We start from the raw sequence: 115,298 nt of genomic DNA, 5'->3' as shown, positions 1-115,298 counted from the left end.
CGGCCAGTTTTTTTGCGAGGCATTTCCGGCCTCTTCAGTTTAATAAATAGTAAGATATATAGCGTGGATATGTTTGTTGGGAATTTGACTATAATAGTCTTTGTTTTATTTTTCATTTAAATAAGAATATGATATTCCAAATTAATATTTTTAACCAATTTGTTGTTTTAGATATGGCTTGCTCAGGCCATCCGTAACACTGTCACTTATCCTTCCCTTAATCGTCCCTTAAATTTCTATTCATGGGCCCCACTATACTTTTTTACTCCATCTCTTAACTAAGGGACGGAACCTGCAACCATATGTCCCTTAACCGTCCCTTAAATTACTATTCATTCAATTTCATTTTTTATTTTTATTTCCAACCAAATTCAATTAAAAAAACACACTTCATTAAAAATAAAATAAATTACAATATATAATAAAAATACAATTTAAAATTAAAAAAACACATAATTAAAATCCTAAAAAAATAAAAATGACACAATTTAAAATACAATTTTATAGAAAATAAAAAAAAACTACTCCGCCGGCGATTCATCCCCCGAAGGCGGTGGAGGTGCACTGAAGCCGTGAGGAGGCGGAATGCCAAGTTATGCTGCCATAAACGCAATTCCGTTAAGATAGGTCTAGTATTGGGGAGGCGTCATGCGGGAAGTGTTCCCGTCGCCGGACATTTTGTGATGAGAGGTTAGATGAAAATTGGAGAGGAAATTGAGATGATTTGGGAAGAATAGATGTGTAGTTGTGTGTGAAATGATGATGAATTTGGAGTATTTATAGAGTAAAAAAAATAAAAAAAGGAAAAAATCAGTAATATAACGGTAATATTACCGTTTTTTCATTTTTTTATTTTTTTTATTTAATTCGAATTTTTAAAAAATTATTTATTGCGTCAGCGTGACGATGCCCACTCGCGGGCCGGCGGGTGGGCGTCACGCATGGCGCTGGAGCGCGCCACGTCGCCTCGGCGCGTGGCGAGACGTCTCGCCATTCATCACGGTGGGACGGAACGCGGAACGGGCTGGGGACGAGACGGGGCGCTGCAACGCATCACGCCGCCGTCCCGTCCCTTAGTGACGGAATACGAGCCACCCGCGTGACGCGTTGCGGGTGGCCTCAATAAATTAACCTAAACGGTGTGATTTACAATCTATAGTATAATTAATTTAAGTTTTTAACATAATGGAGTATTATATTTTTTTAATGTAAAATCTGAAAGTTAAAAAAATAAAAAAATAAAAATTAGCTAATCGGGTAAAAATTGGGGCTAATTGACGATTGACCGTAAAAAATGACGGAAACCGTCAAAAAATTACCTATTCGATAGCATTTTCGTATGTTTTGGATTCGATTTTCAAAAAATGAATGTTTTGGACCAAAATCGTAAATCGACCATATATTTAGGACCAAAATAGTACTATACCCTTTAAAAAAAGCGTTAATATACCAAATTAGGAGATAGTTGAAAATGCTTAGCAATATCTAAAATAAGATAGAAATAGTCAAAATTTAGGAGTGTACTTTTGTTTGATAATGCAAAAATCTACTTTATTCTATTAAAACTTTTAATGTTGACTATGGACTATTTGGAATTTTGTGTCATTTTCAATATTCACCAAAAATATAGGGAGTTAATTAATGCACCGTCACTGGGCTTACTACCAGCCTCGTGTTCCCATTGAACTATATTATATACAGAATATAATACAATCTCTAATAATTATACAAATGGAGATTCCAATTTTGTTTTTTGTTTTCTTTTTTAATTTTGTATTATTATTATTATTATTATTATTATTATTATTATTATTATTATTATTATTATTATTATTATTATTATTATTTTTGTTTTGTTTTTATTTTCCTATTATTGTTATTGTTATTGTTATTGTTATTATGTCATATAAAGTCGCCGTCGGTGGATTTACGTTTACCTACTTTTATAATTCAACTTCTTGTCGACTTTGACGCACATGATCATCAGATCATACCTATGCTATGGTCCCAAATTAATCATAATTTTGGGCACTTTGATAATTGACACTTCATCATGATTTACTCATTTGCAATATGTGAAGTTATTAAAGTATCTCGACATCAATCTTCCCAGTACTTCAGTAACAAATATAAATATTATACTCCTAGTACATTTTAGAGTTAGTAGAAATTAATCACAACAAATTGATTAAATTTTAATTCCACACATGAAATTTGAAAATAAAAATATTAAATTATAAATTTTCATTTTTTTTACACGGATGTATTTTGGTTTTACTCAAAAGTCAAAACTCAAAACAATAGTGCTGCATTTTTTTTCTATTCCTATTTTAATCAAATAATGACGTTTTTAAATATTATATTAAAGAAAATAATTTGAAATAATTTGAAATATTGTAAGGAGGAGTACTAATTTAATATTGACATACAATAGAGATCAATGGTTTAGGGTTTATACTATTTTCGTGATTGCTTACATAAGATTAGACTATGTTCTATATTGCTTACATTACATATTACATTTACAGTATTTGGAAAACCGCGTAAATACACTAGGCCCAAAGTGCAGAGGCGCCATGTGAGTGATCCATCATCCCCCATTAAATCCCTCTCCACCTTCACTATCAATTCCACACCTCTCTCACTCTCCAAAACAATGCAACTTCCCATCACTCTTCTCAAACACCATATCAAATAATTGGCCCTTAGATCTCCAAACAAATAGACAGATTTTGGCAAACAAGCTTCAACAATGGCTCCACTCCACCACTCTGTTTCCATTTCCATCAAGGTACTCTTGCTCCTTTCCTTCACTTCTTCACTCATCTCTGCCCTACATGATCAACAAGATTTGCCCCTCATCAAGAAAACCTCCAATTCCACCACTAAACCATCCACCAAAAACCAAACCAAACTCATTAAACCCACTTCACTCCCCTCCAAGAATCACACCAAACTCATCACAAACTCATTTGATTCACCCAAGAACAAAACCAAACTCCTCAAGCCCACCTCCCCATCCAACTCCACCATCAAGAAACTCAACTCCACCTCCAAAATCCCTCTCCCAACCAAGAAAATCCCAGATCCAAACCCCAAGAACAAGACGATCAAGCCCAATCCATCCAAATCCCAGATCGAAAATATCAATCTTTCCACCAAATCCCTAAAAAAAACTAGCTGGATCGATCAAGAAGACGACTTGGTATCCGAATTCAGAGAACTCCCATCCAAATTCCAAGAATCAATCGTCCCAGATTTGGAGAAAATCTCCCAAACATCAAGAATCTACCTCACGAGATACAACAAAGAATTCACAAAGGGATTCAAACCCTACGTCGGCAACAAATACGCATCAAAAATCGCATCTTTAGTCTCATTCACATTCATCATCATCCCGCTCATTTTAGTCTCATTAATGTTCAGCCGAATCAAAGCCTATTTCTCCATCCAAAAACTCCTGATCTTCATCCAAATCTATCTCTCCATCTACTTCGCCATCCTCGCCCTCTCCTCCCTCGCTACGGGGCTCGAGCCGCTGAGGTTTTTCTACTCTACTTCGCACTCCACCTACGTCTGCGTCCAGGTGTTGCAAACCCTGGGATACGTGTTGTACCTCCTGCTGCTGCTGATGTACCTCATCCTCGTGTTCTCGACTGAGACTGGGCCGGTGATGAAGTTATTGGGCCTGGTTCAGACGTTTGTGGGCTTTGCGGTGGGTTTGCATTATTATATGGCGGTGTTTCACAGAGCTGTCATGCACCAGCCACCGAAGACGACGTGGAAGGCTCACGCGCTCTACTCCACGTGTTTCCTTGTCATTTGTCTGTTAGCTAGGGGCGACAGACACAAGAAGGCGTACTTGGAAGAAGGCGGTGAAGAGGGCAAAAAGAGTTGAATTCATTTTTTATCATAATTATTCTTTTTTTGCTCTATTAGGGATAGTTTTATACTTTGGCTTAAATCTTTTTCATACAAATTTGTAATTTATTCAGAGTTTAATAAAATGTGAAATTCATTATTCTGATTTCTGATACTTCAATATTGCATACTACTTAAAAAAACATTCAGATATTTGACTGCAAATTTCTAAATATTAATATTTCCTTTTTTAGTTTGTCCCAACAAAGATGACACATTTATTTTTTCGAAAACTTTTTCTCTTCCATTAATATACTTAACCACTTTTTCTCACTCCTATTAAAATATTTATCTTCTTTATCTCTCTATTTTAATATTTACATTCACATTTTTTCTCTCCAATTAAACACTTTAAACAATAACTCCTAAAATCTCGTGCCGACCAAGAAATATGTTATCTTAACCGGGACGGAGGTAGTACTAAATTAGTAGTATTAATTTATTTTGATTATAATCACAATCAATCATGATTTTAATGTTAACATGAAATATTAAATGATGTTGAGTTGCTAAAATATAATGGCATATTGACGTATAATAATGTCATGTAAATAGTTAATCAAGTTACATCACCAACATTGGATTAGTTAAAAATTTAAATAAATCAATAATTGAATTACAATATTAATAAAAATCAAATAATTAATCAAGTTACATCACCAAAATTGGATTAGTAAAAATCTAAATAAATCAATAATTTAATTACAATATTAAATTATATTTTTAATGCCTTGTAGGTTACTGCTATTTTAGCCCACAAGGCACAAGTTAACGATCCTCTGATTGTTCGAGGCAAGAGGGTCATTGCAAACACTCACCCACGCCTTGGACAGCGCGACGTTCTCCGCGTCTGTCCACTTCCTCCGTACCTCCGTCTGCGACGACTCGCCGACCACCTTCTTCCCCTTCTTCTTCTTGGGCGTGCCCCGACCCCGCCCCACGGGAGTGTCCGGTGCCCCGAGATCTATACCCAACTCCTCTAAGGAGAAGGACTCAATCCCCTGGAACCAGTGACGGAACCAGCATAGGCCAAGCCACCGCTCCAGCGGGGGCTTGGCCGGTGCCTGACAACTGTTATCACTGGATTTTTGGGGCGCTTACGCGCTGCACCGATTTGCAGAATCTGCCATATGCTGAGAAAGAAGATGAACGGTACATTCGTTATTGGGCTTTTAATAAAATAATAGACCTATAGCCCATTAGCATTTAGTATCATATTTAATTTATTTGCCTTGAGTCACTCGCTATTAATATTATTTGAATTAGTGTTTGTAGACTGTTTTCATTAACTCTCATGTAAAAGTTTAAATTTACTAAAGTAACCAGCCACTAATTGTCTTATTCTCTAACTCTAAATTATGTTTTCATCCATCTTTTTTCCATTAATTTGCCTATAAATTTATATTAATTCCTAATTTAAATTTTTTTATGTGTTATATATAATAAATTTAATAGTTCATAGTATAATAAATTTATGTATTTATTATATGTATTGTTAGATTGTGTTTTCTTTGTTTTTAGTATTAATTGCTAATGAGTGCTAGCATATTACATGTATTAGTTCATTGCAACCTTTAAACTCAAATTTTCATTAATACTTTTATAGGATAAATGTGTAAATAATTTTTATAATTTATACGAATAGTAGTATTAAAAAAATTAATGCCAAAAAAAGTGTCCTAAAGTTTTGAGATATGGTTTCACACGAGAAAATATTTTTATTTCAAACATTTGTTCTGATATTATACATAAAATTGAATATTTTAGATGATTTTTTTTAAAAAAAATCAGCACCGGCTTATTCAAAATCCTGGTTCCGTCACTGCCTGGAACTGCGTATCCGCTGGGGTCGATGTGTGCGAAGCAGCAGTACCAAAATCAAAGCTGGGCGATAGACGTCAGAGCCCCCGGCGTCCCCTGCCCCCACGGTGTCCCCGGCGTCCCCTGCATCCCGGGTGCCCACCTCGGCATCATCGGCATCCCGGGATGCATCCCCGGTCCCCCCTGACCCCCCGGCATCCCCTGCCATCCCGGCATACCACCACCAGATGCCATCCCGGGCATCATCTGCTGCCAAGGGTACATGTTGTTGTAGTACCTGGGCATCTGATTCCATCCACCTCCCACGGAGACCGCGGGAGTTTGAGACCCGCTCGACCCTGAAGTTGGCTCGTTGTTGAGATTCATTTCGCGTTGTTGATCTTGTACAGAAATTAAGATAGAGAGAGTACTCGTTAAAACAAGTGGTGCGAATGAAAATGTCGTGCAAATCGCGTATATATAGTGTTTCGAAAAAAAAATTGGCTCGCCGGTTCCTCACCGATCGGGAGGCTGCAATAGCGGCGAGCCGATTGGCGAGAGAATCGGCGAGCGCTCGGGAATCGGCGTGCCCTCGCCGAAATTCTCGCCGAGCGCAAAAAATCGGCGAGCCGCTCGCTCGCCGACCACTGGAGATGCTCTACAACTCGTTTTCACACGCATTAAATTTCATTAAATGCTCCATGTTTAGGATTGTATTAGCAGACATCGAATTAGATGGGGTTTGTTAAATCAATTAAATTAATTAATGATTCTATCTACAGAGGCTACTGATTAGATGTGTTATTAATGCCATGAAAATGAAGATCACTATAATGTGGGATAGGATCCCCTGCTGTGCTGAAATGCACAGCAGGGGCTGCTGCCTCAAACATTCAATTAAAATAATAATTTATTAATTTAATTAAATTATTTAATTAAATTAATTATTTTATTTCTTTGTGTGAGGCTGCAGCCCCTGCTGTGCATTTCAGTACAGCAGGGGATCCTATCCCCTATAATGTTTCTAGATTGTTCGGCTAAATGCGCATAACAGAATATAGTGTATATAAATCGATGACAGTTGGCGTACCTACAATAACTCAAAAAAAATTTGTACTAACCAAAATCATGTCTTAATAATTTTATTGAATAAATTGGAAGGAATATTCACGGATATTACTGTTACGGTAAGGGCATCAGCATCAACGTGCTCAACAAATGTTATGGTAAGGGCATCCGCATCAGCATCAGCATCAGCATCAGCATCAGCGTGCTCAACAACAAATGTTACGTGTGGATGATAAAGCATATGACTTTTCCACACCGTGAGTCAACCATGACTCATCACATGACACTTCGTTTTTTTCATTTAAATTTATATTTATAGTGTTTTCATTCTACTTGTTTATTTTTTTAAAATGTAAATCATGTAAGTTTTAGTTATTTTAATAATATTTTCATTTCATTATGAAATTATATTTTTAATGTATAACTGAGAAATAATAATAATAATAATAAATTTAAATAATATAAATGATTCAGAATACATGTAAATGATGCAAATTAAATATGTAGGTAAATAACTAAGTACTTAAAATTTAAATGTTTATTCGTGTATAACCATTTAATTGCCCTAACATGTAGCCCATATACACGATTTACATGGGCCCTATGACTTGTAGCCCATATGGATATTTATATGCTCCTAGTAAGTTAGTTAAAAATCGTACTGCTAATTTATTTTTCTTTAAATGATGGGAAATAAAATTTGTCACAAATGTTGGATACCAGAAAATTTAATTTCTTTGATTATCGTTCAATATTCAAATCTACTATAGTCTAACAAATTTGACCACTTCATATTCAACAAATCTAGAATTTTCTTTTATTGTAAAGAAAAAATCCATAAAAGTAGGAGTCCTCAACTGAAGTATTTTGGGTTTTCATTAAACCCAAAGGAAAACAAATGCACATATCTGAAAATTTAAAACTGATCTGAACGCATTAAAGCATTCAGATTTTATATCAAATTTTTCATTTCTCCAAACTTATCTGAAAATTTAAATTTTGATAGGAAATAGAATAAAACTATTCAGAAATTGAAATTAGAAGTAGTACGTACTTTTTAATTATTAGGTTAGAAACATTTAAATAAAATATAAATGTAACGTTAAAGAATCGAATTTTGGAATTCTTTCGGTTAAAAACACCAATTCCAATCGAACTTAATTCGAATCAGATTTGATATTTTGACTTAGTTAGATTCATTTATTTGAATTACAGATAAAATCCTCACAATGAAAATGATTGCATGTACATTCAATGAAGCATAATTTGTGCTTAAATATTTTTTTTGCCTATTTGTCTATCTTTTAATATATTATACTAAAAAGAATAAAAAATATACTATTAAATTATAATTTTTTATTCTATAAATCGAGATCAATTTTTTCTATATTTCTACAAAAAAACTCTTTTTTTCTCTTTACATATATATATTCTTCAATTGAATGTTTGATTTTCATATGATTTATAAGCATCAATTTTGTATTTTCACTTTCCTATTTTAATATACTACTACTATAATTTATGTTTTTGGTTTGCTTATATTTGGTAGTTTGGCATTTTTCAATAATTTTTTTAAATTTTGCAATAATAAAATTGTGTAAAATATACAAGTAACAATATTTTTATTATTAAAAAATATAAAAAGATATAATGTAGTTTGATGGTCATTGATAAACTATAAAAATAGATATAATTGGATTGAGAGAATATTAAGAATGTGGAAAAGAAATAATTAAATATAAAAAAAATACTTTGCTTAGCTGTTTGGTCACTGGTAAACATAGTTACAAGTCATTGCGTATTAAACAATAAACAAACCTCTTCCATCCATTACAAAATCAATCTCATTCACAAAAACATTTTGCTTCATACTAATAATTACCATGAATGGCATAAAATAAATATACGAAAATAACGACAAATGAATAATAATCCATATATATTATTTCCACCATTTTTCACTAAATATACAGTCAATACCTACCTATAAATTCGCAATGCTTGGAGTTAAATTGATATTTTCCCCTTTGTTTACAATAGTAATTGAATTTGAAATTAAATTGATTTCAGTTATTGGCTTGCTATTCTTTTTTTTTTTTACACACACACACACTCACATCGGAGTTCGAGATACATTGGCAAGCGAACCAGCCTCTTCCAGCCCCTCGTGGTCACGTCCGAACCAGCTTCCTCCTGCCCCTCGTGGCCCACGAACTAGCCGCTTAACCACCCTCAGACGGGTCCAGGCCAAGCACCGGCCTCTCCCTTTCCCTCGTGGCCCACGAACTAGCTGCTTAACCACCCTCAGACGGGTCTCGGCTCGTAAGTTGACCACCCTCAGACTGGTCCAGGCCCATATGCTTGCAAAGTCCCAAGGCAACAAGCCTTGGGCCCACAGGGAAATTAATCCCAAGTTGCGCCATCCAGGATTCGAACTCAGGACCTCCTGGATGACGCCATATCTAGGGATGTCAATCAGGCCAACCCGTTCGGGTTCGGGCCAACCCGTTCGGGTTGTCTGGCCATTCGGATACGGGCTATTCGGGTTATGATTTTTTCGGGTTATAAAAGTTCGACCCTAACCCTAACCCTAACCCTTCGGGTTTCGGGCTAACCCACCGGGTTATTCGGGCCAATGCGTATTTTTAATTCTTTTAATATTTTCAAAAAAATAATACGTATTTAAATTTTCTTTAATTATATACATATTTTTAATTAATCATTCAACAATGAAATACGTATTTTTAATTTTCTTCAATATTTTTAAAAAGATTAAGTTATTTAAATTTAAATAACTTATTCATTACATAATTATTTACAAAATATCTATCAATAGTATGTTTATGTATTTAAAACATAAATCAACACTTTGTTTCAAAATTCAAACATAAATCAATTCGTAGAAAATTAAATAAAATTTTCATAACGTTAGAGGTGCATCGTAGATGTAACAAAAATATTTTGAATTGTTAAAGAGTGAATTATCAAGATGCTAGCTAGTTGGAGTAATTCTAAGTTTTCTTGAATTATGATTGGTCAAATTTAATTTATTCCAACTGTAAATAAGTCAAATAATAATTTATCTTTGTTTTAAGAATCATCAAAGTACGCATAATTCAGTGACAAAGCGACGTCAAAACACTTTGCACTATTATGTTGGAAATATACTAAAAGAAAGCTTTTATATACGAGTATTTATGAATCCATGAACTACATAGTGATTTTTTTCGTGATCTTATATAGTCGGTTGACGCATTTGGATTTTGCATGGTTTTAGAAGGTTGTCTTGGATTTCGTGATCTATATTTTTGTATGTTTACATGTTTGTTGAGAAATGATAGAAAATTGATTAGAAAATGCACACAAAATATGTGGATGTACAACAACCTTGTTTGAGTCAATGTTTCTCGCTATTTTGAAGTCTGATAAACCTCTAATACATATCATTCTCTTCGTCTTCGAAAGAGCTTCGCATGGATATATTTCATGCCTCAATCGGAGTTTTGTACGGAAAGTTATGACCGTTACAAAAACTGCTCGCTGTGCAGAAGCCTTCAACCCGACGGGCCGACCCGTAACCCGAACGGGTCAGCCCGCCTAACCCGACAACCCGAACGGGTCAGCCCGAATGGCCCGATTTTAAATTCGGGCTGCGAAATTACAACCCTAACCCTGTATTTTTATCGGGTTATTCGGGCCGGCCCGCGGGTTCGGGTTATATTGACATCCCTAGCCATATCCTTGCCTCCCTTCTCAACCAAATTGAGCTAGGAGGCTTGGATTTATTGGCTTGCTATTCTATTGTTGACATTTGACCAAGCAAGAAGCTTGCTTGTTTTTTATTTTATTTTGTTGATTTGTTGATGATGCATGTAAGCTTGAGCTTGTCTAACCTCTTATTTTTAATTAATATTTTAAAAAACTAGTACCCCGTTAATTAATTAGGCACTTCCTCCATCCCAATTCAAGTGATTGATTGTTTTTTAGCATATATTTAGAAAAAATAAAAATAAATAATTAAAGTAGAGAGAAAGTAAAATAATAGAGAGAATAATGAAGATGAAACTCTCTTTTATATTATTATCTCTTTTACTTTACTTTCTTTTCAATTTAACTATTTGTTATCATTTATCAAAATATCAAAAAAGAAATCAATCAAATGAGCGGTGAGCATATACAATTTTTTTAATATTATATTAGGTATATTAGTGAATACATCAATTGTTCTTAAATTTTCAGGTGTTTGAATAATGTTATGGTTTTGAAAAAAAAATCATTATTTTTTCAAACTCTGGCTTAGTCCAATTTCCTTTGGCTAAGATAAGAGCATTCACAATAGTGTGAACATCCCAACAGATTAGCACTAAGACATCCCAAAAACACATTCTGCCACGTCACTAGGACATCCCGTTGCATTGCCACATCATTAGGACATCACACTGCACAATAGTGAACTAGCACTAGGACTAGCCGACGCCCTAGCCAATAAAATAAATTGAAAATTGCGATTAATTCATTTTAATTGTTGGTGTTTATCAAATATACAAAAAATAAAGTACAATGAGTTGTAAATATTGAGTATAAATAAAAAAATTCAAATAAAATAAAATAAAAAATGGGACGTCCTACCTCTTGTCCGCGCAATAGCGGACAAGAGCACGAACGTCAGGTAGGAAGTCCGGTTTCGGTGACGGACAAGAGCTCGTCCGTGTTCGGGACGTCCCACCTGACGTCCGTGCTCTTGTCCACTATTGTGGCAAACACCCCCACGGACATCCCGCTAGTCCTAGCTGACGTCCTACCTGATATCCGCTATTGCGGATGCTCTATAACTCGATTATTCCGATTATATCGTTATAAAATCTGTGTATTTTTTGACAAAAATGAGTTGGTAAAATCATTTTTTTATATATATACTTTATGTATTAGCATACAATAATTAAATATCACTTTTCGATATTCATTATTAATCATACAATAATAGTGGGACTTACAATAATTTTATTTCCTGCATAGTTTTTATTAAAGTGTGAATGAAGTCTAACCAAAGTGGTGAAGTTGTAATACTACAAGACTTTTTCAAAATAGGTTTTGCATTCAATTTCTACTACATGTGTGTATTTTAGTAGACCAATGGTCTCTTTATATTTTTAACCTCCTGTACTTGTGTAGTTAATCGAAACAATTTATTTTGAGAATGTAAACTAATATATATACTCCGTATAACATAAATTTTTATACAGACTAGCTTTGCAATTTAATTTTTAAGTAAATAAAAGATAATGTTGTCATAAATTTGTATCACAAATTTTGATACAGACTAGTCCATTGCTTCGAAATTTATTTTTGAAGTAAATAAAAGATCATGTTGTCATAAATTTGTACTAGCAATTAACTTATCTCAACTAACAAACGAGCTCTAGTATTTTTTCAATGATGTAAAATAATATATCATCAAATACGTGTTAAAAATACGTGTTAAAAATCGAATTGAATATTCAATTGAAATTTAATTATGGCTGGATTAATTAATACTGTCACCGTTGTGATCACAATAAGGATGGTTGTATCCTTTTCCTATGCGCAAATTATATCAGCCCCTTTTAGTTTTTCATTAAAAAGCATCTCTAAACATTATACTAATATTTTGTTATTAATAACAGTGATTACTGTATAAAAATGTATATATAAGTTCAGCAATGTAGCTCAACCGTTTATTAATAATTGGACCATTTATGCCCGCAAGGGCAGTGCAGTTGGCAACAGAGGGCAGATCTTGCTGCAATGAGCATGAGTTCAAATTCCACAACTGTCGTGTAATTGTTTCCATCTCTTAGGCACAAGTGTGAAGCCTTGGGAGATGAGATTCTGTCAGTCAATGGGTTATGGCTTCTGGCAGTCAATGAGTTATGACATCCCCTTAACAGGCTAATGCGTACTCTGATTTAACCCCCCACATGATGTCGGGCCGGAGTGTAGGGGCCGCCAAGGCGACATAATCATTTTTCTTTTTCTAATACTTTTGTCGTCTTCTCATCGCAAAAATCTCATTTTCTTATTTGATATGTTCCAAATTAAAAATCTCAATCTCTTTAGAGGGTCTTCAATTTGAAAGATTGTATTCCAGATTAAATATGTAGTGTGTTTGGTTCATAAGATTCAATCTCACAACTCAACCCTAAATGTATAATCATGAGATAACTAGTCATAACTAACCTCATATGACTAAAATAATTTCAAAACTCAATCCTATATTATATTTTGATATTATTTTATCTAGTAAACCGAACCACACTTTAGTACTCTATTTCATTATAAATTTAAAATCCATATTATTAAACAAATTTCCAAAATCGGGCCGTTAAATATTTAGATTTCTCGGCCGCAAATTACATCCTCACGCTTACCTATGCAGTTTGCTTACGTGTCAGCAAGCACACGAACAAAAATGCAGCTGATTCTTCCCCTAAATACTTATAATATATTTTTTTTTATGTAAATAGATTAAAAGATTTGCCTTCAAAGTTCATACCCTTTCTCTCTCTTTCCCCAAAACCATAATTCCTCTCTCCCAAAACACCTTTCTGGTTTAATTTAATACGGCTTGCGTAGTTCGTTACACACACCAACCAGCTACTCGTATACCTACGCAAATTTAGGCATCTTGTTTTCTACGATTTAGCTCACTGAATGTCGTTCCTTGATTGATTGTTTGCAAACTCAAGTCTACACCGATTTGATTCAGTGTTTGCCGACGGAAAAGAGAGCAGCGGCGCACCTTTTACTGGTTGAATTTTAAGGTTAGCTGCTCGTAGCTAGCTTAGATGAATTTTCTACTGTTCTTCTTTTATCCGGAAATGATGAATTAGCCGTTGTTTGTCAAAGAAGAGTGGAATGATATTGATTTGTTGAATTTTTGTAGGTGCTATTGATTAATTAGTTAGCAAACAAGTATACCTGTGAACTGGCGATTAATAGGATCTGTATATTATACTACTAATCAAGTTAGCTTAGGTTTGATTAAGCGAGTAAGTTTATGAGCTGTCTATGAATTTAGTATTAAGGTTTGACACTCAAACTTAACACCGAATTAGAAAACCTAGTGTAAAATGATGGAAATGAGGCTACAGCGAGGGAATTTTTGAGGAGGGTGACTATGGGACTATATTGCATACAACAGCATCTAATGATATGGTGATGATATAATTATTTTTCCAATAATAAATCTGATGCAAAGTTTATGAGGTATTGTTTGAAATTCTTGCTTCTCCCTTAAGTGCCATAGCCATGTGTCAAAACGAAAAAGGATATTCTGATTTTGGATTTACTTGTTAAGATGACATATCAGGTCGCTAAAGGTGAACTCACTGCTAATATGTATTGATTCCGTGAGCTGTGATTAACTGCATAAATTGTAGGGTGCGTGATTGTTTGTATAAAATTTATTTTATCTTGTGTTGTGATAGTTTTAAACTCATCAGGTATGAGAACATAAAACAATCTTTATCACCACCTCAAGAAGGCAGATCTTCGGTCGTTGACATTTGTTTATCTGCTTGAGGTTGCCTTCAAACATGCCTTCTCTTCAGCTTCTACAGCTGACTAAACATGGTCGTGGCCTTCTGTCCTCAAGAAGGTAAATAATCTTTACTTACTTTGAGTATGAAATAGATAATTATCTGTTATATTGCACTATTGCAGTAATATTAATGTTTTGTGTATCTGGAAGTATTGAAATAAAAGTACTGATAAAGTGAATGAAAATGATGAGACACAACCACAAGGGGGAAAGACTATTTAGTAAATTAGATCCCAGACAACAAAGAATGGAGAGGGAACTTTTGCATTCTTGATAGTTGTGTTACTGAGTTGGTGAAAAACATCCGGTAGCTCCAAAGGCAGTGGTATGTGTGATTAGTAACGCATGATGCCAATCTGCCACTCTTCCCAATCTCGAATATCTGGAAAACTGTATCTGCAGATTTAAACTACTCAGTGTTGAATCAATGTATTCATCCATGAGGTAAAATTTTCCTAGTGCATGGATGGTTAATACTCAATGCATGTGACATAGATACATACCCACTATTTAAATTTGTTTCCTTCCGGACACCTATATGAAAGAGGAAGGACCAGCACGCATGGAAAATGCTGAGTAAACAGCAAGTGTTACATTTAGTTTATCTTTCATAATAAAAGAATAGACATAGCCATGCATCACATTTCTCTTTATTACCTTTTTACTCTCTTTCCCTAGGAGGATTTGCTCTTGCAGGGAACTGTTTTTTGATATCGAATCTTCTCATCAGTGATTGTCACTGCTATTTTGCTTATGCATTTTGCACTTGGCTTATACACATGTTTTTTATTGCAGGAAAGCTCTACTACTTGCCACTAGTATTGTAGCTGTTGGTGGAACTGCTGCAGCTGCATATGTGCAGTCGCGAAATAGCTCTAGAAGGCACAATTCTTTTGGTAATTCCAACGGAGTGGAGGATATTGAAAATGAACAAGACCAGTTGATTGAAAATGATAGGAATGTCAGAACGAGTAAGCAGAGGAGAGGGACTTTGAGGTCTCTCCAGGTTTTGGTGGCTATTCTGTTATCTCGTATGGGGCGAATGGGTGCACTAGATATTTTATCGTTGCTGGCTATAGCGGTAAAGTTTTCCACTCAAGAGAGGAAAAATTTGATTTATAGACATTTCATAATTGTTAGGGTTTCTTGTCTTTAGTTGTTAAACTTTTCATTTGCCAAAGTGGCATATGTAATAATTGTCATCGAATTTATGTATTACCATAGAGCTTTCCTTACATTGTTCCTTAATGTGGTGTTGGCCCACTGAATCAGTTACATCAGTTGTCTTGATGCTTGCTTTCTGAATTTCCAGGTCTCTAGAACTGCTGTAAGCAACAGATTAGCTAAAGTTCAAGGTTTCCTGTTCCGTTCTGTTTTTCTCCGGCGTGTTCCAGCATTTCTGCGTCTTATTATTGAAAATATTTTGCTTTGTTTCCTCCTGTCAACACTGAATTCCACCTCCAAGTATATAACAGGGACTCTAAGTTTACGGTTCCGTAAAGTCTTGACAAAGCTTACACATGCACAATATTTTCAGGTAATTTCAGTACAGCTTATATAACAGGATGGCTGCATGGTATATGTGTTTTCCACTTGCTCCATTTGTTAATATTAAATTTTATCTCTGCTAAGACTTAAGAAGTAAGAGTAGCACTTGATGATCCAAATTAGCCTAGTGAAATATTGGTTTTGGGACATGGTACATATCTACCAGATTTTTATATGTTTTATGTTATTCTTTCTTGTATTCACACTAGTTTTACTCACTAATTAGTTGTCCAATAAGTTTACGTGTGGCTGTAATTTCTCTGGCTTTCTGCAAATGAAGTCTCCCCGTTTGTTATTTAGTGGATGACCGGGACGTATATTGCATAACCACATGAAATTTTTTCTTCCCCATTATGATTGAGATACATCTTTTGAACCACTGTATCCTTGATGTTCAAATGTATGCATAGTGAGAAGTGGTTTAAACTCTATTCAATCTAATTATTATTGATTTTATACATTTAGAATATGGTGTACTACAAGATGTCTCATGTCGATGGCCGAATAAGCAACCCTGAGCAGCGAATTGCCAGTGATATACCAAGGTTTTGTTCTGAGCTGAGTGATCTTGTACAAGAGGATCTAATTGCTGTTACAGATGGGGTGCTTTATACTTGGCGTCTATGTTCATATGCAAGCCCCAAATACATTTTCTGGATACTGGTGGGAACTTCTCAACGTATTTCTATGTGCTACATGTTTTCTTAATACTGCAATCATTGTCTTCTCTCAAATTATTGAGCTTCCTTCGTCTTTTTGTATGTTGTCATTTTGTAGGCTTACGTGTTGGGGGCAGGGGCCACAATTAGGAATTTCTCTCCTGCATTTGGAAAGCTCATGTCCAAAGAACAGCAGCTTGAAGGTGAATATAGGCAGTTGCATTCACGGTTAAGGACCCATGCAGAAAGCATTGCACTCTATGGAGGAGAAAAGAGAGAAGAGTTTCACATCCAGAAGAAGTTTGAAAATCTTGTTAGGCACATGAGGGTTGTTCTTCATGATCATTGGTGGTTTGGCATGATTCAGGATTTCTTACTCAAGTATCTTGGTGCTACTGTTGCTGTTATCTTGATTATCGAGCCCTTTTTCTCTGGAAATCTCAGACCCGACTCTTCTACCTTGGGACGCGCAGAGATGCTGAGCAACTTGAGATATCATACAAGTGTTATAATTTCACTATTTCAGTCACTGGGAACTCTTTCTATAAGTTCGAGGCGCCTTAATCGCCTGAGGTATTTCTTGTTTAACTCTTAGTCAGTTTCTAATGTAATTCATCTTAGAGGACCCCTGAAAATGTTATTTCATGGTGCACAAGTTAAACTGTCTTTATTGCTTTGAATTATTAGATTGTTACTTTGGCATCTCCATTTTGTAATCGCTACCATCTTCTTCCTAGTAAATCTTCATTTTTGTGGGAAGAGCTAGTGATAATTAGGGGAAGCCATCGTTTAGCACTTTGGTAATAAGCTTTAACTAGTTTAATTTCTAAACCTAACCTTTCAAGCCTTGGTATTTAGTACTAGTACTAGTATTTACTAAAAAGCTAAAGAAATAGGCCTTTTTGGTACTTTTGAATTTATTTGATATACTCAAGGATTTGTGACCAGTCAATGCAGAGTTTGATGGTAATATGTTTCTAAACAAAGCTATAAGATATAAAGGTGTTGTCAATTAGTTATCTTTATTCGTGTTTGATCACTTGGTTTAGACCAGCAATTTGTATTTCATAATTATTTTGTGTAGCATCAAGTATCAACTGCTTCAGATGGGGGTGGTTCCTAGTGCAAAGGGACATTGGTAATCTCTCAATGTGTCAAATTTAAGATGCATTGTTGCACACTAAAGTCTCTGAAGATGAATTATTGTATTTTTCATGATTGATAGTTAAGATTTCTGACTCGAAATCCTCAAAATTTTTTATTGACTTATGATTCATATGTCTAATGGACGTTGTTAGTGCTTCACGAGATGTTTCTGGATTAGGTTGATAAAGATAAGCTACTTTTTTGTAGCTAGATGCTCGAGATTTTCTTTGTCAGCTGTGGATGTGGCGCCATTGTATTATTATTTTGGTTGAGCTACTATGCTAGTTAAACTATATTCCACGTTATTATGTAGACTAATTTGTTCTTTTGATATGCAGTGGTTACGCAGATCGTATACATGAACTCATGGGTATATCTAGAGAGCTAGCCACACGAGATGCATCTTCTCAACAGCCTGATGGGCATAGGAACTATGTTAGTGAGGCTAATTATATCGAGTTTGATGGTGTCAAGGTAGCAAAAATATTTGGCATTTCATTTCCTTATTCTTCTCATCCTGCCAGCCTCAAAGCACATATTATGTTTCAGGTTGTTACTCCAACTGGCAATGTATTGGTGGAGGATTTGACTCTAAGGGTTGAATCTGGATCGAATCTTTTAATAACTGGTAGGTTTTGTTGGTCTATTGTGTCTTTTTAATAGTTCAGTACATAGTTATATTAATCTACATGTCTTGGCTCATCTAAAAGTATACTTATTCCATTTCAATAAAACTAGAAATGACAAGAAAATACATACTGAGGTGATTGAAGAAAAGCATTTGTCTCATTCATTCTTTGGGTTGCAAAAGGGAATCGATAGAATGTTAAGGGTAACGATCCTTAACGTTCGAATTCCACACACAATCAAGAAACGAGAGCCGTCGTTGTCGAGCGCCCAAGCGTTTGGGTCGGCGACGTGAACGGCGGAGGGGCGGCTGAGCGCGAGTCGTGCTCGTCGGCAGCCTAAACGAAGGTTTCTTGATGCACTTATGTGAGCCAAATAATTAAGATATGCTAAATCCCTATAATATCTAAATAGAATAATAATAATAATAATAATAATAATAATAATAATAGAAGACTCGTATCAACTCCCCCACGGTTAAAATCCACCTTGTCCTCAAGGTGGAAACCACGAAGCAAGGACGAGAGTTGAAAGCAAAAGCTTTGGAGAGAAGTCTCCTCCTGGATTAAACGCATACCGAACAACTGAACTTCTCCCTTCCTCACCTCCACCAAAAATTAACAAAAGCGGACGAATGTGGTGGTGATGGTGGTGCTGCGGAGGGTGTGCTGAATGATTCCGTCGGGCAGCGGTGTGGCTAGTTGCTGTGCGCGGGTGGATTCCCGTCGGGTAGCGACGTAGCTATGGTTCGATCGGTGTTGTGGAGGGTGAGCTCACGATGAAAGCACCAGTTGTTAAGGGTAACCCTTAACGTTCGAATTCCACACACAATCAAGAAACGAGAGCCGTCGTTGTCGAGCGCCCAAGCGTTTGGGTCGGCGACGTGAACGGCGGAGGGGCGGCTGAGCCCGAGTCGTGCTCGTCGGCAGCCTAAACGAAGGTTTCTTGATGCACAATTTATGTGAGCCAAATAATTAATTTCATAGGTTCCTCCATTGAATGAGAGACTCTACACATATTTATAATATATGTGGATACAATATGGAAAGATATGCTAAATCCCTATAATATCCAAACAAAATAATAATAATAGAAGACTCGTATCATAGAACCTGTACTAATTTATTTGGTTGGGGTTTGAGAAAATCAAACGAGGTAGATATTAGAAATGGACCACTTACCCCTTAAAAGGCCTTATAAGGGGGAGGGTTATCTAAACTTATATAGGTGAGTTAGGATCGTTACCAAGTCGATGTGGGACAAGAATTATGAATTTTAACACGCCCCCTCACGTGTGGGCCGGAATGACACATCGGACTTCCATCTCGTGGGTAGGCAAGAGAAGAGATAAAGAGATATAATCCATCATCGACTTGGGCCCGCTCTGATACCATATTAGAAATGGACCACTTACCCTTTAAAAGGTATCCACACTTATATAGGTGAGCTAGGATCGTTACCAAGTCGATGTGGGACAAGAATTATGAATTTTAACAGTAGGGAATTATTTTGTTTTATATTTTTAACTGAATAGTGACCAAATGGTTTAAAACCGAACCAAACTGACCAAATTTACTCCAGTTTGGTTCGGTCAATTTTTGCGCACCCTTCTTAAATTAGTAGATACTCATGTTACTGCTAAGTGGTAGTGTAAGCGATACTGAAATGAGATTAAAGGAGTCACATACTTTCGGTGCTTTGTTATATGGAGAATGTATGGCCTGAACCCTTAAGAGGATCATTATTGTTTTTTGGGTTTTAATAAACACCATAATCTAGCCACCTTTAGTTATATATACATAAATCCCACTTTCCTATCTGATGGAAGGATCAAATGCTTAATTTTTCTGGAGTATATTTCATGGATGAATTTGTATTTGTACTAATATAAATTCGGTGTATTTTAAGGTCCAAATGGAAGTGGAAAAAGCTCCCTCTTTCGAGTGTTGGGTGGTCTGTGGCCGTTGATATCTGGTCATATCGTGAAACCTGGAGTTGGTTCTGATTTAAATAAGGAGATTTTCTATGTACCACAAAGACCTTATACGGCAGTGGGAACTCTGCGCGATCAGCTAATTTATCCTCTGACAGCAGATCAGGAGGTTGAACCCCTTACAGAAAATGAAATGGCAGAGTTACTTAAAAATGTGAGATTCTTCTAAAGTATATGTTCTCCAATTATTTGTAGTCGTACAGTCCTGATGCTTCCACGCTCAGTAAAACTTGGTTTTGATTGAGTATTATTTTTGGTTTAGGTGGATCTTGAGTATCTGCTAGACCGCTACCCATCTGAGAAGGAGGTTAATTGGGGTGATGAATTGTCTTTAGGAGAGCAACAGAGATTGGGAATGGCTCGTCTCTTTTACCATAAGCCTAAATTTGCTATTCTAGATGAATGCACAAGTGCTGTGACTACTGATATGGAAGAACGTTTCTGTGCTAAAGTTCGAGCAATGGGTACCTCATGCATCACAATTTCTCATCGCCCTGCATTAGTCGCCTTTCATGATGTTGTCCTATCTCTGGACGGTGAAGGAGGCTGGAGTGTCCATTACAAAAGGTAGGACCTTTGAATTAGATATTCCAGTTCCAGTGTTAAGAGTGCAGTTCTCCTCTACATTTACAAAATTGCATCCATTTGTAGGGCTCAGTCTCCAGCTCTTACAGAATCTGAAATTGTTAGAAGAAGAAGTTTTGATACAGAGCGCCAAAGTGATGCTATGACTGTCCAACGTGCATTTGCTAATACTAAGGTTTCTTTCACATATTCTTCTGATTTCTTTTAAATTATTATTTAGATGCACCCCCTTGTTATTGAAATTTACTTTGAATATCGTTGCCAGGAACCTGCATTTTCTGCTTCTAGGTCACATTCTTCACAGTTGCTAGCAGCATCTCTTAGTGAAGGAGATGACTATTTGCCTTCTGATTTTCCTCAGCTGCAAATTGTTCCAAGGATTTTACCTCTCAGAGTAGCTTCGATGTTTAAGATACTAGTAAGCACTCATTACTACTGAAGCTGTTTTAGTTGATCATTTTCAATTTGTGACCTTTGATATCTGCTATCTCTGAACTATATTCTAAATTATGTATAGTAGATATGAAATTGATTACCTTCAGTCATATTTATCAAGTTTTACTAGAGATGCTACATTAACTTAATTGGGGAACCCTGGGACGCCCTCAACTCAGGTTGGGAATCTCCGAAACCCTATAAAAATAGGGCAGGCAGGAACGAGTCTCACCCCAACCCCCAAGTCACCCTGTTCTGGTTCTTATTATTGTTATTATTATAGTAAGTGCTACTACTATTACATCTAGCCTTTATTTGAAACTATAATAGCATGAATATTTCAAAGTTATTGATAAATAATTCAAAGCTTAAATGATAATGATTAATTGCATTTTTGTTATAATTTTGAATTAACTTGGAATTTAATTATCTCATGGTGCAAAACAAATTTTGATCACCAGCCACTTTTTTGATTTAATGTCTTTTTAGCTTTAGTGATGCCGGTGACAGACTTTTAATAGTGAGATAAGATGCTAGTTTTGGAAAGCGTGAAGCCAAGGTGTTATTCCCTCATTTTCGTTTCATCGTTTTCCTCCCGATCTTTTCACCTTCTACGTATTCAAAGTGTCAAATCAAAGGAAGTAAACAAAATGCTTGAATAAGAAAGAAACAAAAGGAAATATATCAAATATAATACGAAATTTGTTTGGTTCTTGTGCAGCACATATTTCAAATTTGATTGTTGCTTAGGGTAGCAGTCCTTCCAACCTAGCCTTTTTAATGAGGTTCTTTTTCTCTTTGAAGTTCCTTAAGAGGTTGTGTTGAATTTCTGTGTTTCATGACATTGTCATTAATTTATAATGTTGGAACTTGCCGTCCAAAGTGCATAAATGATTGTTGGCATAAATTTTGTACTAATGGCTTAACAAATGGTGATTAAAAGCCGACAAATGCGAACACTGGTAGTGCTTACAAAAAAGTATCTAGGAGATTTAATTTTACATTTCCATTATTTTTCAAAATGTGCGTGAGGAGAGTTGAGGAAAATCACAGATATGATAAAAGTTGTGGTTAGAATGTTAATACTTTAGATTTTAAAATGTTTTTTCCCTACGTTCTGATAAGAATCTGATACCTGAAAACACTTAAAACTGCAATCAGTATTGGAAATTTTTTGGAAACACCTACTTGTAAGCGAATTTCTCTGGCTACATTTTATTATCTTATTGTTTATATATACTGCACTTGCTGACCTATTAGCTTTAGGTACCCACAGTGCTCGATAAGCAGGGCGCACAACTGCTTGCAGTTGCCATATTAGTGTTATCCAGGACCTGGATATCAGATCGCATTGCTTCTTTGAATGGTATATCTTTGTTTTATAATATTGTTTTTTCTTCTTGCGCTGTTAATAAAAAAATATGCATGTATAATATTTACACATCAATTATCTCAGGGACAACTGTAAAATTTGTCCTGGAACAAGATAAGGCTGCCTTCATCAAGTTGATCGGTGTTAGCGTTCTTCAAAGTGCTGCATCCTCGTTTGTTGCCCCATCATTGAGGTACTTACTTTTAGTATCTAAAGGAGGTGTATGCATGATGCATGATCACGTGATTAGTGTCCAATATAATTATATACTGCACGCGCACATGTACTGAGCTAAGTTGTTCCTTCTAGACTCTAGAGTATCGGAAGTTGGTTATTTGATGTCAAAGAAAATGAATTTGTTACATGAGTAAGAATATATTTGTAATCAATCTTCAATACATAAGCGTAATTTCATGGAAATCAGTAAGGGGATAGCTGGTATGTAGGAATGAAATTAAAGGAGTGGCGTGGAATAACTATAGAATTCCTATGGCTTGTAGTAATATAGTATGAATGAGATTATAATTTCCTTTTTCTTTCAACTTGAATGAATTAATAATTTTTTAAACTTAGTTTCTTGATTTTATTTTCGCAACCGATAATTAAGTAATTAATTACTGACAATGGATAAAGTTTGTTTCATATGATCAAATGCAATTTGGGATAGAACAGATAGCAGTTGTATTCTTATTCTTATTATTATTATTATTATTATTATTATTATTATTATTATTATTATTATTATTATTATTATTATTATTATTATTATTATTATTATTCTTCTTCTTATTATTATTATTCTTCTTATTATTATTATTATTATTGTTGTTGTTGTTGTTGTTGTTGTTAAATCACATTTATTTGGTGTTTTCCAATTTTTGTCTTATGTAGGCTTTAAGAAATTCAGATATCCTTCCAATAGTTTTAACACTTACTGTAAACATTTTTTATAATATCAGCTATGATTATTATTAAACTCTATGAATGGTGTTGCACCTTCAGCTTGTTCTAGATTGGAATGGGCATGAATATAGGCTCGTGCTTTTGTTTTAAGTCAATAAGTGTAGTTGTTATTGTAGAACAATAAAATATAGATATAAGCGGAAAAGTAAATAGACATAGTAGAGAAAGTATTAGTGTATTTGGTGTATCTTATTACTCAACACATGCCACATATATATAGTACAAGAGACTAAGCTAGGCTATGTCACATCACCGATATGGGACAAAATACTAATATTCTTAACACTCCCCTCAAGCGGGAACATCTATATTGTCTAGCTTGGTACAAAGTTCTCAAAAATGTTTTTCCTCAAACATCGACAGCAATAGTAGTAGCCGAAACTATAGGGCACTAGTAGTTGCAGTTGTTGCATAAGTAGAGCTGCAAGACAGAGTAGTAGTAGCTGTAGCAGAGTAGCAGCTATAGGGCATTAGTAGCAACTGTAGCAGAGTAGCAGATGCATGGTAGTTAGTATCAGCTGTAGCAGAGTAGCAGTTGGACAGGAGTTGCAACTGTAGCAGATGCAGGGTAGTAGTATCAGCTGAAGCAGAGTTGTAGGGCAGTTGTTGCAACTAGGGGTGAGCAAAAAATCCAGAAATCGAATATCTGAACTGAACCAAACCGAAATTTTGAAATTCCGTTCGGTTTTTTCGGTTTTGAAAATACAAAAATTTCGGTTCGGGCGAAGAAAAAAACCGAAAAACCGAATTATATATATATTCTATTAATTTAATATATTATATTATATATAATATATATATTCTTTTAATATATTCTACTATATAATACATATTGTATGTATTATTAATTTTATATTATATATAAATATTCTATTAGTATATATAAAATAAAATAAATTACACATACATATATATTAATATTATATTTATTTTTTCGGTTTTGTTCGGGTTTTTCGGTTTTTAAGGTTCGGTTTTCGGTTTGTTTTTTTGTTTTTTTTGGGTTCGGTTCGGTTTGGATTTTGAACTAAATTCGGTTTTTCGGTTTTGGTTCGGTTTTTTGCAAAAACCGAACCGAAACCCGAATGCACACCCCTAGTTGCAACTGTAGCAGAAGTAGCAGCGTCAGAAACCCAGTTTGGGCAGAGGAGCAGTTGTGCAATATAGTAGTGGTAGAAATCCAAATTTGGGCAGAGTAGAGCAGCAACACCGTAAACCCTAGTTTGGGCATAATAGCGCAGTAGAGCAGAACAAAACATAATTTCAATTTCGGGTAGAGTACAGTAGCGACGGAGGAGCAGAGGGGATAGTAGAGCGGGCAACGGCAGAAACCCTAATTTAGTTTTTTTTTCGGTAACCCTAATTTTCTAGAGACGGATTCGAATCCACTCTGATACCATGTAGAACAGTAAAATATAGATATAAGCGGAAAAATAAATAGACATAGTAGAGAAAGTAGTAGTGTATTTGGTGTATCTTATTACTCAACAAAGGCCTCAAGAGACTAAGCTAGGCTATGTCACATCACCGATATGGGACATAATACTAATATTCTTAACAGTTACATTACCTATGGATCTATGTAGCAGTACAGTATTAGTTGTTACTTGCACTCTTGTCGCTTCTTGAATGCAGACATTTCATTTTTTTTTCTAATTGTTAGTTATTCTTGGATAATTGTGTCTAGTGGTTGTATAAATTATGTGCTTCCTTATTAGATCAGTCAGATTTGATGCTGAAAGTTTTGGCATTGATATTATTTGCTGAATATCACTTCACCACCTCCTGTTTACAGGCACCTGACAGCTTTGCTTGCACTTGGATGGAGAATTCGCCTCACCAGGCACTTGCTTCGGAGCTACCTAAGAAAGAATGCATATTATAAGGTACTGAGTTGCGTCAGTTAATAGTGAGAAACAATACTTTTGATAAGTGTTAGAATTTGAGCAGATGTTGCATATGCACATCTTTATATTTACTGTTGAAAAGGGTGGCAAGGGAAGATGACCTGCTTTTTTCCATTAGGTAATAGTTCCACTTCCAGAATGAATTTTATATTTTTGATTTATTGTCCTGCTCCAGTTTGTAATTGCCACTAGGCAGACCCACCATCATTGTTCTATGGAACTGCTGCATTTTAACCTACATGATTTCATTTAGTACATTGGTGTTCTGTAGGTATTCCATATGGCGTGGTGTATGGAATAGTCAATTTTCTCAACATTTGTGAGAATATTTTTTCCAAATCACCTTGACATCACATGGTTGATGTAGGTATTTAACATATCACGAGCAAACATTGATGCGGATCAGAGATTAACTCAAGACTTGGAGAAGTTGACCACTGATTTGTCTGGTTTGGTCACTGGAATGGTTAAACCAACTGTTGATATACTATGGTAATTTTTCAGGAGTTTCTTATGCGGTGCACTAGTAGCTGCTTGCTTAGTTACCTATATTTTCTCTGGTTTACAGGTTCACCTGGAGAATGAAGCTACTGACTGGTCGAAGAGGAGTGGCTATTCTGTACACATACATGTTACTAGGTTTAGGATTCCTAAGGATTGTTACACCCGACTTTGGTGACCTGACTAGTCAGGAGCAACAAATGGAAGGAACTTTTAGGTGATCATATTTTCATTCTCAAAGATGCTTAGTTTGAAATGAATGATTCTGGTTCATGTTTGTCAGACATGAGTCACATGACAATATGACACAAACTCACTGGAGCAGTTGAGAATGCTTAAATTGATTCTCAGGTATTTCTTAATGGTCTAATAGTACGGAAGAAGGGGGTGTTTGGTTAGTATAGGGGGGATGTAAATATTTATGCTTTGATGCTTATAAGGAGAAGAATGGATGATCAACCACATTGGGGATATTGAGAACTATTGATGAGAACATTCTTCACCGCCAAACAACCACGTCTCATTTCTGTCCCATTCTGTTATCCTTGAACCCATTAGGCTAGCAACCCCAAACATCTTCCATTGTATGTCAGTTTCAGATTATCTGAGTGATTACTGTATATTGAGTAATAATTAACTATTATCTGCAAAATTTCTGGTCATTGTATGTCAGTTTCTGGCCATTTATGAGAAAATTTATTTGTCAGCTAGACTATTGGCTGAACTTCATGTATCAATTTGACAAAGTGGCGAACGAGAATGACTTTTCACTCAATTTTAAACCTTACTCGGTCTTTGTTTTGACCCTTATTAAATACTTTGTTTATAAGGTACATGCATGAAAGATTGCGGACACATGCTGAGTCGGTTGCCTTTTTTGGTGGTGGTTCTAGAGAGAGAGAGGTACTTGTCCTATTACCACTAGCTCTGGCAATCAGTTCACTTGATTTGTCATTTAATAAGTAAATTATTGCTACAGAGGTAGCCCATGCTTTGTTTTATCTGAAATTTCAATACGAATATCCTTGTTTCTTGTCTCTGCTTCCACTGAGAGATATCTTAGACTTAGTATCTTCTTTTGGGCAAGTATTATAGGCTTGCTTCAGGTGCTCATGTTGATTCTGGTATTTCTAATTATTCCTCTTCCTCCTTACAGATGATTGACACGAAGTTTGGAGCACTTTTTGACCATTCAATGCTACTTCTTAGGAAGAGATGGTTGTTCGGTATTATCGATGACTTCATCACAAAGCAACTTCCTCATAATGTGACTTGGGGATTGAGCTTGCTGTATGCCATGGAGCATAAGGGTGATCGAGCCTTGACTTCAACTCAAGGTGGAATCAGATTCCCTCACACTTTAAAGCTTTAGTTACTAAAATTTTGTTCTGAGAGTTTCCTCTTTTTATGGTAAATTCTATTTCAGGTGAACTGGCTCATGCCTTACGATTCTTGGCATCTGTTGTATCTCAGAGCTTTTTGGCATTTGGTGATATTCTTGAGCTGCATAGGAAATTCGTTGAGCTGTCTGGTGGTATCAACAGAATTTTTGAACTTGAAGAGCTTCTGGAAACTGATCATCATGGTTTGTATTTCATTTATTTGTCATCCATCAAATGGTATAGCCGTATAGGTGTAACTTTTTCATGTGAATGTTGTTTTCAATCAGTTTAGGGTATATATGGAAGTTTTTTTCAGCAGAAAAAGATTTTTACTAGTAATTGTTGAATAGGTTGCATGATTTCAAGAGTTGGCATGGTGTGGAATAATTTCACTTTTCTTAAACAAATGGTGGGAAAAATACAATGTGCGTCAAGATGAACTGTAATTCAAGGGGACTATTAGACGTGCGGATGAGAGTTTAGGTTAGAGTAGCTAGATAGATGTCAATCATATTAAAGCCTTCTATATAAGATTCAACTAGAGACTGGAGTTGTATTATTTAGATCTGTTGGTATCTGTTTTGTGAATTAATTGTCCCGTGTTGTGCCTTATTTTCTTGGTTGAGTTTTTTGTATCCTTTTAATAAAAAACAAATATTTATTCTGTGAAGTGTAACAAGTTTACTTAAAGGGGAGCATGGAGAATGAAGCAGATGTAAATTTTGGGGAATTAGAAAATAGGGCCTGTTATAAAGAAATGCATTTGGATAAGCATAGTACTCTAGACAGCTTTTGCTATATTTTGAGAAGAAATGCATTTGAATAAACATAGCTTTGAGGTTGTCTATCAAGCTGACATGAATGTACTTCGCAGGAAAATACAATAGCTCTAAATCTGCCGAACTCTCGGATGATATTATTTCTTTCTCCAAGGTGGATATAATTACACCAGGTCAGAAAGTTCTGGCTACACAGTTAGAGTGTGAAATTGTTCCTGGGAAAAGCCTGCTTGTTACAGGTTAGTATATATCTTCTTTCCTGTTCACTTGTTCTGTGCATAAGCCAAATTTTATGATCTGCACAATATTACTGGTGTTTATTTGTACAATTTCTTCTGTTTTAAGGTCCAAATGGAAGTGGAAAAAGTTCGATCTTCAGAGTCCTTCGAGGACTTTGGCCTGTGGTTAGCGGAAAACTCATTAAACCTTACCAAGAAGTTGATTTTAAATCCCAGTGTCGTCTTTTTTATGTGCCTCAGCGCCCATATACATGCTTAGGAACTCTCCGAGATCAAATAATATATCCGCTCTCTTGTGATGAGGCAGAGAAAAGGTTGCTACATTTAGCTGAAGAAGGTAATCTTAATTTCTTTCTATTCCTTTTCTGGCTAACTTCTTATTGGCTTTTCACACTGAGGTTTTGATATCTGTATGTTGAATCTTGTTGTGCTACAAGTAGTCACTTACATGGTATATTCTCTGCTATACCTTCTGTTCCCCCAGCAGTTATTAAAAACATATTTTTATTGTTTAAGAACTCGTATCTATTTAAAAAGTTAAATCATGTCTTCAGGCTCATATGTGGGAGTTTTCTTCCTTATTAGTTTCGTTTTTTAGTATTAAGATGTTGACCATTTGTAATTCTCATTCATTTGTGTTAAGAAAAAAAAGAGACCCATTTCAAATTTACTGAATTATTTAAAAAAATTTAAAAAGTTAAATCTTTAGTGCATGTTTGGTAGGGAAGATAACTCATCTATGTTTGGGATTCGAACAAAAATGACTCACCTAAATTGATATGTCGTGATTTCTGAATCTAGGTCAAGAATCAACTGGTGCCACAAACGTTTTGGATAAGCATCTGAGGTCTATCCTGGAGAATGTTAAATTACTATATCTCTTGGAAAGAGAAGGCGGATGGGATACTAGCCATAACTGGGAAGACATTTTATCTCTTGGGGAACAACAACGTCTAGGCATGGTACGTTAACCTTACCCACAAAGACATGTTTCAAGGATACATGCTTATTTTGAATAGTAACTTCTGGAATTGTACACAATTGTTGATGTTACTTGTACTATGTTTCAAGGCACGATTGTTCTTCCACAAGCCCCAGTTCGGTGTCTTGGATGAGTGCACCAAGTAATATATATTCTCATTCTTCCTCCTTCAGTTTCCAGAGATGAAACCTAATTATTTTCGCCATATTAACATTTTTTACCTTTTGCTAATTTATATGAAGTGCTACAAGTGTTGATGTTGAAGAGCACCTGTATAAGCTGGCAACTGAATCAGGGATTACTGTTATAACATCCTCACAGGTACAGAGAGCATCCAAGCTTTTTTCTGCATCTGCCTTATTTTGATCTTATTTATGTGGCTTATATGTATATACTATTTTGGCAGCGTCCTGCTTTGATACCATACCACTCGCTGGAGCTACGATTGATTGACGGGGAGGGTAAATGGGAGCTTCGGACAATTCAGCAGTGAGATGCTCTTCTGTGTTTTATCTAGTACACATGATATTTTGGGCTAGCAGCAACACTTTTCAGCACAAGGACATGATGGAAATTCGAGCAAACCTGAAAAGTGGCAGCCCTCTCTCATGGTTGAAGCCAAATCGGATTATACAGAGTTATTATTGTGAATCAAATAATGATACAAAATTAGAGCATATAATATACATGTCTTTAAATTAATTTTCTGATTTTGTTGGTGGTTATTTTGGTGGATGGGGTAGATGACTGCAGAAATATAGTTAGAGTGAACGAACTTTGTAAAGTGACAGTGGTTGATGGATAATCATCTAAGTTCTGTTGTAATATCTTATAATCAATCAATTTATAGGCCCTGGTGTAATAAAGCTGCCTTCTGAACTGTAATGTACCGTGTCGTCGTTCCGTTAGACATATTGGTGCACTTTGAATATTTCATATCCCTTTAGCTAAAGGGATATCATATGTTTTCTCTATTTCTTGGAGTTGGAACTGAAAGAAGCATATTCTTAGTTGTGTGGTGCATCTTGATGCATGCTGTGATATCAAGAGTTGATGATCAGATCAGGTAGTGGGAACCTTATTGGTTGATGACTGTGTGTTGTGTGTGTAATATATGCAGGCAGGAAATGCAATATTTACTCCCTGTGTGGTTATTCTAGCTTTACTATCCAATCTTCTTATGTTAGTGTTTCAAGATTGAGATATTCATTAGTTTTAATATTACATGTTACAATAATTCTCTTAGTTGTTTTACAGTTAGATCTGGGATAGTGATGGCCAATTCTAAGCATATTCATATTATACGACCACCTTTTTAATCTCCAATAGTAGATTGCCTCTTTAAATGCTGAAAGTTATAAATATATATATTTTGTTTATTTGCTAATGAGTAATGAGTCCCCCTATAGTTGTAACGGCTCCAATAGTACTGTAGATAACACACTCAAATATTAATTATAAAGTAACTTATTTATGAAATTCTCTTTGTCAAAGTGAATCCTAATTATAGTTACTAGTTAGTGAATGGAAGAACCTAACTATAAAGAGAAGTTTTTGCTTAGCAACATTTTTACGAAACATATAGAGAAGTTTTTGTTAGATGAAATATCTCTTCAGCAAGCAACAAATGAGTACAACTTTTCTGATTTGAACGTTTCACTTATATAAATGGTCTCAGGGGCGGACGCAGAAAATTGTCATTGTAGGGGCTATATATTCAAATTTTATGTGAGATAATAATTTTCTTATATTTTGTCATTTTGGTAGGGGCTTTTATACATTAATTCACACAAAATAGTAACAAAATTATAATATTATACAACTAAAAAATAAAATAAAAGGTTTGGGAAGGGCTTAAGCCCTCCCTTAGGTTATGTGTGTCCGCCAATAAAATGGACACATTACTTTGATTCACGATGCATCGTTTATATTTTTTCTATATATCACGGAAATATTAATGTCACTACCGCATTCCATATTAATGAAAAAAAATGAAAAGCGAGAATTTCTATATCTTGATAAATCCACTTAAACCAGACATCGCAGTGAATTTTTAATCCCTTTTTGTTCTTTCCTATATAAAGAGAAGTAAAAAAACTGATTTGCAACCTAATGCATTGCATGCATGGATCCACCTTGCTTATTGTGACACTTATTCTATTAGTGTCACAATAGCTATGATATTATGCACCTTCCACATTAATATTTTGCATACATGATGAATAGTTAAATCATCTATCAACACACTAACTATAGTTATTCCCTAATTGGTTGGTGACTATGTAAAAAGTGTGTATAATTTTCAATAGCATTATTTACTCATTTGTGCTAATCCTTTATTCATGAATCTCACATGTGATTTCTTCTATTTTTTAATGTTTTATTCTTTCTGCATTTCAATCTAGTGAACTCAGATAACCACATCTGCATAATTTCATTGGTTCTCCCTTAGCTGGTCCTAGCTTTACTTCTGTGCCTAGTGTTTCAAGATTGAGATCTTGTGGATTTTATGAATTTTAATATTAGTACTATCTATGCAATAATGCCTATTAGTTGTTTAAAATTAAGATACTGATGGTCAATTTCATATTTATATTTATCCTACCTTTTTACTCTCAATAGTGAAGCTGGCTCTTCTAAAATGCAAAAAGTCACAAAATATATGTTTTGTTTATTTGCTAATGAGTCCTCCATATTTAGTACTCTATATTTTTCTTCCAATTACTTGCTCACTGTTATTCTTGATCACTGATCAGTAATTAAATATCAGTTTAAATCATAAATTATATACGTCCTAATTAAATCCAAACATTTCCTAAATTGTCGATACTATAAAGTAAATATATGTTCGAATTAGATGGAGTAATCATTCCTAATTGAAATAATTACTGAACGTCTGAACGAGAGAACCTATATTCTATGGACACTAACAAATTAAATTCAAACTTGAAACATTTCTGATTCTATAATAACAAGTGTCCATTTTGTTTTCCTTCTCTTTGTTTTCATAACCAATAGGCAATAAGTGATGAATAATATTGCACTGCCAAGCCTAACACTGTTTCAGCATATAAAAAAAGGTCATTTTAGGGTTTAGGATTTAAAACCTTTCAATAATATGAAGAGCTCAAAGTATATAAATATAAATTGTATATATAATTAGTTTTTGACTTATTGTCCACTACCAAAAGTGTTGGATATATATAGATCACTAATGAAGCTTCCTCGATCCATTAAAAGTAGGAAATACATTAATTAATTAATCACCATTTCCTCAACTATATATATCATGCTCTACCATTTAACCTTCTCACTCCCAACTTCCTCTCTCCAAAAAATGGATTCACAAACCCTATCTTCTTCTTTCAACCTTGAGCTGAGGCTAATAAGGGCAAGAAACATTTTTGTTAAAACAAGAGAAGTTTTTGTGAGATGCTATATCCCTACAACAAGCAACAAAAGAGTAAGATTAGACAGCCAACAAATCTCATCACACTCCAACTTAACATGGAACCAAACCTTTTCACTCAACTGCTCTGCCACTCCACAAACCATTCAATCCCTCAAGCAAGGAACCATTGTTTTCGAGCTTCGATGCAGAAGCTCGGCTACTTTGGTATCAAGAATGAGTGGCTCGAAACTGCTGGCCAGGGCTGAGATGCCATGGAACGACGTCGTTGAGGTCCCAAATGAGAAGTGGGTCGTCATGACCGCAAAAGATGGTTACGTGTATAGTGATGATGTCAAGCCCCCGGCTTTGCAGATAGCCACCAAAGTTGAAGAAGTTGGAGAGGTGAAGAGAAGAAAGGAGTATAGTTGTGATTGTATGGATTGTGGATGCAATTATTGTGTAGATTATGATTTCTTTGCATTAGGGGCTGCTTTAATTTGAAGGTTTTTTGGATAGAGGGAAGTGAGATTAGGGTTTAGGTTTTTTGGACCATGTTTTTTTGTGTACTTGGAAAATATATTGGTTTCCTATAAATTCAAAATACATAATACCATGTCTTCTGTATATACATCACACATATTAATAGTAATAACTCAAAAGAAACATGGTTATAATCGTAAGAATGTTTATAAGAGCTTCAAATTAAAAAAATTTGCAGTATTGCTCGAGAAAATCTTGATCTTGATGGACGATATACTATTTTCTTGGACCAGCATATACATGACTGATGCAGATTTTAAAAAATTATTTGACTTTGTCAAAAAAGTGAGAGAAAAAAATTAGTAGGTTATAGGTCCTACTTTTATATCTTGGTACTAGTTTTATAATAGTATTGTGAGTGGAATGAGACTAGTTAGTGAATTTTACGGCCACTTACCAAAAATAGTAAAAATGAAATAAGACAATTAATTAGACTGAACGAAAATGACAAAATGAGACAATTAAGGATAGGAGGGAGTATTATGTAATTGGACGTTTTCGTGGATAAAAGATAAATAAATGTTTCAAAGAATATATACTTTAAATAGAAAAGTTCTTGTCAATGTGCGAGCACTTATGGTGCTCGGTGAATTCCAAATTTTTTTGGTAGTGATCTATGCACTAAAAATATTTGATATAGGCAGCTTCCATTAATTTGCATGCATACATGATGAGTAATTAACTTATTGATGGGGTGCAACGTGTGTTGTGTGTAATTTGCAATACTCTCTACTCTTTTATACTTATCCTTTATTCATGAATCTCACATGTGACTCTCTTCTATTTGTTTATTGTTCTATCCTTCTTTATTTTCTTATTGTAAACTCAGATTACCACTTTTGCAGCATTTTATTGGGTCGATCCTGGCTTTTCTTATGAGCCTAGTGTTTCAAGATTGAGATCTCGTGGATATTATAACGTTTTATTTTGTGATCTATGTAGTAATTATTATTAGTTGTTTTAAAGTGGGGATAGTGATGGTTAACATTATAGCACATTTAAAATTATCTTAACATTCAATCTCTGGTAGATTGGGCCACGGACCACAGTGGTGTACCCAGGCATAGGTGGCGCAGGGTCAACCCGGTTTGACCACGGACCGACCCGACCAAGTCCACGACTCTACTAATTTGATGTATATACAAAAAAAATAGACAAACTTCATACCAATCATAAATTTAGATTTTAATGAATCATCCCTCCACAATATATAGTTATTTTTGTATATTACATATTTTTAATTTATAAATAATGCTATTAAAATATCCCTGAATTTTTAAAATTATTTGGCACACATGGATCCCCGGCCCCTACTTCCCTCCGTTGTTGGGGCGTGGGAGTTTTTGCATCTAGATTTTGTTTATTTTCCAATTAGTATTTAACTCATTGATAAAAGGGTCGTTTTTGGAGGATTTGAAGCCTTTCAAGAATCTCAAGAGCTCAAAAATATACTAAAGAAATGAATCAAAATCTATCCATAAAAGCAAACAAGGATTCAGTTTTTGACTGGGGACCTATTTTCCACTACAACAAGTGTTGGATATGTTTCATACAATATTTAGATTGAGATTTGGAGCCAATCTCATATCTTAGTTGATTTTAATAGATTACTAGTGGAGCTTCCTCCATTCAAAGTGGAAAAACAAACCACCAACTCCTCAACTATATATATTTATGTTTATTTAGAGCTTCTCACACCCAACTCTCCCTCTCTGCAAAAAAATGGATTCTCAACCCACGTCTTCTTCTTCTTCTTTCAGTTTTGAGCTAAAATTATTAAGGGCTAGAAACATTTTTGTGAAAACATGTAGAGAAGTTTTTGTGAGATGCTATATCTCCACAGCAAGCAACAAAAGAGTGATATTTGAGAGCCAACACATCTCATCACACTTTAACTTAACATGGAACCAAACCTTTTCACTCAACTGCTCTGGCACTCCACAAACCATTAGATCACTCAAGCAAGGAACCATCGTTTTCGAGCTCCGGTGCAGAAGCTCAGCTACTTTGGTGTCAAGAATGAGTGGCTCGAAGTTGCTGGCCAGGGCTGAGATGCCATGGAACGACGTCGTTGGCATCCCAGACGAGAAGTGGGTCGTCATGACCGCGAAAGACAGTTACGTGTATACTGATGATGTCAAGCCCCCGGCTATACAGATCGTCGCCAAGCTTGAAGAAGTTGCAGAGGTGAAGAGAAGAAAAGAGTATGAATGCAATTACTGCATAGATTATGACTTGTTTCCTATTTAGAGACATGGATTTGATACTTTGGCATAGTTTTTAAATATGATTCAACCATTTTCTTGTTATACAAATATATACAAGAGTGAACTTTGATTGAATCCATTCAACAACGTGATAGGGTAAAGCAACCAAAAACCATTAAATTCAGTGAAAGAAACATTAAACAGAACCCCAATCATGTCTTCAAACAAATCTCTCAAGAGACGGAACAAACTCACCATCACACACAAAAGCACTTTGATTTCATTCTTACACGCTTCAATCTTCCTTTCCGAGCAATGCGTCCAAGACTTTCTTGTATTCACCGGAGGTGTCTCCAGCTATCGCCTGCTCCAGAGGAATACTGTTGCGTTTGAGGTACTCTTCTTTGATCCGGTGCAGGTTAACCTCAGCTTGAGTAACCACAACCCGAGTCAGAGCATTCTCGTCCGTGCCAGCCCCCTTGATTGCAACGCGAAGCACTTTCTCAAAGTACTTCTCGGGAGAGGTCAAGCATTTAATCGTTGCTCTGAGGAACCTCAAGTACTCATCGTTAGGATCTGATTTCAAATCCTGCAAAATAAGGCGCGGCGCGGTTTCTGAGTAACGAGTCTCACTGAAGGAGAGCAACGAGACCAGTGATTAGATATTACCTTATTGATAGGATTTCCAAATGCATCATTGTACTGGTTAAGTGTTGCATTAAGCTGTGGTTTGCTCCTTGTTGTCAGAATCCGTATTATCTCATCATCACCGTAGGCCTTTCCAGTTATCTTCTCATGCAGTATCTTAGCCTCCGATTTTGCCAATGTCAAGTTCGTCTCACCTCCCTCATATCGAAAGGCACTCACAAGAGGAACCAGAAGCTGTTTGGCATTCATGGAAACACAATCACATTTCTCACAATTAGATTAGTCCTTTTCAACCCTTTCCTCTTGTCTTTTCGATTTTTTAAATTGGTAAAAGGGAATATATGCGGTCGAAAATCAGTAACCACAAAACCAAATTCCATTATTGAAGGACAAACACAGCTTAGGACATGATCAATTCACCAAGATTAGGAATTTATGTATTATTACGACATAGGAATTTGTTACTTACTTTCCGGTAATCTCCACTGGTGTGATGTGCAACATCTTCTTCGAGAGATTTCTTGTGAAGGAGATGATATGTCTCCCTGACTTTAAAATGATGATATGAAGACCTGGTGCAACCGATTTCCAAGAGCACATAATTGTTAGCAGTAAGCATCTTTGTAGCCTCGTTAGCTAGTCGTGCATCTCGTTCAGCTGGGTCGAGTGTCCACACAGCTAGTGCACGCTGTGTATGCAGACATTAGTTCCACGATATAAGCAAACTAAACTCAGATCATCCATAAATGGAAGATAGAACAGAAAAATCATCCAAAACATCAATATTAATGCCTCCTATATAACTAGCATTTGCAGCCAAATCAAATGCCTTGATCATATGAAACCAACTGTACAACTTAAAATCAAGAGAAACACATACAAAGGCAGTAACTAACCAGAAAATCGCCAGAAATTTCCTTCTCCATGTCTTTAAGAAGGTCTTCTCCATAAGCTGCAGTATATGCTTCACGAATCAACCTTCGCTGTGTTGCATTCCTGTGCGCTAGAATTTTGACTATCGCCTCCTCATCCGTCCCCAGTCCTGCACAAATCCTCTCAATTTAGCCCTAATTCAGTTTAAAACTGACACAAATCAACGCAGACGTCACCTAAATTAAACAAAGTACCAGCATTCATTCATTCTTCAGAGTATTAGCATGAGCTTTTCTAGATAATGCTCATTGTTCTGGAGCAATCACATTCTAAAATACAGGAATTCTGAGAAAATTTGATGATCAACTATTCAAAGAGAATTAAGATCAAACAAACACCTGGTCGACGATTCAGATTCAAAGTGAATTTCATAAATGCTGATCGAAAAGTTTTCTGCATTTACGATCACGATCTTAGATGATTCTGAGCAAATATAAGTCCATTCGTACAAATGCTGAACATTTCAACAATTAATATACAGTGATCAGAAACCACAACAGATTTGTAACTGATGGGGTGCGTACTAAACAAGCCCAACAGCAATGACGGCCCATCAGCCCGAAGCCCAAGGAAGAGTATGAGTTCGGCATTACCAAAGAGTTCGGAGGAGTTCGGCATTACCAAAGAGTTCGGCCTCAGCCTACAGCTCGGTAAAAGCCAACCAATCAAGCTCTGCTCTCAGGTCGGCATCAAGCTCTACTCTCAGATCGGCAACTAAAGCAGTTCGGTCTCAGTATTCGACCGAACAAGGAGTTAGTGGACCCATGCAGGATTTCCACAACTTCCAACACACCCACTACCACGTGGCGTCAACTCAGGCCACGATCTTAGGCCATGACCTACACGACACCCACGACTTAGGGTGGTGATGCAAGCCACGATCTTAGTTCAGTTTATAAATAGAACTTAGATCTGATAGAAAAGGGTTAAGCTCTCTAGAGATAAAACACCATATAGCAAGTTTGTATTTGTAAGCTGTAGAAAACAGATCAAGCAATACAACTCTGCCCTCTTTTCTTCCCGTGGACGTAGATTTACTTCAGTAAATCGAACCACGTAAATTCTTTGTGTCGTGATCTGTATTTTCCTGCATTCACTAACATCAGAAATTCGCGGACTCATCACTGGCGCCGTCTGTGGGAAACAGAGAACCAAATTTGTGATAAAGCGAGTTTTTGATCCTCTTCTACCAAAAAAATGCATACCAGATCACATAACACCCGTGCCTCCGTCCGTGATAACCATGAGGAAGCTAATCCAGCAGCCCATAGGCCTGGAAAGCAGCCTCGTGAAAAATCTACCCCCGGTTCTCACGAAGAAGGAACAAGTCACTCCAGGAGTCATCGCACCGAGTCTTCCCAGCAGCCCAATTTAAATGAAGCTGTCAAGCTGTTCTTGGCCGAGAAGCAGGAGGAGTTCTTAACCTTCCTGCAGAAGAGCCAACAACCGGAGAAGACAACGGCGGATTCTCCCTCCTCATCCAGACATGAAAGTCACTACCGCAGTAGTGACGTGTCTTCCAAGAGAAAGAATCCTCAACCCCGACGTGTTCCTGTTCCTCCTCGGTACCGGAACCACAGGAGAACTCCATCTCCTCCGTACCGAAGAAATATCGGGTTCGCCATGTACGGAGCATTAAAGACTCCGTTCTCGGACGATATCACCCGAACTCCTTTGCCGCGGAACTACCGGACACCGTCAATGACTTATGACGGGCTAGTGGATCCTCATGACTTCTTGGGACGCTATCAATATAATATGGCGAACCAGGGTCTCAATGAGGTCCATATGTGCAAACTGTTCCCCGAGCTGCTCATCGGGAACGCCAGAAGGTGGTTCGACAGCCTTCCTCAAGGCAGCATTAGATCCTACCGAGATCTAATGGATGCTTTCCACAGGAGGTTCTTTCAGAAAGCAGAAGCCCGAAGCACTTCGGCTCAGCTGCTTTCTATACGTCAAGGTCGTGACGAAAAGATCAGCGACTTCATGACGAGGTTCCACAAGGAATGCCTACAAGTAGATTATCTCAATGATCTACTTGTCATTTCGGCATTCCAAAATGGAATCCTGCCCGGAGCTCTCTACAGAAAGCTCGTGGAATGCAGTCCGCAAACAGCTCAAAAGATGTGGGACATTGCGGACCAGTTTTCTCGTGCCGATGAGGCAGACCGTCGAAAACGATCTTTGGACAGCTCATCTAGAGAAGACAAAAAGAAGCCCGGTCATAGCGATCAGAGGCATCCTCGCCGAACACCTTCTCCACTAAAGGAGGGATAGCGGTCATCCGAGGTGATCGAAAAAGAGCAAGTGTGTTCGCAGATTGCGCTTAAAAGTGCCGAGCAATAAGATCGGCACCATCAAGCATAGCAATCACAGCAGCCGGAGTCAGAGGCAGGCGAAATGACCGAAGTCACACCGGAGCCGAACTCGATGGTGTGCGGCACTGAAGCCGTGATTCCGGTTGAGATCGGCATACCCAGTCCCCAAACTCACTTTCTCCTCAGAAATGAATGGTGACGGACTGAGAGCCGAACTAGATCTTGCCGAAGAAAGAAGAGAATTGGCCTGCATAAAAGCAGCCAAGTACAAGGAGCAAGTAGCCCGGTATTATAACCAAAGGGTGAAGAAGCTGCAATTTCAAGTGGGAGATCTCGTCTTGAGAAACAACGAAGTAAGCCGAGCAGAAAAGCTGGGCAAGCTCGAACCCACATGGGAAGGTCCGTATCGGGTGTCAGAAGTCCTCGGCAAAGGGTCTTGCAAATTAACTCACATGTCAGGAGAACAGGTACCCCGAACATGGCACATTCCCAACCCTCAAAAAGTTCCATTTGTAAGAGACAGTCCGGTCAGTCAGTCTTTGTGCTTGTCTTTTTTATTTGTCTATGTGCGTTTTGTCTATGTGCGTTGTGTCTGTCTATGTGCGTGTCGTCTCTTACAAATGTTACTGAGGTATCTTGTTCTTCAAAGGCTGATCCCCTTTTTAGAACATATATAAGCTAACGATTGTGAGTCAAAGCTTCTACAGAAGATACAAGACCACAATTCAGCTTAAACAAGCAGTTCGTCTGAAACGAGCTGCAACAAGCCAACGATTGTGAGTCAAAGCTTCTACAGAAGATACAAGACCACAATTCAGCTTAAACAAGCAGTTCGTCTGAAACGAGCTGCAACAAGCCAACGATTGTGAGTCAAAGCTTCTAAAGAGGATACAAGACCACAATTCAGCTTAAACAAGCAGTTCGTCTGAAACGAACTGCAATAAGCCAACGATTGTGAAGTCCAAGCTTCTAAAGAGGATACAAGACCACAATTCGGCTTAAAAATCAAGCACTTCGTCTGAAACGAACTGCAACGAAAGTCCGATTCTCGCGATAAAACTTGCCTGAATTAGGACAAGGGAAAGTCCGATCCACGCGATAAAACTCGCCGAATTAGGACAAGGGAAAGTCCGATCCCCAAATTAGGACAACGGAAAGTCCGATCCGAGCGATAAAACTCGCCAAATTAGGACACAAGACGAGTCCGGTCAAAGATGTTTATTTCATCAGACCAAAGACGAGTCCGGTCAAAGATGTTTATTTCATCAGACCAAAGACGAGTCCGGTCAAAGATGTTTATTTCATCAGACCAAAGACGAGTCCGGTCAAAGATGTTTATTTCATCAGACCAAAGACGAGTCCGGTCAAAGATGTTTATTTCATCAGACCAAAGACGAGTCCGGTCAAAGATGTTTATTTCATCAGACCAAAGACGAGTCCGGTCAAAGATGTTTATTTCGTCAGACCAAAGACGAGTCCGGTCAAAGATGTTTATTTCATCAGACCAAAGACGAGTCCGGTCAAAGATGTTTATTTCATCAGACCAAAGACGAGTCCGGTCAAAGATGTTTATTTCATCAGACCAAAGACGAGTCCGGTCAAAGATGTTTATTTCATCAGACCAAAGACGAGTCCGGTCAAAGATGTTTATTTCATCAGACCAAAGACGAGTCCGGTCAAAGATGTTTATTTCGTCAGACCAAAGACGAGTCCGGTCAAAGATGTTTATTTCATCAGACCAAAGACGAGTCCGGTCAAAGATGTTTATTTCATCAGACCAAAGACGAGTCCGGTCAAAGATGTTTATTTCATCAGACCAAAGACAAGTCCGGTCAAAGAAGTTTACTTCATAAGACCGAGGACAAGTACGATGAAATTTTTTCGCTAAGCTGTAAATACACAGTGTTAGAAGCGGAAACAAAATTTCATTTTCAAATCTTGTTCGGCACACAACTCCGCTACCCTACAAGATGGCGTTACGCTATTACAAAGGACTATTCTACTGTCCAGGGTTGCTAAAGTTGAGCCATCTATTCACAAAATCCTCGTGAAGCTGAGTTCGGGCGTTCCAGGCAGCTGCAGAATAAGCAGGTCGACGAGATGCTCTAATCGACCTGCCACCTCTTCTCTGAGCCCGGGAAGCCCTAGCACCTCGGCGGCGAAGAGTCTCTTCACGAAGCATTTGTTGATCTTGCTCACTCATAATCACAGCTCCTCTACGAACTTCAGCCTGTTCTCGTCTTGACGTTTCCGGCTGTTCCAGAGTTCGTTGCTGACTTGGAGTACGGTTTTGAGCAAGTGAATCAAGGGTTTGAGCTGGAGTATGAACATCTGTTGGCGGGAAATGCCTAAGGAATCTCTCGATTGGAGGACGCCGGGAAAGAACGATGTCGTACCGAGAAGCCCAGCGCCGCAATGATTTTACAACTTGTTGGCAAGCCGAGCTCTCCAGCGCATTGTTCCTCCGGAGTACATGATATTCCTCCCACAGTTCGTCAACTCGTTCCTGAACTTCTGAGATGGTCATTCCCCCACGCCTGATGATGAAATCCTCATACGCAGTCCTCTCAGCCACGGCGGTATTCAGCTCGGCCTCCAGATCCTTCTTTTCGGACTCTAAGTCCCTATTATCGGACTCTAAGTCCCTATTATCGGCCTCTCAGCTTCATTGTTCCTTCGGACTCTAAGTCCCTATTATCGGCCTCCAGCTTCATCTGGTCAGCTATAGCTCTTTTCTCAGCTTCGTCTAAAGCCGAAGAGTACAGCCGCTTCCAGTGAAGTACCTCCAGCTCCTTGAGAGTTAAGAATACAAAGCAGCTATGTCAGTTCGGCATTTCAGCTTACCGAGCAGGTAGTAAACCACAACAGGAGTAAGAGAGTACGAAAGGCTATACGAAGACACAAGAGCAGAAAGAAGAATTTTTTTCATTCATAAGAAAAAATTCTTTCTATACAAGGAGGACTTCAAGGCCATTTTACATAAAGGAAGAAACTAAACTAAGAGAAGGGGGGCGAAATCATACTTCGCTAGCTTCGTCTCCGCCTTCTCGGTGAGGTTCAGCATCCTTCTCCTTATCTGCTTCAGCTTCAGCCTCTGCCTCCTTGCTCTCCCCAGCCTGCTCGGCGCCACCGTAGCCGATCTGCTGCGCCTCCTGATCGGCCTGCTTATCGCCGACCTCCTGCTCCAGCGGCTCGGCCTCACCCTCTCCGTTGTAAGTCGAAGCGGGTGAAACGGGTCCCACGGAGGCAAAGATAGCCTCCAGGTTCTCGTCCCGATCAGCTCGACAACTCCGGACTCGGTCTGCAGAAAGCAGGACCGAGGATGAAGCGAGCTCCTCAAGGAGCGGCAGATTCTGAAGCCGAGCTGCTATCTCTCGGCTGTACAGAGGCAGCACGACGTCGGCCCCCTGCTCGCCCTTATCGGTAATTAGCCTTACCAGATCACCGACAAAGGCCGAGAATTGGTGGCTCAGAAAGAGTTTCTCCACGAAAGCACGGAGACCCTCTCCTTGGGCAACCACGGCGGCAGCATCCCTCCGTTTCGTCTGCTCTCGCTGGATGACGAGCTGGTTTTTGGCAAACTGAGCTTCATCCTGGGCCGAAATCCTAGCAGCTCTGGCTTTCTCAAAGTTTGCCTCAGCCTGCTCGGCCCGGTGACAAGCAGCCGCCAATTTCCTCTGCATCTCAGCATAGTCGTTGGACGCTTTGGAGAGTTCGACGGCGACGAGCTTGGAGAGCATATCGTTCCTCTGAAAATGGATAAGGAAAAAAGTCAACAGAGGGCACCAAAAATACAGGACAGAAGCCAAGCCAAAGAATCAAGAAGACAATTCACCTCGGCAAAGTCCGTGGGCCATAAAAATGGCTCACAGATATGCTCCGAAGGAGGCGCCAAGACCACGTCTTTCTCTGGCGCTCTCGGGGGCTTCTGGGTCTTCCCCTTCCTACTTGCCGAAGTCGACTCCGGCTTCTTTGGACCCGAAGAGGTCTTTTGCCTCTTCGGATTCTTCTCGGCATCAGGCGCCGAGCTGGTAGCCTTCTCTTTCTCCGGCTCCTTAAGCTCGGAGGATTTGCGGCTAACCTTATTCAGCATGAACACTGCCAAAAAGCAAGAAAACAAGGTTAGTTTTCTTCGTTAAAGCAGTAGAGCATAAAGATAAAGAGAAATCCTCACCCTCGGCCTCTTCGTCCGAAGACGAGATGTCGAACACGACGTCGCCCTTGACGAGCTCAGACTCCGTGTATTGTTTCCTAACTATGGGAATCTTGTTGAGCTCGCCATCGAGCTCGTCCAACGGTTCAGGCCGAGGATGACGGATAACGGACTTCGGCCCTCTCCAGGGAAAACTAGGAGCCGCGGTCCTATTATAAAAAAAGAAGCGATTTTGCCATTTCGGCCATTTGGTTTTACAAAAGGCCCTAAAAGGCTGTAAAGGGACCAAGTAAAACCAAGATCCCTTCCTCTTAAACTGGAAAAAATTAAGGATTGCCCTCAGAGACAGATCCTTATCTAGACTACGCAGTTCGGCAGCAAAAGCCGATAAGTGCCTCCAAGAGTTCGGAGTCACCTGACCTAAAGGGAGTTGAAAAAAATCTAGCAGCTCTACAAAGGCAGGGGGAAGAGGGAAACGAAGCCCGCATTCTAAGCAGGCCTCGTACACGGTGGCGTAACCCTCCGGCGGGGAGTCAGCCCTATGATCACCGTCAGGTACCACCGCCTTCCCCCCAGGAAAAAAGTATTGTTCGGGTAGGGATATCACAGTATCCTTACTCAAAATACTATGGAAATACTCTACGGTCTTCTCCCCGGACTCTTTCCGGCCAGAAGACCCCTTACCGCCTTTCCTACCGCTACCTAACTCGGAAGAAGAAGAAGAAGACATGGTTCTTACTCTTTGCAAATTCTGAAGAAATTCTTGAAAGCGGAAGGAAATTTTTACGCAAAGGAGATAGAGTGCAGAAGAAGCAGTCGCAAAAGTGCTTCAATGATGAAGAAAGGAGGTATTTATCAGGTTCGGCGAAGATTTCAAAATCGTCGCACCGTTTCGAATCCCACCTTTTTAGGATTCAACGGCCGGATTTTACTGTCGCATTTAATGCAGTCACGTGCACCGCACGTCCCCTGACATCAGCCTCCCCCTTGCCTTTATCCAGAATGCCGAAGTGACTCACTTCGCCGAAGTGAATCACTTCGCCCTTCGGGGGGGGTAGTGATGGGGTGCGTACTAAACAAGCCCAACAGCAATGACGGCCCATCAGCCCGAAGCCCAAGGAAGAGTATGAGTTCGGCATTACCAAAGAGTTCGGAGGAGTTCGGCATTACCAAAGAGTTCGGCCTCAGCCTACAGCTCGGTAAAAGCCAACCAATCAAGCTCTGCTCTCAGGTCGGCATCAAGCTCTACTCTCAGATCGGCAACTAAAGCAGTTCGGTCTCAGTATTCGACCGAACAAGGAGTTAGTGGACCCATGCAGGATTTCCACAACTTCCAACACACCCACTACCACGTGGCGTCAACTCAGGCCACGATCTTAGGCCATGACCTACACGACACCCACGACTTAGGGTGGTGATGCAAGCCACGATCTTAGTTCAGTTTATAAATAGAACTTAGATCTGATAGAAAAGGGTTAAGCTCTCTAGAGATAAAACACCATATAGCAAGTTTGTATTTGTAAGCTGTAGAAAACAGATCAAGCAATACAACTCTGCCCTCTTTTCTTCCCGTGGACGTAGATTTACTTCAGTAAATCGAACCACGTAAATTCTTTGTGTCGTGATCTGTATTTTCCTGCATTCACTGACATCAGAAATTCGCGGACTCATCAGTAACATTATCATCATTCTGCTGAGACATAATTTGAAACAAAATTCCAGAAATAGAAGAATGTGGACTATTTCGCACAGATCTAATCAATCAATGACAAAAGCATGAGCAGATGGAGAGAGATTTGGCATTACCAACAAAAGCTTTCCTGAGCAGCGCAGCGTCCTCTTCCGGAGCGGGAACAATTACGGGTACTTTGAGTGTTGCCATTGCTCTCTCTCTCTCTCTGTGATTCTCTCTCTACGATTATTGCGTTAGGTGAATGGAAATGGCGGTATTTATAGAGTTGAAACTGAAAGCATGTGTGTTGGCGTTATTATGGGAAAAAGATAGCAAAGCTGCAAAGGTATCATCGAATTCTCATTTTCTCACAGATGCAAACGTGATTCTCATTTTCTCTTCTACTATTTGTTTAATCGAATAAATCTATTTTGTGTTTTAATCTCGTATTTTAATTTCCACGTAATTAATTACACCAATTTACATAAATTCATTAATATAATAGGAGAACGTAATGGTTAATACGTTTTAGTCCAAGATCTTAATAATGGAATTAATGACATTTATTTCTGCAGAAAATAAGTAACTCCGTCTATCTTTATTTCCTACTACCACTTAAGAAAAAAAATGTAGACGGTATTTCAGTGGATTTATGTCTGATTTTAATTAATTGATTGTTTATTTTTCCCTTCCTCAAAGAAATATAGGTACAAGATAGGATTGTGCATAAGCGTAACCAAAAATCTGAGTCCAATTTTCTACTACTAATATAGCAACGATAGACTTTCACTTACAATTAATTTCCTTTGTTTCAGTTTGTAATAAATCGAGCTTTGAAAACTTCTTTACTCTATATTTGCACAGGTCAACATGTGAAAAGAATATTGTCCATATATTATTATTTCCAGGGTGCAGAATCAAAGTGTTATATTAAAATATAGAACTGTTAGATTATGTTTTATTTATTTTTTATTCATTTGATGAAAAAGTATAAGTTGGCCCAAAAAAAAGTCAATAACATTAAAATATATAATTTCACATGGAAAAATATGATCATCTTCTAAAATCTAAATAAACAATAAAAAATAAAATAAGAAATTCGAACGTGAAAGGTAGTAGCAGGATGAGCATTCAGCATGATCATCAGCTCCACCAACATCCTCTTCTTCATCATTCACCCAACGTATTTTTCTTCATTATTCCAATGCATATGATGGATACAATAGGATGAACAATTAAATTAAAGCCAAATCCAACAATAATTTAAAATCTTTGTAATCCTGTTATTTTCTTTTAAAAAATAAGATCGATAATGGTTCCCCAACTTATTGATCAGAGGATAAACGTTTTATCAACGAAGCTGGACTTCATTGATAAGGATAAGGAAAATGATGAGAAAATAAACATAATGTCATGACATACATGTTTTGTACTAGTAATATCTTGTCGCATTAAAATAGTTGTTTTTTATCAATAGTTATTGTTTATGTTATTATTCACATATTACATAAATATATTCATAATTTTTTAATTCAATTGAAGAGCTGCTAATTATGAAAAACTCATATAGACATAAGATAAATAGAACTACAAAATGAACACTGCCAATTTATTAATTTTGTCATAAACAGACATGGATAGAACTGTCAAAGAAAACTTATTTAGATAGTTGTAAGCATGCATTACTTAATAGTGATAACAATAGACAAGATAAAGTCCACAAACAGATGGAGCATAAACAGGCAGTAGTGAATGGTGTTTTTACTGAGCAGCTGTCTTCCCGTCTTCGACGTATGCAGAGACATGGACACCGAGGGCTGCTCGACCGGAGGGGTCCAGATTCTTGGACCATGCTGCATCCCACTCCACAGCCTTTGCAGTGCTGCACGCCACGCTAGGACCACCTGGCACAGTAGATCTTGCAGAGTTCTGTTCAACAGATGAGTCAGTTTCGCACGCAAAGAAAACAATGACAGACACAGAAAATAAGTGACTGACCTTAGGGAAGAAGCGCTCGAAGATAGTCCTGTAGAGGTATGCCTCTTTTGTTGTCGGAGTATTCTCAGGGTAGACGAAACTAGCTTTGTCTAGCATCGAGTCTGTAACCTGTTCCACAGAGTTGTCCAGATACGTTTAACATCGAAACTGCAGCAGAAACGCTAATTATCACAACTGGAGAGGCAGTTTTGTACCTGTTGGTCAGCATGGTCTTTCAGACCATCAATCCAGCTGTATCCAACGCCATCGCTGAACTGTTCTTTCTGTCTGTACAAAATGTGCTGAAAACCCACAAAAGGAGTGAGCTTCTAATCTATCACCGTGTGTCAGGAATGTTTTCACTGTGTTATTAAAGAATAGATGCAGACCTTTGGCAAATATGGACTCTGCTCATCATCAAATGCATTGCGTAGAACCCACTTCTCAATTCTTCCAAGATCAGGTTTTATCTGCAAAAAAGGAGAGCTAAACTCTTCAGATTCAATGCAGAGAATCAAGCATGAAACGGAAAAGGCTTAGGCAGATCAATGCCACAAACTTGTAACTAAATTAAGCAAAGGGATCACCGGATCCCATCTCACCATTTTCCATTCTGGATCGATACCCATTGCAACATTGATGAATTCCTTGTCTAAGAAGGGAACGCGAGCTTCAACACCCCATGCGGAAGTTGATTTGTTAGCTCTCAAACAGTCATAAAGATGAAGAGCTTTGATCTGCATATTAAAGCAGAACATCATTGCTTTTTCTGTAAGTGTGAAGAATGAGGATATCCCGAAACTCCCAAAACAATTTATGAACATAAGCATAAAATGCATCGCATGTCTATACCTTTCTACATGTTTCATGGTGAAGCTCCTCCTTGTTGGGTGCCTTGTGAAAATATAGATAACCTCCAAATATTTCATCAGATCCTTCACCGGAAAGTACCATCTTTACTCCCAGTGATTTGATTTTCCGAGACATAAGAAACATTGGCGTACTGGCCCTGATTGTAGTTACATCATAGGTCTCAATATGATATATGACCTCCTCTAATGCATCTATTCCTTCCTAATTTGGCAATAAAAATTAAAATTTTAAGTGAATAAATAATAAAAATGGAATATAAGAATCGTCTATCCTGAAATTAGAACGATATTCTGAAAATAAATCCATATGTAGCGAAAAATATTACCTGCACTGTGAAATGGAACTCATGGTGACGAGTACCAAGGTAATCTGCCACTTCTCTGGCAGCTCCCAAATCAGGAGAACCCTGTCAAGGATATTGATGCTTGTGTCAACAGCAGAAAGAAATAAGGATTGACTTGAATGAAACAGAAATAATTGAATCCTTAAAGACGAAAAAGCACAATCAATGCTTGACCTCAGAGTAGCAAGGAGCCATGTGTATACACTAACTAGTACATAATATCATAGATTCCCATCATTATTTTCCATGCCACAAGATATTGAGAAAGCAAGTGTCGAATGCAAATTAAAGAAAATCTAATATTTGAGGATTTGAAATAACAACTATGGTTCATACAGTAACATAAGCAAGCAAAGTGAGAGATCATAAGAGATTGTTATCACCTTTAACCCCACGCAAAATGTATGCAATTGTGACCCCCATTGTGCGGCAGCCGAATCCGCCAAATAGCGGGAAGCAACCGAAGCAACAAGAGATGAGTCAAGTCCACCGGATAGAAGAACACCAAATGGCACATCCGTCATAAGTCTCTTGACAACAGCCTGCAATAGCAACACTATTAGTACTTTTTAATTTTAGAAAAACAAACAAACAATGAACTCCCAAAGGTTCTAGAATGTTCTCAAGGTTCAGTGTTACAAATCATTGGCTCGGTTAATGCAGAAATAGAGAAACAGGATGTCAACAAATAGACAGGGATGGAGAAGCTGGAACACAATAGGGGGGGGGGGGGTAAAAAGAGAAATAGACTGGTCAATAAGGGCTGAGATTTGGAAGAAGATAACTCATTAATCTACTGCGGATAAAATACTGGTCAAACTAACCTTTTCAAAGGCCTTTCGCAGTACAAGGGGATCATAAGGACCTGTAGGTATGGGGGACTCTGGGTTCCACCAAGGTGGGTTGTACCATCTTTTTACCCCTCCTGCAACAATCATTTAATGTCTAAGTTGATCTGCTAGCACTTAGATCTTGCAAGCTCTCAACATTTTAACATATAAAAACTGCAGAAAAATCCCAACTCACCCCCACAAAATCTGCCAGTTGGCAGCAAGCTATCCATTATGTATCATCTTATGAGGAAGTACCATACAGACAAAACATAGGATGATTTCTTTACTAGTACATATCGCAAAAAACAAGATGGATGGATGGATTCAATTTCATAGTACCTTCAGCAATGGTCAGTACTCAAAACTAAAAGATAATTTTGAGGAATAATAAAGTAACAGGATGGATCTTAAACTCTTCATATGTTTCACCAACAATGACTGTTGCACAGTCAAGACTGAAAACAAGTACAATACGGTTACAGAAAATCGATACCAACAACTTAATTGGAGTCGTACACTACAAATTCCAAAATACTTACCGGTTTTGCTTGAGTATACATGTCCAGGAGGAAAAGTCATGAACCGCTCACAATCATCACTTATAGCTTTCATTTCCGAAGCAAACCAAGTAGATCCTGCAGAACACTCAGCAGTTAATGCAGAAAAAAGAAATAATAATAATAATTTATATTGGTTAGGCTAATCTGGGATAGGATCCATTGATACATGAAAGGAGGGAAATACCAAAAAGAAGGCTTTTGCCTCTCCAGTATATATAATAAGCATCATATCGTACACCACCTATTAGAGATTGAAATATGGCCACAAATTATAAATACAAGGGAAAAAGGCATGTACCATCAAGACCCCATCCATAATAGAGTGGTGTGATACCAATGGCATCCCGAGCAGCAATAAAACTGTTATCACGTGTGTCAAGAAGCACAAAAGAAAACATTCCATCTAACATATTCACAAAGTCTTCTCCATAGTCTTCATACTGGATAAACAGTGTCAAGTGTCAGTCTGTGTAACGGCGGAACTTTTAGATTTAAGAAATTCCAGGGGGAATTTGCATCATATATATATATATTACTATGAGATAGTGGCGAACATATAGGACAGTACAAAGTTTAGGTACTTACTAAATGGGCTATAACTTCACAATCACTTCCAGTTCTGAATTCATGAGACTTCAGTTTCTCCCTTAGTTCTTTATGGTTGTATATTTCTCCATTAACCTAATATCACAAGGAGAGATATGGGGGAACACAGTCAAATTTTACCACAAGAAGCTAAGAGAAACTACTGCAGAGTTTGGTAATCAATAGGCATGTCATGTTTATATACAGTGTTTCCCCTACCGCCACAACAATTGTTTTGTCTTCATTGTATAGAGGTTGATCCCCGGAGGCAGGATCAACAATAGCTAAACGTTGATGAGCAAGATAACAATCCTTATGATGGTGCAACCCACTCCAATCAGGGCCTCGGTGTCTCAACCTAAAGTAAGCAAATCCAAACATAAGGCTCTTTAGGAGTGACCGAATGAATTGAATTTACTTTCATTGAACAGGTCATGGTGAAGTCAGCTCTTTAGCAGCGAAATTACCAGAGTTAAAAGGGATGAAGTGTCATCCATTATCATAACTAATTTTGTAAATATGTGATGGAAACAATTGCATACATGTGAATCTGAATTCTACTTGCAATCACATGCTCAGTTTGCAGAATTTTCACAAGCCATCAGAGACTAGCTAGAATTTCATTTCCATTTCCCTATAATCAAATTTCAATCTTGCATCAACAGAGTTACCTAGAATTATCAATTAGCACTGAATTATACCACATTTCGCACAACAACTAGGTTCCGGCTGAGCGAAGATACAATCAAATCAAAATCAACCAATAAACTAAATAAATAAAAAAAACTCACCACTAAAATAAAACATTCACAATGCAATGAGACATGTCCATCTCCACATAACCTACACAAAACTAAAAATGAAACAGAAATTATACCTTGACGACAGTTCAATAATCCTCGAGCGTTTCTTCTGGGAGTTGTCAGCAACGCCAAATACAGCTAGAATTCCACACATAGTTGCGCGTGTTTGCTGTCAGCTGGTTCTCTTCCTCTGTATATATATGTAGTGTATCTGCTTTCCGATGCCTCCTCTCTGAAAAGGAGGCTCGAAGATAGAGAGATAACAGAGAGAGCGCGAGGCAGCAGCGGTTAGAAATGGAGGCTGACTAGCTGAGACCAGTGTCCGTTTTATGCAGAGTATGGGATGATCTCGACCGTTCATCTCGAACGGATTCCTAAAGATTCCTTGATTTAATTAGGGTTTGATCACGTTTAATTTATGAAGATTCAATTTCTGTGGGGCCTGTTTTCCCCCTTTTAAAAATATGGTACTGCCAAATATGGAGTTTGAACTAACTAATTTAGTGATTTGTTTTAATTTTGTAACTAACCAAAATTTCGGATTTGGTGATATTATCGGACGTTAAACAACGGTATATTATTCTACTAAGTTAAATAATTTAGTTTGTTGTACTTACTTTCATTTTGTTTTTTAGAATTTGGATCTCCTACTTTGCATTCAGCCCCAACAAAAGATGATGTTGTTGGTCTGTTACACACATAATGTGACGTGTGTAATAGCATCTCCTTGTTTTGGCTGAATGCACAAAGGGGATCCAAATCCCGTTTCTTTTTTCTCATTCTCATTTTCTATCTCATTATATCCAAAATATGACATCATCTTGATTAAAGCTTGATAGGAATAATTAAGTTGTCAACAATATCAGTATCTAAATTTTGATCAGTCGCAAAATCAGAATAAATTAGCAGTTTAATTACAAATATATCTTTAAGTTTAATACCTAAAATCAAAATTTGGCAAAAAATTAAAACCAATTTGCAAGGAAATTAGCATTATCAAAATTATTTGCAACTATTATACTGAAATCCGTTGGGTTAATTTCAATTACAGTTACGCTTGTATTGCCAATTGAAGTAAGGAGATTCCACTTAAGCAAATGTAAAACCATAATAAAGGCTAACTAGCATCGAACGGCATATTATTTTATGATGTCATATTTGCCATTTGGGTATTTTAAATTCATTTTCAATTCCAAAATTAACATATGATAAAATAACAGTAACAGAAAATATCAAACAGTGTCAACGGTTGATGTTGTGTTGACATTATGTTGACATTTTCTGCTGCTACTACTATTTGGTTATCTGTTGACATTTTTTAACAGTCCAGATCATAGTTTGAAGTTTGTACAATATATAGAGTTTGCATTTTATCACTACCCGGTGTATTATTATTGTTAACTGTCGTTATCTAGGTAAGTAGGGGAGTGATCAATTGCTACTCACTCTCTAGTTGCCAACTACAACTAATTTAAGACCATAGGATTTTAGAAATCTAGTAGTCTAAAATTTGCCAGGTGTAATTTTCATTTTTATTAATTAAATCGAAAAGGATAAAAAATACTACTAAATTAGTGTTTTGAATGAAAATGTCAATATAGTATTTTGAAAATATCAAAACAATGCTTTGAGAATGTCAACACATTGTTTTAAGAATGACATTCTATGTGTATTATATTGATATATTTTGCATACTACGTTGACATTTGTTGTTGTACGAAAAAATTGAAAATTTTCAAAAAAAATTTCAAATTTTGACCTCGAAACATATGCAGGTGAGATCTCGTTAGAATCCTTATGAAATTATCTTTAATTTGATACATGTTGTGCGGAAAAATATTTTAAATCAAGAAAGTTATATGCGTTTTAAAGTTATGTGATATTTTTTAAAAGTTAGTTACACGTAATTTGTTGTAAATTGACCTTAATACCCTTATTGATGTGTTTTGTTGATTCAGATGATCTAGGTCATTGATTTGAATATCTAAAACTATTATTTAATTATAACTAAGAATTAAGTATTGAGTAAGTAATATAACCTCGTAATATAAACAAAATAAATCACATTTTGAAAAATAAAGGGTAGAAATTTTATAATATTATACTTTATCCGTGCATGAAAAATAATATTGAGTAAACAATAAATGTTAATGCAAAACTAGTATAGGAGGCGGAGCTACTGAGAAAAAATTAGTTAAACTATTGTTTGATAAAAAATGAAATCCATCTCATTATCAACTAGTATTATCATAAACTATTGTTTGATAAAAAATGAAATCCATCTCATTATCAACTAGTATTATCATAGTTCATTATCTAATATTTCTATTTCCGTGTTCGTTGTTGGTTACGCCATTGTCCAATATTTACAATAAAAAAAAGTTAATAAAGGGAGAGTTTGTGAGAGAATTAGAGATAGAATAAAGAAGAAGAATATAACATAAACTATTGCGACCTTGTAGCAAGTCCACTCTACTTCAATTAATTTGAGATTATTGTATTATATACTCCTCCCCCGGTTTGTAAATAAAAGTCTCATTTCTTGACGGCACGAGTTTTAAGAAATGTTAAGAAAAATAAGTGGAAGAAAATTATTGGAAAAATCTGGCATGTGTATATTTATTTTAAATGACATGTGAGTGAAATGAGTCAATGAGTGAGTGAAATATAAGGCATGTTTACCATTTATAGTGATTATAAACCGAGACTCATATTCGTAGACGGACTAAAATAGAAAAACAACTCCTATCCACGAGAGAGTAATTATTTATCCCACCACAAAAATTCTTGATACAACCAGGCTCCCCTGCAAATTTGTAGTAAATCTTTTCATATAAAATATCAGATAATCATGTTTTCCATGTTATTCATATTTTAATGCTAAAAATTATCAAAAGATAGAAACAATATCAGTAATTCGATGTGCTAATATAGATTTAATTTTTAACAAATATTTTGACTACTAATGGCTTGTACGACGTCGTGTGGCAGCCAAAAACGACCGTCTTCCACCTTTCCCCAAAGAAGGGAAAAAGCTTCCAATTTAGGCATAATATATTCTTCGTTTGCTCTCTTCGACGCCTCGGATCTCCGATCGCCGCATCAATGGCGATCGGCAAGCTCCAGACGATGAAGCCCGCCCCGATCAATCCCAATCTCAACCCCAATCCCAATGCCACCTCAAAGGTCTGGCTCTTCTCCTTGCTGCTAACGATGCAGTACGGTGCTCAGCCTCTCATCTCCAAACGTTTCACCAGGTTTGATTAATTATTGCTTTTTACTAGTGTTTGGTTTAGTGAATGCGTGCGTGGTTGTGTGTAGTCGCCTCTTTGTTGCTAATTTTGATGATTATTGGTAGTGATCAGCATTTTGTGATAAAAGGTGAATTGCTCCATCAATTAGGGTCTGTTTGAAAATTGGATGAACTTTTGATGATATGATGAGGTGAAATGGTGAATGTTGTAATTGTGGTCAAAGGTTTAGATAAATTATCTGTTTCATATGATTGGTGCATGTGAGATTATGTTGGGAAGGGTAATGTGTTTGCTTGTGTTTTGAGGAAGGGATGCAGAATAGTTAGCCAAACATAGGCTTTGCTTTTTTTCAATTTCTTTGGTGGAGATGAGTTGCATGGATATCAGTTAAGTTCGAGGAGCTATTAATTCGCTTATAAGTCTGCAAACAGAGTGTGATTTCTGCTTCAGAATTAGTTCTTCTTTACAGAATAGGCTGGATTGCAACTTTTCTCTTCCTATTGCTTGTTGATTTATGGCTGTTTGGTTGAAAATTTGTGTAGATGGTAGGTGTTGTTATTTGGATCTGATTATCTGATGTGGTTTATTACTAGTAAACTTAGCTAGATATTTATTTTTCGTAAAAGCTGTAACTGTTACATGTAGAAATAAATAGGTCTGCAACTTACCGCTCATTCATGTGTTTCTTCTTGTTGCAGCCGGGAAGTTATTGTGACTTCGTCAGTTTTGGCGTGTGAGTTGGTAAAGGTAACTTTCGCTGCCAGCATTCCATATAACCTGTTTCTCACGATCTATGGCTCTTATTGAGTTGCATTTGGAGGTGTGATAGGTGATTTGTGCTCTGTTTCTTTTGGCAAAAGATGGAAGTCTGAGAAAGGTATTCAAAGAGTGGACTTTGGTTGGCTCTTTAACTGCTTCAGGACTACCAGCAGCCATCTATGCCCTGCAAAACAGCTTGCTGCAGATCTCATATAAAAATCTTGATTCACTCACATTCTCAATGCTGAACCAGACAAAACTCTTTTTCACAGCATTTTTCACTTATATCATATTAAGGTACTCCCCTATTCTGATACGCCGCGTATCTAAAACCTGTGTCGGCTATAGTTCTTTCTCCATTGAAATAGTATCTCGTACAGTTAGAAGTTACCAACCTCCCAAATTTTTGTACTTCTATAACCGGCAATAAATATTGTAGTTGCTCAGAAGTCAGAAGGCAGCAGTTAACTGAACGGCATTGCTGTACTCTGAAATGCAATTTTATGCCCCTTCTAAGTTAACTTAGACATACATACGAGTGACCTCTGCTTTAGGGTTGATTCTTTATCATAAGTAAAAAAAGTGATATATTCTTGTGAGTTAAAGCTTAGAGCTCTGATTTCTTTTGTTTGGTAATCTGACAGACAGAGGCAGTCCATTCAACAGATTGGGGCTCTATTCATATTGATCATTGCTGCTGTCCTTCTAAGCGTTGGCGAAGGATCTAGTAAAGCATCTAGTGCTAAGAACCCTGATGAAATATTATTTTATGGAATTGTTCCTGTGCTGGTGGCTTCTGTACTCTCTGGCCTGGCCTCTGCACTGTGTCAGTGGGCTTCTCAAGTAATCAAATGCCTTTGTGTTTCTAAAGTTCCATGTCTTATCAAATTTGCCTTTCTCATGTCCATCTTTTCTGGTACAGGTTAAGAAACACGCATCTTACTTGATGACTGTGGAGATGTCCATAATTGGGAGTCTTTGCTTACTAGCCAGTGCTTACAAATCTCCAGATGGTGTGGCTATCAGAGAGCTTGGCTTCTTTCATGGGTGGACTCCATGGACATGGGTAAATATCCTTTATCATTGTAGCTCATTGGAAATCTAATACATCCTTGGTTTTTATATCTATCACTAGAAGCACAGGCCATGAGTGGTCGCCTCAGCCTGTCAAAACTAGTTAGTTCTGTTATGATAATTGAAGTGCAATGGTAATTACTATATTCAGCACTGTTATACATGCTACATAGAGTGACGCATATAATTGCTTCCACATGTTTGAAATGCCCCATCTGTTTGCTCAAATACCATAACGCTCAATGCCTCATCAGCTATTTCTCATCAAATATAATAATGTTTCTTAGGTTAAATTTCAATAATTTTATGACATTGTAAGCAATTTCGTGCTTTAAAGTTTCTATATGTTTGTTGTTCAGATTCCTGTCATACTCAATGCTGTTGGTGGAATTCTTGTCGGTCTTCTGACAACATATGCTGGTGGTGTCCGGAAGGTGAGTTAAAGAGAAATTTATGATTAGCCAAAACTTAGGTCCTAATTCTCCGTCATTCTAAATATTTTATTTTTGTAAGATGCATAGTCCTGTCTTTAAGCTGATTTGATTATAGTGGATTTCGGATACTGACGGCCTGGACCATCTTGATTTTATTATCTTGTTGGATTCAAAACATTGTTTAAGGCTTCACATTAATCACATAAATGGATGCTAGTATTCAGACTTGAATAGTCATTGTCTATCCACAATCCACAATCTTTAATTTGGATAACGTTATCTTTTGCTGATATTTTGTAAACTCAATATGCATGCAGGGTTTTGTCATTGTTTCCGCACTTCTTGTCACGGCTCTGCTTCAATTTGTCTTTGATGGTATACCCCCGTCCCCATTCTGTCTTGTGGCTCTCCCTTTGGTTGCCACTAGCATATCGATATACCAAAAGTACCCATACCGTGTCAAAAAGAAAGAGTCATAAGCTCCACAACAGACTCTATAACGTTAGGAGAGTCAGGGAACAGGCAACTATACCTCGTTCGATCTCATGAATGGATTCCAAGCATCGGTGCAGCGAAGAATATCGCTCACGTTTTCGAGGAGCTTGCTCTTTTACTCATAGGACAATATACTGAATAGGGCATGTGTTATGTGTGTACTAATATTGTCTGGTATACCTACTGATTTTTATGTGTATCTGTTAAAGGAGAAAATTTATGAGAAGTAGTTTCTTTATATTCATATTTTCTCGAATAACAGTCACTTTTTTTCAGCTCTACTTAAGGAAACATAGTAGAATGAGATGGGAGTGGAATTTGAAGCTGAACATTTTCCAAATTTCTTTTTCTTCCATCTTATTGTTCAAAAAGCTCCATCAATTTCTTCAATAACATTAATTTAGTAAAGGCTAAAGATAACATTGAAGTAAATTTTGGCGAATTCAACAACAGAAAAAAGAAAAAATAAAGAGGATGGGGCTTACTCGCACATCGCCACCATCAAGTGTGTCCGTCACTGAATGAAGGAGTCTTTCTTGTTGTAGTTGGGATCGGGCGAAATTTGTGTATCCGACGAATATCCCACATGCGACCGCAGCATATGCTTATCGATTAGAAGAGTTAAGCTTTTAGGAGAAGTTCAAACAAAAGATTCATGAAGTGAAGATCTCCAGTGAATGTATCTCTCATGAGATTCGACTAATTTTAATATTTATGAAGTTATTTTATACATTCAATTCAATTCAAATAAAATTTATTTTAACTCACCTATATTTGTATATGCATATACTTAAATTAAAATTCTGTATTGAATAACACTAAAAGTGGTTTAACGTAGTTATTTGAGCTGAGTCGCAATCCACGTGAGTTGAGTGTGAGTGCATTGCATGACTTCTAACTGCAAAGTTCCCAAACCTTTCCTACATTTCTACGATTCGTTTTCATTTTCTTCGCCCCAAACCCTCTCTCTTTCTTCAATATTTTCCATAATTTTCTCCTACCTCTCCTCCTCGACTCCGATTGCCAGATTTAGATCCGATCTTCGTCATCGTCGTTGCTTCTCCAATGCCGGTGGTGTCACCGTTAGCCAAGTACAAACTGGTGTTCATCGGCGATCAATCCGTCGGAAAAACTAGCATCATCACCCGTTTCATGTACGACAAATTCGACACCACCTATCAGGTTTCATATTCTCTGTATTTCTATTTCTCCGATTATGTTTTCAATTATTACTCCTCAATTTCATGAATTCTCGATTTTGTCGAATTTCGATATTTAGTAGCTGTGCTGATTTATGAGTGATGATCGTCGTTGGAGGATATTACCGTTTGTAATTGCAGAAGATAATGATTTCTTAACCGTTGATTGTGATTTTGTTTTTTCGTTCCTTTTGTTTTGGTTATGCAGGCCACTATAGGCATCGATTTCTTGTCAAAAACTATGTATCTTGAAGATCGAACAGTTCGCTTGCAACTTTGGTAAATATTTTCGTTTTTCAGTTTTCAACCTTTTGATGTTAGTGCTATGTATCGCGGTGCAGTCTGTTCTAAATGATGTGTGAATTTACTCCAATTTGTTGATTAAATCGAATTGTGATGTTGTATAGTCGTAAATTATTGAATTCATAGTTTAATACTATGACTTCACCATATCTATCTTGTTTATAATGCTAAAATGATGGTGATCACAGGGATACTGCTGGACAAGAAAGATTTAGAAGTCTTATCCCGAGCTACATCCGAGATTCTTCAGTGGCAGTGGTGGTCTACGACGTTGCCAGTAAGTAACTAGATCTGAAGAGGCTCCTCTGCTATTAATCTTGAATTCCTTTTCTAGTACATATAGACTTGTTCATCTCATTTTTGTTGAAAGAACCTCATTAAGATTCTATTTAGATTTTCAAAATAGGATTGTTTCATGTTTCTTTCATCAACTAATGAATTATAAACCATAACTAATAAAGTTTGTTCAGAGCTATTGGTTCAAGTCAGTCTTATACCCTACTATTACTATAGTTATGTATCATCATAAACTTTGATGGTGTATCGGATCAAATTATCTAGCATGTACCTTAGGTTGCTTCACGAGGTAAAATTTGTGATTTCAGTTATTCTGGTTTGGTTTCTCCCTTGCAGATCGCCAGTCGTTTATAAACACTACCAAGTGGATTGAAGAAGTGAGAACCGAACGGGGTGGTGATGTTATTATTGTTCTTGTAGGAAACAAAACTGATCTTGTTGAAAAAAGGTGAGATTTCCCCTCTTTCTATATGGCGTCTCAAGTTTCTGATGTGTTTAGATTCATTCCCCTATTCTGCGAAAAACTGTAAGTTTATTTCAAAAAAGAGTATTTTATGTACCATCTATGAGAAATAATTTGCAATGTTTGCCATTTCAATGACTAAAATACGATCATTTGTATGATGTATATAGCTTGTGATTTCTCGTGCAGGCAAGTTTCCATCGAAGAAGGAGATAACAAGGCTCGTGAAATCGGTATCATGTTCTTAGAAACTAGTGCAAAAGCTGGTTTCAATATAAAGGTAAGAGCTTCTTCCATGGTACTACTTATATTACCTCAAAAAGTAACTCAACATTGTTGCTTAAGAAAAGATGTCTGTGCTAAGCAAGTATTTATGTCGAGATATAGTGTACATTGAGATTGCATCATCAAACGACTGTTTACAATCCTGATCGTGTACTGAAAATGCAGCCACTGTTTCGGAAAATAGCATCTGCGTTGCCAGGGATGGAGACGCTTTCGTCAACAAACAAGGAGGACATGGTCGACGTGAACTTGAAGTCTAATGCAAATTCTTCCCAGTCACAGCAGCAAGGAGGCGGCTGTGCGTGCTAGAATTAGGTGAGACGGGAGCAGGGGAGAAGCAAACAACATTAACATTTTTTGGATTACATGTTTAAATCTCTTTGTTCTGGTTGGGGATGTAGACTGCTTCGCTTAGAATTTTGGTTATTGTATTCTTGAACTAGTGCATGTATTTATTCTTCTCTCTATCTCTCTCTCTTCGAATTTAACTTTGTTTGTGGGAGAATCTTACTATTGTGTGAGATATGATCAAACAAGTGGTAGAAGGGGGGCCATGACCAATGCTTTGTGATTTCTGAAACACGGGCGCACATGGGGACGTAATACAGGGGATCTCGTCAACTTGTTCCGACTTAACATAATAAGCTCATGAGCTTGGTCTAACGTCATGTCTAAAAACGAAAGAAGACTTCCATCCACGAGTTTAGCTCAAATTTAGCTCTCTTCCTTTTGTTTTGGGGGTGGAGCAGTGACAAACCAGAAACCACCCGACAAGTTAGCTCTCCCTGAAAAGTAGATGATCCAGCACCTTCTAGTACGACTTCACTCCAGTCACTACCCTTGCCTCCGGCATCCCCCCATTCCAAAAATACATAATGAAACTTTAGTAACGATTATATTCGAATGGTTTCTTGGTTTATTCTTTATCTAATAATAAGTTAATATTGCAAAACTTGCATGGAATTATCAAGAGAGACTGAATTTGCATACATGCGAAGATCGAACGGGGATATGTTGACTGAAGTGCAGTTTCAGGTCGTCTAATATGTACACTAATGAAAAACTTACAAAGCAGAGCCAAGAATCGAAAATAATCAGCACGATGTAGAGAAAAGAAAGCTACTGTTTTATAAAGAGATCCTTTCACAAAGGATTGCAAAAATTTGGCAGAAAACATTCATGCATTACCATATCCGTCACTGATTAGCCTCACTCTCAGCGTCAGATAAATTAGAATGATCGTTCCCAAGCTAGACCTGGACAAAAAAGAAAACAGTTGTTGGATTTCGTATAAGAATTTTAAGAATCATGATAAAAAAAAGATTATAAACAGAAGGGAAAAGCACTAGTTTATAGAAGCACGCATTGAGAGCGCAGCAAGACTCCGAGATAAGTTGCAATCATCTTACTTGCTCTCTATTCGGGTGAGCACGGGAGTATGCTTTGGTAAGCTTAAAAATGGCATAGCCCATTGACAATCAAAGATATGCAGACTATAATTCAACCATTGAAATCAAAGATTTTTCTATCTAGTAACACATTTTCTTAATCTAATTCCTACATTTCTTTGATGTGTGTAAGGCACAGTACTAACTGTGCTAGGTTTCAATAGTCAAATAACAGAAATTTATTAAGCACACTAAATTGGTTGAAACTTGAAAGAAAAATATAGGCACAGTTTCATATTCTAGTTTATTGAAGACTCTTTGCCCTATGCTTTGTCTCCATCGTCACATCTTACTCTTACTCTCCCGATAACAAAAGAAAAATTTTCAATCTTGCGTAAATTAAAATGAGTCTCTTCAATAACCAAAGTACAGGATATGCTTTGAGCTTACATGACTGAGAACAAGAGAAGTACTCTTCTTGAGTTGAATGATTGAGATCGCTTGTATTTCCTTGACCTGCTGGAAGCTATATCGTAGACTCTTTCTGCCATAAGGAATGTTAAATTGTTAACCTTAGAGCACAAGTCGAATTATGGAAAATACTAGATGAAGAAGCAAGATAGTTTGATAAAGCTCAAACCAAATTACTTGTACAAACTTAGTTACTCTAAAATGACAGAAGAAAGTAAATCATATGGAACTAAAGCCACATGGATGTATAATCAGTAGTATCACATTTTAATCATGAGTTCTAATTTCTGTGGAATTTGGAGCGAGGAAAGTAAATATAGTTTGCATGTGCTATGATCACAATTACCACTACTACTCTAAAGCCATGCATTTGTGTGTGTGCAAGGGTCAATTTGTTTTAATTACGCAAGTACATTTCTTCTGATTTGCGTTTTTAGTAAACAGGCACTCGTCTGGAGGCTAAGTAAATGGATTTAACAAATGGTGTGTGTAATAATGGAGTGCTCATTTCAGTTGGAAGAAGAAGGCAGAAGAAGGAAGCTCGGCTTTGAGCTGGAACTAGCCGAGAAGGGAGTTCGGTTTTTGAGCCGAGAAGGGAGTTCGGTTTTGAGCTGAGAAGGGAGTTCGGAGAAGGGAGTTCGGTCTTGAGCCGAGAAGGAAGAAGCAACCTAGAGAAACTAGCCGTTGGAGCAGCAGTTAGTTAGCTTAGATGTAGCGGTTATTCTTCTTGTTTTCTTGATTCTTGTTGTAGTTAGTTAGTAGCAGTTGCTACTTGATTGTAGAGCTTTAAATAGCTCATAAACCGTGTATGTAGTTAGTAGTTTAATCAATAAAGAGTTTTCCAGTTTCTCTCCAAGATTATCATCTTCAATACTCAAAGTGTGAGTGTGTGTGTTTCTGCATTGTGTGATCTCATACAACAGTGAGTGTGTGTGTGATCTTCTTGAGTGTGTGAAAGCCTTGTGTGAGTAAATCTCAACAAGTGGCGCCGTCTGTGGGAAGGGATATTGAAGCTGATTTGCAGAGGATCAAACGGTTTCAGAGATGGCAGCAAGGCTTAATGCAGAAAAGTTCACAGGCAAGAATGATTATAGCCTGTGGAAGATGAAGATGAAGGCGGTTTTGATTCAACAAGGCTTGGCCGCAGTTCTTGCAAAACCAGAGGAGAAAGGAAAGGCTCCAGTGCTTGATGATAAAGCTCAGGCAAAGATGGAGGAGATGCAGCTCAAGGCACATTCTGCAGTGATTCTGTGCCTTGGAGATAAGGTCTTGAGGGATGTTCAAGAAGCCAAGACTGCGGTGGAGATCTTGGACAAGTTGGATGAAGTTTACTTGGCCAAATCCTTGGCTAACCGGCTGTATCTCAAGAAGAGGCTGTATGCCTATAGTTTTTCTGGAGATAGGTCCATCATTGAGCAGCTAGAGGAGTTCAACAAGATCATTGATGACCTGGGATCTGTTGATGTCAAGATTTCAGATGAGGATAAGGCCATTCTCACATTGAATGCCTTGCCTAGCTCGTATGACCAGTTAAGTGATGCAATTATCTATGGAAGAGATAAACCTATCACCTATGCAGAAGTCTATTCAGCCTTGATGGCCAAAGAACTCCAGAAGACAGCCAACAGAGGCTCTGCAAGCTCCAATGTTCAAGCTGCAGAGGCCTTGAATGTGAAGAAGTTCAAGAAGCAGAACTTCAAGAAGAAGTTTGAGGGCTCTAAACCCTCAAGTTCTGATGCTCAGAAGGAAACCAGAGCTTGCTATTGGTGCAAGAAACCTGGACATTTGAAGAAAGATTGTCATGCATGGAAGAGAAAGATGGCCTCTGAGGGACACAACCAATCTGATTGTGTGGAAAGTGCTGATCCCCCGGCTCAACTTATGAATATTAGTGACAGTGGGGTCAGTCACAGGTGGATAATGGACTCGGGGTGCAGCTTCCATATGTGCCCCAATAGAAGCTGGTTTCATGATCTTCAAGAAGCATCGGGTACGGTTGTTCTTGGAAATAATCATACTTGTCAGATAAAAGGGATAGGGAAGGTGAAGCTAAGCCTACAAGATGGCTCTGTGAAGATCCTGACTGGGGTGAGGTATATTCCAGAAGTGAAGAGGAACCTCATCTCATTGGGAATGCTGGAGCAGAGGGGGTTCACTATATTAATGAGTCAAGGAAAATTGTTTGTGAAATCTGGAGATGCAGTGATCTGTGCGGCACCGATACGGATACGCGTATCGGTATCCGAAGGATACGGATACGCGGATACGGCTCTTTCCCAAACAACCCGATACGCGGATACGTTTTAACTATTTTTTTTAATAAATAATAATAGTGCAAAATAAATTACAAAATAGATATTCTAATTCAACATAGAGACATTAAAGGTCTATTACACTCAAAATAACATGATAGCAGCAGGTTCTAAATTAGGAAATAATTGCTCTAACAATTAAAGCATCCAAGTGCTTGCGGTCTTGCAATGCCCATGATTTTTCCAATTGAGAAACAGGCCCCCTCTTGGTCCTCTTGCTGTTGTCTGAAGGAGCTACAGGCAAAGAAACAGTGCATGCCTTTGATCTTTCCAATAGCTCCTTACACTTTTCCACTTCCCTCCTCATGTCACTCAGCATTTCAAATGAAACATTTGGACATGTCTTAATCCCCTGTCTTAATTTTTGCAGCAAATGAGCTTCAACTCTTGTATAGCTAGTGCTTTTTGAAAATGGACAATAGTTGCATCTCCATAATATATTTCCTCCACCAGGTTTAGGCTTCTCTAGAATGGTGACATGATCCCACAATGGAGCCCTGATATCAGTTATTTGTCTGGACCCAGATCCAACACTAGAACTAGCAGCAGAACTAGCACTAGAACTAGCAGCAGTAGCACTCAGATTTGGAGATGCCATACTGCTGAAATTATAATTGAATTGAATTGGGGGAGCAAAAAAACTGAATTATAACATAGAAAAGCGATGGCAAAAATAGATACATAAAACGAAAAATCTAAAAAAAAAAGCATACCGAATCTATGGAGGCGGGGAGTTTTTGACCTAGCTGCGGCTTTCTCAATTGTGTGGAATCTTATATTGTATAGAGCATCATTATTTATAGAGCTAGATTTGTTCATCCAGCTGCAATGGGCTACATCACAAATGGGCTTTTTGGTCCAGCCCGTTAATTCTATCGGGCCGGCTCCTTTAGATGGGCTTTAAACTGGGCCGTATCCACCGAGATACGTATCGAATCTGAGGTTTCCCGGCCCAATACGGCCCATCCCGCGGATACGCCCAGGATACGTATCCGTCGCGTATCCGTCGCGTATCGGTATCGGATACGTATCCGATACGCGATACGGCAACAAAGTGAAGTATCCGTGTTATATAGGCAGTGATGATGGAGGCTGACAGAGAGCATATTCTCTTTATTTGAAGGCTAAGGCTGTTGATGGAGAAAGCAATGCTGTGTCAGATGATTCCCTAATGCTATGGCACAAGAGGCTGGGCCATCCAGCAGAAGGAAGCTTGAAAGAACTCATCAAGAAGGGGGGCCTGATCTCTGGAGATTTCAACAAGATGGACCCCTGTGAGCAGTGTATACTTGGAAAAGCAAAGAAGGCACCCTATCCTACAGGTATTCACTCTTCTACAGCCCCTTTAGACTACATACATAGTGATCTTTGGGGGCCTTCACCGGTGTGTTCAATTGGTGGAGGAAAGTATTATCTAGCTATCATTGATGACTATACAAGGAAGTTGTGGGTATATATTCTTAAGGAAAAATCTGAAACACTCACTAAGTTCAAGATATGGTGTAAGGAGGTGGAGCTAGAGAAAGGAAGGAGTGTTAAATGTTTAAGAACTGACAATGGCTTGGAATTCTTGTCTGCTGAATTTGATATATTTTGCAAAGAGAAGGGTATGAAGAGGCACCGTACTGTTCCTGGTAATCCCCAGCAAAATGGTGTTGTGGAGAGGATGAATAGGACTATCCTAGAGAGGGTGAGGTGCCTGCTTCTTGGTTCTGGTTTGAGCAGCAGGTTCTGGGGAGAGGCGGTGTATACAGCAGCCTATCTCATCAATAAATGCCCATCTACTGCCCTGAAATCTGAAACTCCTGATTACATGTGGTATGGAGCTCATAGTGACTACTCAAAATACAAGGTGTTTGGGTGTGCAGCCTATGCTCATGCTAGGCAAAGTAAGCTTGAAGCTAGGGCTCTGAAATGTATCTTGCTGGGATATCAGAGGGGTGTTAAGGGGTATAGGCTCTGGTGTATTGAGCCTGGTAGGCAGAAGGTGGTGGTGAGTAGGGATGTGGTGTTCTTGGAGGATCAGATGCCCTACTTGAAAGATAAGCTGGACTCCAGTGACTCCAGTGAAGTTGAGAGTGATTTCTTCAAGGTGGAGCCTATGGGAGTTGGCCTAGGAGCAGGTGGAGTCACTGACTCAGAAAATGAACCTGATCCAGAGGGTGATGGTGCTCCAGCTCAAGGTAGAAGAAATGATGAGCCCACAGCAGATCCTACCAGAGAGTACCAGATTGCAAGAGACAGGGGAAGGAGAAATGCAAAGCCGCCTGAGAAATTTGCAGATATGGTCTATTATGCACTGTGTGCTGCTGAGAGTATTGATATTGCTGATCCTCTCACCTATAAAGAGGCCATGAGAAGCAAAGACAGAGAGAGATGGATAGAGGCCATGAATGAAGAAATAAAGTCTTTACTCAAGAACAAAACCTGGATTTTGGTGGACAAATCCAAGCTGAATACAGATGGAAAGGAGAGGAAGCTGATCAGTTGCAAGTGGTTGTTTAAAAAGAAGGTAGAGACCACTGATAAAGACAGAATCAGGTTCAAAGCAAGGCTGGTGGCAAGGGGATTTACACAGCAAGAAGGAGTTGACTTCAATGAGGTGTTTGCTCCGGTTGTTAAGCACACTTCTATTAGGATTTTGTTGGCTGTGGTGAATCAGCTAGATTGGGAATTGCAGCAGCTTGATGTGAAGACTGCCTTCCTAAATGGAGACCTAGAGGAGACTATCTTCATGGATCAGCCAGAGGTCTATGTGAAGAGTGGTGAAGAAAGCAAGGTGTGCTTGCTACAAAAGAGTCTTTATGGTCTTAAGCAAAGTCCTAGACAGTGGAACAAGAAGTTTGATGCACAAATGAAGAAGATTGGCTTCATTAGATCAGAGTTTGATGATTGCATCTACATCAAGAGGAAGGGAAAAACACCTATTGCCTATCTATTGCTCTATGTGGATGATATGCTACTTGCAGGACCTTCTATGACAGAAATTCAGCAAGTCAAGGAGGATTTGAAGTCTAGCTTTGAAATGAAGGATCTAGGAGAGTCAAGGAAGATCCTAGGCATACACATTCAGAGAGACAGAGGCTGCAAGAAGCTGTGGATGCTTCAAACTGACTATATTGAGAAAGTTTTGCAGAGATTCAAAATGGAAAATGCAAAAGCTGCATCAACTCCTCTGTCCCAGAGTTTTAAGCTTTCAAAGGAGCAGGCCCCTAAATCTAAGCAAGAGGCTGAGGAGATGGAGTCTATTCCTTATGCTAGTGTGGTTGGAAGTGTTATGTATACTATGATCTGTACCAGACCAGATCTGGCACATGCTATCTCAGTGACTAGCAGATACATGGCTGACCCGGGGAAGGAGCATTGGAATGCTCTTAAGTGGATATTGAGGTACATGAAGTCAACCAGTGGCTGGGGAATTGTCTTCAATGGCTGGGAAGGTGAATCTGAGGAGGTTGTGCAGGGCTATTGTGATGCAGACTATGCTGCAAACCTGGACAACAGAAAGTCCCAAACAGGTTATCTTTTCACCATGTTTGGAACTGTAATCAGCTGGAAATCAGGTTTGCAAAGTGTTGTTGCTCTCTCAACAACAGAATCAGAGTATATAGCTCTCACTGCAGCTGTACAGGAGAGCTTTTGGATTCAGGGAGTGATTTCTGACTTTGGTTTTGACCAAAAGACAATGGTGATTCATTGTGACAGCAGCTCAGCTATGTGCTTGGCTAAACATCCGGATTTTCATGAAATGAGCAAGCACATAGACATAAAGTTGCATTTTATTAGAGATGAGATTGAGAAGGGGAGAGTGAAGGTGATTAAGATTAACACCTTGCACAATCCGGCTGACATGCTAACAAAGTCTCTAGGTAGAGACAAGTTTGATCATTGCAAGAAGTTGATCAATGTTTGTGCAAGAACTGAGATGAGCCCTCAGGTGGAGAATTGTAATAATGGAGTGCTCATTTCAGTTGGAAGAAGAAGGCAGAAGAAGGAAGCTCGGCTTTGAGCTGGAACTAGCCGAGAAGGGAGTTCGGTTTTTGAGCCGAGAAGGGAGTTCGGTTTTGAGCCGAGAAGGGAGTTCGGTTTTGAGCCGAGAAGGGAGTTCGGTCTTGAGCCGAGAAGGAAGAAGCAACCTAGAGAAACTAGCCGTTGGAGCAGCAGTTAGTTAGCTGAGATGTAGCGGTTATTCTTCTTGTTTTCTTGATTCTTGTTGTAGTTAGTTAGTAGCAGTTGCTACTTGATTGTAGAGCTTTAAATAGCTCATAAACCGTGTATGTAGTTAGTAGTTTAATCAATAAAGAGTTTTCCAGTTTCTCTCCAAGATTATCATCTTCAATACTCAAAGTGTGAGTGTGTGTGTTTCTGCATTGTGTGATCTCATACAACAGTGAGTGTGTGTGTGATCTTCTTGAGTGTGTGAAAGCCTTGTGTGAGTAAATCTCAACAGTGTGCATTTGACATCTGGCTTGTTAGAGAAATAGTGCGGAAGTTTTATTGCCTACATGTGTAACCTCAGTGCTACGAAATCAAGATTGCAATATAATAATCATCACAAGAATGCATGAATGGATAGTGCTTCACTACTCAACTACCTCTTGAAGTGAACTTGGGTAACTCAATTCCATGGTTCATCAAGAGCTGCATGAATTTCCCTCCCATATGTAAGCAGATATCTCTAGGTAATGCCTTCTGCATAACAATCAGTTGTTTACTTCTAGTCAAAGAACGGCAGGATCCAGTGGTATCATAGTTAAACACCATCATCAGTGAGAGCATAAAACCACTTTTCTTATTAAGTAACATTTCCAAGGTCATACAGCCATAAAAGCATAAGCAACAGGAACGAAGACACGTACCGGTAAAGAATCATCAGACTTTAAATTACCAACAGTTTTGTCGTCGGACTTGAGACTTTCTGCCATTCCTTTCTCAATATCAATATCCAAGACACATGGTGCATAATTGTTCACTTCATCCAACTGTAGGTTGGTATGGTTGTGCAAACCAGGTTTAGAATTTAAAAATAACTGACTTTGCATCACTTTAGGCGCTTCTGAAAAGTTGATTTTTGAGGATGGCTCATACTGCTGGTCAGTGGAGCCTCCATCATTCAAAACAACAACACTGTGGACATTTTGGCACTGGGAAAGCAGTAGTTGATGTCATTCATTATATTATACAATTCAAAGAGTAGAGAACAGAAATTAAGAGCCAAAAACCCCATTAATAGCACATCAGAAAGGAAAAGAGAAAACAGCATAATCAAATATATCAACCACATTAAGAAAAAGAGTAAGTGTGGCCATTTATGCTTGACAATAATATACCACAGTGCATAAATTCAAAATGGAGTTTGCATCTATTTCGAATCCAATTTTTGCATGTTTAAATGTGAACAGTATGCACTCTTGCTAAGACAAAAGCACAGGAGGAGTGGAAAAAATTCCTAACCCAAAGGTCATTTAATGCATAATGCATACGCTAAACAATTTTCAGCACATGCATAGAGATTATCATTGAAAATGTCTATCTAGATGGAAGCTAAAAGCACAGGAAAGTTGATGCATTACACTATGCTCATAGCTCATGTCTCTTATCCTCATTTGCAACCACTTAATCAGATATCTGAAAGAATGTCTGGGTGATATATTATATGGTGCATTTGCTTAGTCATATATACTGACAATGAAATTTTCTTGAACCACAAAAAATAATGGTTATACGATGATGATTTTCTAGGTGACAGAATATCTCTTTCTTGACGATGAATTTTAATGCGACAAAACGCCTTATTATCAAAGCATATGTTAATAGCAACAGTGGAGCACAGAAGCACACATCAAGATGAACACTAGGACATCAATTAGATTTCAGCTCGTGGAAAATTCAATCCTCGAGACGTATATACTCACATCACCACAAGAATCAGCAATCAACAAGTCACACCGGAACAGAATTTTACAGTCTGTAGCCGGAACATTTGATAACGATATCCAGAGAACAATTTTAAAGAGTGATATTGTGGCCAAGCATAACCTCTTTGGCTGCGTCTGCTCCGGCCAAAAAAAAGCTCATCTTATTACTTTTTTGTCATATATCCCAACGGCATTCATTGCACTTTGCCAATTGCAAGTTTTACCACAGTCAAAATAGATTGTGATTTTCAAACTCGCTCCATTTAAATGTAAAAAAAATCATAAAAAACAATTTTGAGAAGAGGCGTAGAGTTCTGAAAAATCAATCCAGATTAAAAACTGCTTCGCGAAGTTATCTTATGTGCTCAGTCTTATCTCTATCAATCCGCCTATATGTTCCGAGTCAACGGCAAATTCTCAGCCCCAGAAAATCAAACAAAAACAGCGAAACTCTAAACATTTAAGAATCAATTGCGCCAAATCTCCAAGGAAAACAAGCAGCATTCGCAAATACATCTAGAGCTCAGTAGCTTACAATCGCATTCAGGAAATCAGAAAAACTGATTTAGAAGAGGTTCAATCTGAAGTAGAACGGAAATGCGGATGCTAAAAGAGGTTCAAATCTCACCTCCTCGCAGGAATTGACCGCCATTGCAGAAGCACGAGATAGAGAGAGAGATTTAGAAGTCAGAGCTTAAACTTTCTGTGTGCGGTCTGTTGACGGAATCACATTGAGCTGTTTCGCATGTATGCATCAATATCTCAGCAACCGTCTGTGTATATATATATATATATATGTATAGATATAGAGAATTAATGTGTGTGTGTGTGTTCTTGGTGTTTGGAAAGAGCCGAAATGCCAGGTAAGCTACTGATCACGACAAACATTTTCTGCTTTTTATCTTTATTTTTTAATAAATATTTTTATTTTGGACGCATATGCCCTTGATAATGGTGTATATGACCGTTTACATTTGCACTTCGATAACATAAAAAAAAAGTTCAAAAAATCGATTTGGGTTTTTCACAAAGATAAAAGATGCATCATGGATATCATAGAATCTATGTAATTCATCCCATAATTTTTAATTTGAATAGTGTAACACACATTGTTTATAAAAATTACTATGTACTTTTGTATGGTTGAAATAGTTGGTCAACTATTTGGTGTGATGAAATTACTCTATTGATTGTAGTGTAAGGCATATATCCTACCCTATTAATTTATACTAGTAAATAAAAAGCATTAAATACTCCATTATCTCTCATTTTTTTCATCAGTCCATTAAAATTAATTACTTCTATTTTTTTTAAAAAAAATCACAATATATCACGCAATTATTGATATAGATCTCAGTCTCACTATCCATTAATAATGGTTTATCGATTTCTCTTTCATAATTTATTAATTTCGCACTAAAACTTGTATCGTCCACTAATTTTTTTTTTCTACGGTACAGATGAAGTATTATATTTTTTACTCCAAATTTATAGTACTATATGATCTATATCCGTTCACGAAAAAATTGGTAGTTAACCCCTTAGTTTTAAAATAGAATTGACAAAATAGAATAGAAATAGAATTTAAAATTCCGTTAATGAAAAATGAAACCCAACTGCACATTTGGTATGTGGTGAATGTAAGATGCATAATTACAATACTTTATGAAAATAAATTGCATAAGATGACTCTAGACTTACATTTTAATTCATTTAAGATATTGAAGCACTATTTATTAGCACTAAAAATACTTGCAAACATACATGGTAGATCTAGTATAGCTAAAGATCAGTACCGGGATATCGAACACAGGGAACAAGATTGCAACTGAATATACTATCTAGAGACACAGAGGTTTAGGTTTGAATTATTAAACTAGACAAAAATAAACAAATAAATAAAAAGAAAGCATATAAACAATGATACAAAGTAGGTGTAAGAACGTAGAATTTTAGAATCCAAAAACATAGTCGACTTCCTTGAATTACGGTCTCTAGAGTTATTAAGTTGGTCACAATACTATATTAAACCCCCTCCCGAGGTGAGAAACTTGTAGATTAGATGTTGAAACCAAAAGTCCCCTTTAAATTACTAACATCTAACTCCCAAAAGATCATTAAGACCAAAGACCTCACATGAAACCCCAACTCTCCCGAGTTCTATTGAATTAAAGTGTGAATCATCCATTTTCCAAGTCAATTATTTCGTCTCCCGAGTACTCTAATCAACTCTAACATGTATTAAAGAGGTAGCTAATCAATTGAACATAGAAAGCATAAGGATAAATCAAATAACTGCAAGAGCTAACAAGGAAAAATCAATTGAATATCTTCACCAAAAAGTCCACAGAGGATGTTCTACTCATAGACAAGTAAATACACCAATTAAAGTACAGAGATATGAAAGAAATTGATAAAACCCAGGGTTGAATCTTCAATCTTCAGTCTTATCTTGCTTGGATCTGTAGAGCTCCACTCCAATGGAAGGTGGATGATGTGGATTGTGGGATGGAAGAAGGATTGGAGGCTCTGGGATGAAGATTATGAATTAGGTTAGATGTATTTATAGGTTGGAAAAAGGTTTATTTTTTATAATTTTCGTGGCCTTCAACGAATGGGAGAGATTTGGGAAATTATTTTCTTCTTTGAATTTTTGCCTAAATTTTCGTCAGCTTTGACTGCATTGCGCATAGAATGGTCATAACTTTCTCCACGGAACTCCGATTGAGACGTGCAAGATATCCATGCGAAACTCTTTCGAAGACGAAGAGAATAGTATGCAATAATCACTGATTGGACTTCAACATTGCTGGGAAACTCGGCTTGAACTGAGGCTGTTGCACCTTGGCCTTTTTTCACCATTTTCTGTCTTTTTCTATCATTTATCAACAAACACGTCGAAACTACCAAATGTATAATATATGCAATTTTAAAACATAATTTGCATGATTGACATTTAAAATAAGTCAAATCTAATCTTTAAAAACATGCAAAATCCTTATTTGTCAGATATAGTTTTACTTTTTGATACACCTATATTTCCTATTTCATCTCTTTTAATCTCATTGACAAATTCAACTATTTCTCTTTATTCTTATCTCACTCTTTTCTCATTGCTCTCTTTTCCTTTCATTTATCTTTCTAGTTCCTTTGGTGATATATTTCATATAATCTTGAAAATTAACCTTTATACAGATTTTATATAGATCAAATAGTATTATATATAATCTATCGAGTGATCAAAATTTTACCCTCAAAAGCCAAATAATTAATGTGGGTTGCATTTCAATTCTTTTCGTGCCTTCATTTTAGTACACGAGCTAAGCCATTTCCACTAATATTAAATAATATTTTATTTAAAGTTTATGCATCGTAAATTAATAAATAAAGAGAGGGGTTATTTCCCTTATATTTCCCTCAATCCAGGAAAGGGTAAAAGAGGATGAAATAATTGAAATGAAAGTGTACTACTCTTATATTCATGAATCATGAATAAGTGCACTGTTGTATTTTTTACATGATTGTACTACATTAGTCAATTGTGGAATTGGATTAATGTGGATGGCATATAGCAGCATGTTAACTGGAATTTTACTTTTATAGTACCATTGTTCTGGTCCAATCAAATCCCATGCAATCAATGACGGAAGTAGGCGGGGCGCAGGGTCGACCGATCACACCGTCAATCCATGAGTATTAAGAAAGTCCACTCCCGCGTCTATTACAAATAGTCTTGGTAGTGAGTTCAATTCAAAATTTATAAAATATAAGAGAGATAGAAAAAAAATTATTGTTGTATGGTTACAGAGTAATGGACTCGTCTCTGTTTGAGAAATAAGCTTATTAAAAGTAGAAAATGACTAATTTTTATGAATGATCCAAAATGAAAAAATAAACTTATGATTATGGACATTTATTTTACCTTTGAATTTTAGTGGACGATCCAAAACGAACAAAATGGAGATTGACACTGGACGGATGAAGATATTTTGAAACTATAATTGTCAAAGAGTCGAGTCACGGGATCTCAACTATTTCAACGATTCCTCTTTCAATTATTAGTGTTGTTATCAAATCCTAAAATTGATACGTACTCACAAGTTTTACTATAGATTTTGTCGCTTCTTATAGAAACCATATTCCTATATGTAGCTTTCTTCATTTTCACAACTTATTTTGAAAATTTGTAATTATACTCTCTATATAACATGATCAGTGACAAATAATTAGAAGCTAAAAAGGTTCACTAGGAAGAAGAAAAAAAAATTATATTTTGTGGGTGCAATATTTATCACCTTTTATAACTGCTAATGTTTTAAATTAATATAGATGTGAGCTAGTATTAGTTAAATTTATTTGGGGCATTATATTTCAATTAAGTTTCAAAAAGTTTATGATGAGCTTTCTCCACAAAAGTAAGTGTGTGTGTGTGTGTGTGTGTGTGTGTTATATAATGTGATTATAGCAAACAAAGCCCTCAAATAGAGGAGGCGAGAAAGGTACTCATCATTCATGCATTCTTAATTATCATCATAATTACCATCATAATTTTAATTGGCCAACCTATGAGACTAATCATCTCTACCTAACCTTTTCATTCTTTCACCAAAATAATTTTGTATTCACTAACTCAACTTAAGGTTATATACTATGGGCTTTTTAATTTAAGCTATGCGACTTATGTACTAATTTCAGTTTTTCTAAATTCAATATGAGATATTATTATGATACATGATATTGTGAAATATGTATTAGATTAATCCAGTAATATTAGCTAAGTTACAATGACATCAATCTAATTAAACTATCTCTATTTCAATATTATCTAATTTATGTTATGAGCTACTATCTAGATGTGGACAACTCTAATATACATTTATTCAAGAATTATTCAACTAGGCATGGACCTTTGGGATGTGTTTGGCATTGATATGTCAATGTAAACACATGCACCAAACAACAAAGCCAATTAGCAAATACACCAAAATAGAAAGACAACTCATTGACCAAATACAACCCTATCAACCCTAACCATATAGACTTTCTAACTTTTCCTTTGTTTTTTTATGTATGTTTCATTTGATTATTGCATGTCATGTGAAACTATATGCTCTATTTGTCCTTTAACTAATGTTGGAATCGTTAAATATCTTTTTTAGTAAGGAAAAAGATTTAGAGATCGAATCACATATAGTACTTAGTTAGTCTTCTACTTTATGTACTTATTGCCATCTTAGTATTTTATTTTGTTCATTATTTCTCACATAAAAGAAAATAGTTAATCTAATAACCTATTTGATGATCGTTTTTTTATTTTTATTGACGATGTCATGTTGTAATTCACATAATATTATGCTATTACAAAATTATTTAATGTAATTTTTTTTTTGATACTTCTTGAACTTGAGATTTGTAATATTTCCATTGGCTTCTTGGGCCAATTTATCTTGCATTGTTGATCTGTATGTGACAAACTTTGTTGAAATTTGTTATTTATTCAATATCTTCTTGGGCCAATTTATCTTGCATCATAGTATCATTATAAATGGGCTGAGAGTTTAGGTGGATCAGATTAACCCAGAAAAACATAAATCGGAATGTAGATAAAAAATTAAATAACAAGATTTAGAAATTTGGTTTTTCTTCTTCTTTTCGTTTTAATATTATGGAACTGAAAATTCACCAATTTAAACCCTTTCACCAATTTAATGTCGAAGGACTATATATAATTTTGAAAATCTAGATTGTTGGCTCCATTTTCAACAATAATAGGAAACTTATTCAGCATTTATTGTTCCGATGTTCGACATCATTTTTTATAGACAAGTGAACAGAATTTAAAGGCCACATCATGGTGGACTCGAATCCGAGACCTTTTACCTTGAACATTAATCATTCTACAACTAGATCAACTCACACTGGCTATCGTTATTTTGATATGTGTTTTAATAATTTCCACTTATGTAATTCTAATGTGCATATAATTTGTGCATTATATCTGTCACGCCCGCATTTCCTAAGGATAGGAAGTACGGTGGACCGCGACTAGGGGGGGATAAAGAAGCGGGGAAGAAAGGGGGTAACAAGAATATTTGACCCAAAACATTTAATAAAGGAAGTTCACTTTTAAACATTGTACTTAAGACGACATTACAAAAGTTAAAGTATTCAGAGTTTAAAGGAAAACATTGTATCGGATTACAAGCAGCGGAAAGACCAAAAGACAGATGCTGCCATGTATGACGACACGACACCATCCAAAAGACCAAATAAAAATACTATTTCAGCTTTGGCTGCTCAACATCCGTCATCCCCATCGTCGCTCAACCTGCACATCAAGAAAACAACATGCAGGGCTGAGTACTTATGCACTCAGTGGACACACGCCAAAAACATAGTTTGTCATGCCATAACAGTGTAACATTGGGGTTTTGAGTATAATGAAAATAACCCAAGTACACAAAATACATTTCATAAATTCGACTGCGCAGTCATTTTCCGATATTGCCACCCTTATTCCCTCAATCATACACTATCTGATCCAAACCATGACAAGGGGCGTGGCCACACCCCAGGTCATCTAGACCGGCCAACTTGCTCTCAGATGGCACCCAGTCTCGTGTACACTAGCCTGAGGGTTCGCAGCCCAACAGACCCGAATTCGATTAAACATATGTGGTAAACCACTTCAGATAGGTTTCAAAACGAAATAATTGGCAAGACAAACAGTTCACCTCCATAAACATTTCCGGAACAAAGTCCGTATTTAAAGATAACCCACATAAAAGTAGGGTAGAAAAGCCCACCTCGATTGCTTAGCTTTTAAAACAGTTCCCTTCAACCACACTTTCCTCGAAAAAGATCACCCTTTTGAAAGATAAATAATATCATGATTAGAGTCAGAAGAGACGAGACTTTAAACGACAATGCATGATTCCTACGTGGACGACTTCAACATCTAGCACGTTACACGTACATACACTTAACAACATATTACAAAACAAACACACAAAGTCACACGTTCGAAACACACCCCGCACGCAAACGACGTACCCAAAACGCGCACACGACACACGAACACAGCACTCCAAGTCCTGGCATACCCTTACTGTGCAACGGCTCACTTGGCTCGGAAAGGTTCGGAAAAAGCTCGGAAAAAGGATCGGCGTCTCGGCCTGGCTCGGTGTCTCGGCCGCCTGGCTCGGCACCTCGGCCGACCGTCTCGGCCGCCTGGCTCGGCACCTCGGCCGACCGTCTCGGCCGCCTGGCTCGGCACCTCGGCCGACCGTCTCGGCCGCCTGGCTCGGCACCTCGGCCGCCTGGCTCGGCACCTCGGCCGACCGTCTCGGCCGCCTGGCTCGGCACCTCGGCCGCCTGTCTCGGCACAGCTCGGCACCTGTCTCGGCACAGCTCGGCACTTGTCTCGGCACAGCTCGGCACCTGTCTCGGCACAGCTCGGCACCTGTCTCGGCACAGCTCGGCACCTGTCTCGGCTCAGCTCGGCACCTGTCTCGGCACAGCTCGGCACCTCGGCCGACCATCTCGGCCGTCCGGCTCGGCACCTCGACCGACCGTCTCGGCCGCCTGTTCGGCACCTCGGCCGACCGTCTCGGCCGTCCGGCTCGGCACCTCGACCGACCGTCTCGGCCGTCCGGCTCGGCACCTCGGCCGACCACCTCGGCCGTCTGCTCGGCGCCTAATTTACACCCCTTTTCCTCTGACCCCCGATTCTCAAACCCTATACGACAAACACACCACGCATTCTACATCCCAAAACACACCCAAACACCTGGGATCATCCCTTCCAGACTCTCCACAAATCTGCCCTAGGCTGAACCCAACAACTCTCGGCCAACACACACGAAAACTCTCGAACCAAACACTGATTCCTCCGAGCCATCTCTTGGCCAAACACACCCACATTCATCACAAAAACCTATCACTCAGAAACACGCCACTTGCACATGAAAACGTCTCCCAAAAACATACAACTCGCGAAACTGCGCAGTTTACTTGCAAAAATCATAATAAAATCATACGACATCCAAAGAAGCTGAAAATTTACACACCACACAAAGGACACATTAACCTTTACACAGTTCAAAAATTCGTACCCAACGGAGATCGTTTGCTTAGTTAAAAAGGGGTCGGAACCCACTGTCAGTTACCAACAAAGACATGCTTCACACAGACACATCATCCCACAACCTATTCAGCACCTAAACCCTCCAAAACGTCCTATATGCATGAGGTTTCGAAAATTAACAAGGGTTAGGGGTTACCTTTCTCCGAATAGTTCGAAACGTAGGTCAAAGCTTCCCTACTCCGATTTCAAAACGGTACGCGAGAGTTTGCTACCTTAATGAAATCAGGAATCAATGAGAGGGAGTAAGAGGGAAGGTAAAAACCGAGAGGGAGAAGAAAGGAGACTTACCAGAGAGAGAGTAACTTTGCGAGAGAGAGAGCGAGCGAGAGAATGAGAGAGACCGAAGAGGGAAAGAGATTGGAAAAGGGGAAAAGAATCGGTTAAGAGGGAGTGGGGGAGGTTGAGAAATTAGTGGGGAGAGGGGGAGGGGTTTTTTTTTTTGAAAAGCCGAGAGAATTAGGGAGGGAGGAATTTAATTTGTTATTTAGGATTTTAATTCTAGCTTAATTAGTTAATCACTTTTAATGCTAGGTAAAAACACCCCATCCGCAACAATAGTGTAAAGCAATTAATATTTCCACACCATATATCAAGCACAACACATAAGACATTCATTAAATTAAAGAACCAAAAACCACAAGATCTCGGATATTACATTCCTCCCACCTTAACAAAATTTCGTCCCGAAATTTGTTAGATCACTCAACCAGCTCTGGAAACCTCTCTCTCATCTTATCTTCTAATTCCCATGTTGCTTCTTCGATTCCATGATTCCTCCACCGTACTTTCACCGAAGCGATTGACTTATTCCTCAATTCTTGCACTCTTCGATCCACAATGGCCTCGGGCTTCTCCTCATAGCTTAGATCGGGATTTAGGACCATCATTTCTTCTTGGTGAACGATGTGTGTGGGGTCATACACATACTTCCTCAATTGTGACACATGGAAGACGTTGTGCACATTTCCGAAGCTTGGTGGTAGGGCCAATCTGTATGCTACCGCGCCGACTCTATCCAAAATCTCGTATGGACCGATAAATCGGGGTCTCAGCTTTCCTTTCACTCCAAAACGAGTTATTCCCTTAGAAGGGGAAACTTTCAAAAAGACCTTTTCCCCGACCTCGAACTGTAAATCGGTCCTTCGAACATCCGCATAAGATTTCTGTCGATCTTGTGCCTCCTTGATCCTCCCACGGATTTGTCGGACAATCTCTATCATTTCTTCTACAGAGTCTGGTCCGAGAATTCTTCTCTCACCCACTTCATCCCAATAAAGTGGCGATCTACACTTCTTTCCATACAAGGCCTCATATGGAGCCATCTTGATAGTCGCCTGGTAACTATTATTGTAAGCGAACTCTACCAAGGGCAACACTTCTTCCCAACCTACGCCTCGATCTAGCACCACGGCTCGTAGCATGTCCTCCAATGCTTGTATCGTTCTCTCCGACTGCCCGTCGGTTTGCGGGTGGAACGCTGTACTGAAATTCAACTTAGTCCCCAACTCGCGCTGCAGGCTTGTCCAAAATCTAGAAGTGAATTTAGCATCACGATCAGATGTGATTGTCGCTGGAACTCCATGCAAGCGTATAATTTCCCGTACATAGACCTTAGCCAACTGATAGGATCCATAAGTGGCACGAACCGGCACAAAATGGGCAGATTTGGTGAGGCGATCTATAATCACCCAAATCACCGTGTTCCCTCGCTGGGATTTTGGCAGTCCTACCACAAAGTCCATTGCAATATGTTCCCACTTCCATTCCGGAATCTCGAGGGGTTGCAATTTCCCATAGGGCCGTTGGTGTAGCGCCTTTACTTGTTGACATGCTAGGCATCTCTCCACAAATGCCGCAACATGCTTTTTCATACCGTTCCACCAAAACTGTCTTTTCAAGTCTTGATACATTTTGGTGCTCCCTGGATGAGCAGCGTATGGGGTTTCATGTGCTTCTCTCATGATTTCCATCCTCAGGCCTTCATCCTTAGGCACACACAACCTTCCCTTGTATGTGAGACCATTATCCGCTGCCTCACGAAAATTTCCGAGTTCACCCGTCCTCACTTCTGAGCGAATCTTTTCTAGTAACGTATCTCGCCGTTGAGCTTCTACAATTCTGGCTCTTAAGTCGGGTTCCATCACCAACGTGGCTACTATCCCTTCCACAGTCTCGGGCATTCTCACCACTTCCAAGCGCATCTTACTGAACTCTTGGATTATACTCTCTTCGATAGTAAGAAAGGTGGCCAGCTGAGATTGAGACTTCCTACTAAGAGCATCGGCCACTACGTTTGCTTTTCCCGGATGGTAATTTATACCACAATCGTAGTCCTTTACCAACTCGAGCCACCTACGTTGGCGCATGTTCAACTCCTTTTGCTCAAAGAAGTACTTTAGACTCTTATGGTCCGTGTATATCTCACAACGGACTCCATAAAGATGATGTCTCCAGATCTTCAAAGCATGTACCACAGCTGCCAGTTCCAAGTCATGCGTCGGATAATTCAGTTCATGGGGCTTCAATTGTCTCGATGCATATGCAATCACTTTCCCCTTCTGCATAAGCACACATCCCAGTCCCACCTTCGACGCATCCGTATATACCGCATAGTCAGTCTCTGGCTCCGGCACAGCTAGGATTGGTGCGGTGGTCAATTTCTCCTTCAACAACTGAAAGCTCGCCTCACATTCTGGCGTCCAAATCATCTTGACTCCCTTTTTCAGTTGTTGCGTCATTGGCCTTGCTATCTTCGAGAATCCCTCGATGAATCTTCGATAATAGCCCGCCAGTCCTAAAAAGCTTCGGATTTCGTTTTGTGTAGAAGGTGACTTCCACTCCTGCACCGCTTCTACCTTGGCCGGATCTACACGAATTCCATCTGAAGTTACTACATGTCCAAGAAAATTTACTTCCTTGAGCCAAAACTCGCATTTACTGAACTTGGCATATAGTTTCTCGTCCCTTAGAGTTGCTAGGACGGTTCTCAAGTGCTCTTTGTGCTCCTCCTCGTTCTTTGAGTAAACAAGCACGTCATCGATGAAAACCAGGACAAACCGATCCAGAAATGGATGGAACACGCGGTTCATAAGGTCCATGAACACTGCCGGGGCGTTCGTCAGTCCAAAAGGCATTACAACGAACTCATAATGACCATATCTTGTTCGAAAAGCTGTCTTGGGTACATCTTCTCGCCGAACCCTCAGCTGATGGTACCCAGACCTCAAATCCATCTTAGAGAAGACTCCTGCCCCTCGAAGTTGGTCAAACAAGTCGTCTATCCTTGGTAGTGGATACTTGTTCTTCAGCGTTAGTTTGTTTAGCTCCCGGTAGTCGATGCACATCCTCATCGTTCCATCCTTCTTCTTTACGAACAACACTGGTGCTCCCCATGGTGACACGCTAGGTCTAATGAATCCCAATTCCAGTAGCTCTTGCAGTTGCACCTTAAGCTCCTCCAACTCTTTTGGCGCCATTCTATAAGGTGCTTTTGATATTGGTGCCGATCCGGGCTCCAGATCGATCGTGAATTCTACTTGCCTGTCGGGTGGGGGTCCCGGCAATGCATCGGGGAAGACATCGGGATATTCACTCACTATCGCCACATCTTCTATCTTCCTGTCTTTCTTCTCCTCCCCATTCAAATAAACAAGGTACGCTGGACATCCCTTCCTCATCATTGTAGTGGCTTGCAGCGCAGAGATAATGGACTTGCGTCGGCTCATTGGGACTCCGTGAAACTTCATCGGCTCTTTTCCGGGGGTTTCAAACGAAATTTTCCTTTCTCTACAATGAAGGGTAACGTGGTTCTCCGCTAACCAATCCATACCCAAGATTATGTCTACGCTACCCATCGTCATTACTTGCAAATTATAAGCCACTAAACTGAGTTCACCTATTCCAAAGTTCACACATGCACAAGATCGGGATATATCTATAGCCCCGCCTACCGGTGAGGTCACACTCATAGTGGGTTCGGTCTTAACAGTAGGTAATTCCAAAGTATCCACACAAGACGTTGATATAAAGGAATGCGACGCACCCGTATCAAACAAGACAACTATAGGCATATTGAGAAGTGTGCCCATACCTGCCAAGTTTCCTTGCTCAAAGGTTTCTTTCCCGTTTGCCGGCTGTTTCCCCTTCAAGGCGTAGGCCCTTGCTTGCGATGGTAATCCTTGGCGGCGTTGTTGCGGTGGAGGTGCAGGTAGTGCCTGGGATTGTGGACGGAAACCTAGCTGGTTCTGTCTCGTTCCCGTTCCCATGTGCTTGTTTGGGCAATTTCGGATGTAGTGGCCACTCCCACCACAGTTGAAGCACCTAGGGTCTCGACACTCCCCGGCGTGGTACTTGAAGCACCTTCCACATTGAGGGTTCCTCGGCGGAAAGTTTGCCCTCGGTTGGAAAGTATTCTGTCTCCCGCCATTGTAGGGTGGGTTCCTCATGTGTTGTGGCCTCTTACCACCATACTGAGCCTGGTCACCATCCCACCTCCTCTTCTCTTGGTGGCCCGGCTGAGCTTGTAGAGGTGTCGCGTCTGTTGTTGCCACAACTCTTGGCTTAGGGAGTGCATCTTCCACGTCCAGTGCACAAGTCAAGATCTCCGAGTAGGAGAGTTCTCCTCGACAGGCCAATGCGGCCTTTATCTCATCTCTGAGCCCGGCCCGGAACTTCACCGCCCATTTCTCATCGGTGTCCATCAACTCGGGCGCATATCGTGCCATCTGCGCAAGGGCTCAGTCATACTCGGTTACAGTCATTCGGCCTTGGCTTAGTGTGTGGAACTCTACCACCTTGGCCCGTCTGTACGTCTTTGGAACATACTTGTTATCGATCTCTACTTTAAACTCCTCCCATGTTAGCGCCTCCAGGCGTGCAGGATCCATAGTTCTCTGCCGAGTCTCCCACCAGTAATCGGCAGCACCTAACAGTTGAAAGGTAGCACCAGCAATGCGCTCCCTATCTGTGCACTCCATGACCCTGAAGATACGCTCGAGGCCGCGTATCCACTCTTCCGCTTTGGATGGGTCTCCTTGTCCGTCAAATTTTGGGGGATTCTGCCTTGAGAACGTAACTATGAATCTTTCTTGTTGAGGCGGGGGTGGAGGTGGTGGTGGCGGTGGTGGTGGAGGTGGTGCCTCCACGTGGGGTTCTTGTCGTGGTTGGCGTGCACGTCTTGGCGGCATTCTGATTCAATATCCAAAAAGTGTTACTACAATTCTCATCCAAAATTACCACTTTCTCAAAATTTTCTTATAAAACCTTCATGTAGTATAAGATGCAACACATAGGATATAAATCAAAATCAAAATTCTCATTAAAAGAAAGAAGGCCAACATTGTTCCCAAGAGTAGATCGTACTGAAAGCAAAAACTGAAAAGACAACGAACTATTCTAATTCTAGACTACGACTCTATCATCCTCATCCATAGGCCCTTCCTCCGGGTCTTCGTCGTCGTCCTCCTCGGAGTTCCCTGGCAGAGCCTCCTCATAAACATCTTCATACCCTTGTTCACCCTCGTACATGCTCACATACTTGTCCTGATACACGACCCTCTCTTCCACCTCCTGTGGGGGCTGCTCCTCTCGAGAGTCCACCAGTGCACAATACACGGCTTTCCGAAAGCCAGCCATGTCACCCACTATGTCATCGGTAGCGGGCTCATGCCACGTGTACCTCCTCGCCGTTCTTTCGGCCCACTCCTTCCAGCTATCAGGAAGCAAATCTATTAGCTTCTCAATGCCGTCATGCTCTGTCACTCCGAACTCCTGAGCTGCCCTCCAGAGGGTGTCGAAGTGTGCCACGAACTCGATCAACGGTACATGATCCTTCTTCCGGTACACTCTATAATCTCTGAGCACCCTCTGTGCCCTAAGTCTATCGCGATCACTCCGTCGCGGGGTTCGGAACATACGCGCCATCTATAGAAAAAAAACAGAACCAACCGCCTCGCGTATAAAAACAGAGTACATAACCGAAGAAGAGAGAGAGAGAGAGAGAGTGTATGCACGTATCGCTGTTCTAACCCAAACCCGCTGGTGTTCAAAGGCCAAAAGCTCTTATCTATCACAGGTCCAAGAAGCACTAGTGAAATTCTATCACGTCTAAGTTCAAACATTCAAAAGGCCAACACATACTCACATAAAAACTCACATCAACATTCACGTCATCATATCATCACACATCGGCCACATGCTTTCATATAAGTTCATCATACATCAACAGTTCATAACACCATAACAGTTCATAACTCAAATAATTTCCAACTTTTCCACATCACGTTGTACCCTTCCACATGTCTCAACATTTACTTAAACTTTACATAAAAATCATTTTCAACACCAAAATCACAATTTCCTCCACTTCCATATACTTTCCAAAATTTCGAAATTTTCATTACCTCATTTCAGGTTGAGTGCGATGAGTCGGATGTTGAGCCAATGACACTTTTGAAAACTTACTCCAGTCAGAAAAAGAATTTTTTTTTTTTTTTTTTTTTTTTTTTTTTTTGGGTCCAGAGCAGAAAGAGAAAACCTAGGCTCTGATACCACTCTGTCACGCCCGCATTTCCTAAGGATAGGAAGTACGGTGGACCGCGACTAGGGGGGGGATAAAGAAGCGGGGAAGAAAGGGGGTAACAAGAATATTTGACCCAAAACATTTAATAAAGGAAGTTCACTTTTAAACATTGTACTTAAGACGACATTACAAAAGTTAAAGTATTCAGAGTTTAAAGGAAAACATTGTATCGGATTACAAGCAGCGGAAAGACCAAAAGACAGATGCTGCCATGTATGACGACACGACACCATCCAAAGACCAAATAAAAATACTATTTCAGCTTTGGCTGCTCAACATCCGTCATCCCCATCGTCGCTCAACCTGCACATCAAGAAAACAACATGCAGGGCTGAGTACTTATGCACTCAGTGGACACACGCCAAAAACATAGTTTGTCATGCCATAACAGTGTAACATTGGGGTTTTGAGTATAATGAAAATAACCCAAGTACACAAAATACATTTCATAAATTCGACTGCGCAGTCATTTTCCGATATTGCCACCCTTATTCCCTCAATCATACACTATCTGATCCAAACCATGACAAGGGGCGTGGCCACACCCCAGGTCATCTAGACCGGCCAACTTGCTCTCAGATGGCACCCAGTCTCGTGTACACTAGCCTGAGGGTTCGCAGCCCAACAGACCCGAATTCGATTAAACATATGTGGTAAACCACTTCAGATAGGTTTCAAAACGAAATAATTGGCAAGACAAACAGTTCACCTCCATAAACATTTCCGGAACAAAGTCCGTATTTAAAGATAACCCACATAAAAGTAGGGTAGAAAAGCCCACCTCGATTGCTTAGCTTTTAAAACAGTTCCCTTCAACCACACTTTCCTCGAAAAAGATCACCCTTTTGAAAGATAAATAATATCATGATTAGAGTCAGAAGAGACGAGACTTTAAACGACAATGCATGATTCCTACGTGGACGACTTCAACATCTAGCACGTTACACGTACATACACTTAACAACATATTACAAAACAAACACACAAAGTCACACGTTCGAAACACACCCCGCACGCAAACGACGTACCCAAAACGCGCACACGACACACGAACACAGCACTCCAAGTCCTGGCATACCCTTACTGTGCAACGGCTCACTTGGCTCGGAAAGGTTCGGAAAAAGCTCGGAAAAAGGATCGGCGTCTCGGCCGCCTGGCTCGGCACCTCGGCCGACCGTCTCGGCCGCCTGGCTCGGCACCTCGGCCGACCGTCTCGGCCGCCTGGCTCGGCACCTCGGCCGACCGTCTCGGCCGCCTGGCTCGGCACCTCGGCCGACCGTCTCGGCCGCCTGGCTCGGCACCTCGGCCGCCTGGCTCGGCACCTCGGCCGACCGTCTCGGCCGCCTGGCTCGGCACCTCGGCCGCCTGTCTCGGCACAGCTCGGCACCTGTCTCGGCACAGCTCGGCACTTGTCTCGGCACAGCTCGGCACCTGTCTCGGCACAGCTCGGCACCTGTCTCGGCACAGCTCGGCACCTGTCTCGGCTCAGCTCGGCACCTGTCTCGGCACAGCTCGGCACCTCGGCCGACCATCTCGGCCGTCCGGCTCGGCACCTCGACCGACCGTCTCGGCCGCCTGTTCGGCACCTCGGCCGACCGTCTCGGCCGTCCGGCTCGGCACCTCGACCGACCGTCTCGGCCGTCCGGCTCGGCACCTCGGCCGACCACCTCGGCCGTCTGCTCGGCGCCTAATTTACACCCCTTTTCCTCTGACCCCCGATTCTCAAACCCTATACGACAAACACACCACGCATTCTACATCCCAAAACACACCCAAACACCTGGGATCATCCCTTCCAGACTCTCCACAAATCTGCCCTAGGCTGAACCCAACAACTCTCGGCCAACACACACGAAAACTCTCGAACCAAACACTGATTCCTCCGAGCCATCTCTTGGCCAAACACACCCACATTCATCACAAAAACCTATCACTCAGAAACACGCCACTTGCACATGAAAACGTCTCCCAAAAACATACAACTCGCGAAACTGCGCAGTTTACTTGCAAAAATCATAATAAAATCATACGACATCCAAAGAAGCTGAAAATTTACACACCACACAAAGGACACATTAACCTTTACACAGTTCAAAAATTCGTACCCAACGGAGATCGTTTGCTTAGTTAAAAAGGGGTCGGAACCCACTGTCAGTTACCAACAAAGACATGCTTCACACAGACACATCATCCCACAACCTATTCAGCACCTAAACCCTCCAAAACGTCCTATATGCATGAGGTTTCGAAAATTAACAAGGGTTAGGGGTTACCTTTCTCCGAATAGTTCGAAACGTAGGTCAAAGCTTCCCTACTCCGATTTCAAAACGGTACGCGAGAGTTTGCTACCTTAATGAAATCAGGAATCAATGAGAGGGAGTAAGAGGGAAGGTAAAAACCGAGAGGGAGAAGAAAGGAGACTTACCAGAGAGAGAGTAACTTTGCGAGAGAGAGAGCGAGCGAGAGAATGAGAGAGACCGAAGAGGGAAAGAGATTGGAAAAGGGGAAAAGAATCGGTTAAGAGGGAGTGGGGGAGGTTGAGAAATTAGTGGGGAGAGGGGGAGGGGTTTTTTTTTTGAAAAGCCGAGAGAATTAGGGAGGGAGGAATTTAATTTGTTATTTAGGATTTTAATTCTAGCTTAATTAGTTAATCACTTTTAATGCTAGGTAAAAACACCCCATCCGCAACAATAGTGTAAAGCAATTAATATTTCCACACCATATATCAAGCACAACACATAAGACATTCATTAAATTAAAGAACCAAAAACCACAAGATCTCGGATATTACAATATCTTAGCTTGTACTGAAAATTTTAATATGAGAAACCCGTGCATACCAATGTTGCACTGAATCCTTCAGTATGCCATATATCAATATACCAAAATTTTTGTCTATTGATTTTTTTGATATACCAAATCAAGTTTTGGTGACTGAACTTTCACGTTGCCCCATTGTGCCAACATTTTATAATTGCCAAAATTATGATGTAAATATAATTACTTAGCGTATAGTTATAATCATAATTATATTATATAAGTATAACATTGATCCTATGAATTATGCTTATCACTTATACAGTTATATGTTGCTTTTGAATATGCTATTCAAATTTATTTGATTATGTATTTTACATTCACTTAATTGTGAATATAATAAAATATTACTTCATCGGTCTCATATATGTTGAGTTTTATTTCATTTTAAATTGTCCAACATTACACAATATACATAAATCATATTATTAGTATAAAAAAAACACATTTACTATTTTGACTTTCTATCAATCATAACACATTTAATATTTTTAACTTTCTACCTCATACTTCACAATTCATTCTATCTATCTATCTATCTATCTATCTATCTATACTTTATTCTTTAGTCATTAGACTATTAAAATATCTCCTTTCAAAATTTCATAAATACTTAATCCATTCATTTGTGTATACTATGAATTTTAACACATAATTATTAAGAGTAAATTATTAATAGTAAGAGCAAGGGAAAGTGCATAAAGTAAAAGAAATATAAAGAAAAAGTTGATAAATTAGGATATACTCAATAAAGAGAAAAGAATGATAAAAATAAGAAATAAAGAGCAAAAATATTACTACTGGTTAATAAAATTTCTATGAATAGCAATATGACATAGCTATAAAAGAAAAATGAGACTTTTTGTTATCAGGCACTTATAAAGTTCGTTCAAAAAGTACCACTAGCAATTAAAGCAGCAATTGCAAGCATTGCAGGAAAACAAACTGCAGGGATCATTGAGGAGTGCGAAATGAATGTGCATCTGCCGCCCGGCGATGGAAGCAATGCAATTGAATCACTGTCTCTCTCTCTCTCGAATCAATACCCTTTTTTATTCCATTCTCTCTTCTCCTTCAATCCGCCTTTCTCCGATTCCCCTTCTCTCTATCTCTCTCTATATTTACACACATCTCCTTCTCTTTCTCTCTCTAAAGAGTATATATATACATTCAGTTGTAGTTAGGTGGCGAAACTGTACCTTTTTTCACATTTTCCATTTCCTCCGAAATGCTTAATCTAGAACGCCATTTCCGAAGCTCGTTATCACTCCACGGCGATCTGCGGAGTAACAATTTTCGCATAGGCGGCTTGTTTCTAGAGGAATCGCCTCCGCCGTCGTTTGTTTCGTTGATTTCTCCGAAGAGCGCCGCCGCCACGGCGGCGGCTGGGTGTTCCTGCCGGAGGAGCCGACGGAGGGGATTGGATGGGGGTAGGCGGAGTGGTCGAGGGTTTATATCGGTGACGCTATCGTCGATTGACGGCGATGGCGGTGGTGGTCGAGAGAGTTGCGGCGGGGGTTTGTCGGTGAGTAGTGTTTTGGGAAATGTAGGGGAGAAGAATGTGGAGAGTGAGAATGAAGACGAGGACGAGGTTTTGGTGTTGAAGGAGGTGGTTGGGGAGGAGAAGAAGAGCAGAGGTGGCGGAGGTACTTTTAACACTGCTAGGCATCTTTGGGCAGGTGCTGTTGCTGCCATGGTTTCAAGGTCTGCGTTTATTTTCTCTTCCTCTCTCTCATACTCCTTTCCGATTTACTGTTGTGTGTGATTTCTGTTATTGAACTTTGGTGTGGTTGCTGTAATGGAATTGAGGTTTGTATTGGCTTTAGCTTTACTCTCAATTAGCAGCCTTTTGTAAAAACCTCTATAGGTTGACACTCATATATTGATCATCTCATGCTTTCAAGGTTTGTAATGTTTTATTCCTTCAACATCTCTTCCTTTTTCGTATACGTCAATACATTTGAACATCTACCAATTGGTAATCAGTAAAAAATCTCTATAATAGACAATAGTATGATAATTGTCTGTGATTCTTTATCAATTAGGACCTCTTTCAATTGGTAGGTTGTATGTGGTCACTATGTTGTTAATTATAAAGGCTTTTTGTGTATATGAATGGATATTTCTCTTCTTGCTTGTGATGGTATTTCTCTAGGAGAATTATTTTTTGAGTGAAGTAACTGTTTACAACTTTGGCATCTTCTTCAAAGACTGTAAATAGATTGCGGGGTAATCATGCTTGATGTACCACACCTAGTAGATATCTCAACCTACTTGTTATGTCACTACTACTGAGATGATTATCATATGGGTTCTACCATTAAAATACCTCTTACTTGCCAATAGAGTAAGAAGGTTATTCACCTGATGAAATCAAAATATTCACAAAACTAGATTCTTTTTACACCCTACCTTTCTATTCAACCCAAAACCATGTTATTTGTTGTGAAGATGATTACCTGCTGAAATCAGTTTTCACTGACTCTGGAGCTTTTGTTCTATTTGATGGACAAGCGTGTCCCTTAAGTAGATTTAATTGTTTTACCAATCAGTCAAGAGGGCCTTGAGCTTGAGACCAGGATCTCAATGAGGACACTTTTTTGTAGCTTATTTACAAGTGACCCGAATTAACAGAGTGCAGCTCGATGCTATTGCTGCACTTAGTACTAGAGGTAAGTAGGTAACCTATAACTTAGTGTCAATCGGCCCAACATGCATGGGTGTAGGCTTGTTGTTCTTGAAAGACGCAATGACAGTTTGGTTTACAATGATTTTATATATACTACCTTTGCTGAACAGAAATCTTTCAGGTTCTTCAAAGTTGAATAGATTATTCAGTTCTCAAAATCTAGATGATTTATGCACTTACTGTACCGTATAACTTACCATTGTACCAGTAGCCTCCTAGTGATTTTTCAAAATTTTCTTACAAAGGAAATATGCAAGAATTAAAGCAAAAAGGACTTTCTTGGCAACATGGAAGTGTTAATGGGGTCATTTCAGCCACTAATAAAATTCTATACTATTATCTTCATTTTAAGGTGTGATTGGGCCACCTTTGTTAGGTCGATTGAAGGAGAACATATGTCACAGCTTAACTAAGTTGGGTACTAATATGATGGTGAATAAAATGGTTTATCATGACAACACTGCTTCAAATGATGACACCCTGGTCTCTCTTTTCCTGGACTCACTAATATGACCTGGCTTGTTCTAACTTGATGGCAAAACAGAAAAAAGATATCAATCACTGAACGTACTATGTTGTTAGGCAGATAACTAGCACTGTTATTTTTTGCGTATAAAAAGTTCGTTCTGAGTTCTGGTTTATCTTCATGTGTTCAAATTTGTAGATATAATGTGGGTTGGGGCAGGTAGTTTTAGATGAAAAGCCAAAAACTATTATTGGTATTAAATCAACTGTATAGTGTAAAATAAGTCAGAGTGAAACCTCTACAAAATAAATTAAACATTTAATAATCTCTAAATTAATATTCCCAGTCTGACTTGGGCCAGTGAGTTCAAAGAAGTACTTCGTAATCATTCGATTGCCCTTTAGAATTTCATTATTTATAGATCATGTGGTCCCACTAAATGAACAGTCATTGTGGTAAAAGCTTTTGGCTTTTTTTGTTGCATGGTTTATAATGCACTGATCACTGAACCTCTTCAATCTCCTACATTCTTCATCAGAACCTTTGTTGCACCATTGGAGAGATTGAAGCTGGAATATATAGTTCGTGGTGAGCAAAGGGCTCTTCCTGAGCTTATTAAATCAATAGCTGCCTCTCAAGGGCTCAGAGGATTTTGGAAGGGGAATTTTGTCAATATCTTACGAACAGCTCCTTTTAAGGCTATCAACTTTTACGCTTATGATACCTATAGAAATCAACTGCTGAAGGTGTCCGGCAACAAAGAGACAACAAATTTTGAAAGATTTGTTGCTGGTGCTGCTGCTGGTATTACTGCTACAGTGCTCTGTATACCCATGGACACTGTAAGTCACACTTCTAAATAGTTTTTACTTGTAGTTTTTTTTTTTATATTGATACCTTTTCCATAGATGTGATTTACTATCCAATGTTTTTTGCTTGTAGAACACATGAAAAGAGATTGATCCTGACTCCTGATCTAATGCCTAGCACATTGCTTTTAAAATTTCTTTCAATACTATATGCTAGCAAAAATCATGTAAATCACATTCCCTCCCATAAGTCACTGAGTTCAGTTTGCTGTATATTGCTTCGTTGAAAATCATTTAGGTTGTGCCGTCTTTGGGTTCGTAAGAGTTAAATTTCAAAAATGTATCTTCTGTATAGAAGTTAGAACTCACAAAACTGAGTTTGTGATGAATGGATGACCTTTTATTAGGTTGAACTTTAGTGTTCAAGATGATGTGTTCCATAAAGCCTCTGTTCTTCATAAATGGAGATTGGAACATTCCCAATTAGATTTGTATAGATTCCTAGCAGGATGTAAACTGATGTCCAGTTAGTAGCTTTTTATGACCGTGATTTAAAAATTCAACTGTCTGAGCAGATGGCTTCTAACTAACTACTGATGGAGATAAAATGTTTATGGATGGAAGTTGAAATTCATGGGGTGTCAAGATTATGTGTTTGGCGCAAGTGCCTTTGAATAATCACCTTCTTTTCCTAACATTTCAGATCAGAACAGTTATGGTTGCTCCTGGAGGGGAAGCCCTGGGTGGAATAATTGGCACATTTCGTCACATGATGCAAACTGAAGGATTCTTTTCTCTGTACAAGGGTTTAGTTCCATCTATTATTAGCATGGCACCATCAGGCGCTGTTTTCTATGGAGTATATGACATATTAAAATCGGCATTTCTACATTCCCCTGAAGGAAGAAAGAGGCTTGAACATATGAAGCAACAAGGGAATGGCTTAAATGCTTTTGAACAGCTTGAGCTGGGTACTGTCAGGACTTTAGTATACGGAGCAATAGCTGGTGCCTGTTCTGAAGCTGCCACATATCCATTTGAAGTCGTGAGAAGGCAGCTTCAGATGCAAGTTCGGGCCACGAAGATGGGTGCGTTGCAAACTTGCTTAAAGATTGTCGAACAAGGTGGAGTTCAGGCACTCTATGCGGGACTAATCCCAAGCTTATTACAGGTACCACCAGCACGAAAATTTTACCCTTTTGACTGCTTAATACATGAATCATGTGCATTCCATCTGAAGATTGCTGGATTTTACTTCTGACACACAGCTCTCGTTCTTGATCACTCATGTCTTGTCGTGATTGCTTTGCATTTATAAAACATTTCTCATGCTTTTCGTTAAATTGAACAACGACGGCTTCAAATACTTTTTAATGTTTTCGGTTTACATGAAGTAATTTCTCAGCAGTCTTGCTAGTTTTTATGCATTTAACATTGTTTCTATATCCCAACTCTCAGGTGTTACCATCAGCTGCCATTAGCTACTTGGTATATGAGTTCATGAAGATAGTTCTTAAAGTGGAGTGAAACTCCTCAGCTAATTCAATCTTAACTTGATACTTGCGACAATGGATGCTCTCACTCGACGAAAACTCGACGACATTTCTTTCTGATCTGTTCTTGGTTTCATTGCCAAAGAATGCTGGATTGCATTACATAACACGCTAAGCTCTGAATAAGAGGCATCCTTCATATTTTTTTGAGATTCTTGGTTAAGGATGCTCCTATGCCTCAAGGTGAATTTATCTATTTTAGAAGAAAAAATGATTATATTATAAAAAAACTGACAATTTCGTACGGTATGTTTATACGGCATCCGATTATTGAAACAACTTGTTAATGTTGTTGATTGTTGGATTTATTAGGAAGGCGACCGATCGTCAATATTGAGTCAATTTGGTGGTTGTGATTTTCAAAAGATTCCTCTTCTCATAAAAGTGTGCCAATATTATGCATTATCACAACACTATTTGTGGCTTGTGACCAACAACTGCACCATATTTTATTTAATACTACTCGGACTATTATATCTCTGTGGATTTTTTTTTTAATATTTTGGTTAATTAATATATATTCCCTATCTATTTCTAGTGAGTTTCTCTTTCTGATTATGTGAGCCTCATTATTTGCTAAAAACTTTCATACTAGTAGAATTTTCTTTTATCTGTCGCTCTGGTTTTACATGTATATGCAGATAGATACACTGCTAAAAAGAATATTTTATTCTAAAATATGTTCAAAGTAACAATATACTTACATTTGATACAATGTCAATTTTGATTACTGCAATTGTTAAACGGCTGAGAAGAAGGAATATTTAGTGTAGGGCTTGATATTATTTTCATTCCAATCGTCCATGTTAAATAGGAGTACAATCATCTCAACATGGTAACTAAAGCATCCTTAGTCTATACATGATTTGATCAATCCCTTAATGTGGGGAATTGATCCTTAATTTATTCTCCTAAATCTTTCCTTATTCTAACACTCCCCCTCAAATTGAGTAGTGGGATCTCCGATACTCAATTTGTCAAGTACCTCTTCAAGACTCCTTGAGCTAACCGCCTTGGTTAGTATATCTGCCAATTGATCTTCAGAACGCACAAATGGAAATTCGACAATTCCTTCTTCAATCTTTTCTTTGATGAAATGTCTATCCACTTCGACGTGCTTCGTTCGGTCATGCTGCACTGGATTCTCTGAAATGCTTATGGCAGCTTTGTTATCGCAGTACAACTGACTCTTGCTTGGAACATAGTCAATCTCTGTCATCAGTTTTCTCAGCCACATGATTTCAGTCAGACCACTCTTGATTCCTCTGAATTCTGCCTCTGCACTAGATAGAGCTACCACCTTCTGCTTCTTACTTTTCCATGTTACCAAGTTTCCCCCAACAAACGTGAAGTAGCCCGAGGTCGACCTCCTATCCACTGGATTACCTGCCCAATCTGCATCAGTATACCCATGGATTTCTAAGCCTCCATTTTTCTTGAATATTATTCCATGTCCAACAGTTCCCTTCAAATATCGAACTATCCTCAGCGCAGCTTCTAGATGTTCGGCCTGGGGTTGATGCATGAATTGACTTACCACTCCTACGGCATAAGCAATATCAGGTCTAGTATGAGATAAATAGATGAGTCTCCCAACTAATCGCTGATATTGCCCTCGATCTGCCGCCTCAGTTCCATCTCGTATCTTCAAGCTATGATTTTGAACAATCGGGGTCTCGGCTGGTTTACACTCTAGTAGGCCGGTTTCTGCTAGGATGTCCAAGATGTATTTTTTCTGCCTCAAGAATATCCCTCGTGGTGAGCGAAGAACTTCAATTCCCAAGAAGTACTTGAGGTCACCTAAATCCTTCATTTCGAATTCTTTGAAAAGCTTTTCCTTCAAACTTACAATTTCCTCCTCATCATCACCTGTAATAATCATGTCATCTACGTACACAATTAAGCAGGTAGTCTTTCCCTCTTGTCTTTTTAGGAAGAGTGTATGATCTGAGTTGCTTTGTCTATATCCATAGCTTTTCATCGCGTCTGCAAACCTCCCGAACCAAACCCTCGGTGATTGCTTTAGTCCATACAGAGTCTTTCTTAGTCTGCATCCTTCACCTATCTTGAATTCGTCTGAGAAACCTGGTGGTGCCTCCATGTATATTTCTTTCTTCAACTTGCCATGAAGAAAAGCATTTGTGACATCGAACTGGTATAGTGGCCAATCTCGATTGGCAGCAATGGAGAGTAGTACTCGGATCGTATCCATCTTGGCCACTGGAGAAAAGGTCTCCGAGTAGTCTATTCCGTAAGTCTGAGTGTACCCTTTAGCCACCAACCGAGCTTTATACCGCTCAATACTTCCATCCGGTCTCCGCTTAATGGTAAACACCCATCTGCACCCAACTGGCTTTTTTCCTTCGGGTAGTACACACCTGTCCCAAGTGTGATTCCGCATCAAGGCATCGATCTCCTTTTTCATGGCCTCCCTCCAATTTTTGTTTTTCATTGCCTCATCTGCTGACTGTGGGATCTCTTCCTCATCGTATAGTGCTTCCTCAAAGGCCTGAGCCATTTCAGTTAGATGACCTTTGGCCAAGTTCGCAATAGAGTATCTTGCCTTTCTGTTGATTCTCTCTGGAGAGTATCTCTTCGGAGGTACTCCTCTGTTCACCCGTGGAGGTAGTATATATCTTCCAGTATCGGGATCGATCCCCTCAATGTCGTCCGTTTCAACTGCTTCAAGTTGATCACTAATCTCCCCCCTGAGTCTCATTCACAGTATCAGATTCACTAATCTCATTGACAGGAGCAAGAGTACTTACATCCGATATCAGAAGCGGAGAGTCAATATTAGGACTTGTGTCACCTGCCGTTTCAGTCTGTACCACATCAGAGACTTGCCCAGAGGAGTTGCGTACTGCTTCCCCTGGTAGGTCCGCTTCTGGTACACTTGGCACTGACACCCAACTTAGTGGGTCACTAATATTTTGCCTACTATCGCTCTCCCCCTGACCGCTAAGATGGGTATAGAAGTATTCGGATTCAAGGAAATCACAATTCATGGTTGTGTACATGCGATTTGACTTAGGATCAAAGCATCTATAACCCTTTTGGTTCACTCCGTACCCCACAAACACACATTTAACGGCACAAGGGGATAACTTTGTTCGTTCATGTTTTGGTATATGGACAAAGACTGAGCATCCAAAGACTCGAGGTTCTAGGGAAAGATGCGGAGGTATGGTTGTGTGTAGGGCTAGGGTATCGGTTGGTGTTTGGAATTTAAGGATATGGGTGGGTAGCCGATTTAGAAGATAGGCGGAAGTGGCAAGGGCTTCAGGCCAGAAGGTGTTTGGAACTTGTGATTCTATGAGCATGGCCTGGGTCATTTCGAGTATGATTCTATTTTTTCTTTCGGCTACCCCGTTTTGTTCTGGAGTGTGGGCACATGTGGTTTGGTGTATCATTCCTTTTTCTAGGATGAACTGTTTCATTTTGGAATTAACAAACTCCCCCCCATTATCAGATCGAATGACTTTTATGGGTTTTTGGTATTGTGTTTGGACAAGGTCACAGAAATGGGCAAAGTGTTCGAAAACCTCAGATATATGCTTCATAAAGTATACCCAGTCATACATGTACAATCATCAACAAAGATAAGAAAATATTTAAAACCTTGTCCCCCAACTACTGGTGCGGGCCCCCAAACATCGGAATGTATCAAATCAAATATGGATTTAGTACGAGAGTTACTCAAAGGATAGGAGTTTCTATGGCTTTTAGCCAAAACACAAGTTTCACAATACATGTTCGATTTTGGAGTAATATTGGGAAATAACAATTTTAAATAACCCGGAGAATGATGACCTAAGCGTCGGTGCCAGAGCCAAGCTTCCCTATCCGCAGACCCGTGAGTTAGCATGGTAGCTCCTTTTTGGGCTATCTCATCCACGTAGTACAGCCCGTTACTTTCAGTGCCACGCCCAATAATCTCTCCGGTCCTGATATCCTGCAGTAGACAGAAATTCGGTTGCATTAGTAATGTACAATTTAATTCCCGGGTCACATGACTGATTGACAATAATTTATGGGATAGTGACAGAACATGCAGACAATTAGACAATTCTAGGGTTGGAGAAATCTTCACAGTCCCAGCCCCTTTTACAACCGTAAACTCCCCACTAGCAGTTTGAATATGAGATAAGTGAGGTGTATGAATCTCAGTAATATCCGACTCATCATAAGTCATTGTGTCAGTAGCCCCACAATAAAAAATCCACCTATTGATTTTCCCAGATCCTGCAGACATTGAGCATGCTATCCCAACATTTTCTAGGACTTTAAAACTATTTTTACATTCAATTGGGGCTGATTTGCAGTTTTCAAAAAACCTGGGGGGGTTACTTTAGAATTTCGGGAATTACTGGGGGCAGAAATGAATAAATTATTGGGATAGGGTATATTTTGTAAAGGATAGAGAAGTTGAGGGTTAGGTTGTAAACCTAACCCTAATACCCATTTACCTCCCGCCGCCTCACTCGACTCGTCTCCATGAGTTCCTCCAGCGGGGAATTGAGCACTTCCGGCTGCTCTCGGTGGTGCGCCGGTTAGCTGATCGTTGCCCAGGGTGTGAGCGGCCGCGTCGCGGTTGCCCTCGGTGGCGGCGAGGCTCGCTGTTTCTCCATCCGCTCCAAAAGCTACAGCGGCGTGGCCTTTGCTCCAGCCTCCATGGTGGCCGAGTAGCCGCCAGTTTATGCTTCGACTCCCACCGGTCAGGATATCCCACCAATTCGAAGCATTGTTCTTTGGTGTGTTTGCGTTTTCCACAATTTGTACACATTAATTTTGACCGATCTTCATCCATTCTCCGTTCATCGGAGGTCCGATGGTTCCACCCCCCGTTTTCGCTACTGCCGCCGCGACGTGGAGCGGAGGGATGATTCGGCCTTCTCGCCGTGAACAGCCATGCTCCAATTCCGTCTCCTGGGGATTTTCCGTCGGTGGGGCGAAGGATTTCCGATCGGGCATCCTCTCGCTTCACTATGTTGTATGCCTGCTCGGCTGAGGGAAGTGGTTCCATCTTCAACACCTCTCTCTTTACCAACTCATATTTACCATCTAATGCAGTAAGAAATTGATATAATCGATCTTGTGATGTTTCTTCGTTGTAGATCTCGATATCTTCTGGGTATTTCATCCGATTGGGTCGTTTCTGGTCAATTGCCATCCATATTTCATTGAGGTCGTTCCACACCTCTTCCAGCGTGGTGTTCCCCTGTCTTAGGGTGCTCGCCTGTTACGGACGTCCTCCGTAACGTGACCGGCTATCTATCTTCTCGGACGGATAGGGTGATCAATCCTTCGACAAGCTCGAAGGAAGGCTCACGGATTTGCTGATTCACAGACGTTCTCCGATCAGCAGCAAATAGGGAACAATAATTATACTTGATACTCAAGACAAGTTTAGGGAAAATATTATATTGATTGAATTAATAAAGTGATAACAATAACTCCTATTTATAATGCTACTAACTTAATGAACAAGAAACAAATATCTAAACAAATATGGAAAAGATATGGTAAATCAAATATGCAACTAAATAATTGGGATATGGATATGATCGTATCAACTCCCCCACGGTTGAAATACACCTTGTCCTCAAGGTGGGAACCACGAACCACTTATGAGAGTTGAAAGCCAAAGCTTTGGCGAGGCGTCTCCTCCTGGATCAAACACATATCGAACAACTGAATATCTCCATTTATCACCTTTGTCAAAAATCAACAAAGGAGACCCGATTTTTTTGGAAAAATTCCTTGCCAAATCGAAAAGCTTGTTCACGCCTCCAAGAATGTTCGAATCCAACATGTCATTGCGCGGAGGGATGAATCGTGCATCGACGTCGAGTGATGTCGAACGATGAACAATACTTGGAACATCGCCATCAAAGAAATCCACGTGGATATAAGCAATTGTCCTTACACTAGTGTAAGCACTTCCTCTCTTAAACCAACAATTCTTCACATCCGTCGATGTTATTTGAGCAACAAGAATATTAGTGTTCGCCACATTGAACGATTCCATTATCTTCTCCACTTCACCAATAGAATCATCCTCCTTTTTATCTTCTAACAATGTCCCCTCCGCTTCACTAATATCTGAGTTGCACGGTTGCAAGATTGGGGCCGGTAGGGGCGGGTCATCGTGTAATAATTCACCCTCCTCTCTACTGAGATTGGGGCAGCACGACGGTGATGGTGGAGTTAAAATCGAAGGCGGGACAGCAGCAACGACAGGGAGCGAGGGGCTAGATGGATCGTGATGGAGATGCGAGAAACATTGGGACTCAGCGGCGTGAGGCGGGGCAGGTAGCGTCCCTGTTGCTGTTATACTCCCATGTCCTACCCCCTTCTCATTGTCACTTAGGTAGTCGATTTTGTCATCCATAAAGCAGGTCTCCTCGTCAAGGGTTCCACTCGATGGATGCCGGCAGGAGGGCGGGAGTTGGAGCAGAGGCTGCTGCTGAGCAGCGGGCTGGTCGAGGCAGGCAGCAGTCGGACGGAGATGAGGCACCGAATGTTGCTGGTGGTAGGGCTGTCTCGAATAGCCAACATCAAAGTCCTCATCGTACCCATCAGAGTCACAATCAAAATTAGGGTTATATATGGATGTGCTCTCTGCATAGGAGAGGCTATTTATCGGCACCCGAGTGCCCGGTGGGTCCCAGCAGGATGGCTGGCGACCAGGCACGTGCTGCGACTGCCGAATTTGACGACGAGGGAACTCACTGTACGCGGGCGACGGTCCGCCGAAGGGTTGATAGTACTTGGGCAGTTGATAATGGCTCTGGTGGAGGTGGTGTGGCCGGTGTCTATCCGGCTGGTATGGAGGCTGTGACAGGTACATGTCCCGGTTTTGGTGCTGTGGCTGCCGATCCGTCGGCTGGGTATAACGCCGACCCGTCTGTGGCGATGGATCCGGCAGCGGACGAGTGCGAATCTCTTTGCGGGAATCATAGCACGCCTGTTGTGCATACGTTGCTTTAGACGCAAGCAAGTTTGTCCTACGCCGTTCGATTTTGTCACAACGTGTTTCCAACCTGGAGATAGCGGCATCCAATTGATCGAATAGTTGTTCATAACGCCCCAATCCGGTGTAGTTGCGCGACATGATGACTTTAAACGGCGGCGGTGAAGCTCGGCAGTGGGAGGTGATCGGGGCAGGTCATGTGACTGTATTTTTTTTTTTTTTTTGGGAAATATGGATGAACAAAGACGGGGATGAGCACGGGATGAAAGCACCAGTTGTTACGGACGTCCTCCGTAACGTGACCGGCTATCTATCTTCTCGGACGGATAGGGTGATCAATCCTTCGACAAGCTCGAAGGAAGGCTCACGGATTTGCTGATTCACAGACGTTCTCCGATCAGCAGCAAATAGGGAACAATAATTATACTTGATACTCAAGACAAGTTTAGGGAAAATATTATATTGATTGAATTAATAAAGTGATAACAATAACTCCTATTTATAATGCTACTAACTTAATGAACAAGAAACAAATATCTAAACAAATATGGAAAAGATATGGTAAATCAAATATGCAACTAAATAATTGGGATATGGATATGATCGTATCATCGCCCTACGGTGGAGATCGTATGTTTGTAGCGAATCTCCGCCGCTTTTGTATGTTACAGCTAGGCTGTCCCATATATGTTTCGCCGTTGGTTGTTGAGCAACACGGCTAACCAGCTTGGTCTCGATGTTTTGAACTAGCCACGTGAATACACAATGGTCGGCTTCCTGCCACTGTGTAAACGTTAGATCGGTTCTTGGCGGCGGGGTCGGGACTCCTGTGATGTGAGATACCATCCCCCTTCCACTGATCGCGTTATGCATCAGAACGGACCACACCGGATAGTTCTCTCCGTTGAGTTTGAACCCTACTGTCAAGGGTTGAGAATCGGTTTTGTATACGTGTCTTTCTGGTTTGGTTTCGTGATTTTCTGGTGGTTGGCTTTGCATAAGGCTTTTACGCATGAAGTTTGAAAAGAGGCGTGCAAACTCATCCGCTTCGGATGTGTTCGGGCCGCCGGTGATCTCTTTTTCGGTTTCTGACATTTCTACCTTTTTACAGGTTCTTGGCCAAGAGGTTGGGAAGGGTTAAGAGCGATGATGAGATTGATTCTGAGCTCTCAGAATCGTTGCTGGCTCTGATGCCATGTTAAACGGCTGAGAAGAAGGAATATTTAGTGTAAGGCTTGATATTATTTTCATTCCAATCGTCCATGTTAAATAGGAGTACAATCATCTCAACATGGTAACTAAATCATCCTTAGTTTATACATGATTTGATCAATCTCTTAATGTGGGGAATTGATCCTTAATTTATTCTCCTAAATCTTTCCTTATTCTAATTACTACAATATATACATAGACTAGGGATATGTAATGATTTAAGTCGCATGTATTCAAAGGACAATGATAAATTTGAATGCAAGAATGAAGGATTTGAGGGGAATAAAAAGGAAAAAAATAGTAGATTCGTCCATATCTCCTCCACTAGAGTCTAGTTATCAAAACATAATTAAATTGATTAATTTATAGAGGGTGAAGTAGTCTAATGGAAAAGTTATTAGTCACTAAACTATGATGTCTTGTGTTCAATTTAATGGACTTTTTTTAATGATGTAACACTAACCTAGTTGGTAAAATATTTCTCTTTTATTCAACAATTCGAGAATTTGAATTGCACAATTCATTCAAAGCAATACAAAGCTTTAATTCAAAACCCCTATTCAATATAGCTTAATACCAATATTATTTTTCTCAAACTTATATCAATAAATAAGGAGTATAATGATTTAGGAACATTGACACAAATGGAGCACTAGTTTCCTTTCATCTCACAACATCCTTCCAACTACATACTGCCATGTGGCAAGTAGATGCAACATAACAGCATAATTAAGCAAGAAAGGATGACAAATGATGACACAAAAGAATTACCTCAGATTGCATAAAGGAAAGTTTATGTTGCATTAAATGCACTTTATGTTGCATTATAGACTAAAATGCAAAATAAAGTGCATTTAGTGCAACATAAATTGTCTTTTATGCAATCTGTTCATCTAAGTCATCTACTAAGTTTGTTGCTTAATAATGTTGTTTTGTTGCTTATAAGTGTCACGTGACAGCATATGGTTGGAAGAATGCCGTGAACTTAAAATGTGATATTTTTGAAGTGCCATCCCATGGTGACATTAAAACTCTAGTAGAACGTAAAAATATGGTTACAAATCATTAACATCTCTTGTACAGAATTAAATGTGTAATGATACACAGCATAATTGATTTGAATGATAAAGAATGAACAAAAAAGCATGGGACCCACGCGGTAAACAATTGTATGGATCATGTATTTTTTTTATTGCTTTCTCTATTTTTCAGTCACGTTATATATTACTCCTATTTTGTTATGATTATATAGTTTTCTACCAATAATGGTTGGTAGAAGTCAAGAAGAATTTCATGAGGTCAATTCAGGAAGAAATTGTGGATTTTCTTCAAAATGCATTAATAATGTGTAATTTCTAAACAATGACCTATATTCCTATTTCTATTAAAACATGTCTAAGGCTGTGTTTCTACCAAAATGTTAGCCAATATAATGAATACTTAATTTCATAATTAATGTCATCAACGATGTGAATAAAGGTATGCGCTATAGTGCCCAAATTTATGAAGAGTCTAAATTTCTGTTTTGCATTAAGAATGATTTTAACTTACCAATTCTATTCACAATCAGAGCCACTATGACTACCATCTTCCCAAGTAAAAGTTTGATAGTCCGAATATATTATCATATGCGTTTCATCAATCACGATGAACAAAAAATAAGATATGGAGTATTACATTTTTCGAAAAAATTGATACTCAATCTTAGGAAAGTTATTTTATTTTACTTATATTAATCAGGGATTCTATAAACTTTTCCTATTACAATAAAAATTGAATCAAATACGAAAATCAAGAACAATGAACCAAAATACTTTTTAACCCTAGATTCATTTTAGTCAAACTAAACATCGTACTTTGCACTTATTTAATTTTGAAGTTCTACTCCAAATTAATTTTAGCAGCATAGTGTGGAGAATAAGAAACAAATTAAATGTAGTTTGAATAAGTCTAAATTTCTAAATTTCTATAGTTGATTGAGTTTTAGGATTGACAAAAATCAAATGATAAAATAAAATTATGGATGTATTTTTGACCTAGTCATAACATTGGTTTCTAATTCATTGGACCATTTTATCCACTTAATTTGGTTCTTTACGTGGATGCCAAAAACTTCACAAAAATAAAATAAAATAAAATCAGTGACATATTTCAGTTTAGACTTATAGCACTTTATACTTTATACGATTGTACAAATTTACCAATTAAACCTGGAGTATAAAGTGTTTATCATTATTGAAAACCAAATTGGCTTGTTCCACAACGAGTTCAATCATAAATCGACGCAGTGATCAATTTGAACATAATAATCTTTGAGCACTTGAGCAATTATGAACACAAAAAATCGATCTATTCGATCATAAATAAGCCAACGATTGAAATGGTTTGGGATTTTTTAAATAAATTATTTATAAAATAAAAAAATCTAGCTAGTACTAATAATCTGATAACTTGAGAGTTTTATTACTAACATTGAAGTTGTAAATGCGAGCAAAAGTAATTATTATTGCATAGTTTAAGTTTTATAATTTATAATTTTTTGTTATGTTAAAAATATTTTGATCAAAATTTGTATTTATTAGTATTTGATATATTTGAAATCATTGTAAACTCATAAAATATTCGCAGTAAATGTCAATAAGATTTAAGATTTTTCACAATATTTGTTTTGTTTACTAAATGTCTTGTGTATTTTTCAAATTTATGGAGTAAATCAGAATGGAGTAATATAAATATATAAATTCAAGTAGTGAACTAGCGAAATCACTATTTAAATGCATTACTAGAGAACCCGAATTTAGTTCACTATATAAGAGTGGTTTAGTTCACTACACCATGGAGTGAACCAAAATGTCATTACAGTGAACTAAATCCTTGATGGAGTAGATATTTTACTATAAAGGTATTTTCAATTTTGGTTCGCTCTTTTGTTTTTAAATTCATATTGTGAACTAAAACGGCCACATAATTAACTAGATCATGTTAATCTAATAGTTAAAAATTATTCTCTAATTGATTATCTCTATATGAATATAACAATAATACCAACACCATTCATAGAATAATAAAATGATTAGGGCATCAGCAGTGGGCGCCCTAAGGCGCGCCCTATGCACCGCCACGTCAGCATTTTATCCTCATATCCTTTCACCTGCAGTGGGGCGCCCTATAAGCCGCCCTAAGGGGCGACCTAAGCATTTTCTTTTATTTGAATATTTAAATAAATACAAAAATCGGGAAAACCTTCATTTCATTTATAAAATTAATACATTACAATACGAATTAAAAAAATACGCAAACTCAGCGACGACGGTTACAGACAATGCTGAGAAAAAGGTAACAAGGCATTCTAAACCGGTGGCGGAAAACAGTCTGGCCCCACTGTGGTTGCTTGGCAAAATAGTCTGCAACTAGACGTTCGTGAGTTGCGGCGTGTTCGCGGAGGACAAACTTCCGACGTCGAATAGGCCTGGGGATCTGCTCTGCCGCCGCCTCCTCGCGCTACATTTCGGCTAAGCATTCCGCCATTGCGTCTTGAATGGCTGCATTTAAGGCTTGAGTCAAGGTCGGACTACCGCCCTCCGAAGAACTCCGGTCGTCGTCGTGGTTCATTTTGGTTTGTGAAGATGGAGAAATGTGAGAGGTGAGAGATGCGCGAAATGTTCGTATGAAAAATAGAATGAAAAACGAGGTTTAATAAATAGACAAAAAAAACGCATTGCATCGCCCGCGTCGCCCACAATGGACGGACGATGGCGCAGACGATGCCATATCGTCCGCAGACTATCTGTCGGGCGAGGACGACGCATCGCCCACAGTCTCGGGCGCGCCATCGTCTGCCCCACCGTGGGTACCCTTAGTCTTAACACCGGAGGACAAATAACTGAAAAAGGCAAATATGAAAAGACAAAAATACCCTGAGTCTATACCGTTTGCGTCGCTGTCATGAAAATGTTTTAACTGTATTCCATTTCGGCGGCTCCATTTCAACACTTACTTTCTTCGCTGCTTCCTTTCACATACACCCCCATTTTCCTCTCTGTTTTTAACTATTTCTCCTCTTTTTATCCTTTTCCTTTTCTTCCTCGATTTCAATCTCCTCCGCCTCTATTGTTGGTAGTTTTCAACTGTTTTTTGGTGAATTTGATCTGAGCTGAGCGAATCGCTGGATACTTTTTTGTGAATTGGGGAAGTGTTCTGTGGCTATTTTCGATCTGGACGCGGGTGTTTAGGGTTTTGTAATCAGTTTTCATGGCCGATAGTCGGCGCTACGCGCTCAATGCTCAATTAGGTGAGGTTTCTTCTTTTTCTAGTGATTTACTTTGGATTTTTTAGCTTTGATGTGATATGAGTCACTAACTAATTGAGAATTAGGCGGAAGTTAGATTGAAGTTGGAGAATAGGAGAATGTACTAATTTATTTTTTTTGGCTTTCACAACGGGTTCTAGATGCTAATGCGCATGAAGATGAGCCTCTTTGTGTACAATGCTGAGCTCGCAAAATATAGATGATTGAAAGTTGATTATTATGGTTATGAGCTTGATTTTGGATTATTATTGAACAAGTTAAGTTCTCGACGATCCGAATCGGACAAGAAATAACTCTAGGTTATTAGGTTTAAGATGCTATAATTGAAGCCAATTTGGATGAAGTCGTAGTAAAAAAGGAGAGTAAGCTCGAGCTTCTGTTGTCAGTGTTCCGTCCCTGGTAAATTTTATTTTTCCCTCAAATATAATAGAGAAACACCTTTGAGGCTTATGCAGTGACCCTGACATGCTTGGAAAGGAATGCAACTTTTTAATCCCGATTTAGAGCTTAGTGAATAGGTGTAAGGTGTGAAATGTATTATTGACATCTTTGTAAGTGGTTATAAGAGTGTAGATTGTGGACAAAGTAATAAATACGCTTCTTAGTGATGAACCAGTTAATGTAGAGGCACATTCTAGTGCATCCACTATCTTTAAATCCTAATTCTGATTAATAAACCCTAACCTGGAATTTACAAACTCCTAATTAGGGGTGGGTCGGTGGATATAAACAAGTTTTTCCAATTGATCTATACCTAAGGGTTGCATGCTTCAATTTGTCAGAAACTTAATTTTGTGTGCTAATCCTTGATATTTGCATCATTTTACCATCTTGAGGTGAAGTGTGTTGGTAAAAATAGTGAAATATGTAGCCTTGTATTTCTTATGGAATGGATAAGTTAATTTCCTTACCTTTTCATTTCGAAAAATCATTTAGCTTGTTAAGTTGCTATTATTTTGCAGATATTGAGCAGATACTTCTGGAAGCACAACATCGTTGGCTGCGGCCTGCTGAGATTTGTGAAATTCTTCAGAACTACAAGAAATTTCGTATTGCTCCAGAGCCTCCCAATAGACCCCCAAGTATGTCTTTGTATAATCACATTCTTTTTTGTGGGATACCTCTGGATACGTTATTAATAATCTAGCTAATATGTTTATGGTAGAGACTAGAGATACAGAGGTGGGATTTGAAACCTTTCTATTTTTAGTTATTTCATATAGTTTAACTTATTTATTTGGATCTGATGTCCTTTTGTAGATGGTTCTCTCTTTCTTTTTGACCGGAAGGTGCTGAGGTATTTCCGAAAAGATGGTCATAACTGGAGGAAGAAGAAAGATGGGAAAACAGTGAAGGAGGCGCATGAAAGGCTCAAGGTATATTTGATATTCTCTGTTCTTTAACTTAGCTGTTACAGGTCTAGATGATCTCCCTTGAAATTTTACAAGGTCTAAACTTTGGAATTTAATGCAATTTAAAGCAGTAATTACTACTAGAATTTTTACTAGGATTTCACTGTCCCTGAAGCTGTTATTGCCCAACCAAAATGACATATCTAGATGTTAAAATCTCTTCAGGCTGGAAGTGTTGATGTACTTCATTGCTATTATGCTCACGGGGAAGACAATGAAAATTTCCAAAGGCGTAGCTACTGGATGCTTGAAGAGTAAGCTTACAATTATTCTCATCATTTTATTTTGTTTTAACCAAATTCACTGATTGAGAAAAAACTTATGATAATGATCCTGATCTTTATACTGTAAAAGTTAATGTATCTCAATAACTCTGTGAAGATTGAGGCTTGAGAGTATCAATTGCAGTCCTTTATGAAGTATTAGGCTCCTTCACTTTTATAGTTCTCTTACATTTAGTGAAAAAAATGTATTTCAATGGACATTTGGCGAATTATTCAGTTTGACGTATATAATGTTTAAAAGTTTATCAGTATCTGTACTATAATTTTTTTCTCTTTGTTGATTAAGCGTCCTGTCATCAGAGTTATTTTATGTGGACCTTCTTTGTTTTTTCTTCCAACATTTCTTTTACTTATGTGGCTGTTTTCTGCTTCAGGGAACTGTCGCACATAGTTCTTGTCCACTACCGGGAGGTAAAGGTAATAATAATTCCTTATGAATTCGGAATTCCCCAGATATCTAAAGGCTAACTTGTAAGAGTATTGGATTAAAACAACGACAGTCTTAACTTGTACAGTACTAAGTAATTTCAGACACTTCTTACAAATGCCACCCCAACTATGTTTTGTGAATGAAACAGACTTGGCTAATCTTTCTCTGTATTTGGTTCTGTATACTGCTAATGAGTATTTGCATGTTGCTGTTTTTTCAGAAATCTCTGATATTTGTTTCATCACAGGGAAACAGGACAAATTACAGTCGCATTAGGGATGCTGATAGTGCTCCTGTTAGTCGGCAAAGTGAAGCAGTATCTAACTCCGAGGTGGACAGCTCAGCAGCTTCTAGATTTCAATCATATGATTACCAAAGAGCATCTCCAATCACAGATACAACGAGCCTTAACAGTACGCTGGCATCTGATCTTGAAGATGCTGAATCAGGTGTTACTGCTGGATAATTTTTTTATCTTTTCATCATCCTTATAGAGGTTATTGAATTATATTATATGTTACCTGTGTGAAATTTTAAGCAACTATAAATACTAGTATGTTATTCAAAATCATGATAAAATATTTTTGATTGCAGCATACAGGCACCAATCAAGTGCCGGATTCCAAACTATTCATGATTTGCAATCTCCTATAGTATCAACAACGAATGCTGAGCCTATCCCTTTCCACCCAATTCCTGTTTCAAGTAATAATTAGATGCCTGTGTTTATTCTATATTTGCATTTATTCTTCCATATGACTGGTCTGATTTCATGAAGTCACTTGGGTGGTTTAAGCAGTCATGGTTAATTGGTATAAAGTGTTTACACATCATAAAATTTTAAGTTAATGTTAGATGTGATTTTTACTATCTTATAACTTTTCCAGTGAAATTTTTTCTAATTATGGGAAATAGTGGAAGATTATAATTTATACAGGTCCATTTGACTACTAAGTCAATCAGCTCTATTGCGTGGGTAGGGGTCAGATATTTTAGATTAATGTTTATAGCGGTTCTTTTCAGATTTAGTAACATTTTCACGGTATTGATAGGCAACTACCAGGAACACTCATCAACTATTTCTGGTATGAGTTTTGGATCCATCACACAAGGAGAAGAAAACAGAACTCCCATGAATAGTGGTTTGACGTATGATTTTCAGCAAGATATTGGATTCCCATCTTGGGGAAATGTAGCTGGTAGTGCTAGTTATCAATCTCTAGATTTTCAGCTATCACTTCCTTCTACCCAATCAAATGCAATGAGCATGATGCCTGGACAAGATAATGAACTTCTCGACCAAGTATTTACGGGTGAATTCAAGAAGCAGCAGGAGTTCGCGAACCATTCTGATAGCATGGGAGACTGGCAGGTATCTTATGTTCGAAACAATACAATGCATGTTTTGCTAGCAACTCTTACAACAACCAGTGGTAGCATATAGAAACACAAAAGTAGCGAATGACTGAACTACAAAAGTAGGCCTTTATTGATTATAAGTCAATGCATTATCTCACTTATTTGAATGAAGACTTGAGGACTTTTTCAGGAGCTATGGATATTAATTCCTTTCATATCCTGGAACTTCTATAACTACTGGAACTTTTATAACTATTTCAATAACTTGAATTATCTAGTTGAACCTCGAACCCTTTTCAATTTTGTGGGCCCTTGCTTTGTTTCTAGTATTGGCATTTAATGTGTTCCAATATCTATATGAAACTAAAGCAATAAAATAATTTCTATTCTAGAAGCTAAGCTATTGTAATGGCTGTTCAAGTTTGTTTGAGGTAGAGCTATACTTGGAATATTCTCATATGACTATATATATGGGTAGAAAAAAGTAGGGAATGGTAGTTCTTTTGTGCCAACATTTGAAGAAATAGAACATTAATTTAATTATAGTTATCACGAAAATGGTGAGGCAGTTGTGGTGTGTCAAAATGAATAGTTGCAGCTTGTGACTTTTTGTGCCCTCTCAGAATTATAGTTATGTAGTACTCACTAATTATTTTGTAACATGTGTAGTCTGCTCACCAAATTACTTTATGAAAAAAATATCCGTTGTCACTTTCTGATTTTGAGATCTAACAGGCTACAGATTGTGGATCACTGCACATGTCAGATTGGTCCATTGACCACAAGCCTGATGGTAATAACCTGAATCAATTAGGGCAGAACCCCAATCAACCACCTCCAAGACAGCTTCTGCTGCATGATCTTGCTACCAAACAGAATGATGCTAAAGAAGTGGAACTATCTGACTCAGTGGCAGTCCATAATGCGTACCTTACTGATCAACATAGACGACATTTGGAAAGTGAGCTTCAAGATCAAGCTTTGAAGGCTGGAAGAAGTTCTCTGAAATCAGAACCTGGTGGAAACTTCAATACAGGGGACGGAGCCAATTATCAGTCCCTACGAAAGCCTCTATTAGATGGTGTTATGCGAGAAGGTCTGAAAAAGCTAGACAGCTTTGATCGTTGGATTAGTAAAGAACTTGATGATGTCACTGAGTCAACTATGCAGCCTGGTTCTGGGGTTTACTGGGAGACGGTTGGTGGCGGAGATGGAGACGATTCTGGTATCTCCACTCAAGTGCCATCAGACAACTATGTTCTCAGCCCTTCCCTTGCTCAAGACCAGCTCTTTAGCATTATTGACTTCTCGCCAAATTGGGCGTATTCTGGTTCGGAAATTAAGGTATATCGAATTTTTCCTTTTATATTTCTCTACTTATGATTGTTCTAGAATATGAAGTTGATGACTTATACCCAAGAAAACGATATTTTTTTATGTCATATAGGTGCTTGTTATGGGGAGATTCCTGAGGAATCAAGAGGTGGAGAATTATAAATGGGCTTGCATGTTTGGTGAAGTTGAGGTTCCCGCAGAGATTGTAGGAGAGGGTGTTCTTCGTTGCCTTACGCCTTTACATGAATCTGGAAGGGTCCCCTTCTATATCACATGCTGCAATAGATTAGCATGCAGTGAAGTGCGAGAATTTGAATTTCGGGCTGCTACTGTTGAGGATGTGGACTCTGATGAAACTCGCCTGTACATGAGATTTGGAAAGCTGCTGTCTCTTGGATCAGACACACCGCAAATCTCTCTCCAAAGCGTTGATGATGAAACCTCTCAGCTATTTAGTAAAATCAGTGCCTTGCTGAAAGACGATACTGAGTGGGAACAAATGTTGAGCTTTACTAAGAGGGATGAGTTCTCATCTGATAACGTAAAGGATCAGCTACTAGAAAAGCTTTTAAAGGAGAAGTTGCATAATTGGCTTATCCAAAAGATTTCTGAAGGTGGGAAAGGCCCTAGTGTACTAGATTCGGAAGGCCTAGGTGTATTGCATTTTGCGGCTGCTTTAGGTTATGACTGGGCTATACCGCCCACAATAGCTGCTGGAGTCAGTGTTAATTTTCGTGATGTAAATGGATGGACTGCACTTCACTGGGCAGCATATTACGGCAGGTGACTTCTCGAACCTTGTTTTTATTGCCTGTGTGTCTTTTTATTCTTCTGTGGAGGACATACATATATACACAGTTTTTGGGTGCATTAAGTATGTCGTTTATGATTATATGCATATGTATATACAAGTTAGTCCCTTACTAAATCATTCGAAACTGACATTCAGCTTCTAAGAATCTTTAATATGGTTGCCAATAAATCTACTGACTTATTTAACTATTGCTCTCACTACTTGCAATCATAGAGAGCATACAGTGGCCTTCCTCATATCCTTTGGTGCGTCACCTGGAGCATTGACGGACCCAACTCCAATACATCCTTCAGGAGAAACTCCTGCAGACCTTGCAGCTAGCAACGGACACAAAGGTATTGCTGGTTATCTCGCAGAATCTTCATTGAGCTCCCACCTATCATCACTCGACTTGAAAGATTCAAGGCAAGGGGACAGTATAGAGAAAGTGGTGGAAACAGTTTCCGAGAGGATTGCAACTCCAGTTGGTGCTGGTGATATGCCCCATGGACTTTCAATGAAGGATTCTTTGGCTGCTGTACGTAATGCAACTCAAGCTGCAGCTCGCATACATCAAGTCTTTCGAGTACAGTCATTTCAAAGAAAACAGTTGAAGGAGTATGGTGATAAAGAATTTGGAATATCAGATGAACGTGCCCTTTCGCTTTTAGCTCTGAAGAACAAGAAGGCAGGACACCGTGATGAACCAGTTCATTCTGCTGCAGTTCGGATACAAAATAAATTCCGCAGTTGGAAAGGCAGAAAAGACTTTCTACAGATTAGGCAGCAGATCATTAAAATTCAGGTATTGGGTCATTGCATTCTATTCTTCCATTGTATGTCCCAAAACTTTCTCTAGCGACTCAATGTTGAAATTCTAACTTTTGTCTCTTTTACAAAAGGCTCATGTGAGAGGACACCAGGTGAGAAAGAACTATAAAAAGATAATCTGGTCAGTTGGAATCTTAGATAAGGTCATTTTGCGGTGGCGGAGGAAAGGAAGAGGGCTGAGTGGATTCAGGCCCGAAGCAAGTGCTGTCGCTAGCAGTAGCATGATTGAACCAGAAACAAAAGAAGATGACTATGATTTCCTAAAGGAGGGTCGGAAACAGACAGAGGAGAGACTGAACAAGGCCCTTGCTAGGGTGAAGTCAATGGTTCAGTACCCAGAAGCCCGGGATCAGTATCGGAGGTTGCTTAACGTTGTCTCAGACATGCAGGAAAAAAAGGTACACAGTACATCCGTATTCAACAATTGCTTATATTATCCATTTTTCATCGTAAATAAATTCATTGCATTACTCTGGTAAATCATTTTAGTCTGTACAAGTTACTTAGTCTGAGGTAAGTATATCCATTAGCTCTGCGTCCCTTCTGTGCGAATGATCATTGTATCGGGTTAGCTCGCTCGCTAGATCACCTGGCCTTTTCTTGCTCTGGCTCACTGACGATATTCGACCAGTAGGGATTACAAGAAAAGGAAACTCTACATTCACTCATCCCATGAATCTTGATTTCCACATAACTCTACTAGCTACAATTCCTCTTTATAATCCCGCAATAGGGATTTACATTACATACGTGACGTGAAATGTTATGTTGATCGTGTTTGGTGTGATCCAGGCTGCACAGGAAAGGATGTTGAACAATCTGGAAATTGATTTTGATGAAGATTTAATTGATTTTGAAGCTTTGCTGGATGATGATAGCTTCATGCCGATAGAATAGAGATGGTAAGTTGTGTGACTGGATTGCCTTGTAAATTTGACATACTAATCGATTTAATCGTACAGTTTGTCAAGAATAGAAAGAATTACTGATAGGGTTGGGGTTGGTAATTAGTGTGTGAAATAACTTGGGTCGTTTCTTCTTGTGAAATTAGTAGTGCTAATATGACATTTCTACTTTCTTCTCTTTTTGTACTTCATTTGGTATACTTTCTTTTAACTACTAACCATCTCCATTAAATCGTGTTTTACATTTAGTTTACACTAACCATATCCATTAAAATTAGATCGTTCTTTACAGTACTATTTTTTTACATTTCCACAAATGCAAAATGAAGTTAAATTCACAAGTGGACTTTGCACTACAAGTCATTCTTCTATTTGAATATTGTGTTCTTTTTTTAATTAATTTAACGAAAAGTGTAAATATGCTTATATACGTGTAGCACTATTATTGTTACAAGATGATGTAATAGCTAACGTAATTTGTTCATATTAAATGTATATACTCCCTTCGTTCCGGAAAGTTTGTCCCATTTTTCTATTTCCGTTCGTCCCACAAAATTTGTCATATTTTATTTTTTACCATTTTTGGCAGTGGACCACATATTCCACTAACTCATTCATATTCACATTTTATTATAAAACTAATATATAAAAGTAAGACTCACATTCAACTAATTTTTTCAACTCATTTTTCATTATATTTCTTAAAATCCGTGCCGAATCAAAGTGAGACAATATTTGGGGGCGGAGAGAGTACTAATTAATACTTTGGCAAATATGATTACATACATGTACTAGTACTATTTTTGCTAAAAGATGATGTACTATTAGCTAGCGTAATTTGTTCATATGAAATACATATACTACTAATGAATACTTTTATCATATTTTGGGTTCAAATTATTGGAGGTAAAGATTCCATATACCTTATCATTTACACTAATTATATAATAAATATGATTAAAATTTTAAAATATAAATTATGAACAATTTCTCAGAGAATTCATCATCACAGTTCGTATTTGGAATTTGCATATTTCATAACGAATTCATAGTTACTTCGCTGATAATTTAATTCAGGTTCTATAATAAACCGGTTATCCACTGTCTATATCTACCACAATAATTTATTGTGGTACACACTCTTCATCCACCAAAATAGTCCAAATTTTTTCATTATGGAAACTTAAAGCTAATGATGCTGAGTCCAACTTTAAACTAACATTAACTCAATGATTTATTTTATTGATTTCTTTTCCTTTATCAATTACACATTAAAACTTGTATCTTCCTGTATAAATATTTAAACTAACATTAACTCAATGATTTATTTTATTGATTTCTTTTACTTTATCAATTACACATTAAAACTTATATCTTCCTGTATAAATATTCTTTCCCGTATATTGTAGTCTTATATAAAACTATGATGCAACCACTTTTTACTTTCTCTGGCCCATTAGACAACATATCTTTTTGGTGTTGGGCCTTCATAGAAGTCTTGTGATCCATCAAATTCATGTTACATTACATTTTGGAGTTACAGGTAAAAGTTGGGATAATAATTCATTTTAAATGTTCGAATTGACATTTTCTTTAATTAAACAATTCAACCTAGTAAAACAAAAATACATCTGAGAAGAACACTGCATAAGTACTGCAATTAAAACAAGTGAAAATATGGGACAATGATAGAAACTAGAAAGTATTTTACTAATAATTCAATGTTCAAATACATCTCATAGCTGTATCAACTGTCAAACTCAATACTATACTTAGCTGTATCAATTATTTTGATATCATATTTCCAAATCAACACAGGTGAAGGTAGTAGTTGGTTGATATATTTCTCACATAATTAATTAGCAAAGCAGTTTCAATTTCTAATAATTGTATATTACTAGTCCATGCACATTCATCAAACCAGTACATTATTATATTAATAATCTCACTAAACAAAAAGTTGAAACACTTGAGTGGACAAAAACAGTTGGGAAAATCTAGATTGAAATATGGAGTATACTATTTAAAGAGTGGAGTCTTGTAGAAGTTATCTTAATCAGTGTCATTAGTCTAATTTAATCAAAGAGCAAGAGTCTTAGTGTCAATTCAAATGAATTGAAATGTTGATTAGTCCGATTGTATATTTGAAAAATAGATATTAATAATCATGAAAATTGAGTTTAGATGATTTTGGGTTCACCATGGCCATACATATCATGTGTACCCATAATATTTGTCGTGTACTATTACCAATATCATTGTTTAAATATTATTTATTGTAATGTATAAAAAAAATGGTCTCATAGCGAATTCAAATTTTATCAATATTTTTAAATGTGTGTTCCGAGTTGTGAATACGGTATTCTTTTGGTTTGGATTATATTTTCAACAATCAAACAATTCAAACCTAACCCGTAAATC

At 38.4% G+C, this 115,298-nt stretch overlaps 11 protein-coding genes across 17 annotated transcripts; 7 read left to right on the top strand and 4 right to left on the bottom strand.

Annotated features, from left to right (window-relative positions):
- Positions 1-2,590: 2,590 nt before the first annotated feature.
- Positions 2,591-4,021, top strand: LOC121787741. The gene has a single exon (XM_042186572.1). The coding sequence runs from the start codon at positions 2,753-2,755 to the stop codon at positions 3,896-3,898; it is 1,146 nt and encodes a 381-aa protein (XP_042042506.1). The 5' UTR covers positions 2,591-2,752; the 3' UTR covers positions 3,899-4,021.
- Positions 4,022-13,293: 9,272 nt separating this feature from the next.
- On the top strand, positions 13,294-30,368 carry LOC121787015 (ABC transporter D family member 1-like). Its single transcript, XM_042185615.1, has 26 exons — positions 13,294-13,589; positions 14,271-14,425; positions 15,164-15,449; positions 15,681-15,905; positions 16,382-16,579; positions 16,694-17,148; positions 18,060-18,195; positions 18,271-18,349; positions 20,257-20,495; positions 20,604-20,908; positions 20,993-21,101; positions 21,192-21,344; positions 22,628-22,727; positions 22,818-22,926; positions 25,489-25,579; positions 25,968-26,092; positions 26,169-26,318; positions 26,932-27,004; positions 27,258-27,438; positions 27,528-27,686; positions 28,358-28,501; positions 28,608-28,838; positions 29,303-29,463; positions 29,573-29,625; positions 29,726-29,804; positions 29,890-30,368. Exons 2-26 carry the CDS (start codon positions 14,364-14,366, stop codon positions 29,974-29,976), a joined length of 3,990 nt encoding a protein of 1,329 aa, XP_042041549.1. The 5' UTR covers positions 13,294-13,589; positions 14,271-14,363; the 3' UTR covers positions 29,977-30,368.
- A 2,420-nt stretch (positions 30,369-32,788) lies between these two features.
- Positions 32,789-33,502, top strand: LOC121786542. Its single transcript, XM_042185182.1, has one exon. The coding sequence runs from the start codon at positions 32,821-32,823 to the stop codon at positions 33,373-33,375; it is 555 nt and encodes a 184-aa protein (XP_042041116.1). The 5' UTR covers positions 32,789-32,820; the 3' UTR covers positions 33,376-33,502.
- A 2,171-nt stretch (positions 33,503-35,673) lies between these two features.
- LOC121787001 (annexin D6-like) lies at positions 35,674-45,664 on the bottom strand. 4 transcript variants are annotated; one of them, XM_042185597.1, is made up of 5 exons: positions 45,480-45,664; positions 37,166-37,311; positions 36,739-36,957; positions 36,291-36,503; positions 35,674-36,210 (listed from the first exon to the last, which is right to left on the bottom strand). In XM_042185597.1, the coding sequence occupies exons 1-5, from the start codon at positions 45,553-45,555 to the stop codon at positions 35,917-35,919; spliced, it is 948 nt and encodes a 315-aa protein (XP_042041531.1). In that variant the 5' UTR covers positions 45,556-45,664; the 3' UTR covers positions 35,674-35,916. The 4 variants fall into 4 exon arrangements, with proteins under 4 accessions (XP_042041531.1, XP_042041533.1, XP_042041534.1 ...); XM_042185599.1 differs by lacking the exon at positions 45,480-45,664 and adding an exon at positions 37,379-37,829; XM_042185600.1 differs by lacking the exon at positions 45,480-45,664 and adding an exon at positions 37,397-37,829.
- A 1,269-nt stretch (positions 45,665-46,933) lies between these two features.
- LOC121785775 (asparagine synthetase [glutamine-hydrolyzing] 2) lies at positions 46,934-51,622 on the bottom strand. The gene is made up of 14 exons (XM_042184206.1): positions 51,394-51,622; positions 50,736-50,874; positions 50,517-50,612; positions 50,230-50,371; positions 49,911-50,006; positions 49,363-49,463; positions 48,922-49,080; positions 48,521-48,601; positions 48,175-48,396; positions 47,925-48,059; positions 47,712-47,792; positions 47,538-47,624; positions 47,344-47,451; positions 46,934-47,274 (listed from the first exon to the last, which is right to left on the bottom strand). The coding sequence occupies exons 1-14, from the start codon at positions 51,471-51,473 to the stop codon at positions 47,107-47,109; spliced, it is 1,695 nt and encodes a 564-aa protein (XP_042040140.1). The 5' UTR covers positions 51,474-51,622; the 3' UTR covers positions 46,934-47,106.
- Positions 51,623-54,315: 2,693 nt separating this feature from the next.
- LOC121787878 (UDP-N-acetylglucosamine transporter ROCK1-like) lies at positions 54,316-57,579 on the top strand. The gene is made up of 7 exons (XM_042186728.1): positions 54,316-54,576; positions 55,272-55,320; positions 55,403-55,629; positions 55,977-56,175; positions 56,255-56,398; positions 56,766-56,840; positions 57,158-57,579. The coding sequence occupies exons 1-7, from the start codon at positions 54,425-54,427 to the stop codon at positions 57,317-57,319; spliced, it is 1,008 nt and encodes a 335-aa protein (XP_042042662.1). The 5' UTR covers positions 54,316-54,424; the 3' UTR covers positions 57,320-57,579.
- A 650-nt stretch (positions 57,580-58,229) lies between these two features.
- LOC121787563 (ras-related protein RABH1e-like) lies at positions 58,230-60,403 on the top strand. Its single transcript, XM_042186337.1, has 6 exons — positions 58,230-58,517; positions 58,743-58,813; positions 59,026-59,114; positions 59,471-59,582; positions 59,787-59,877; positions 60,048-60,403. Exons 1-6 carry the CDS (start codon positions 58,401-58,403, stop codon positions 60,189-60,191), a joined length of 624 nt encoding a protein of 207 aa, XP_042042271.1. The 5' UTR covers positions 58,230-58,400; the 3' UTR covers positions 60,192-60,403.
- A 423-nt stretch (positions 60,404-60,826) lies between these two features.
- Positions 60,827-70,834, bottom strand: LOC121787564. Of its 2 annotated transcripts, none has more exons than XM_042186339.1 (5): positions 70,600-70,834; positions 68,913-69,197; positions 68,649-68,745; positions 61,721-61,814; positions 60,827-61,138 (listed from the first exon to the last, which is right to left on the bottom strand). In XM_042186339.1, the coding sequence occupies exons 1-5, from the start codon at positions 70,621-70,623 to the stop codon at positions 61,060-61,062; spliced, it is 579 nt and encodes a 192-aa protein (XP_042042273.1). In that variant the 5' UTR covers positions 70,624-70,834; the 3' UTR covers positions 60,827-61,059. The 2 variants fall into 2 exon arrangements, with proteins under 2 accessions (XP_042042273.1, XP_042042272.1); XM_042186338.1 differs by lacking the exon at positions 70,600-70,834 and adding an exon at positions 69,627-69,688.
- On the bottom strand, positions 64,039-65,144 carry LOC121787565. Of its 2 annotated transcripts, none has more exons than XM_042186341.1 (2): positions 64,767-65,144; positions 64,039-64,652 (listed from the first exon to the last, which is right to left on the bottom strand). In XM_042186341.1, the coding sequence occupies exon 2, from the start codon at positions 64,649-64,651 to the stop codon at positions 64,169-64,171; it is 483 nt and encodes a 160-aa protein (XP_042042275.1). In that variant the 5' UTR covers position 64,652; positions 64,767-65,144; the 3' UTR covers positions 64,039-64,168. The 2 variants fall into 2 exon arrangements, with proteins under 2 accessions (XP_042042275.1, XP_042042274.1); XM_042186340.1 differs by having other exon boundaries at positions 64,039-64,655; positions 64,767-65,143.
- Positions 70,835-88,459: 17,625 nt separating the features above from the next.
- Positions 88,460-93,509, top strand: LOC121787754 (probable mitochondrial adenine nucleotide transporter BTL3). Its single transcript, XM_042186593.1, has 4 exons — positions 88,460-89,218; positions 91,208-91,511; positions 92,182-92,649; positions 92,937-93,509. The coding sequence occupies exons 1-4, from the start codon at positions 88,743-88,745 to the stop codon at positions 93,003-93,005; spliced, it is 1,317 nt and encodes a 438-aa protein (XP_042042527.1). The 5' UTR covers positions 88,460-88,742; the 3' UTR covers positions 93,006-93,509.
- An 11,698-nt stretch (positions 93,510-105,207) lies between these two features.
- Positions 105,208-113,063, top strand: LOC121787201 (calmodulin-binding transcription activator 1-like). 2 transcript variants are annotated; one of them, XM_042185875.1, is made up of 13 exons: positions 105,208-105,510; positions 106,491-106,610; positions 106,789-106,904; positions 107,106-107,194; positions 107,599-107,641; positions 107,902-108,103; positions 108,249-108,359; positions 108,707-109,026; positions 109,749-110,357; positions 110,461-111,131; positions 111,376-111,946; positions 112,044-112,370; positions 112,765-113,063. In XM_042185875.1, the coding sequence occupies exons 1-13, from the start codon at positions 105,471-105,473 to the stop codon at positions 112,867-112,869; spliced, it is 3,324 nt and encodes a 1,107-aa protein (XP_042041809.1). In that variant the 5' UTR covers positions 105,208-105,470; the 3' UTR covers positions 112,870-113,063. The 2 variants fall into 2 exon arrangements, with proteins under 2 accessions (XP_042041809.1, XP_042041810.1); XM_042185876.1 differs by lacking the exon at positions 108,249-108,359.
- Positions 113,064-115,298: the final 2,235 nt, after the last annotated feature.

This window comes from Salvia splendens, chromosome 22 (genome assembly GCF_004379255.2).
Source record: "Salvia splendens isolate huo1 chromosome 22, SspV2, whole genome shotgun sequence".
NCBI lineage: Eukaryota > Viridiplantae > Streptophyta > Magnoliopsida > Lamiales > Lamiaceae > Salvia > Salvia splendens.
This window is presented reverse-complemented; position numbering and strand designations above follow the sequence as displayed.

Coding starts and splice junctions, on each gene's coding strand:
- LOC121787754 (XM_042186593.1), top strand. CDS start 88,743: ATGCTTAATCTAGAACGCCATTTCCGAAGCTCGTTATCACTCCACGGC. Junction 91,512..92,181: donor TCTGTATACCCATGGACACT/GTAAGTCACACT, acceptor CTAACATTTCAG/ATCAGAACAGTTATGGTTGC. Junction 92,650..92,936: donor TAATCCCAAGCTTATTACAG/GTACCACCAGCA, acceptor CCCAACTCTCAG/GTGTTACCATCAGCTGCCAT.
- LOC121787565 (XM_042186341.1), bottom strand. CDS start 64,651: ATGGCATCTCCAAATCTGAGTGCTACTGCTGCTAGTTCTAGTGCTAGT.
- LOC121787201 (XM_042185875.1), top strand. CDS start 105,471: ATGGCCGATAGTCGGCGCTACGCGCTCAATGCTCAATTAG. Junction 109,027..109,748: donor ATAGCATGGGAGACTGGCAG/GTATCTTATGTT, acceptor GAGATCTAACAG/GCTACAGATTGTGGATCACT. Junction 111,132..111,375: donor TGGGCAGCATATTACGGCAG/GTGACTTCTCGA, acceptor TTGCAATCATAG/AGAGCATACAGTGGCCTTCC.
- LOC121787564 (XM_042186338.1), bottom strand. CDS start 69,659: ATGAGGATAAGAGACATGAGCTATGAGCATAGT. Junction 68,746..68,912: donor AGTCTGATGATTCTTTACCG/GTACGTGTCTTC, acceptor ATTGTTATGCAG/AAGGCATTACCTAGAGATAT. Junction 61,139..61,720: donor CTTCTCTTGTTCTCAGTCAT/GTAAGCTCAAAG, acceptor TTTTTTGTCCAG/GTCTAGCTTGGGAACGATCA.
- LOC121787015 (XM_042185615.1), top strand. CDS start 14,364: ATGCCTTCTCTTCAGCTTCTACAGCTGACTAAACATGGTCGTGGCCTT. Junction 28,502..28,607: donor GAAAAGCCTGCTTGTTACAG/GTTAGTATATAT, acceptor TTCTGTTTTAAG/GTCCAAATGGAAGTGGAAAA. Junction 29,626..29,725: donor GTCTTGGATGAGTGCACCAA/GTAATATATATT, acceptor ATTTATATGAAG/TGCTACAAGTGTTGATGTTG.
- LOC121787878 (XM_042186728.1), top strand. CDS start 54,425: ATGGCGATCGGCAAGCTCCAGACGATGAAGCCCGCCCCGATCAATCCC. Junction 55,321..55,402: donor TGGCGTGTGAGTTGGTAAAG/GTAACTTTCGCT, acceptor GAGGTGTGATAG/GTGATTTGTGCTCTGTTTCT. Junction 56,176..56,254: donor TGTGTCAGTGGGCTTCTCAA/GTAATCAAATGC, acceptor TTTCTGGTACAG/GTTAAGAAACACGCATCTTA.
- LOC121786542 (XM_042185182.1), top strand. CDS start 32,821: ATGGATTCACAAACCCTATCTTCTTCTTTCAACCTTGAGCTGAGGCTA.
- LOC121787563 (XM_042186337.1), top strand. CDS start 58,401: ATGCCGGTGGTGTCACCGTTAGCCAAGTACAAACTGGTGTTCATCGGC. Junction 58,518..58,742: donor AATTCGACACCACCTATCAG/GTTTCATATTCT, acceptor TTGGTTATGCAG/GCCACTATAGGCATCGATTT. Junction 59,878..60,047: donor AAGCTGGTTTCAATATAAAG/GTAAGAGCTTCT, acceptor CTGAAAATGCAG/CCACTGTTTCGGAAAATAGC.
- LOC121787001 (XM_042185597.1), bottom strand. CDS start 45,555: ATGGCAACACTCAAAGTACCCGTAATTGTTCCCGCTCCGGAAGAGGAC. Junction 36,958..37,165: donor AAATTTCTGGCGATTTTCTG/GTTAGTTACTGC, acceptor CTGCATACACAG/CGTGCACTAGCTGTGTGGAC. Junction 36,504..36,738: donor CCAGTGGAGATTACCGGAAA/GTAAGTAACAAA, acceptor AATGCCAAACAG/CTTCTGGTTCCTCTTGTGAG.
- LOC121787741 (XM_042186572.1), top strand. CDS start 2,753: ATGGCTCCACTCCACCACTCTGTTTCCATTTCCATCAAGGTACTCTTG.
- LOC121785775 (XM_042184206.1), bottom strand. CDS start 51,473: ATGTGTGGAATTCTAGCTGTATTTGGCGTTGCTGACAACTCCCAGAAG. Junction 48,602..48,921: donor CATTTTGCGTGGGGTTAAAG/GTGATAACAATC, acceptor TATCCTTGACAG/GGTTCTCCTGATTTGGGAGC. Junction 48,060..48,174: donor ACCATGAAACATGTAGAAAG/GTATAGACATGC, acceptor TTTAATATGCAG/ATCAAAGCTCTTCATCTTTA.